General features: G+C 43.1%; 3 protein-coding genes across 3 annotated transcripts in view; 1 reads left to right on the top strand and 2 right to left on the bottom strand.

Moving 5' to 3' along the window:
- Positions 1-54,186: 54,186 nt before the first annotated feature.
- LOC139380194 (protein Wnt-10a) lies at positions 54,187-71,467 on the bottom strand. Its single transcript, XM_071122650.1, has 4 exons — positions 71,038-71,467; positions 69,484-69,749; positions 64,723-65,096; positions 54,187-55,738 (listed from the first exon to the last, which is right to left on the bottom strand). The coding sequence occupies exons 1-4, from the start codon at positions 71,097-71,099 to the stop codon at positions 55,268-55,270; spliced, it is 1,173 nt and encodes a 390-aa protein (XP_070978751.1). The 5' UTR covers positions 71,100-71,467; the 3' UTR covers positions 54,187-55,267.
- Positions 71,468-80,846: 9,379 nt separating this feature from the next.
- Positions 80,847-115,748, bottom strand: LOC139380176 (protein Wnt-6-like). The gene is made up of 4 exons (XM_071122629.1): positions 115,328-115,748; positions 110,909-111,129; positions 87,757-88,067; positions 80,847-81,852 (listed from the first exon to the last, which is right to left on the bottom strand). Exons 1-4 carry the CDS (start codon positions 115,405-115,407, stop codon positions 81,391-81,393), a joined length of 1,074 nt encoding a protein of 357 aa, XP_070978730.1. The 5' UTR covers positions 115,408-115,748; the 3' UTR covers positions 80,847-81,390.
- Positions 115,749-143,330: 27,582 nt separating this feature from the next.
- The window catches only part of LOC139380345 (chondroitin sulfate synthase 2-like), a 13,163-nt gene continuing 12,314 nt past the window's right edge, over positions 143,331-144,179 (top strand). The window contains exon 1 of the mRNA XM_071122959.1: positions 143,331-143,775. Within this exon, the coding sequence (XP_070979060.1) occupies positions 143,486-143,775 (290 nt within the window). The 5' untranslated portion in view covers positions 143,331-143,485. The remainder of the gene's footprint in view (positions 143,776-144,179) is intronic.

Raw genomic sequence — 144,179 nt, forward strand, 5'->3', positions numbered from 1 at the left:
GACTCTCTGGTCAAAGAAACATTGAGAATACAAAATAACAGTCATTTGCAGATGTCCTTCTTCATTCTCCTATAGCCGTTACCCTTTATCATATAGCTTATAAAAACAAAACAGCGATAACATTTTCATGAACAAGAAACAAATGGAAAAATGTGCATCCCAAATGTCACCCTGTTCCCTTTATAGTGCACTACTTTTGACTAGAGCACTGTTCAAAACTAATGCACAATATAGAGAATAGGGTGGGATTTGGGACACAGACATTGAAAATGAGAATAGATGGGAGAGCAATGTGAAGAATGGGGGTTCTCCTGCTGGCCTTGATAGATGTGTTCTGTCCTGGGAGATATCTGACTAAATAGAGTGTTTGATTGGGACATTACAGCTCTGTCGGCTCTCCTCAAAACAATCCATAAACAACACACACTTATCTTCCAGCTAATACTTCACCTGGTTTTGTGAAATATTTATTTTTCTAAAGTTTTTTTAAATAAATTCTGAGGCATGATATAATGATATAGAATAGTATGACACCATTTTGGTGATTTTTGAACCTTTTTCATACTTTGTATCAGACGAGTATGAGTCCTAATTATCAAAACCACAATAACCTGCAGAAAAAAATGCTTGTGTTGTCTGGCATGTCATGATAAACATTACCTGTGCCTAACAGTCAGTGCAGTACCCTTAATGCCTGACAGGTGGCGGCCTTGCCTGTTTTCTGTGACCTGTGAGTGTCGACTACTGTGTATCAGTCGACAATGCTAGTCCTGTATGGTAAGACAGGGTTGTCCTTAATGTTCAGGCCCTGCCATGACAAACACACAGAGCCCTGATTACATTTAACAAGAAGCGCGTCATGAAAGGCAGAACCCAGCAGATAAATACATTACACACAACTCCTGTTGTCATCAGCCTGGTCTTTGATGGGCCAGCCCTCTCCTTCCCAAAAATAAACCCTCTTCCTCCCCGGCCCTGGGAATCACACTCGGACATCCAATTGGCTGGAAAGATTCTCAGCGCTTGATTTCAGGGCAGATAAATACATTTGTATGATCATCACTTGGTTGCCTGTTGTTTTTTATGACAGGAGTGAACGGCGGAGTGGGGCCTGTCTTAACCCCGTGTTCACAGTGGGAAGATTCCTTCACCCCAGGCTCACATTCTAGCACCTTTGATGTTCAGAGAAGTTTTACCATTCAGAGAGCTGTCTCATACTTCTTTCCGAGGGAAGAAATCCATGTGATAAACTACTTTAAGTAGCTCCATATTGTCGCTTGTGTACCGTGTTCACCTCTTGGCTACAAATCATCAGATTGGTAATTTAACTTGGCTATTTTAAAGAAAATAACGAATAACACCCAAATTGCATCACATGTATAACTCAATGAAAACACATTTTAGTAGCCAAGCAAATGTCCTTGAATACGTATTGTAGAGTAGTTATGACACACATATAGGTGCGCTGTTACACAATGGGAGAATTCATTGATATGACTGTGCGTGGTACTGCGTGGTACTGGGTCAAAGAGATAAACCCAATGGCTATAACCCAAATGACACCCTATTCCCTATGAAGCACACTACTTTGAACAGAGCCCTCTGGGCCCCGGTCAAAAGTAGTGCACTATATAGGGAACAGGGTGCCATTCGGGATGTAGCCATTGGGTTTATCTCTTTGACCCAGAAGCCAGCAGTAAGGGAGAGCTTCAAGGCCAACTGGTAGGTGCATTCTTATCGACAGGTGGTTGTAGAGGTCTGCTATCACTGCATCCCTCCTACCGACCCTCTCCTCCTAGCCTGAGAGGGACCTCTTGTTTCCCGGACCTCTCACCGGGCCTTGCACTGCTCCAGACACCTTGGCCAAGATCAACAGCACATGTTGAAAAGGCCTAGCAGTGCCTAGCTCTGCTCTGCTCCATGCAGTGGATGATGTAATTCCATCCCACTATAGCACAACACTATGACTTGTCAAATTAAAGAGAAAAGAGAGAAAGAAGTATTCCCTCTGGAAATAATAAGGTCACTGTTTCTGTCTTGGGGAAAGCGTCTTTGAGAGGCGGTGGTCTCCGGAGAGAGATGTTCCACCTGTTGATGAACAGAAGAACATCATTATAAGATATCAGAACAGACCCTGTTCTGCTCCCTGATCTGGCATTATGGGCAAAAAGTAGACAGATTTGACAAATATATTAAAGAAAACACTCACCCCCTCATAGAAGTTGGCAATCATCTAGGTGTGAGATATCAGATACAGGGTCAAAATATACTTATGAATATAATTGGTTTTGAGTTTATCTTGGAGACTGATTTTGCCCAGTTCCACTGCTGTATACTGGTACTGTCTGAGCATCTCCTTGTGTAACCTCCAACAGAGGGCAACAAAGGATACCAAATCTCTCTCTCTGCCCCCCCCCCACCATCTCTCCGTCCCTCTCCCTCTCTCTCTCTGCTGTAGATGGTGGTCTCTTTCTCTAACTGAATCTGAATCTCTCTCTCTCTCTCTCTCTCTAACTCTCTCTCTCAACCTTCTCTCCCTCTCACCATGACATCAACTCCCAGGCCTCCCTAGTGAATTACCAAAGTCTTCACCCCGGTAGAAAGAAGTCATCCAAAGAAAATAAACAGAATCATCCCATTACTGGAATAGTGTGACATCCACAGGCTTCATATTGGATCCTTCCAACAGGTGTCGGAAATAAATCTAATTAAATTCTAAAAGCTATTGGTTTTAGCATCTGTACTGAACATGGTTAAATGTTTAGTTTGTTATTGTTTTATTATTCCACCATGGGCTAATAGATCACACTGCTACTGCTAATATTGCAGTTGTTATTTCAGAGGGACCCAGGGGAGCATTTAGGCTAACTCCTGAGCCTCCATCTCCGAATCCGCTATCATCCCACATCAGCCTCCCCTTGAAGTGGTTTTATAAGACATGACGAGGGAGCTCAGGCCCAAAGTGATCAGCCAGAGAGCAACATCTGAAACCCATTTCCCGCAATAAAAGGGATTATCAGATCTAAACATCACTTGTTTCCACGATATGGGCTTAGACATTCGCCTCGCACACACACATCCCCATAAACAGTGACAGAACATTTCCAAATGTATTTGTTTATAGAAAAAGCAAAGTCAGAGGTACAGAAGTGAGAGAAGGGTGGCCACGGGTCAGAAAATAAACCAGCCGATGACAGGGCATAATGTGTGAACGCTGTCACAACGGCCACACCTGTGCTGACGAGGGACTCCAGACACGGGAGAGGGCATTTGTGAGTGTGTGTGGGTGTATGTCAGGGTTGGGGTCAACTCCATTTAAATTCCAGACAATTCAGGAAGAACACTGAAATTCCAATTCTAATTCTCTTTAAAAAATTATAATTGGATTGGAATTTGGTTTACTTTTTGAATTGATTGGAATTTAGATTTCATTGACCCCAACCCTGGTGTGTGGGGGTTTGTGTTGGGGGGAGTGTTGTCTTGTCTGAGATTGTAAATAAAACAAAAAACGGGGATTTTGTAGCCTCTTTGCTCTGGGAGACCTGTACACATTGATCTCTCGTCACTGAAGGCAACATCCCGTACCACAAAAACAGATTTACCTGCACTCTGGTTTACCTGTATCAAATCAAATTTACCTGAAGTCAAATGCAAACCTACAAACTGGAATGCCTTATCAGTCGGTATGGGCTGGACAATGTGTGTAAAAAATACATGTTGAAATCTGAATTTTCCGAAGTTTACTCCCTAGTCACCATACTCATTAGTAGCTGCAACGCGAGATTCCCGTGTGATCCCAGATGACAGAGCACCTTTAGGGAGATATGGTGTGAATTTGGTAAATTCAAGTAAAGTTGGATATAAATGTTTCTTTTCACACATTGTATAGCCCATACCAACTGGTAAAGCATTCCAGATTATAGCCCAGCTCGTACATTTGGTTCCTTGGAAGGTGAGAAAGTACTTATTTGGTTTCCTATTGGTTCTGGGAATGGAACCATACGTTTACTGACTGGTAAACTGAACGTTTTTTAAACGTTCTGAGAATGGAAGTGAAAATGTAGCCTCTTCTGGGAACGTACATGTTTAGGTTGCAAGAAGGTTCTGAGAATGTTTTACTATGGTTCCCTGAAAGTTCTCCTGCTAGTTTTTATTAATGTTTTGAGAATGGAAATGCTAGATTAAAAGAAGAGACTCTGAGAAGAGTCTCTAAATGTTGTGAAATGGTTTGAACTAAATGTAAAGGTTTTTGAATAACTTCCTTAAAACTTTCACTGCATGTTTCAATAAGATTCTCAAAAACACTGCTAGCTTAGGTTAATTGTCCTATTGTACCAATAGCCTGCATGAAATTCATTTGCTTAGGCATTCATAATAAATAGATGTATTTTTTTATTGCGGTACAGTGTCAGTGGTATTTGAACAGTTGATCTTTTGGTCTCTATCCATGAAATTAGTCCCCTGCGCCAACATGATGGAGCTAGCATGACAATGTAAAACACAAAGCTGTTCATTTTAGTTGATTCCGACAGAACCGATATCAAAGGAAACACTTCATAATAACATGTAATGTAATAAAGCATTTAGAACATGCACTGTAGAACAAAGGGGAGGAATGTTCATTTGGTCAGTGGCGATTAAGGAGAGTGAGGACAAGTGTGGCGGCTGATTAGCAATGGGTAGCAGCTGATGCTTGTTGAGGAGCTATGTTCAAGGCAACTAGTTAAAGTGTTGCAAACAGGCGTTGGAGCTGATTGGCAATTCGTAGCAGCTGGTGCTTGTTGAGTTTCTAGGGAGCTGGGTTCAAGGCAATTAGTTAAAAGTGTTGCATTCAAGTCTGGTGCTCTCTCCTGAATTTCTGTACATTTTTAACACTATTTCACAAATTTAAGGACCAGACATTGAAACGGGTTTAGAATATTTGGTGAGGAATGGAATGGAGGCAAAAATGAGGATTCAGGAGAGGAATTAGAATGGAACAGATGAGCCAAGGGCTGCAGATGAAGGATCCAGGGGGTGGACTCAGTAGAGTTTGGCTTATAGTCACAGGTAGACATCATTAGTAGACGTGGTAGGTTGGCTGCTGTGGGGATGGCAATCCCCAAAAAGAGAACTCCAAGTTAGTCGGACACTGGAGAGGAAGTGAGCTGTTCTGGACTTCAGGTGCTGAATGACTGGCGATATAGTTGAGGTAGTCCAGGCATATGGATGAGATGCCCACATAGTGACCCAACAATTGACACCAGAAGAGCAAGCAGAAGCGACGATGGCAAGGAATAAACTTGAGAGGGACCAGTCTCAGCTGGGGAGACAATGCTCTTTTGGCTGGTTGGGTTGGATTCAGTGTGTGAGGTGGATGGTGTCCATGAAATGAGGTAGGGACTGGAGGACTGTGCTTGAGTTAATGCAGGTTTTGAGAGATGAGCATGTTGTGGGCTGTCCTGATGTTGTTGATATCAGAGCGGATGTAGGAACAATAAACTTGAGAGGACCAGCCTCCGAGGAGTTGTACAGTGTGGTCTGGGATGCCGTGTCGAGGTGCCATGGAGGCAGCTCAGATGCTGAAAGAGTGTCCAGAGAATTGGTCGGCAAGATAGTCAGACTAGGATAATATTTGTCTTAGATGGGAATGGAACCATTTGCGAGAGGCGAGGAGCCAGATCAGAATAATGGATCAGATGTAGAGGCATGTTGAGATTGACTGAGCTTTAGGAAGTAGGTGAGTAGTTCGTAAGGGCTGAGGGTAGATGGTAGCTAGAATAGGTAGACTTGTGTGGTGCCAAACTGATGGATTTCCTGTGTTTGATTGTGAAGATGAGGGTATCTTTGGAGGACAGTGATGTCAGACATGATGAGATAATAAAGGGGTGGCAGGTAGCCTAGTGGTTAGAGCATTGGACTAGTAAGCGAAAGGTTGCAAGATTGAATCCCCGAGTTGACAAGGTAAAAATCTGTCATTCTGCCTCTGAACAAGGCAGTTAACCCACTGTTCCTTGGCCATCTTTGAAAATAAGAATTTGTTCTTAACTGACTTGCCTAGTTAAATAAAGGTAAAATAACATACATTTTAAAAATAATGGAAGTAGGTAGACAATGGGCATGTAACCTTTGAACATCACAGGGAGCAAAAGGACGTCAATAGAATAATAAATTCCAGCTTGGAGAGACTGTAATGTAACCTGATCTCAGCATCTGGATGTAGGCAGACGGAGGGGGGTGGCGGACTTCCGCAAGGCTAGAATACGGACAGCTGTTGAAGACTTGAACAGAGGCAGTTGGTTCACTGATCTAGGAGAGCGTTGAAGCTGGGAAGACCAGGGGCCGAACCCCTGCAGGAGCAGTTGGTGTATAACTGGCTGGGATGTGGGAGTTAATTGCTGGTATGGATGGAAGGTGAGACGCTGCAGGGGTGGAAGTCATGGGTCAGTGAAAACAGTCGAAGGAGAGGGACACCATGCTGGTGGAGAGGCGACAGTACAGCTGTCGAGAGCGCTCCGGTACATTGCATTGCGGGAGCCTGGAGGCAGTGACAGACTAAAACAGGAAATGGTAGCCATAGAGCTTGACTGAAGCAAGTGTCAGGGGACTCGTCTGAAGGTAACCCATACAAATGAATGGAAGTATGGAGGTACATTTGTGGCAACAAAAATAAGGGGTTAAATATGTGTCCCAAAATATTTCCTGAGCTATCTTATTTCACCTAGATAAGACAGACACTTCAAAACCTTATTCCTTGGGATTCATTTTTTTACTGTCTTTTTTTAACATTGTGTGTTATTCAGTGTTACTTAGTAGATAGACACTCTTTTCCAGAGCGACTTACAGTGCATACATTTCCATCCTTTTTTCCATACTGGTCCCCCGTGGGAATCAAACCCACAACCCTGGTGTTGCAAGAGCCATGGTCTACCAACTGAGCCACACAGGAAAATACTGTCAGAGGGAGAGGTATTCCATCACCTTTAGCCTTTTGCAACATGGCAATCCAACTATTAGCTTCCAATCCCACCCTCTGGTAGATAAAACAGAATAGACAAGCATGATATCAATTTGAGGGAGGAGAAAATCACGCTCCTTTACAAACATTCATTGGAAACTTCCAATCTTAGGCTACCAAACTAAAGTTAAACCCCTCAATGTACACTGTCTTGACATTTCTGATTCAAGCATTTCTGATTGTCGGCTGTACATAAAAAAGACCACACAGTGATTCATAGTAGGCTAAGCATTTTATCAACTGTCATCCTACAACTAGTAGATACCAGAATGATAATACCTTGGGAGATTATTTGAAGAGATGAACCAAAGTAAAACCACTCAGGAGTCAAAGAGCAGATCAGAGGTTCAGGATAAACTCTGTGAGACCTCTGGTAGCTAAGTCATATGAAACAGATTTGATTCAGATGGCCAGAGAAGATCTGCAGAGGCCAACTGATGTCTCTGGGAGTGCAACACTTGATGGTGAATGGCAGAAATGCCAAAATCTAATTAGTAAAACAGAGCTGATTCCAGTTCATTTTTAGGGCATGCGGCCTAAAGCTCATTACCTAAATTAGGCAGGAGGCCTTTTCTAGGTATGCGGACAGATCTTCTCCTTCTTTTGTGTGTGTGTGTGTGTGTGTGTGTGTGTGTGTGTGTGTGTGTGTGGGGGGGGGGGGGGGGGTCTGTCTACAGGCATAATGTAATAGGATAAAGCCCCAGACTATTCATGATAATACAGTAGGAATATGAAGACAGGCATACATTGGAGGACAGTGCACAAGGTTTCAATTATGTCCTAAAGATTATTTTTTTTGAACACAATAAATTATTCAGGAGAAGTGATTATCTGCAGAGTTCAACATTCACAATTCAATATCTCTCTACTCATGAAGTAAGATATTTAATTTATTTTTTAATCAGAGTCCAAGACACTGATTGTGTTGCAACAAATTGTGAGCTTAATCTAAGTGTGAATTGAAATCTACATCCGACAGCCTCCCATAAAATGTCAAAATATGGATTTAATTCAGATGTTTTATGTGTATTTGCTGAACAAAGTTTAATTTGTTTAATTAATCTTTAATCTGAACCTAGAGGAAAGTCTTTGTCCAGAGGCCTGGAGGGAAGCTAAAGTCATTCCGACTACCCAAATACAATGCTACTTGATAATAATAAGATTGTTGGAGCTGTACTGTTAGATTTTAGTGCAGCCTTTGACCATATATAACCTGTTGTTGAGACAACGTATGTGTTATGGTTTTTCAACGTCTGCCATATTGTGGATTCAGAGCTATCTATCTAATAGAACTGAAAAGGGTTTTCTTCAATGGAAGCTCCTCTAATGTAAAGAGTGGTGTACCGCAGGGCAGCTCTCTAGGCCCTCTACCCTTTTCTATTTTTACTAAAGACCTGCCACTGCCATTAAATAAAGCATTTGTGTCCATGTTTGCTGATGATTCAACCATATAGTGCATTCAGAATGTACTCAGACACATATACTTTTTCCAAATTTTGCTATGTTACAGCCTTAATATGAAATTGCTTAAATAAAAAAATGTCATCAATGTACACAATGACAAATTAAAACGTTTTTTTAGACATTTTTGCACATTACAAATAAAAAACAGAAATACCGTATTTACATAAGTATTCAGACCTTTTGCTATGAGACTAAAAATTTAGCTCAGGTGCATATTGTTTCCATTCAACATCCTTGAAATCTTTCCACAACTTGATTGGAGTACACCTATGGTAAATTCAGTTGATTGGACATGATTTGAAAAGGCACACACCTGTCTATATAAGGTCTCACAGTTTACAGTGCATGTCAAGAGAAAAAACAAAGCCATGAGTTGGAAGGAATTGTCCGTAGAGCTCTGAGACAGGATTGTGTCGAGGCACAGATCTGGGGAAGGGTACCAAAAATTTCTGCAGCATTGAAGGTCACCAAGAACACAGTGGCCTCCATCATTCTTAAATGGAAGAAGTTTGGAATCACCAAGACTCTTCCTAGAGCTGGCCACCCAGCCAAACTGAGCAATTGATGAACAAGGGTCTTGGTCAGGGAGGTGATCAAGAACCCAATGGTCAGTCTGACAGAGCTCCAGAGTTCCTCTGTGGAGATGGGAAAACCTTCCATAAGGATAACCATGTCTGCAGCACTCCACCAATCAGTTCTTTATGGTAGAGAGGCCAGACGAAAACGACTCCTCAGTAAAAGGCACATGACAGCCCATTTGGAGTTTGCCAAAGGGCACCTAAAGACTCTCAGACCATGAGAAACAAGATTCTCTGGTCTGATGAAACCAAGATTGAACTCTTTGGCCTGAATGCCAAGCATCACGTCTTGAGGAAACCTGGCACCATCCCTACGGTGAAGAATGGTGGTGGCAGCATCATGCAGTCGAGACGTTTTTCAGCGGCAGGGACTGGGAGACGAGGGAAAGATTAAAGGAGCAAAGTACAGAGAGATCCTTGATTAAAACCTTCTCCAGAGCGTTCATGACCTCAGACTGGGGCGAAGGACAACAACCCTAAGAACGCAGGAGTGGCTTCGGGACAAGTCTCTGAATGTCCTTGAGTGGCCCAGCCAGAGCCCAAACTTGAACCCGATTGAACATCTCTGGAGAGACAGGAAAATAGCTGCACAACGATGCCCCCCATCCAACCTGACAGAGCTTGAGCAGATCTACAGCGAAGAATGGGAGAAACTCCCCAAATATAGGTGTGCCAAGCTTGTAGCGTCATGCCCAAGAAGACTCAATGTTGAAAGCATTGCCAAAGGTGCTTCAACAAAGTACTGAGTAAAGAGTCTGAATACTTATGTAAATGTACATTTCTAAAAACCTGTTTATGCATTTGTCATCATTGGGTATTATGTGAAGATTGACAAGGGGAAAAACTCTTTATTCCATTTTAGAATAAAGCTGTAACGTAACAAAATGTGGAAAGTCAATACTTTATGAATGCTCTGTATACGCATCAGCATCAATTGCTATTGAAGTCACTGAAACACTTAATAAAGAGTTGCAGTCTGTTTTGGAATGGGTGGCCAGTAAAAAACTGGTCCTGAACATCTTTAAAACTAAGAGCATTGTATTTGTTACAAATCATTCCCTAAGTTCTGGACCTCGGCTGAATCTGGAAATGCATGGTGTGGCTGTTGAACAAGTTGAGGTGACTCAATTACTTGGTGTTCCCTTAGATTGTAAACTGTCATGGTCAAAACATATAGATTCAACGGTTGTAAAGATGGGGAGAGATCGAGCCATAATAAAGAGATGCTCTGCTTTTTGATGCCACACTCCACAAAGCAAGTCTTGCAGGCTCTAGTTATTTTGATTAGAAAGACCTAGTTAAGCTGCAGCTGGCCCAGAACAGGGCGGCACGTCTTGCTCTTCATTGTAATCAGAGGGCTAACATTAATACTATGCATGCCAGTCTGTTTTGTCTAAGAGTTGAGGAAAGACTAGCTTACACACAGCGCTGACACACACACTTACCCCACCAGACATGCCACCAGGGGTCTTTTCATAGTCCCCATGTCCATCTTATAAAGCGCAGGTTTACAGCAAACCTAGTTTAAAAAAACAAATAAAGTAACACCTGCACAACGCCTCTCCCTCACGTGACCTTGTTTTTGTGTGTATGCACTGACATGCATGTGTAACTGATGGATGCACACACACTACATGTCAATGTTTTTAAATGTACAGTGCCTTGCGAAAGTATTCGGCCCCCTTGAACTTTGCGACCTTTTGCCACATTTCAGGCTTCAAACATAAAGATATAAAACTGTATTTTTTTGTGAAGAAAACATTTCAGTCTCTCGATGTGCAAAACTGATAGAGACATACCCCAAGCGACTTACAGCTGTAATCGCAGCAAAAGGTGGCGCTACAAAGTATTAACTTAAGGGGGCTGAATAATTTTGCACGCCCAATTTTTCCGTTTTTGATTTGTTAAAAAAGTTTGAAATATCCAATAAATGTTGTTCCACTTCATGATTGTGTCCCACTTGTTGTTGATTCTTCACAAAAAAATACAGTTTTATATCTTTATGTTTGAAGCCTGAAATGTGGCAAAAGGTCGCAAAGTTCAAGGGGGCCGAATACTTTCGCAAGGCACTGTATGTCATTTGTTTAGTATTTTGTCTGTGTTCTGTCTTTTTCGTTATATGTTGGATCCCAGTAAGACTAGCTGTCGCAATTGGCGTTGGCTAATGGGGATCCTAATAAATCAAATCAAAAAGGCATGTGAATAACTGGTCAGGGCCACCAACAGCCCAAACCACTTAGCTGGGTGTTTTTGTTTGGAAGTTAAGGATTTAAATTGAGTTGTCAGGGACCCAACACATATTTGGAGGATAATTCTGTTTCATTTAGTCTCCCACTTGATTCCAAGAACCCCCCCCCCCCCCCCCCCTCTGCAAACATTACTGAACATGGAGAAACAGTGCTGTTGATGCAAGTCCTAGTGCCAGTGCTGGTCTTTAAACTGGTCCATACCATGGGGTTAAATTGGTAGTCTGGGGTTCAAACAACAACAAATAGGTCAGCCCGACACTTTTTTTGGTAAAGAGCTGAGGGGATGGAGAAATGTAACCACTCTCAAGTTAATAGACGGCGCTATGGATTCAAGGACTGACCAGCCGTAAGATCAAAATGATAGTTTTAATCATGCTTTTAATCCAAACAGTGGAGTTAAACAAGCTTGTGTTTTGGGTTCCGATGGGATAAAAGCTCGTGGAGGTATCTATCATTTTTTCCCCCGTTCCAAAATCAAAGGCTATATATGATGAATTTAAAAGTCCAAAAATTTATGAATCAATTCCAGATTTCCCCATTAAGTGTGTAGTTAGGTAGTGTGATGTGAGAGCCCCAGCGGGGATACCCATCCGTCTGTGTTTGCCAGCTGTCTGTCTGACCACCAGGGCCCCAGGGCCCTGGGCTTGTCCCACTGTCTCTGGTGGAGACCGCTCCTCAACGCCTGTAAAAAAGGTGTAATCTTGAAAGAATGCCAATTCAGAAAGGAACAGTGCTGGGGAAAGTAACACAGACAGACATAAATCACTGCCTTAAAGAGTTTTATTCTAGACAGGGTCTCTGCAGTGCGCAGACCGTGGATGGTCATTCACAAATACGCCAAGGTGAAATACTTAGGGCGGCCAGCGGCTGCCAGAGGAACATAATGTCAGGCGTTAGTAGAATAGAACAGTGAAGAAAATCGATGAATAAGTCACTGGGTTGACCAATATGGTTAACTTCATTTTCCAAAGCATTAGATCCAAACTGAATTTGGTCAATGATGTGTTAAAAAGAGTTCATCTAAACATTCCACTCTATTTGGTGATACTTAATTTCCCCCCATATGGACAACATAACTATTAATACACACAATATAGTGTTGTGTTTATAAAGAATACACAGCCTTCTGTCTATCATTCCAAGGTCATCGTTATCGGTTCATGGGATTGGTACATACATTTTTTTTTTTTTACTCTTAAATTAATAATATAAACTGCAGCTATTGATTTGTGAATGATGTAACGTATAAATGCCTCGTGAGCTTCGTTCAAGTGCCTTTCTTATTCTTTGAATCCTGGATTGCCCCTTCAATCAATTGACTGTGTCTATATGTTAGGATCTGGACCACAGCTTGCTCCCATTGCATTGAGCTTTGTTTGCGGCATGCTTCTACCAGAAAATGTGTTAAGGGAATGCATTATGCAGATTGGAGGTGTTGTATGGTTTATCAGCCGGATGATTTGTGTGTGGTCTCTCAATGACACAGAGACTTTAACACACTGAGAGCCTACAACATGTGATCTATAGAATGTTGCGCTCCAAGGCTCGGGTTTGCATCCCAAATGGTAACCTAATTCCCTTAAAATGGCACCCTATCCCCTATGTGCCCTGTCCAAAAGTAATGCACTATAAGGTGTGGTATTTGGAACACAGCCTTGCTACTGGTTGTAGTTATTAAAGAGAAGCTAGATTCTAATTAAATTGTCTTCATTAAATAGGCCCCTATGTTCATCAAAAAGGGATATTTCATGATGAAACCCTCATATTAAACACTAAGTTTGATGGTTTATATTTAGGATAATGTTTTACAGCTTTGTCAGTCTATTTTGTATTTTAAAATCATCCTATTTAATTATTGTATATATTTCACATGTGATAAGGTCACATAAAGGACCAGAGATAATTACAGACACCGGTGCTAATCTGAAGTTCCAAAAAGACCATCTGTCATCTGATAAAATAAAATACCTTGAAAGTTACCACATTTTTGGTAGTTTACTGGGAAACCTTGAAAGTTTCCAACAATATAACTTCCCTTTGCAACCCTAACTCTGACCTATGAGCTGACCATCTCAACATCTAGCTATTATGGTTTTCATCTAGAGATCTCTGCTGTCATTGATCCCAAAATCAATAAACCGAGAAATAATTTACAGTAGTACTGCACACACTCTTGTTTTCTGACATCTGTTGTCTGTGTAGTAGATTTCTGTTGAGATCATGAGGCCTATCATGTGTAGGCCTATCTGTACCTCAGCCCCGTCCTGAGGGTGTGCTTCCTGTTCTGTCCTATAGGGGAAGTAGATCTCCAGTCTCAGTAGATCTCCCTGCCGCCACAGCTGGTTACCCACCTGTTAGCCAGATGTCATAGAGGAGAAAATGAGTTTGAGTTCGTAGTTTCGTGGAACTTCTTTTTTTCACAATTTTTTCTTATGCTGGCCAGTTACATTATTTCTCTTTCCCTGTACAGAGTATGTTTACACAAGCACAGATTAACGTAGAAGAAGGTAAGGTGTTGGAAAGCTCCACCTTATGACAGGACAGCAGGCAATGGGGAATCCCGATCACGTCACCCACTCCTTAGGCAGCACGGTCATGCCATGTGAAACTGAGTTCTGTGATGAAATATTTGATTTTAAGACCTTTTTTATATGCTTCAGCACATAACTGCATGCTGTTGAATGGTGTAGTTAGAGTGCTTCTTGTTTGGGTAGACGGGGGTGATAGGCAGAATGTCAATGCTCTACTTTATTTAGTGTATGTTAGTGATTCAGAGGTCAAAAACGTCATAACATTTTAGTGCTGACTTGCAAATGGAGATACATAATTTAAAAATGTCTAACCTGCATGACAACCTGTATACAAATGCTTAGGGTAACAATGTGGTGTCTTCAATTGTGTCTTAACTACAGGTAAAAGGTGTTTTGGTTCTAGGTGGTTGCAGTGTAAAGCAGGGCCTAGGCTTAATTATCCCCTGTGTTCTGAGTAAATCTGCACACACTTAGATCTGGCTTTGAAGGCAGGCCTGCTAATCCCCAACCTGTCAGCTGGAGAGAGAGAGAGCTCTATTTCCGTCTGGCGCTAAGGATGCGCAAGTGTCAAACGCACGTCAGTTTGCAATTTCATCATGTAAAAACTGGTGCCACTAACGCCAGGTTCATCACCACCATTTTAATGTGCAATGAACACAACTAGTCATGGTGTTTTCATCTGATTGTCAAACAAATCAACTCAAAAAGTTGGTTACCTTCACAGGTTCATCTAAAATAATTCCAGCATCCGAACAGGGCCATGTTCACCCACCAACTTTCCTTAAATTCAGAAGTGATTGAAACTATTTCACCCGGAAAAAGCATCGGAGCGAGCGAAACAGCGTCCCTCTGTCTTTGTATACGTAGCCCATGTATCTGATGCCAAAATATTTTAGCCCAGACATCATCACATACATGGGCTACACACACATGTCCTCTACCTCGACGACGATGGCAGTATTATCAGCAGCACCTGTCTTTTTACTAAATAAATGTGTATTGTATCCTCCTAGAGTCTAAGGGACGGTTCTGGGTTTCTACTAAGCTAACATATGGAATTGTTTTAAATTGGTCATACCAAGGATAATTTAGCTAATTGATTTGACATTTTATGAAACCTGTACTGTAGGTATAACATTTGATGAAACATTGAATTTGGCCTTACTGATATTAACCCATAGAAATGCATTGAATAATAGATTCATACATGGAAAAACAGTCCAAAATTAAAATGTCCAAAATGTTTGTCCTATATCTCAGAGATATAAGAACATTTGTTTTACAGTGGAATTACCTTTTGGCTCCCGAGTGGCGCAGCGTTCTACGGCACTACATCTCAGTGCTAGAGGCGTCACTACAGACCCTGGTCCGATTCCAGGCTGTATCACAACCGGCCATAATTGTCCCATAGGGTGGTGCACAATTGGCCCAGCGTCCTCCGGGTTAGGGTTTTGCTGGGGTAGGCCGACATTGTAAATAAGAATTAGTTTTTAACTGACTTGCCTTGTTAAATAAAGGTTAAATAAATAGATGGAAATGCCCTCCTCAAGTCCATTCATTTTTCGGCCTGGTACTGAGTCACCTTCAAACGAGTCCTGTGACATTTTCTGGGGTCGTAGAGCAAAACGGGGAACACCATCGTGTTTGAGAGAGTCTCATCTTTCCATAGAAGGTGATATTAGTGTATTGCCCAAACCGCTCCGACGCTAGAGATGTTTTCATAAGAAGACCGATTTTCCGGATGTCTCCTGGCCTGACTAACAATGCTGTAGCTCAGCCACCTTCCACCGCAGATGCGGAAGGCCGACATTAGTGGATGCGGTGGCTTTAGATGCCGCCCATGCAAAAAGATATCTCTAGGCAGATTTTGATTGAGAATTTATTATTATGTTTTATTTATGCCCAGCTCATGAGCCCCCTTGATGATGTGAGGCCTGAGGCAATTGCCTCTTCTGCCTAATGGTATATAAAATAATCCCGCACAAACAAGAGCGGGCTTCACAAGCTTAAATAGGCGAGCAAATCAAGAAAACACAAATAGGAACAGGTGCAACTAATAAGACTAAACAAACAGAAAAGGAAAAATGGATCGGTGGCGGCTAGTATGCCGATGACGACTACCGCCGAGCACCGCCCGAACAGGCAGGGGAGCCAACTTCGGCGGGAGTCGTGACAGATGTGCCTTTTTCGCCAGTGAATCTCGTATTTAGAAACGATTGGCTTCCCCTCATTTAGGTTCATTTGATTAAAAAAATCAAGCATAGCCCACCCTCCCATTAATCAAGACTGGTTTAGTAGCATTGCGTATGTGCATCTTTTTATTCTGGCCATTAACCAAAAGTAGCCTATGAATAACATTTATATTTTAATGGTCTACTGTAGGGATTATCAACTAGATTCACCCGTGCAATGATTTTATCTTGAGCAGATGGACAGGGGGCCGGAAGATATTTACAAATAATTTGTAGGCTGCAAATTGACCACAAGAAGCCCAAACAGATATAATATTTGAATTAAACATAAAAACATCACATATATCTCTCTATTATGCATGGACATACTTTGGAACAGATTTCCAAAATGAAAATAACTTGTAGCTGATTTGCTGTTTTTTTTGTCCAACAATAGAAATGCAAAAACATAGATATTTTTGAGGCTCAGAAAACTTGTGGGGCCAAATAGAATCACCCACGGGCTAGCCAGTTGGGACACCCCTCGGGCTAGCCAGTTGGGACACCCCTCGGGCTAGCCAGTTGGGACACCCCTCGGGCTAGCCAGTTGGGACACCCCTCGGGCTAGCCAGTTGGGACACCCACGGGCTAGCCAGTTGGGACACCCACGGGCTAGCCAGTTGGGACACCCACGGGCTAGCCAGTTGGGACACCCCTCGAGCTAGCCAGTTGGGACACCCTCGGGCTAGCCAGTTGGGACACCCTCGGGCTAGCCAGTTGGGACACCCCTCGGGCTAGCCAGTTGGGACAGCCCTCGGGCTAGCCAGTTGGGACACCCCTCGGGCTAGCCAGTTGGGGAACCCCTCGGGCTAGCCAGTTGGGACACCCCTCGGGCTAGCCAGTTGGGACACCCCTCGGGCTAGCCAGTTGGGACACCCCTCAGGCTAGCCAGTTGGGGAACCCCTCGGGCTAGCCAGTTGGGACACCCCTCGGGCTAGCCAGTTGGGACACCCCTCGGGCTAGCCAGTTGGGACACCCCTCGGGCTAGCCAGTTGGGACACCCCTCGGGCTAGCCAGTTGGGACACCCCTCGGGCTAGCCAGTTGGGACACCCCTCGGGCTAGCCAGTTGGGGAACCCCTCGGGCTAGCCAGTTGGGACACCCCTCGGGCTAGCCAGTTGGGACACCCCTCGGGCTAGCCAGTTGGGACACCCTCGGGCTAGCCAGTTGGGACACCCACGGGCTAGCCAGTTGGGACACCCCACGGGCTAGCCAGTTGGGACACCCCTCGGGCTAGCCAGTTGGGACACCCCTCGGGCTAGCCAGTTGGGACACCCCTCGGGCTAGCCAGTTGGGACACCCCTCGGGCTAGCCAGTTGGGACACCCCTCGGGCTAGCCAGTTGGGACACCCCTCGGGCTAGCCAGTTGGGACACCCCTCGGGCTAGCCAGTTGGGGAACCCCTCGGGCTAGCCAGTTGGGACACCCCTCGGGCTAGCCAGTTGGGACACCCCTCGGGCTAGCCAGTTGGGACACCCTCGGGCTAGCCAGTTGGGACACCCTCGGGCTAGCCAGTTGGGACACCCTCGGGCTAGCCAGTTGGGACACCCCTCGGGCTAGCCAGTTGGGACACCCTCGGGCTAGCCAGTTGGGACACCCTCGGGCTAGCCAGTTGGGACACCCCTCGGGCTAGCCAGTTGGGGAACCCCTCGGGCTAGCCAGTTGGGACACCCCTCGGGCTAGCCAGTTGGGACACCCCTCGGGCTAGCCAGTTGGGACACCCCTCGGGCTAGCCAGTTGGGGATCCCCTCGGGCTAGCCAGTTGGGACACCCCTCGGGCTAGCCAGTTGGGACACCCCTCGGGCTAGCCAGTTGGGGAACCCCTCGGGCTAGCCAGTTGGGACACCCCTCGGGCTAGCCAGTTGGGACACCCCTCGGGCTAGCCAGTTGGGACACCCCTCGGGCTAGCCAGTTGGGACACCCCTCAGGCTAGCCAGTTGGGACACCCCTCGGGCTAGCCAGTTGGGGAACTCCTCGGGCTAGCCAGTTGGGACACCCCTCGGGCTAGCCAGTTGGGACACCCCTCGGGCTAGCCAGTTGGGACACCCCTCGGGCTAGCCAGTTGGGACACCCCTCGGGCTAGCCAGTTGGGACACCCTGGTCTACTGAGTGTGCTTTGAAATATTTTGGAGGTTTTTGGCCGTATTTTTTTCCCTTATTCACAATTTACATGCTTGCATTTCGCTTGTTCGAGAAAGCTACACATCCCCATTTTCAAAAAGCACCCCTCATTTGAATACCATGATTATTACACACCCAGGGGAGCAATTTATGGTGCCTTTAACCGTATTTACATAGCCTATTTAAAACAAGTTTTTGTTTGGTTTTTATTAGAACTGTCTATTTAGCCCTTATCAATAGCCTAGTGAATTTAATTTTATTTATTTACTACGTTTGGCATGTCCATGTCCAGACTGCAATTTACAGTAGGCCTAGCCCCTATATCAGTATGAATGCTGTATAGCCTATGTTTAATGCATTTCTATATTAAAGAAATGCAATTAGAACAATGTAGACTGCAAACATGTTCCACACACAGTATTTAACCAATATATGGCAGGCAATTTAGGCAAACTAGGCATAACGGATTAACATTCGAATTAGAGTTGATCACAATGCAATACATAAAAGACCTTAATACACCGCTTGAAGCAACCGCATATTTAGCCATGGATCCTGTTCTCATTGGCCAGTGATGGGCCAAGCCTCGACACATGCACCACTTGTTTATTCATCAAAACCCAGCCTTTTTGTGCAACCGCCAGCTACTGTACCCATAATTCTGGTTGTGAAAATAGCAACAACAAAAAAATCGGACACACCCCCGAACCTATAACGCTACCGCCAGGACTAAGATTTACCATTACATTAGGTTTGTTCAAATAGAGCCCATAGAGACAGAGAAACTACCGACAATAGATTTGAATCGAAACTCAAACAATACATTCACACACTTCTGTGATCAACATCAGTGTTGAATTCCATCGGGCTCTCGACACAAGAATGCGCCTCCATATTTTGACTGTTAGGAGAAAAAGAAGAAGAAGAAAAACAGAGTGGCAGCTATTGGAAGTATTTCTGCAGATGGTGAACTGAACATGTGCATGTTTTCTTGTGTATTTTTGGATTTCACTAGATTCTCAGATATTAAATGCACAAATGAATGAGTGCATGGCAGTTTTTTATTTATGCAACCACAAAATGGTACACAAATAAAGAGCAGAAATGTCCAAGCGAAAGTATAGGTCTTTAATATTTGTAAAGGAAGCCACAGAGAGGGTGTTCCCGTTGGAGCAGGGGCCAGCAGCCCAGCAGTGGTGGCTGGAGTCTATAGGTTGTTTGATCCCTGAGCCGGATTCCCTGGAAACACTGAACGTTCTCTTCAACCAGAGAGTTCAGATGCTCTGGTTCGCCGGCTGGAAGCATTACAGTCAAGTCAGCAGTGGACTGGCCCTGATTCTCCTCAGCTGCACACTGCTCTACCACGGGAACCGCTTAAGAACCACTTGAGAACCACTCGAGAACCTCGACATGTGTCATAGCCACAATTTACCGAGAGCTGTGTTGTGAAACAGATATACGATACCATAGTACTTACAAAGTTATTTTGGAAATGGTAAGAAGTCCTAGGCCCGCTGCCATTGGGAAGATCTCACATCCGACAGATGATTAGGCGATACAGGCTGATACACAGATGGCATTGGGGAAAGGTGACTGGAAGGTGGGGAGCTTCAAAATATCTAAAAATGGATGCTCACTATTTAGGCCTTGCCTCTGATTATCTGAAAGGGTCAAAGGTTCGGGTTGGAGAGTAGGGCATGGCATGGAGAGAATACACATAGTTATAGTAGAGTTCATAACATGAATTCCCCCACCACCCAAACGAAGACAAGATGCAGAGGGTCTGTTGCTAATGTCTTAACGGGTCCAATGAGAAAGCCCAACAGAACAATGGTGGACGGAATTAGAGAGGTTTAGAAAAAAAGAAAAAATAATTTAAGGGCCCCATTACATTTTAAGACAGTAAGAAACCAGGACAGACCGTGGACACGTCCCAAATAGCACCCTATTCCCTTTATAGTGCACTACCAGAGCCTATTTAAGGAACCATAAGGGAACATGTTGTCATTTGGGACCCCACCATTAAAAGAATCTTTACACAGACAATACAGGACTACACTCTTAGAAAAAAAGGTCCCCATAAAATAACCCCTTGAAGAACCCCTTTTGGGTTCCATGTAGGAAAATTTACACAGAGCGTTCTACATGGAACCCAAAAGGGTTCGGCGTGGAACCAAAAGGGGTTCTACTTGGAACAGAAAAGGCTTCTCCTATGGGGAAAGCCGAGGAATCCTTTTGGAACCTTTTTTCTAAGAGTTTTAAAACTAAGTTATACACTGAATATCACTGACAATCACCTTGAATTATGGGTCCAACGTTGAAAAGAAGATACGATCACGATTTGACATAGCCATTAAAGAAAGGGGATCATAGGCTGGTCATAGGTACTGGCAAGGTGCTTTGGCCATCTGTAAACTTGTGGAGTGTAATCATCTGTGTGTGTGACCACAGCAGAGCTTTCACTGATGGCGGTGGACTGGGCCCTGACATTCCCATGGAGTCATCCTGATGTGCATCGCTCATCACCATGTGTGAAGTAGCACATGGGAACCACATCATGGGCCGGCCCTGCCCAGTTATCCCACAGCTCCTAGTCACACACCAGATAGGAATCCAACAGGCAGGCCCCTCCCTAGCAATGACCATTAAATACACAGAAACAGGCCTGGCATATGGAACCATGCAGGACAGTCACATCGGATTTGTCAAAAACACATTTTCAGAATCGGGTTGATGTGATTGTGGTGTGTGTCTGTATGGGAAAGCAGTATAATTTAAACAATTAAAGAGTGTGCTCTCATTACAGTACTTATAATGCATTCTGTCACTCTCGGAACTATTCTAGATTGAGAGTATTGTGTGTGTCTCATGGAAAGACAGTGCTTTCATTGAGTGAAAGCTGAAAATACGACACTTCATTTATCACGGAAACTCTGGGGGTGTTGTGGAATGAAACACCGCAGGCATCCCAAGTGGCACTCTATCCCCTACCTACGGTAAATAGTGCCATTTGGAACACAGCCCGTGCTCCCATCCCATCAATGTGACACGGTGTTTGTCAATCTCTGTCACGGTCATTAGTGCTGGTGTGGCCCAGAGTCATACATTTAGATAATATGTGGTTCTGGTTTGGTCTATCCTAGAACCATACCGTGTTAAAACCTTCCATATCATTCCATATAGACACGAAATAGAACACAGGCCCCTTGATGCTTATCACCCAGGACAATTTCTGTTGTTCAGTCAATGTCAACAAACTGCAAAAAAAAAAAAAGGAAATAAATGTAGGTTTACCTGAATAAAAATAACACAGTCCAAAACAAACTGTTTTTCCTTCTCTCTCAAACAAGATAACATCTTCCATGGCTAATTTTAGAAATGAATACAAACTATACCTATGGTAAAACAGAAGGTATTACTATACTTTTTATATTTGAATTGAGAAAACCACTCTGAAAAATTGTGTCCGTGCCCAATGGGTGGAAGGCATGTAGAATGCCATTGTGAAGAACTATTTTGACACTTAAAGGAACCATGGAGCCGTTTGCTGTTTATAAACAATTTCTGTCAGTTTTGCTACCCATGATTAAAGTAGTAAATACTTAATTATTGCAACGGGGTGTTAGTTACTTTATGAGGCAATAACATGCATTCTCTGGTATCTGGTTGTCTCTATAGCTGGCAGCTCTCCAGGAACAAAGATGTAATGCATTGACGGCAATAAAACATTTGTTGACTTATTTTTATTTAAAAAATACTTTGTATCTGTCATCTGTCATGTGTTTTCTATAATGTATATCTTTATCTTTTCCCACTTGCCACAACTGAAGTTCCTTCTAGGAAAAATAAAGTCATGATATTCTATTTTATTCTAAGAGTATGCAATTGGCACTAAAATGTTACATGATTAGCATAAGACAAATAAGATTTAACAATCTGAAAATATGAATTGATTTGCCATCATATTGCCCTGGACTTGTAGCCAAAATAATCCCCCTGTCTACAAACATACCCAGGATGACAATTACATCATCTTTTCTCTGAGCCGACTGTGAGGAACTTTTGTTTACTAAATGTCTTCCCTATTTCATCATATCCATTTTTTTTTTAAATAACAAAGCCAAACTGAGGAGGTTGCGTTGCTGTGATTAAGTATAAAATGGCGGCAGGGTACACGGTACAATGGCCATGTCAAGCCATGTTTCAACTGCTCCCTGATTCAGCCACCACTGGCGGAGCACAGAGCTGAAGATGAAAGTCTGTGTTTTGTGATTCATATCTCACTGATGTGGTTCAAGATGGTCTGCTAGGTTTACATGGCCCGCTCGTAAATTGGCACCAGAGTGTATGCAGAGTGTGGCAGTCTGTGGCGGGTGACTTTAAAGGGGTGGATTATCATCTGGATACAATTGTGTCATTTACAGCTTACTTCTGTCTGTAAGTGTGGGGATGGTAAATACCCCGACGATAACGACTGAAATATCCCCCCATTATCCTTCAAACTCAAACCAATCACTGAAGCCACACAAGTCGTGACTGTAGGAAATGGGGTGCCTGCAGTCCAAGTGAGTTGGACTTACTTTGATCTCTGACCTCTTGTCTGTGAGTGGTTCAGGAGCAATGACTAACCACTGGGGCACACAGACAGTTACCGTAACTCAGCTCACTCCTTCCGGTAATGTTTTAATTGGACAAACAGTCATCTACGTTTAACTATGTTTGGTAAGTCCTTGAAAACAGAGCAAGTAAGAGATCACTTGTTGGTATTACTAAAATATCAGAGGAATCCATTGCAATCTACTTCCCATTCCAACAAACCTTGGAGAAATCACAACATCAGACAAATCTGCTTCTGCAAAGACTGTTCTATTCACCAGCCATTATCATATTTTCAAAATTCCCTATGAAAACTAAAACCTGAAGTACTTGTCCCACAAATGCCTGCAGATTGCCCCTCAAGGGAATTTCATGAATTTTAATTTAGCCAATTCTATGCGGAAGGTGATGATGACTCAATTATTTGATTTACGGCAGACCAGCTCATTTTAATTTGAACTCCATTTCGGGTCTTTTGAGTACAATATGTCTAAAGGTTTCAAGTCACACCTGAGAATTTAGTTAAGTAGCCATTACCTCATCACAATATACTTTAAATAGGTCTTTGTCATTTCCCCCCCTTACAGAATCTTATATCCTGCCTTTAATTACTAATTAAATAGCTTATTTTCTCTTTATCCTCAGAGGGTGGCAACTGTTCATTCTCTGTCCCTGCGAATAACATCACCCTGTTATTTAGCTTCAAGTTGTCTCATCCCTCACCATCAGACAGGACACGCTTATTACACTTTAGCTTGTGGTCATAACTTAGCCTGAAATCAAAGGCCTAACTGCACGCAGACTAATTGACTCCCATGCACGATGTTTGGCATCTTACCTCCAAGGACCTCAACCAGTAATTGTCGGAGTTAACAGTTTACCCCTGTCACAGCACTCTGTAATCTAGATATGCAGATTGGAGGGGATGTCATGATGGATGGAAAACAAATCAAGCATTGTGTGACAGAGGCGGAGCTAATTGTGTGGTGTGATTCCATCCGTGTGGCCTGCAGGTGCCTGATCGGGAAGTCAGTTCAACTGAAACCTGGAATCTTAGTCATCTATTCTTAAGTGTAGATATCAGCTGAATTATTCAAAACGATTCAGCCAAAATGATCAGCAAAAAGACAGGCATGTTAGAACAGCCTCACTCTCAAAAACAACAATGTCAAACCTGCCATCTAGCTGTTCCAGACTACATTTGTTAAGCGTTGCTACCATTTGAGCATTTGAACTGCAGGCGGAAGTCCTGGCACCGTCACCCACTAGCAGCATGTGCACATTGGTTTAATTAGTACATTGCCTGTGCTGTGAGGAGGACTGGGTTGTTTGCTTTCTTTCTTTCTTTCCATTCCAGTTCCAGTAGCAGGGCTGCTAACTGATTAACAACATCCCCCTGACATTTTGTATGGGATGGCTGGCCTTGTTTTGATGTAGAGATCACGTCCCCGGAATGAAGACCCGTACGGGGTCGATTGAAACAACTCCTGCTGAGACTGAGGCTGTCCTAATATGGACACCGTACACAGTACACCGTACACCACTGTGGCTTACATATAGTATTGACGTGATATGTACTCAAACGTCCAATGAACCTGAAGGTCATTCTGTAGAAAGCCCCTGCCTCTTTTCTATGATGACTTTTTGGAACAAACATGGGTATACAGTGATGACATGTACATTCTAAGTGTGAAATGTATCAGGTCATATCTAGTAGTTGTTTGCTAATAGTTCCCAGGGCATTTTGAAATCTGTCCAAAGATAGCCTTTGTTTAATAAGAACTTCCCCCACCTTGCATACTGTATATCCGCAGATATAATGACTGACAATGTTATTTGTTCTTGTTTTCAGGAGCAGCACCCTGCACACTGAGATGTGCTCCTTGTGCTCTGAGAAACCGAACAGTGTCTTTTATGCATTAATGAGCAAGAATGCCAGTTTGTAAATCCACACACTGTGTCACACCCATCTTTATCACCAGATGTAGAGGTCTCTTATGCATTTTAAACTCAATTGTAAGCATCACGACAGGCCATTGGAATGTGGAACATACAGGGACATCAATCTTCATTGGTTTTCAAAGCCACATGAACACCAAGGAAACAGAAATAGTATTCACTAAACAAACCTTATAGCTGATACCGACATTTCATTAGCTTGGTCCCAGATCTGTTTGTGCTATAATGTCAACTTCTTGTCACATGTTTGACATGGTCGCACAAACATATCTGGGACCAGGTTAGCGTTTCATTACCCTACAGCACCCCTGAACATGTAACTTCAGGTTTCCCTTGTAAAAGAGGTCTTCTGACCTCAGTGGGACTTCCTGGTAAGATACGTGTGAAATGTAAAAATATGTATGTTTTTGGACATATCAAAGAAGTGGAAAGGCAACTTGACCATTGCTTCTTCCCAATGACTTGGCTTCCACTGGAGAACATCTGAACATGTGATAGATATTATATCCCTTCTTCTTTATATAGCCCTGTTGGCCTCAAACCTGAGAGCATCTGAACTCTGGGAGAAACCACAGAGCCCTATGAGCCCATTGCATCCATCATCCTCAAGTTACCAAATATGAGGAGATCACTGACCTCAGGGCCAGATGTTCATGCAGCCAGGCAGAGCTTAGGGCTCACGGCCTGCTGTGGTTGCCACTATTGATGAGACCATCTGCGAATGAAGCCATTTTTAGAAATGGATTAGGACAGTTTACATTAGCTAACGGATTAGCATTGGACCGTTAAAGTATGTGCTTATTGCCAAAACGATATGATGTAAACTTGTGAAGAGTTCATCTGGATAATGGCTTTGGTTACTATAAAGATATTATGTAACAGCTACTGTACAGTTGGGTCCGGAAATTATTGGATCCCTTCATAAAGACGAGGAAAAAATACTATAAAATGAACAATACAAATACTGAGCTATATTGTATACTACATTACTTTTTTATCAATTATATTATTTTATACTAATACATTGCTCAAATAAAGAGATTTTGTTTAACAAGTAATAGCCAATTGCAAACTGGGGATGATTAGGTGCCATGATTTATCCAGGAATTTATCCAGGACACCAGGGTTAACACCCCTACTCTTACAATAAGTGCCATGGGCCTTTTAGTGACCACAGAGAGTCAGGACACCCGCTTAACGTCCCATCCGAAAGACAGCACCCTACACAGGGCAACGTCCCCAATCACTGCCCTGGGGTATTGGGATATTTTTTTTGACTAGAGGAAAGGGTGCCTCCTACTCGCCCTCCAACAGGGACCAACCCTGCTTAGCTTCAGAAGTGAGCCAGCAGTGGGATGCATTGGGATTATCATAGAGATGTTTCTCTTGAAATGACTAAACACTTAACTGTCCATTGAAAATCTCACTTTTAAAAGTTCCTATTCTGTTGACTCATACCCAAGTATTGTTGTTGACTCATCCTATACTTGTATTTGTGACCAAAGCATAAATTGGAGAAACATAAAAACACTTAAAAACCCCCACCTCAAACTTGTATCTCAAACAGACCATTTAAAAAATGCTTGCTATGTCCTCATAGACTAGAGGATGATGTGGCCAATCAGCAGTCTACTCGCATGAATATATTTAATGACCAGTATACGCTTACACCATTCTCTTGTTCGGTTATCTGCTCACACCATTCCAACACAGAAAAACACATTATTAACATAGGTATTTCATTTTTTGGGGGAAGGAAAACTATTTTACTCATATTGTAATTAATTATAGGTCATATTTCATACAAATCTAGAAACACTGGACAGTTACTTTAACCTCTACGGGATCGGTGTCTAAAACGTTGCACATACACTGCTGCCGCCTAGTGGCCAAAATCTAAATAGCGCCTGGGCAGGAATAATGCATTATGGCCTTTATCTTGCATTTCAAAGATGATGGTACAAAAAAAACACATTTTTTTTTTCTTCTTTGTATTATCTTTTAGATCTAATGTGTTATATTCTCCTACATTAATTTCACATTTCCACAAAAAAGTGTTTTCTTTCAAATGGTATCAAGAATATTCATGTCTGGGTGACAGGTAGCCTAGTGGTTAGAGTGTTGGACTAGTAACCAAAAGGTTGCAAGATTGAATCCCTTAGCTGATAAGGTACAAATCTGTCATTCTCCCCCTGAACAAGGCAGTTAACCCACTGTTCCTAGGCCATCATTGAAAATAAAAATGTATTATTAACTGACTTGCCTAGTTAAATAAAGGTACAATACAATTTTTTAAATCCTTGCTACAGGCAGTTAGATTTGGATGTCATTTTAGGCGAAAATTGAAAAAAAGGGTTGGATCCTTAAGTTAAACAGTAGAAATACATATGATGCATCATGCATGAGTCAGAAAGGAGGAAATACCACACCTGAATGTCCTTCCTTCAAATGCTGCAAAGGTGCACAGAGAATGTACTGACTATTTGTTATTTATTTACGTACATGCCTATTTATTGTCATCTACTCACAACCCTATCAGATTACTTCCATTGATTCAGACCAGAACATGAAACTTCCTGTCAGATTTGACCTTGACTACCCAACCAATTAAAATACTCAGTATCAACCACACCTCATACAATACCAGACTACTGTCTTCAGAGATAACAGTGACTCTTTCCTGAAATATATAACAAAATTAGAAATTAGAATATTACGAGAGCATGGGACTATAAAGTTAGATCTGCAAAAAGATGATTCTGGGATAATTGCCTTTAATGTTCCGATATTCCCAATATCTGGTATTATTTTGAATTTAACAACAGGAATTGGAGTATGCCAGCCACTATGGCAATAGAACATTTAGAACGAACGACTGGGTCGCATCCATAGATACACAACAAAAAGACTGAACGACTGGGTCGCTTCTCTGGCAACCGAACCGATAGAGCTAATGACCAGCCGGCTTGGGTAGCAACCCTAGATTTGTGTTGGGACTATATCGTGCGGAAGGATGAAATAGTATGAATAAATTATTCAAAATAACGCTTTGTATTGAAAATATGTATATCATTATTTTTACATGTTGGTAAAAGTGATAATGTCCTTGAAGCCGGTGTATAAAGGGCCACTCACCGTAAGACCCTCAATGCGTGTCTCCTGCTGCACACCGTTCACCTTTTCTAATAAAGCAGTCCTAATATGGACACCGTATTCCTATCAAGTATTTCACCTGATATCACGTTTCACTTAGTCTCGGACCCAACAACACCCCGTGTCAATATATCCTCCAAACACTGGCTTCTCTGGCATTATCAGTTAATTATATAACATATAATTGTATATGGTTATATGTAACATTAGATAACTGTAGCTATTGAAGTTGTGGTATGTATCTCATGGTGTCCCATGAACTTTGATACAGAGCACAACTTTTTTGCATGTATATGGTAAACACTTGTATTACCTCTCATGTGAGGTATACTGCGACCACCTACTGTATCACCTGAGACCAGTGGTGTAAAGTAACTGAGTAAAAATACTTTGAAATATATATTTTTTTAGGTATCTGTACTTTACTTTACTATTGAACTTTTACGGCACTACATTCCTATAGAAAATATGTACTTTTTACTTACGTGTACTCTTTTAAATAAAAAACAAAGCAAAATTGTGCCGTCTGGTTTGCTTAATATAAGGAATTTGATGTATGGCACTTTTACTTTTTAGTTTCGAATCAAATCAAATTGTGTTTCTCACATGCGCCGAATACAACAGGTGAACATCTTACAGTGAAATGCTTACTTAAGCCCTTAACCGACAATGCAGTTTAAAAAAATAACACAATAAAATGTGTAGAGGTAAAGTGACAGTGCATGGATAATAAACAGAAAGTACCAGCAGCGTAAAAATGGGGGAAATAGTCCAGGTAGCCATTTGATGAACTGTTCAAGATCTAATGGCTTGGGGGTGGAAGCTGTTAAGAAGCCTTTTTGACCTAGACTTGCCACTCCCGGTACCGCTTGTCATGCGGTAACAGAAAGAACAGTCTATGACTAGGGTGGCTGGAGTCCTTGCCAATTTTGTGGGCCTTCCTCTGACACTGCCTGGTATAGAGCTCCTGGATAGCAGGAAGCTTGGCCCCAGTGATGTACTGGGCTGTACGCAGTACCCTCTGTAGTGCCTTGTGTTTGGATGTCGAGTTGTTGCCATACCAGGCGGTGATGCTCTCGATGGTGCAGCTGGATAACTTTTTGAGGCTATGAGGACCCAATGCCAAATATTTTCAGTCTCTTGGGGGGGAATAGACGTTGCCGTGCCCTCTTCACAACTGTCTTGGTGAGTTTGGACCATGATAGTTTGTTAGTGATGTGGACAGCAAGGAACTTGAAGCGCTCAACCTGCTCCACTACAGCCCTGTCGATGAGAATGGAGGTGTACTCGGTCCTCCTTTTTCTGTGGTCGACAATCATCTCCAGTTTTCATCGTTTTTTCTCAAGTGTGACAATGTAGTACTTTTTCCATCACTGTACTTAAGTACACTTGAAACCAGATACTTTTAGACCTTTACTCAAGTAGTATTTCACTGGGTGACTTTCACTTTTACTTGAGTAATTTTCTATTAAGGTATCTTTACTTTTACTCAAGTATGAAAATGTAGTTGTTCTTCCACTACTGCCTGGGGCACATTTGTAAGGGAGCATTATAATTGTTTTATGCAGCACAGCAGCTCCCTCTCAACCTCTGTCTAAACGACTGATGCAAAAAGCACAAACCTTAACATTGACATTACCTCCAAAACATTAACTTGAATAACTGTGTACTCTGTAAGGTTTTCTTATTCTTTCTATGTTGATAGGTTGATACTGTTGTGACATAAACATAAACAGGTTGGAAATAAATTACAGGAAACCATTTCAAATCTCAAGATGGTGTTTTCTGTTTCTGCACAGAGCTAAATTGTCTCTTTTCCTCTCAAACTGTGTACTGTAACTCCAAGGTTAGGATTACTCTATCGCTCTTCCTCTCTCTTTCTTTCTCTCTCACAGGCCCTCACTCCCTCACCCTCTCTCACCCTCTCTCTCTCTCCCTCCCTCCCTCCCCCCTTCTCTCTCTCTCTCTCTCTCTCTCCCCTCACCCCCCTCTCTCTCCCTCTCTCCCCTCTTACCCCCTCTCTCTCTCTCTCTCCCTCTCTTTCTCTCCCTCTCTTTCTCTCTCTACCTCTTCTACTCGGAAAGTCCCCCTGCTCGGGAGCGATGGAGTAGAGGCACGCCACTTGCAGCTGCACGACCACATGAGAGGGCTCACTGGAGGAATACGGAGATAATGAGAACCTCAGTGCTGTCAGCCGAGGCCAGCTGCTCTAGCCAGATTAAAGACCTGCGTTTATTGCTCGTCTAACTGATGTGCTCTGCACTGCCGCACCGCTCCGTTCTGCTCCACGCTGTGTGACTCTCTCTGCCCTGTGTCCCCACGTCGGCTAAGCTGGCCACTCACTAAAGGGCCACTCACTGTAAGATCCTCAATGCGTGTCTCCTGCTGCACACCTTTCACCTTTTCTGATAAAGCAGTCCTAATATGGACACCGTCTTCCTATACAGTATTTTACCTGATATCCCGTTTCACTGCAGCAGCAGGACCACAAGTAAACTCCATCACTCAAAGGAAAGAGGGAAGAGCACACCACCAGTGCAGGTCTTTCTTGTGGGATTCCTAAGGTTTCCTCACAACTCATTTGACAATGCATTATTACTGATTAAAATCATCAAAGGCTCGGATGTGTTTTCGGCTCCACATCACATTTCACAGAGGTCTCTTTTAAGTCGGGGCAAGGCTCATGCTCTCCTTGGTTTATGGCTGTCTCATGCATGCAGCATGCCATTATTGTCTCCTTCTTACTGAACTTCCAAAGAATGTGTAATGAGTAACTCACTTGTCTTCATTTGAAACCACCAACCTGGCAACAATGCCACAGAAAGGAGAGGGAGAGGGATTCCTGCTTGGAGAAGATTGGACAATTACCTGTCTCTGGCAGACATTTGCTGTGTAATAGTTTTCAGTAGAACACACAATCCCTTCTTCACTAAAGTGCCTAGAGAAACTGTCACTTTTATGTTGAGCGCCAACAATTAAACATTCAGTCCGGGTGAATAAGAGTGAAGGGTCTTTTCTTGATACAAATACAGCAATTTAATTAAATATCAGAGCTGACTTTGACTCCATAGCCCCCCAAGTCAAATGTCAATTGAAGCTAAGTGTCTTCCATCAGTCAGATGACACAGAAGCCTTCCAGGTGCTCAGTTGTGGTTTCCACAACGAGATGAAGAGTATACCTATGACACGGGCTGTTTGTAGCGCCTGCAAGGTACCCCTTTACTGGCTCTTGTGTTCTGTTTGTCTGTGTAAGAGAGCACCCTGATGTCGTAAGCCTTATAAAAGTTGCCTGTTCCAGATGTCCCCCTGTACTGTTTCAAAAGGGCGGGTGTCACTATCTAGGCCGACCGCGCAAGAAAAATAGCACATCAGAGAGAAGACATATCCTCAGTCCCCCTCCTCCTCCTCCCACCCCCAACCCCCCTACCTCTCCAAAAGGTACAGCATCAAGATTTTCAAAAAGTTGGTGGGTTAAAATATAATGCTGCCAATAAGGCAAAGTAGAATGCCGATGTCACATGTCCAAGATTATGTGATTTAATTCAGGGGTTGTGGTTGGTGCAGGCAGAGAAGAAGAGGCGAGGTGAGAGGGTTTACTCTGCCCAAATGTTTTCCATGAAAATAAGACTACGAAGTAAGGTATTTTTATATGGAGGTCAATAAGAGAGAGTTGAACAAAAAATGGAATTGATAATTTGCTACATGAGGCTTAATTGATTGTATAGAAGTTTCAGAATGGTTGTTAAGACTGCACTGATATAAGTGGGCGCATGTGGCATTTCTCCAACTTGGAAAATAAATACTTTACTGTATATCAGAGTTGTGCCTGTTGTTCATGCCAATATCTGTCACAACTTCCGCTGAGTTTGCTGAGTAGAGTGTTGGAAGCAATTTTGTAGATGACATCGCCGAAGTCGAGGATCGGTAGGATAGTCAGTTTTACTAGGGTAAGTTTGGCGGCGTGAGTGAAGGAGGCTTTGTTGCGGAATAGAAAGCCGACTCTTGATTTGATTTTCGATTGGAGATGTTTGATATGGGTCTGGAAGGAGAGTTTAGAGTCTAGCCAGACACCTAGGTACTTATAGATGTCCACATATTCAAGGTCGGAACCATCCAGGGTGGTGATGCTGGTCAGGCGTGCGGGTGCAGGCAGCGAACGGTTGAAAAGCATGCATTTGGTTTTACTAGCGTTTAAGAGCAGTTGGAGGCCACGGAAGGAGTGCTGTATGGCATTGAAGCTCGTTTGGAGGTTAGATAGCACAGTGTCCAAGGACGGGCCGGAAGTATATAGAATGGTGTCGTCTGCGTAGAGGTGGATCAGGGAATCGCCCGCAGCATGAGAAACATCATCGATATATACAGAGAAAAGAGTCGGCCCGAGAATTGAACCCTGTGGCACCCCCATAGAGACTGCCAGAGGACCGGACAGCATGCCCTCCGATTTGACACACTGAACTCTGTCTGCAAAGTAATTGGTGAACCAGGCAAGGCAGTCATCCGAAAAACCGAGGCTACTGAGTCTGCCAATAAGAATACGGTGATTGACAGAGTCGAAAGCCTTGGCAAGGTCTATGAAGACGGCTGCACAGTACTGTCTTTTATCGATGGCGGTTATGATATCGTTTAGTACCTTGAGCGTGGCTGAGGTACACCCGTGACCAGCTCGGAAACCAGATTGCACAGCGGAGAAGGTACGGTGGGATTCAAGATGGTCAGTGATCTGTTTGTTGACTTGGCTTTCGAAGACCTTAGATAGGCAGGGCAGGATGGATATTGGTCTGTAACAGTTTGGGTCCAGGGTGTCGCCCCCTTTGAAGAGGGGGATGACTGCGGCAGCTTTCCAATCCTTGGGGATCTCAGACGATATGAAAGAGAGGTTGAACAGGCTGGTAATAGGGGTTGCGACAATGGCGGCGGATAGTCGGTCTGCCTGAAGAAGTTGGCTTTAGCTTTCCTGACTGACTGTGTGTATTGGTTCCTGACTTCCCTGAACAGTTGCATATCGCGGGGACTGTTCGATGTTAGTGCAGTCCGCCACAGGATGTTTTTGTGCTGGTCGAGGGCAGTCAGGTCTGGAGTGAACCAGGGGCTATATCTGTTCTTAGTTCTGCATTTTTTGAACGGAGCATGCTTATCTAAAATGGTGAGGAAGTTACTTTTAAAGAAAGACCAGGCATCCTCAACTGACGGGATGAGGTCAATGTCCTTCCAGGATACCCGGGCCAGGTCGATTAGAAAGGCCTGCTCACAGAAGTGTTTTAGGGAGCGTTTGACAGTGATGAGGGGTGGTCGTTTGACTGCGGCTCCGTAGCGGATACAGGCAATGAGGCAGTGATCGCTGAGATCCTGGTTGAAGACAGCGGAGGTGTATTTGGAGGGCCAGTTGGTCAGGATGACGTCAATGAGGGTGCCCTTGTTTACAGAGTTAGGGTTGTACCTGGTGGGTTCCTTGATGATTTGAGTGAGATTGAGGGCATCTAGCTTAGATTGTAGGACTGCCGGGGTGTTAAGCATATCCCAGTTTAGGTCACCTAACAGAACAAACTCTGACGCTAGATGGGGGGCGATCAATTCACAAATGGTGTCCAGGGCACAGCTGGGAGCTGAGGGGGGTCGGTAGCAGGCGGCAACAGTGAGAGACTTATTTCTGGAGAGAGTAATTTTCAAAATTAGTAGTTCGAACTGTTTGGGTATGGACCTGGAAAGTATGACATTACTTTGCAGGCTCTCTCTGCAGTAGACTGCAACTCCTCCTCCTTTGGCAGTTCTATCTTGACGGAAGATGTTATAGTTGGGTATGGAAATCTCCGAATTTTTGGTGGCCTTCCTGAGCCAGGATTCAGACACGGCAAGGACATCAGGGTTAGCCCATGAAACCAAGGCTTTTTCGATCACAGAAGTCAACAAATGAGGGTGCCTGGGGACATGCAGGACATGCATCTGTCACAACTTCCGCTGAAGTCGGTCCCCCTCCTTGCTGGGCGGTGTTCGGCGGTCGACGTCACCGGTCTTCGCCGATCCACTTTTTATTTTCCATTTGTTTTGTCTTTGTTTTCTACACACCTGGTTTTTATTCCCCAATTACATGTTTTATTATTTAACCCTCTGTTTCCCACACGTTTGTGTGCGTTTTTAGTGATTGTTCATGCCGGTACTTGTTGGCTGGTTATGTTTGCCGGGTTATGTATTTACGCCCGTTATTTTTGAGTGACCGGTATTTCGCCGCACTTTGAATATTGTCTGCATACTGGTGCTGTCGTGGAATTAAATATCTTGTACACTCATCTGTGCTCTCCTGCACCTGATTCACTGTACCAGTCACCCACCGCCTGACAATATCTGCCCTATCATTGGCTAGAATGATCCCACATGATCTTGCCTTCTCCCGCCTGCCTTCCATCTTTGATGACATGAATTTCCATTGTTAGAGTGGTCACTCGACTATCTTGTCAATATTATTGATCATCTTTGGTGTGGGTAATGTCTGACGCACACATCAGCAGGCAGGTTTCAACTTTAGGGAACAGTCAAGCGTTGGCACTGCCCTTCAGACATGTTCTAATCTGTCTCGCCCAAGTAATTTCTAGTGCTGCTGAATGTTATCTGATTACTTTTCTGACCTATTAAATAAAACAAGAATATGTTGTGGTAGAGGACACACTTACTAGTGTGTCATTTGTCAAGGACTTCACAGGGCACCTGTGAGACTTTGGGTGAAAGTGGAGTACATTCCTTCCTGTCCAGGATATTTCTGGTTAACTACAGGGGACAGCTAATGTATGCAGCTGATTCAACTTGTTCACAGCATACTTGTATAGTGTACCACAAGCAGTACTAGATATATTTCCCGGGCAGGATCCGCAGGGTGGAAGGACGGAAAAATGTCTGGAATGATCTCTGAGCTCAGTTCTACAGGTCTTTGCAGAGAATATTGAACTTTTGTTTAAGGTAGCCAAAATGCCCTGGGGCTTTGTATTTTTCTGAACAAAAAGCAGTTACTGATTAACCTACAGGTAACTGCCAAAATAAAGGAAACACCAACATAAAGTGTATTAATAGGGCATTGGGCCACCATGAGCCGCCAGCACAGCTTCAATGCACCTTGGCATAGATTCCATAAGTGTCTGGAACTCTTTTGGAGAGATGAAACCCCATCCTTCCACAAGAAGGATTCCATAATTTAAATTCCATAATTTGGTGCTTTGTTGATGGTGGTGGAAAACGCTGTCTCAGGCGCCGCTCCAGAATCTTTCATAAGTATCAATTGGGTTGAGATCTGGTGACTGAGACACACACACATTCATATTCATCATATCCAACACCCCCCCCAAACATCAACATATGTGGAAATTGCACGTTTCTATGTTTTGTAGTAAAAAGATAGAGGAAGATAAGTGTTTCCAATGACGTCGTCAGTGTACATCGTGTGATTTTAACCAATTATGATTAGGCATTGCCTACTAATTGTCTACGAATTGGTTGATGATGTAATTTGAAACACTTATCTTCTATCGTTTGTACTACAAAACATAGAAACGCACCATTTTCACACATGTTGATTTTGGGTGTTGGAGATGATGAACATGACGTTTATTTTTTATTTTAATTTCCCTTTAAACCCCCTATGCTCCTTTGAGACCTCTCTTTAGTAATCTCTGAGATCTCTTCTTCTAGCCATGGTCGCCATAATAATAGGCAACTGAGTAATTTTATGCGTAACCCCAAGCATGATGGGATGTCAACTGCTTAATTAACTCAAGAACCACACCTGTGTGGAAACACCTGCCTTCAATATACTTTTTCATTTACTCGAGTGTTTCCTTTATTTTGGCAGTTACCTGTTTATCTAGCCTTTCTAGCCTATCTAGCCGGATGCTATGTCCCTTTAGCAATGCTTTACTGATAAATATGATAAATACCATTTGATATTTTTCTTAGGTTAAGACAGCCATCTGTTTGGCCATGCAATGGAGTAGATGGTAAAGATTTATACAGAAATGGTTAGAATTTCTTTAATATATATTTTTTTAAACACACAAAAATCTTTAAAGTACAAAAATTGTCACATTGTCCTGTATCTGTGATACCTATTCCCAGCTCTACTTGAGCTGGGAATATTCTCTAGAAGCTTTAAATTATAGTTTTACTATGGGACACTGTTTTTACTTCGACAGTTCAGGTCTAAAACAGTCTATAAACTCCTGAAGTCCTCCATTTATTCACAAGTGCTTGGCTCTGTTGTTGTTCCACCATCGCTCCTCATACCAGTCAATAAAACCACTTTACTATCCACAGCTCTGCGATTTAATATTAGGTAACCATAAACCATGGCTTGTGGCTTGGTGGGTCAGCAACTGAAAAAAAGCACACACACAAAAACATCTGAATAGCCTGAGATTAAAGGATAACGTAGCTTGTACGTTTTATGTTATTAACTGCTGAAATGGCTAATTATACTCTTTAGAACTTTTGAATGGTTGGTTGATGATGCAGCAATTGAACTAATTTAGTGCAGATAACTTTGATCAGAACTGTAGGGCCCAGAGTCAGTGGTGGGAGTGTGCCAGGACTTAGGAGGTAATTCCAGGGGCACAGGCAGGGACATTGATTTCCATGATAACCAAGTGTAAACATTTTGAAATAGTATATCTAAAATTCTCCAGGAGACCTCTCATGGAGGCAAGGGGGGCCGCTACACCAATACTCACAGCTGTCTCTGTTCGGGAGAATGCAAAACAGATGACCAAAATATGCATCCTAGATAAAAGACCGTTTCCTAATGGCGTTTTAAGTACATTCCATTGTTTAAGGGCAATCGTGGATGATACTGTCCTAAAATCAACCTAAAACAATTCTCAGCCCTTGAGGAGAAGCCAAAGATGTTGATGGATGAAATAGAATCTGTATAGAAATTTCACCCATTGGGAAAAGTGATCAAATAACCATGCTGATAAAGAAAAAAAATGCTATTTAAATGTTTTCCTAACTCCGTTAGCGAGGTTGGGAAAATGCGTGCTTCCCCAATTCATTTCTCCAATTCACTCCAGAGTTCCAAGGCATTAGGTATGTTTCAAACACGCTCTCTTTAAATAACTAACGCTTAACTAACAAAATATTCCCCAAAAACTTTGCACAGCCTCCATTAGATCATGTTCAGCCCCCACTCAAGTATGGCCTAAGTACATGATGTTTTATGAAAGATGCAACAAGTGACTCAAGGAGCCCTTTTTTAAACAGAACTCGTGAAGTATTTAAGAAGTCACAATAGGAGAGGGCGCACTTAAATAGAGAACAGGTTTGCTCTAATGACAGATGGGGGACCTTGGGAGGTGGAGTGGGCCGGCTGTGAGTCGAAGACTCTCCCTCATGGGGACCTAGCTGGACCCATGGCTTTCTGGCTTCTACCCATTTATGGCACTCGTGGCGAGGAAATATTTAACCCCGTTGATCAATATTTCAGTGGATTGCTCAGTGTCACTCCCAATCTCCTGCAGTGTAAAAGACATGGCCATAGAGCCTAAGCTAGTGTAATGTGGGAACAGTCACTTGGGTGAGCAGGCTTCATAACTCCCTTCTCGCAGAGCCTTCAAGAAAATCGAACTAAATCCACTCGTGGTGGCGGCTTAGGTCTCTCGGAACATGTTGCGAATGGTGTTAAAAGCATGCACTTGCTGGCTTGCTCTCAATATTTCATGAATACGGCCCACAAATTATCCTTCTTTCCTCGTCAACAGCATCCATGCTGGTACAGGCCATTAAAAAGTAATAAGGATCAAACTGTAATGTTAGCACAGATCAAGTATTTTGTGAAGAAGCTGACAGAATGAGGTATGAGGTCCTACGAGATAAAGTCTGTGTCCGAAATCTGGTTTACTTAAACTGCATACTGTGTACTAATCGTACTACATACTATTTAGCATGTACTGTTTAGTAAAAAGTATGCAGTATGTCACGGACGAAACATGCTACCGTTGGTGCACTCAAGACAACTGGGAATTCGGGAAACAAAATCGTGACCTAGGTGATCTTCAGGTTGTAGAAGTCAGAACTCTAGGATGAAACCCGAGTTTCAATATGATTTTTCCATGTTGAGTTCCCTGTTGTCTTGAACCCACCATCAGTTACAGGTTCATATGAACCAGAAAGGTTCATCTGTAGCCCCACCCAGTGACCGTTCTTGTGGTTGTTTTGAGCTAACGTTAGCTAAGTAGCTAGCATTTGGAACAAAGTATTTTGGTGTAAACGTCAGTGTACCGTAGGCCTACGCATGTACACTGCTCAAAAAAATAAAGGAAACACTTAAACAACACAATGTAACTCCAAGTCAATCACACTTCTGTGAAATCAAACTGTCCACTTAGGAACAACACTGATTGACAATAAATGTCACATGCTGTTGTGCAAATGGAATAGACAACAGGTGGAAATTATAGGCAATTAGCAAGACACCCCCAATAAAGGAGTGGTTCTGCAGGTGGTGACCACAGACCACTTCTCAGTTCCTATGCTTCCTGGCTGATGTTTTGGTCACTTTTGAATGCTGGCGGTGCTTTCACTCTAGTGGTAGCATGAGACGGAGTCTACAACCCACACAAGTGGCTCAGGTAGTGCAGCTCATCAGACTCCATGAGGGTGGTATGAGGGCCCGACGTCCACAGGTGGGGGTTGTGCTTACAGTCCAACACCGTGCAGGACGTTTGGCATTTGCCAGAGAACACCAATATTGGCAAATTCGCCACTGGCGCCCTATGCTCTTCACAGATGAAGGCAGGTTCACACTGAGCACATGTGACAGACGTGACAGTCTGGAGATGCCGTGGAGAACGTTCTGCTGCCTGCAACATCCTCCAGCACGACCGGTTTGGCGGTGGGTCAGTCATGGTGTGAGGTGGCATTTCTTTGGGGGGCCGCACAGCCCTCCATGTGCTCGCCAGAGGTAGCCTGACTGCCATTAGGTACCGAGATGAGATCTTCAGACCCCTTGTGAGACCATATGCTGGTGCGGTTGGCCCTGGGTTCCTCCTAATGCAAGACAATGCTAGACCTCATGTGGCTGGAGTGTGTCAGCAGTTCCTGAGAAGAGGAAGGCGTTGATGCTATGGACTGGCACGCCCGTTCCCCAGACCTGAATCCAATTGAGCACATCTGGGACATCATGTCTCGCTCCATGCACCAATTCCATGTTGCACCACAGACTGTCCAGGAGTTGCCGGATGCTTTAGTCCAGGTCTGGGAGGAGATCCCTCAGGAGACCATCCGCCACCTCATCAGGAGCATGCCCAGGCGTTGTAGGGAGGCCACACACACTACTGAGCCTCATTTTGACTTGTTTTAAGGACATTACATCAATGTTGGATCAGCCTGTAGTGTGGTTTTCCACTTTAATTTTGAGTGTGACTCCAAATCCAGACCTCCATGGGTTGATAAATTTGATTTCCATTGATAATTTTTGTGTGATTTTGTTGTCTGCACATTCAACTATGTAAAGAAAAAAGTATTTAATAAGAATATTTCATTCATTCAGATCCCAGGAAGTGTTATTTTAGTGTTCCCTTTATTTTTTTGAGCAGTGTATCAATTGAAGAGTCACCCGAAGATTGAGAGGAATGGGAGATGCAGAGTAGAGGAACGCAGAGGTTAGGCAGAGGGACCAAAATGATGATGACTGGCTGCTACTCTGAATTGTGAGTGGTGAGCTTTTTGGAGCCCAGACCTGCTGAGGCATCACCCAAGTGGGTACCATACATTGTGAAGAAGAAGGCTACAGGACTCAGTCTGGTTCCCAGAGTAGCTAGCCCTCTACAAGATCTTCACCAGACTCCATCTACATCAACCCTAATCTCCCTGACCACTTTCCTCTGATCAAGCTATTAATTGTCACTCTCCATCTTTGGAGACTGCATGAACTCAAAGACTCGGCGTCTATTGATTCACCTAGCCTAGGCTACTCATGCTGTTGTTAGTGTTAGTTTTTTTGCTTTTGATGAGCTTTGAGATTGTTTTGAAAAGCGCAATAGAAACTGAACAAAAACATAAATGCAACATGTGAAGTGTTGGTCCCATGTTTCATGAGATGAAATAAAAGATCCCAGAAATGATCCATACGCACAAAAAGCTTATTTCTCTCAGATGTTCTTCACAAATGTGACAATCATTCCATGTGTGGCATATCAAGATTAAACAGCATGATCATTACACAGGTGCACCTTGTGCCGGGGGAACAATGAAAGGCCACTCTAAAATGTGCAGTTTGGTCACACAAACACAATGCCACAGATGTTACACGTCTTGAGGGAGCGTGGAAATGACATGCTGACTGCAGGAATGTCCACCAGAACTGTTGCCAGAGAATTGAATGTTCATTTATCCACCATCGTTTTAGAGAATTTGGCAGTACGTCCTCACAACCGCAGAACACGTGTATGGCGGTGGGGTTATGGTATGGGCAGGCATAAGTTACAGGCAACCAGGGTTGAGGAGTAACGTATAACATGTAATCAGTTAGTTACATGAAAGTGATTACAAAAAAACGGTAACAGTTACCAGCAAAAATATTGTAATCAGATTACAGATAGTTCTGAAAAACTAGATGATTACTTTGAGGATTACTTTAATATTCAGAAATTATGTTTGCGAAAAAAAATCTTTAACACTTCTCTGTTTTCTTAATGACATTCAAATCAGCATTGAAAAAAGGTGCAAGTTCAAGTTTGTTCCGCCTGGGCGAGCCTGACCACAAATCAGAGACCACTATGATGACACACCAAATGTGTTTGATGGATAGCGGGAAAAGCGCAGGAAAAGGCTTTTGTTGAATAAACGCTTGGAGGTAAGGATGACAGCAGTGGTGTAGTCTACAGTGGTGATATCTACATATTGCATTGATGTGAATCACACTGCTGCTCTCTCATTTAGCTATTTGCGCCTTATGGATCGTTGTTGTTGTGGATGGCTGTTCAGAAATCTTAAAGTGTATTTGAAGCCAATAATGGTTGAATTCATTAAGTTTAAGCTGCCTATCAATCATTATATTTGATACCAGTGGACAGCCAGTGAAAAATGAGCTCTTGCAGCAGCTGCATAGTGCAGATCCCAGCGTATGGAATAAAAGCGGGGCTTTTATTGCTCAATCTAATTCATGCTGATAAAAAAAAATGTCCATAGGCCTAATGGACACATGCTCAGACATTCACACTTTTGATTGACTTTAAGGGCCATTCTGTAGTTGCTACATAACTCATAAATGATATATACTGTATATATATGTATATGCATTGATTCTTGAATAATATAACTCATAAATGCCTCATGATCTTAGTTTTTAAAAATGTTTTATTTAACCAGGCAAGCCAGTTAAGATCAAATTCTTATTTACAATGACGGCCTACTCCAGCCCAACCTGGACGACGTAATCGTATTATTATATGTAGTAGAATGCGATGGGTTAGAAGAATGCTGCATAATCAACCCATGAAATACATATAAGGCCAGCTATGTAAACCTTTACATTGATTTATCCTGCAATAGATGTTGTTCAATTGGTTACATACATTTTTGTCTTCTTCTAATGCCTCTTAAGGGGAAAGTAATCTAAAAGTAACTGAATGTAATCAGATTATGTACCTGGGTTTGGGTAATCCAAAAGTTATGTTACTGATTACAATTTTGGACAGGTAACTGTTAACTGTAACAGATTACATTTAGAAAGTAACCTACCCAACGCTGCAGACAACGAACACAATGTTTTTTTATAGATTTGAATGCACAGAGATATCGTGACTAAATCTCGAGGCCCATTATTGTGCCATTAATCCACTGCCATCGACTCGTGTTTCAGCATGATAATGCATTGTCCCATATCGCAAGGATCTGTACACAATTCCTGTAAAGCTGAAAATGTCCCAGTTCTTCCATGGCCTGCATACACACCAGACATGTCACACATTGAGTATGTTAGGGATGCTCTGGATCGATGTGTACGACAGTGTGTTCCAGTTCCCTCCAATATCCAGCAACTTCGCACAGCCATTGAAGAGAACTGGGACAACATTCCGTAGGCCACTGATCAATGCCTGACCAACTCTATGCAAGGAAAATGTGTTGCGCAGCATGAGGCAAATGGTGGTCACACCAGATACTTAATGGTTTTCTGATGCAAGACCCTACTTTCTGTGACCAACAGATGCATATCTGTATTCCCAGTTATGTGAAATCCATAGATTAGGGCCTAATGAATTTAATTCAATTGAGTGATTCCCTTACGTGAACTGTAACTCAGGAAAATCTTTAAAATTGTTGCTTGTTGTGTTTGTATTTTACTTCAGTATATACCAAATATGGTTTGGTAGAGCAAAAAGCTCTACCTAAGGCCAAGAGGTCGACACATAAGCTTCAATAAAAGTGATATTAAGAGCAGTGTACCATACAACAAGATAGCTCAGATGTGAGAGAACATTTTTGAATGTTGAAATGTTGAAGGTTAAACACACCAACAGTAGATGTACTGGTATAAAATAGCAGTGTTCACTACAAACAAGAAACACCTTTCAATTAGAAAACAGAAATTCACTTTAGGTAAAAAAAAAAAAAAAAAAGGACAAGAAGGAGTAGAACAGTAGAAAAATACATAAAATTACTTAATTATGGCCTCTAAAATGTCTCCCTGGCAGTCACGTCCTTCTCCCACCTACACATCTGCAATTCTGGGAGGGAGTATTCAGACCCCTTGACTTTTTTTACATTGTGTTACGTTACAGTCTTATTCTAAAATGATAATTTTATTATTATGATAATCTTATTCTAAAATAATTTCTTATCAATTGAATTTACCACAGGTGGACTGCAATCAAGTTGTAGAAACATCTCAAGGATGGAAACAGGATGCAGCTGAGCTCAATTTTGAGTCTCATAGCAAAGGGTCTGAATACTTATGGAACTAAGATATTTCCCTTTTTAATTTTTAATACATTGGCTCAAATTTAGAAAAGAAAAAACGTTTTCACTTTGTCATTATGTGTGCAAATTGCTGAGGATAAAAAAAAAAAATGTAATCCATTTTAGAATAAGGCTGTAATGTAACAAAATGTGGAGAAAAAAATCAAGGTGTCTGAATATTTTCTGAAGTAAATATATATATATATATATATAAAGTGGGTGAAACAGTATGTAAACATTTTTAAAGTGATCAGTGTTCTATGACTTTATGGACATACTGTATGCCAGCAGTCTCTAAGGAGCAGGGTAGAGTACCGGGTGGTAGCCGGCAAGAACAGTGACTAAGGTTCAGGGCGGGGCACTGGGCGGAGGCCGGCTAGTGGTGCCTTTTTAACAGTTCAATGGCCTGGAGATAGAAGCTATTTCTCAGTCTCTCTCTAGCTTTGATACTTCTGTACTGTCTCTGCCTTCTAGATGGTAGCGGGGTGAACAGGCCATGGCGAGGTCCTCGATGATCTTCTTGGTCTTCAAGTTTCAAGTTTTAATGTCATGTGCACAAGTACAGTGAAATGCCTTTTTTTTGCATGCTCCAAACCCTTTTCCTGTGACACCAGTTGCTGTAGATGTCCTAGAGGGCAGGCAATGTGCCCCGGGTGGTGTGATGGGCTGACCGCACCACCTTCTGGAGAGACCTGCAGCTGCGGTCAGTGCAATTGCCGTATCAGGCGGTGATACTGCCCGACATGATGCTCGGTCAGCGATCAACGGCTTTTGGTTTGAATAAGTTCTAATCGTCACAGTGGGAACAACATCCTCTATGCACTTCCTGACAAACCTAGTCACCGAGTCAGTGTATACGTTGATACTATTCTCAGAGGAACCCGGAACATTTCCCTGTCTGCTTGCAAAACAATCTTGAGGCATATGTGGATTCCGATTGGTCAGACCAACGTTGAACAGTCCTTACCAGGGGAGCTACCTGTTTAGGTTTCTGCCTATAGGTGAGGAGGAGCAGAATTAATCTGATTTGCCGACGGGAGGGCGGGGGAGGGCCTTGTAGCCATCCCGGAAGGGAGAGTAGCGTTTTCCTCCTATTTACCTAATCAATCACTGCAAACTACCTCCAGGATACTGGTGCTGACTGAAAAATATGAAATAGGATAGCTTTCAGCATCAAACATACTATATGTAAAGGACTGTAAAAGGTATTTTGCCAATTGCAATACCCTTCTCTTGAATACTTTCAGTATTTCAGTTCTGCCCACAAAAGGTCAGGGCTTTGTAATGGCCACTCCAATATCTCAACTTTGTTGTCCTTAAGCCATTTTGCCACAACTTTGGAAATATGCTTGGAGTCATTGTCCATTTGGAAGACCCATTTGCGACCAAGCTTTAACTTCCCAACTGATGTCTTGAGTTGTTGCTTCAATATATCCACATAATTTTCCGTCCTCATGATACCATCTATTTTGTGAAGTGCACCAGTGCACCAAAAATTGTTGGAAAAATTACTTGTGTCATGCACAAAGTACATGTCCTAACCGACATACCAAAACTATAGTTTGTTAACAAGAAATTTGTGGAGTGGTTGAAAAACAAGTTTTAATGACTCCAAACATAAGTATATGTAAACTTCCGACTTCAACTGTACGTGAGTGAGATATTATTATTTTGATTTTAGATTTTTTGAGCATGAGCGTTTTCCATAAAATACTGTATGTCAAATTTGTCCTTACAATTTGTTCAGTTCCAAGCAATCAACATCAATACTGATGAAAATCTTGTTTCCAACTTGGTGTCCCAAGTGGCGCAGAGGTCTAAGGCACTGCATCACAGTCCTGTCTGCGTCACTACATATCCTGGTTTGATTCCAGGATACCTGTCTCATCAGGTAGTGCACAGTTGTCTGGGTTTCGGGGAGGCTTTGGCCCGGCTGGGATGTCCTTGTCCCATCGTGCTCTAGCAACTCCTGTGGAAGGCTGGGCGCATGCACGCCAACGCAGTGTTTCCTCTGACACATCGGTGCTTCAAGTGAAGTGGGCATTGTGTCAAAGAAGTAGTGTTTCTTGGTGGGGTTCTTGTTCCGGGGGACGCACAGCTCTTGACCTTTGCCGCTCCCGAGTCTGTACAGGAGTTAAAGTGATGGGACAAGACTGTAACTACCAATTGAATGCCATGAGAAAGGGGTGAAAAGAAAACATTGTTTTGTGTATATTTGTTCAATATTAACAGGATTTATTCCACCTATGTCTTGATTATAATAGATTTTTGTTCTATAAAAGAAAAAAGCTTTTATTGATTAATGTGATCATCAAACATTAACCACGTAGGCTGACTATATTGCTTGTAATTGACATAAGTCAGCATCTACGTATTAAGTATGAAGTATTTGTATGTAAATGGTTATGGCTGTGTTGTTTTAAAGACTCAGTCCATCATCGGGTGAATAACAAAAACATGAAAACCAAACAAGGGTTAATTGCTGTGATAAGAGAAAACTGAGGACGGATCAAAAACATTGTAGTTACTCCACAATACTAGTCTAAATGACAGAGTGAAAGAAAGAAGCATGCACAGAATTAAAAATATTCCAAAACATGCATCCTGTTTTTAACAAAGCACTAAATGAATATTGCAACTCACTATTTGTCCTGAATACAAAACATTATGTTTGGGGAAAATACAAAATTCAATATAAAACATTACCGAGTTCCACCCTCCATAGTGGTGGCTACATCATGTTTTTCAGGATAAAAAATAAACGGAATGGAGCTAGGTACAGGCAAAATCGTAGAGGAAAACGTGGTCAGACTGCTTTCCACCAGACACTGGGAGATGAATTCACTGTTCAGCAGGACAATAACCTAAAACACAAAACCAAATCTACACTGGAGTTGCTTACCAAGGTGACATTGAATGTTCCTGAGTGGGCGAGTTACAGTTTTGACTTACAGTACCTTTGGAAAGTATTCACACCCCTTGAGATTTTCCACATTTTATTATGGTATAGCTTTATTCTAAAATTGATTAAGTTGTTTTTTTCTCATCAATCTACACACAATACCCGATAATGACAAAGCAAAAGCAGGTTTTTAGAAATGTTTTCTAATTTATAAAACAAAATATATATATATATATATATATATCACATTTAGATAAGTATTCAGACCCTTTACTCAGTACTTTGTTGAAACACATTTGGAAGATATTACAGCATATTTTCTTCATGGGTATGACACTACAAGCTTGGCACACCTGCATTTGGGGAGTTTCACTCATTCTTCTCTGCAGATCCTCTCAAGCCCCGTGAGGTTGGATGGAGAGCGTTGCTGCACAGCTATTTTCAGGTCTCTCCAGAGATGTTCGATCGGGTTCAAGTTCGGGCTCTGGTTGGGTCACTCAAGGACATTCAGAGACTTGTCCCAAAGCCACTCCTACGTTTGGCTGTGTGCTTAGGATCATTGTCCTGTTGGAAGGTGAAACTTCACCCCAGTCTGAGGACCTGCTCACTCTGGAGCAGGTTTTCATTAAGGATCTCTGTACTTCGCTCTGTTCATCTTTGCCTCGATCCTGATTAGTCTTCCAGTCCCTGCTGCTGAAAAACATCCCCACAGCATGATCCTGCCACCACCATACTTCACCGTAGGGGCGGTGCCAGGTTTCCTCCTTTGGCAGTCAAGCCAAAGAGTTCAATCTTGGTTTCATCAGACCAGAGAATCTTGTTTCTCATGGTCTATGAGTCTTTAGGTGCCTTTTGGCAACTCCAAGCAGGCTGTGATGTGTCTTTTACTGAGAAGTGGCTTCCGTCCGGCCTCTCTACCATAAAGAACTGATTGGTGGAGTGCTGCATACATGGTTGTCCTTCTGGAAGGTTCTCCCATCACCACAGAGGAACTCTAGAGCTCTGTCAGAGTGACCCCGGGTTCTTGGTCACCTCCCTGACCAAGGCCCTTCTACCCCGATTGCTCAGTTTGGCCGGGCGGCCAGCTCAAGGAGGAGTCTTGGTGGTTCCAAATTTCTTCCATTTAAGAATGATGGAGGACACTGTGTTGTTGGGGACCTTCAATAGTGCAGAAATGTTTTTGGTACCCTTCTCCAGATCTGTGCCTTGACACAATCCTGTCTCTGAGCTCTACAGACAATTCCTTCAACCTCATGGCTTGGGTTTTTGCTCTGACATGCACTGTCAACTGTGGGACCTTATATAGACAGGTTTGTGCCTTTCCAAATCATGTCCAATCAATTGAATTTACCACCGGTGGACTCCAATCAAGTTGTAGAAACATCTCAAGGATGATCAATGCAAACATGATGCAACTAAGCTTAATTTTGAATCTCACAGCAAAGGGTCTGAATACTTATGTAAATAATATAAATAAGGTTTTCACTTTGTTGTTATGGGGTATTGTAGATTGCTGGGGTTTTCATGAATGTAAATCCATTTTAGAATAAGGCTGTAATGTAACAAAATGTGGAAAAAGTGAAGGCGTCTGAATATTTCTGAAGACACTGTAAATCTACTTGGAAATTTGTGGCAAGACCTGAAAATGGTTTTGAATAATGGGCAAATGTTGCACAATCTAGGTGTGGAAAGCTCTTAGAGACTTACAGCTGTAATCACTGCCAAAGGTGCTTCTACAAAGTATTGACTCAGTGGTGTGAATACTTATGTAAATGTCATATTTCATTTCAATAAATGTGCAAACATGTCTAAAAATATGTTTTCACTTTGTCATCATGGGGTATTGTGTGTAGATGCGTGAGAAAAACATATATTTAATCCATTTGGAATTCAGATTGTAAAAACAAAATGTGGAACAAGTCAAGGGGTGTGAATACTTTCTGAAGGCACTGAATATATCCCTGGGAAATACTGGTAACTGGGTTATTTACCATCACCTCTGGGCCCATATTCACAATTCATCCAAGAATTTGAGTGCTGCTCTATCATGAAAAATAAGACAGGGGGGACAATATCAAGCTTCTCAAAGTAGGAATTATATTGTATGTTTTCACAATTTGAACTATACATTTTTGAAAAATGCTTCATTTTTTACAGGTATTCTAAACTCTGCATTGCTGACTGGATTTATATATCTGGATGACATATAGACATTCTCTCTTTTAGGAGAGTATATACTGTATATATATATATATATTTTAAACACACATGGTTGAAGAATATGTGGGAGTGAACCTGCAATCTTCAGCACTGTAGCCAGATCATTAACCCTCTGCGTCACCAGGGGAAAACAATGGTCTTCCAGGTTTGCTTTTGTCCTAACATGTTCAATCAGGACACAGAACACAATTTCTGAGTTATTGAAATGTTCCTATCCCTTTCATATGCTGTGTACATGTAACACTGTGTGATGATTTTTTTTTAAATAATTATTTTCTTCATCACATACAAACATATACAAATGCATGCAATACCCATTCTGAAAAATTATGATACATAATAAATATACAAAAACAAATTCAGGTTTAATGCAATAATCTTTTAATTGATTTAAAGGTCCAATGCTGACATTTTTAAAATCTCAATATCAAATCATTTCTGGGTAACAATTCATTACATTACTCTGATTGTTTTCAATTAAAATTGTATTGTTCTTTTTTTTAACACAAGGGCAAAGAGCTAAATCATAAATCCTGCAAGGTCAGGTCTATCCCCTGGTGGTGCAGAGTGTTAGTCATCTTGCTGCAGATCTGAAGATTGCTGGTTCAAATGCACATATTATTTAACTTTTCTTTTTTTAACTATGAAATTGAGCCTCACATATAATCTACTAAAAGAGAGGATTTATTTTATTTTGTCCAGATGTACAAATCCAGTCAGAAATGCAGAATTTACTATAACTGTAAAAAATAAAACATTGACTGTTTAACCTTTTTTATAAGTAGATTGTGTGAACAGCAATGGAATATTATGTTAAACCTAAAACAAATGTGCTATAAATGTCATAAAAACGGACTAATTTGGAAATTGTGGAACATTGTGCAACATTGTGGGAATGTTCTGTGCAACCTTTGTGAATATCACAATAATATTCTTGCAACATCCCAGACAACTCACATGACATAATGAAATGTTGTGGGAGCCTTTAAAGAACTTAGACCAGGTGTTCCATCAACATTTTTAAAACATTAAGGGAATGTCATGTGCAACCTAACTTAAACATTGTATTAATGTCATCACAACTGAGCATATTTTGTGTTTTGGGAACCTATCTCTTGTAATGGAACCAGACTGTTCCCACAACCTAATGAAATGTTCTGGGAATCTTTAAAGAACTCATGAAGGCTGTTCTGTCAACATTCTTGCATCAAAATAATGTTTTGTGCAACCTCGCACAAACATTATCTGAATATTAGCACAAAGTGACAGTTTTAGTGTTACTGGAACATATCTCTTGTCATGTCCCACACTTTTAGTACAACCTAAAACAAATGTGTTAGGAACTTTTAAAGAAAAAAATATGTTTTGGAATGTTTTGGGAACATATCTTTTGTGATGTCCCAACAATGTTCCCACCAGACTGTTCCCACATCCTTTCTTGCAACAGCAGGTTCATGTTTTATACAAACATTGTATACTAATTAGCACGACTGCACAGTTTCACTATGAGAATGTTTGCTGCAACCTAATGAATGTCCTGGGAACTTTCACGGAACTAATTTTGGTTTGCTGGGAAAATGTTACTTGTACGTTGTGCTATTGCATTACCTGGAAACCTCATGAGAACTTGGGGATGTCGGTGGTTGTGTGGAGGTTGTTACAGATGTTGTGCACAACATTTTAGTAAATGTTAGGAGAACATTCCAAGGATATTTAATTAAAAAATATATACATAATAATTATCACATTTAAAAAAAAATGTCATTGGGATGTTATGATCCTAATGTTAAATTAAACCCTAACAAGAACTTAATGGGAATCTTAGCTAATGTTTTGGAAATGCTCCAAATTTGCCGGGTAAAACAACCTAAGGGGAAAAACATTTCTCAAAACCCAAGCAGAATTAGAAGTAAGGATTAGGATGTTTTCACCAAACAGGATGATAGTCCGGAGTATTATCATATTAACCATAGAACAAATCCAATAATAAAGGTGCATCAAAGTGATGTATCACGGTGTAATCTCAGGGAGAAATAGGGCCTTGATGGGATTAAGCGTCTATATGTGTTCTAGTTCTCGTCTGATCTGACCTGAGCTGTTACATCTCTGCTGACTGTGGCATCTTTCAGACCACTGGTCAGCTACAGTAGGCAACAGTCTATAATCACCTATAACAGAATCAGGCGGATTCACACAACTGCCCATCTCATGAATGTCTTTGAACATCGCCCGCTCAGGCATTACGATTACATAAAGTATTATAGCATGTTTGGCCAAACTAATATGATCAACTGCTTGGTGTTAAACAGAATGCATGAGCAAACTGGATACCCCCATTCAAACCCTGAGTTCAGACATCCCAGCAAACAGGAGATGTCCTGAGAACGTTTGGTGACGATCCCATTAGGTCCCTTAAGGGTTTCGGTGCGACGTTATCCCACTGACATTCTGAGAACGTTCTCAGGAGGACCTTTGTCTAGTTCCCTGTAAGTTCCCAGGACCTTTTAGAACCTCATTTTAATAGTCCTTAGGACATCGCATAATGGCCCCAAGGGAACATTCTCCAAGGGACCTTTTTATAGTTCCCGGTTTGACCTGAACGTTCTTGGGATGTTGTGTCATGGTCCCCTGGAGGTTTTTTGTCGCGTGATGGTCCAAGGTGTCCCACACCATTAGAAGTAAGGTAATGAAATGGTAGTGAGAGTTTTAAGGTAAGCGGTACGCTGTTCAGCTAACATAGTGTAAAACATCTTAAATCAATGAGAACTACATTTTACATGATCAAGACTGACTTTTCTATTTGACCACACCTGGGATTTGAACTCCTCACTTCTGGATTAAGGCATGCAGTTCTTTCTGCTGCACCACAAAGCCTGTAGAAGTTCGGTTCCCTACACATTCATTACCTACAATACATCTCTGCCATCTGCATTGCTATTTTAGATATCAGTTAATCTCACTATTCTCTCACCAATTTAATTGACCATTTTCAGCACTTTGAGTTTGGGCTTTCAGTATAATTGTCTAATGTTGGTGAGGCATATTATTCTCTTTTAATGTTACTCCTGAATCACTACGATAAATATAATATTTTTAACAGCACTGAGATTTACTTTGAAGTGCAAAGTATAGGAATAGGCCTACATGTGAAATCAGTCATTGATACAGACATGGTGGCGTAGCAGGAAGATTAGAATACTGTGACCAAGAGGTTGTGAGTTCAAATTCCAGGTGAGGAAATGTTAAATAATACTTACTATAAATATACACAATGTAATCATGTTTGTCAAATATGTAAGCTGTTAGACACTGTATTTTAAAAGCACTGTGGGTGTCCCTAACATTGCCTAAAGACCAAGAGCTGTGACTGGATCAGTGGTCCACCAATCAGGGCTTTGATGGACTTGGCAACAGTAACAAGGGGTAATGTGTAATGAAACTAGGGTGCACGTGCCTTGGGGAGGGAGAACGTCTCTTTGCGGCCATCAGGTGACATCCCTGGGACCAATCGGGAACGAGACACAACCTCCAGGGGACCATGAGGCAACATCCTAAAACTGTTTGCAGGGGTTGACTTTCAATTATGGATTGTTCATATGGTCCATTTACAAGATTTTTGCAGATTCAGCAAGGATTTCTGGAAAACCTGTGAATTTGGGGAAATCTACTGGAATTTTGCAACCCTAATCTGTGATTAACCATTGTGTCACTGGAATAGCCAGTGTGGCATTCCGTTACGAACCAATATGGGTCTCTAGAGGAGGTGGCCTGTGGCCCCGTACAGCCACACAGACAGGACTACACACTGACCGCCCATAGGAAGGGTGTCTGTAAACAATGGGTCTGGTAATCACCAAGCCCTTTCCCCAGATTAATGGTACTGATAGCAAGGAGCAGAGTGAACACTACTGCCCCTTGATCTCCTCCTTCACTGTAGCCACAGTACCGTACATTGGTATGGCGTTCATATTAGGACAGCTTTAGTCTCAGCAGGAGTTTACTGAGTCTGTCCTAATATGGACATCGTACCTGTGCTCAGATATGGTGGGTAGGCCATGCACTGGATGTCTAAACATGAGAGAAACGGTTACATTTTCTGAAGGATTCTAGAAAATCAATCATGTGTGTTCATAATTTGTCAGTCTTCAGCAGAGCTTGCTCATTTCAGACATGTCAAAGAGATCAGTAATCCTATGCCTGTAACAGAGCTCACATGTGGTCTTCGTGTCAAAAATAATGATATCTAATTAAAAGAGAAAATAGAAGAACAAGTTTGAAATGGGTCTCTTGTGATAATAATTCCTCCTTAGTGTATGGGCAAACAAGCATGAATGACTCATGTAATACGTTCAATAGACATGCTATGGTTATTGACTATGGACGTCAACAAAGAAAATCACAATGACTCATTTCTTCTCGCAATAAAAACTCGCTCAGAAGTTCACGTGTTGTGTGTACTCTCTCGGTTTGGTACCTTGCTTGTATGGACTGGTCCCCCGGATCTGCTTTACGCGATGTACAGAGAACTTTTATTTCCCATCAGTCTTTGGCAGTGCACTGCCTGTTTCCCATCTGCTAGCTCTGAGGCCTGCTCTCCTCGGCCCTTCTTTATGACTTTCTGGCTTTTCCTGCTGTCGTTTACACCACAAGGAGCAACGCTTGTTTGCGGAGAGTAATGTACTAGCATTTTCGGTTGCTTACATTTTTGGTCACCTAAATTTGCAGACTCTTTAAATATATGGTTGGTGACACAGTTCATGTTTTTTAATTCAGAGCATGTACGTTCTATACGCCAAGGTCAGACATCGGGCAACAGTGTTTTCTGATGTTTAAAAACACGGATTAAAATGCTATTGAAAGTTTTTCTGCTATTTCACTGGAAAATGCTCGAGAGGGTGCACTATTGGACAGTGAATTTGTGCAAAGATGAGTATGTGTTTACTGTGGGTCCAGTGTGTCCTCGATGAATTATTGCAGCATCAGAAGGTTTTCATTTTTTATAAAAGAGGTGTAATACCACACCTGCCAGTTCATGCAATGGGATCAAAAATCTAAATCTCAATCACCAACATAATGTTCGGTACTAATGTTAGGTACTTAGAATAACTTAGAATAACTGGGATATACACTCAAGACCAATAGGAGATACGTTTCTAATGAACTGCACAAGTCCAGACCTGGATTCATGCACCAGTTAGTGCCAATGATTGATTGCTGTCCATTTCTTTGTCATTTGATATTTACCAAGTATTTATCTGGATGATTATACCTATTCATGATTCAAAATGTCAATGTCACAGGTTTTTTTTTTTTTTTAAGAATGAGAGACAAAAGGAATTATCAAAGGGAAGCTTAAAATCATCTTCTACGTGTACTGTTTGTACATTTTCTGCCTGTTTATATAAGGCTGAAATGATCAGCTCGCTGCAATTTGGCTGCTGATGAGGCTCACCGTAGACTGACAGAAGGCCTGGGGATATCTCTGTCCGGATTGCAAAACATACATGTCAAACTTCAACCTAGGGTTTTGAGGCAGAACATGTTCTCACAGTGCAAGCAGTCCTCACCAAGGCAACAAAAAAAAAATCACTGAAAGTTGTATTGGATGCCAAGCTACTACTACAGCTCAGGAAAGAGGGAGAGCTTTTCTTCTCAGCTTGTACGTTTAGATACGAAAAGGTCTGTATGACTTTGCACATTAATAGTGCACATCTATTTACTTTGAAAGCATATCTCTCACATTCTTACACTTGACTTGGTAACTTCATCCTACACGAGGGAACTGAGAATGCATCACTAAGCCAGGATGCCACAGTGGTGCTGCACGCAAACGTCTATGGAAGGCAAACAAGTCGTGATGATGTGCATTGCCGGCAAACTTGCTGACTCATGACAAGATATATTTGGACACTTTATTTTTTAAATAAATGTACTTTTCTCATTTTTCCATCACATTCAATTCCCTTTTATACTTTAGTTCTTTATTGCTTCACAAATATTAAGTGATCCACAAAAATAAAATAACTTAATAACCATGACCATCGAACATGAAAAATAATACATTTATAACAAATTGCATATAGCTATGTTATATCCCCCAAATACACATTCTCCAGAACAAAATGTATGTGCAAACTACGAATCTGCATCAAAATAACCTGTGCCAATATACCAGTAACACATTTTCAGTTTTTTAAACACAGACACAATGTGTTTTGCTCATAATAATTTACCCTGACTGACAAGGTATTTGATGGGGAAATAGTATTTTTCAGAATAAAACACACAACACAGACAAACAACGGACCTACTGGCAAGCAAGGATATATACAACCATATATTTGCATTGAATTTTAACGATTTATCTGTACAAATTCTAATGGTGGTTTTACGATAGATTTCTAACATTTAAACTTAATTGAGTCAAACCTATGAGATAATTGTAGTGCTTTATTACATGGACTATATCGTAACAGTTAGTAGTGTGAAGGTAGGGCTATAGATTACCAGAGTTTGCAACTACTAACTGTACCAAGAGCAGCACAGACCAATTGGCCCAGTCTTTTCATTGTCAGCTCCACCATTGCCCTCAGGCTGTCCATTCTGTATAACTATACTCATGTCTCTATCACTTGACCCTCTGTCTTCCCAACTCCATCCTTGCAATCGGACGCCCGCAACCGTCAACATAGTCCACATTTCCTTTCTTTTTTTTACCAGTATGGATAGATATACTGTTTTTTTGAGGCACATGGTAGCCATTTTGCAGATTGACATATTGAATTGGCACATTTTGTAACCTGAAACATTACTAAACAGCCCATATGAGTTAACATCATTAACGTGTGGCTCTGAGTATAAAACAAGAGCAGACATAACATTCTGGAACAACCTCTTTCTTTCATATATCTGCTGTTAGTTTTTCTTCTTCTTCTTAAATTACCGGAATCCCAGATATATATATATTTTTATTATTATTATAATATTTTTTTTACATCTATAGATAACAAAATCAGCCATTTGTCATTTTCAGAAACCTAGTTTAAATTCATGAGTGCTCAGTTATTAATATTGTCCGTAGTATTTCACTATCTTTAATCTAAAAACACTTTCTGAGATGAAGGGCAGTGCAGCTCCAGATGCTCTGAACTATGGTGGTTGGACACATGCTGTGCACACTCTGATTGTACACCTCTTTGAACTGGCTATATTCCAGTCTTGTTTTCGTGCGTTCCATTCTACTAATGGAAATGGCAGTCCACTGCAAAGGGAATGGGTGTTTTGCAGTCTTTCCCTGTTTTAGAAAAGGTATATTATTGAATTTCTGCATTTCTTCATTTGCAGACACTGACCCACTCTGTTATTCGACACTCTTCGCAGACCACGTAACAGCACCAGTGGAACTTGCAGTTGCATCGTTCACTGCGGGTCTGCTGTAAGATGTTATGTCCTCGCCCGCAGCAGAGACTTTCACAGTTGTCCATCTCTGGACTCGTCTTGTTACAGATCCTCCCTTGCGTACCGGCCGAGTCGGACCGCAGATCCCTCTCGCAGAAGTCCGGGGACTTCTCAAAGTAAACCAGCTCGTTGAGGTTGGATCTGCGTCTGTGTGTGGGGTGGTGGGCATGCTCCAGCTGGCCCGTGTTCCTGTTGTGGGCTTTGATGAGGGTGGCTATGTGGAAACGCTCCTTGAGCAGCGAGCCTACCACCCTGAACTCTGGTGTGACTTGCCAGCAGGTCTTCAGTTGGCAACTTCCTGATGTCCCGTGGCATTTGCATTTCCGTCTCATGTGGTCCATCACCACCTGCACAGAGAGGAACAGGGAACTGCATGTTAACATCCTCCTTCATCCCATTCTGCAGTAGGACACACGTTCCCTCATCAAATTAGGCAAATGAACTAGACTGTGATTAGACTCCTCTTTCATTCCACAGCTGTTAACATTTATCACATAATTGTCACTACAATAATTGGCTTAAGTGTTCTACAGTAAGGTTCTATAGAAATACACTTTATTTAAACTATTTCTCACTCTAAGGCGGTGGAACTCCCTTCCACTTGATCCTGGCCCCTGCTCCTAACATGGGCTGTGTGTGGGTGCTTCATATTGCTGAGTGACCAATTAGGCATCAAAAGTATGTAGGTAGCACTAGCCTACTATTGAGATGTTTTGCCTGGAATAACTGACTCAAAGAAGCTGTGCTGAAGTAGTGCTCTTTCAGGACAATGCCAAGTTCACATCCCGAATGAGGATGTCCCTCCCACACTCCCAGACCTCCCATTTTCTCAACAATGCACTCATCTGTCAGCCTGAGTTATAAACTTTTAGATCCAATTACCAACAGGAAAAGGGGCCACCCTCAGCACTGACAGATGCTCCTACACCCACCCCTATCAACAGCGCAAAGAACAAACACACACCTTCAGCACTCCCACATTCTACTCTCTCCTAGGCCTCTACGTAGCTGCCCTGGGACACACACACACACACACACACGAAGACGTTCAAAACCTTTGAGAGAAGTCAAGTTTAGTCTGTCGATTGCTAAAGGATTACGTTTCTACTACCACAGTGTGTGAGTGAGTCAGAGCTAAAACGAGCTGAGATGAAGCTGCACTATTTCATGTACTGGGTTCTCTTTCTTTGTTTTGAGATAGAATCTGATGAAGAGTGAGGAGACCCTGAAACGTGTTTTCTCTCGGTCGAAACGAGTCGAAACCCACTGTATTATTCAGCTGTGTTCTGATCCATTCAACAGAGCGCTCTGACGGTTTGAGCCGAGGGCTCGTCGTAGCCACTCTAAGACTAAAGGTCATTTTGAACAGTTGCCAAAAGCAGATATACTTTGTGGAGGAGCATGAATTCTTTAAGGCTTGGGTTTGCGCGCTGCGGGTTTCCATTCCAGGGCCTCTCGTATGTGTTCCCATTGAATAGAGAGAAAGTGATATTCTGTGTGAATTGGTAGAGTGGGAGAGTGATAAATGGACCCACTTGAGTCATCCATTAGGAATGACGGTGAAAGAGAAACAACACTCTTGATCTCACTGGGGCCGAAGCTAACAACTATCGATCACAACCCAATCAGAGACCACCATCACAAACCTGGGGAAATACTTTCAGACCTTTAAAGCTTCGTTTTCACATCAGACCAACTTACTTCCCTGAACTGCATCCTTCTGGCTATATATACACCCTGTAATTACGCAACAGTAACCCACTTAACCCTTTAGATACACACTGAACTGGCCGGTCTAATTGTCTCCCCTACTGTAGTTGTTTTCATGAATGCTCATAATCAACTGTCTAACTAGTAGGTTTTTTATTTACTACAACAAAAAAATCTAGACGAAGCAATATCCTGAAGCCTGTAAGCGGGGGACACAAAAATGACACACTCAAACGAGAGACGACTGAAACCAAAACTGGCATAAAACCTCAGAGCTGTCACAGTTTAGGAAATGGGACCTGCCTGCTCTTACCATAAGTGGCCTGTTCTGACATGACTGCGGTGATGATGATCAGATCAGGAAGATTGTTCCCTTTCCTCCAAGCCGTGGTGCACCAGGGTGCACCTGGGGGCATGAGCTGAGTCGACGTGGGTGTGCCTGTGGCACCGGGAGGAAGAGTGTGTGAGCCGCTGCCGAGCTGAGCTATCCTGGAAGTGACTGCCTGACGAGAGACGCTGATATGGCAGTGATTTATGGTGCCCTTTTGGAAGCGGAACTGACTGGGTTATAGAATCTCACTCATAGGCCCAGAGGCTAGACATGCCTAGAGGGGAGAACAGAGAGCAGAGTACAGGAACTATCTGATGGTCGTGTCTGTGTCTGCCATCCACTGATTAGCATCTCCTAGGCTGCGCCCCAAATGGCGCCCTATTCCCTATGCAGTGCACTACTTTTGACTAGAGCCCTATGATCTATGGGATATACAGTATATATAGGGAATACGGTGCCATTTTGAATGCAACCATAGACTCATTACACTGCTAATACTGCCTGTCTTGTACAGGTCTCACTCTATAGTGTATTCACACAATACTCCCTCACGTTCACAAAGCATATTATACATGGTAACTGTCAGATATAAACAAACAATACTTACAATATTTAGCAAAGACTGGTACCTCGGTATTACAACTGTATCATCTTAGAAAGAAACTGCATACAAGGATTCTTTGGCTGTCCCCATAGGATAACCCTTTAAAGAAATCCTTTTGGGTTCCAGGTAGAACCTCTTTTGGGTTCCATATAGAATCCTTTACACATTAGGTCCTACACGGAACCTAAAAGGATTCTTCAAAGTGTTCTCCCGTGGGGACAGCCGAATAACCCCTTTTCTTGATTTGAATACCCTCTTATACTGTATGAGGAGATGTTCATGTTTAACTACACATGGTCAAATCCTCCAAGGCCTCTGTCTCAGCACTTTGACTGTCAGTCTCAATGAAAACTGTGGACTACATATGTAGGTCTTATAAACTAACATTGTAGTTATGCAAAGGGGGGAAAAAACTTCTATAGAAGTAATTGCCCTCAAATTCATTGGCAGACCACCGTTAAAAACACACATCTGGGCTGTTTTAATTGGGGAAGAGTGAGACAGACTCCTCTATAAACCAGCCCCAGACTGAGATCAAATAAGACATATTGGTAGCAGATTAGGACCACAGGCAATACTAGGTATTACATGGTGTACAGAGCAATTAAACACTTCGCTATGTTTTCATCCCAAATGGCTTCCTATTCCCTATTTAGTGGTGTTTGGGACGCAAACCATGTTCCTTCCTCTATCAATGGTGTGTCTGTTTTATATTGCCATCGTGCTTAATCCCCTATTCCTCTCATCCTTATTGTGTCATAATTATTTTCATTGAATAGTCTTTTAAAATGTTAGGCCTAAATGACTTCTGTTGACTGTCTTGTTTGTGGATTGTTACTGGTATGTTGTCTATCTTCAATGAGATTTAGAGTACTATAATGACTCAATGTTTAGCAAATATGACATTAAGTTATGAACTTAGCTACATCCTGTGGGTTATGACTTGGATATTTGTGGGAGATAAATCTGTCCTGGAATGTCAAACGTCCGTTTTTTTTTTACGAACAACGCAACATTGCACACTGCTTAATCTAGTTCATTTCGAAGACATGTAATAACAACCATAAAGGGACACAAAGCCAAGAATTCAAAGAATATAAACAAACCCACAACGCATTAAGTTTCAGCATCCAAGTAAGTCATTTAAACACGTCATCAAAAGAACGATTCAAACGTGGCCACAATAACCGACAGTGAACAATGATTTCATCTTAAAGTAACAATCTAATGAAAAACCGTTCACTACACAACAAGCACATGCAGTCTTACTCTCAGTTAATTGTACACGACATTCACAGATCCAATTTGGGCCCTTGAATAAAACGTCATTACATCGATAGCTTCCACATGCTGTGCCTTAAACAGTGTTGAGCATTTGTTGTGGCGGTGCCCCTGTGCGGCAGGGTAGCCTAATGGTTAGAGCATTGGACTAGTAACCGGAAGGTTGCAAATTCAAATCCCCGAGCTGACATGGTAAAAATCTGTTCTGCCCATGAACAAGACAGTTAACCCACTGTTCCTAGGCTGCCATTGAAAATAATAATTTGTTCTTAACTGACTTGCCTAGTTAAATAAAGGTAAAAAAAAATAAAATGTTAAAAAGACCCTAGACCAGGGTGGTGAAACTGATCCACTGCCGGCCCAATGGAATGCTCCCTCTCATTAGATGCTACAACTCTCTAAAGGAGATCCAACAGGCCACCGTAAAGGCTTCATAAAGGCCAGACCAAGCAGTCACAAGGCCCTGTCAATGTGTAATAAGCTCTGCTTACATACGAGCGAGAGAGAGACCTCATTCAATCGAAATATACAACATAAAAGCAGAGCGCTAATATCTACTTCCAGGCACACTGCTCGTAGCTGGGAATACAGACATGCTAGGTGAGATAAATGCCATCATTTGTTGGGGCTGTGCAGGTCAAATTGAGTGATTCCAATGAAAATGGAAGTGAAAGGAATTTTACTACCCTTGCAAATGTTTCCATGTTATCGACAGACACCGACATTTAATAATGCCGAGGGAATCTCGAAAACCATCAATCATCAGTAATGATACACAACACACTGCTGTACACTAAACATTTGCTTAAAATTAACTCAGAGAAAATTGTTGGAATGAGAGGGATGTGCTTTGGTTAAAAAAAATGGATTTTTTTTCTGGGACTTTTCTCCCCTGATCAACTTCTCTGAAATCTGTATTTGGGGGGAAGGAAGGGCGAATCTCTTTCTACTTTCCGTCGTGTTTGATGTCTAAAATCTTTCGCTGTGTTTAAACATCTGTTTCCAAAGAGCCAACAGCCACTAATTAGAGCTTTTAACAAGACTGAACGTCGTGACAACCAGAGGGTGGGCATGAGGCGACATGTATACCCCACTAAAACCGCCACATTCCTCTATAAAAGACAGCTCCTTTTTAAGGGGAGGGGTTGGGGGAGGTGGAGGAGGGTGGAGGTATTATTTGAGACCTCACCTGTCAGTGTTTTCATTTTGATTTAGGGGGAGGGGGCTTTCTGCTCTGTTTGAAGTTATCAAGGTGCTGCTCTGGCTGTGTTCTCCTAATGATGCATAACTCCATGAGTCATACTGTACCTCTGATGTCTCTGTACACTGCTTTAGTATATTTAATTTGCACCTTCAGTTGTTTTCTCCTCCGAGCTTAGAACTCATTGAAGCATTGATATATGAAGTGTGCGAAGAGAACTGCACTCCACATACCCAGAGCATTGTGCAGCCTGACCTGAGTGACGACTAGCAGATACACAGACTGCAGCTTTGAACGCAACTCTGGTCAAATCTGTATCAAAACACAGGTCAGATAATGTACATTGAGTTCATTAAAACTGCTCACTTTAAACTGCATATACATTCCAGCAAAATGCAATTGTGCCATACTGAAATACATTTGATGATAAACTTCCTGTTAATTACACAGTTGCAACTGTTGGACAGGGTAATTGGATATCAGCTTGGATAGCTTTTGTTTCAACCAATGCGTATGTTAATAGTTCCGGTTTTCTTGGCTCTCCTTCAAGAAACTGTCTCCAAAAGCGGTTTTGTCAGTTTCAAAGCATTTCCCAGTAGCAGCAGGTACGTTTCTAGCACAACCAGCTATTGTTGCCAAATAGGCCTCTTGTCAAAAACAGAGCTTCAATGTGCCCAAACTATGAATCTTCCCTGCAACTTATCACCCTGATTGTCAAATAGATCAAAAAGTCAGTAGCTAGCTACGCCTCTCTATCTTCCCTACCTTGACATACTTTTGTCATAACACTGCAACTTCCTAAAACAAAGGGGTGTAACAATGATCATATATCATCGGTCTTGTCATCCAACTAACAACATTAGCCTTGTAGTACGTAACATAGAAACTCTCTGAAATTCTTAAGAGGATTAACTTGACTGTTGATTTGGAAATGACGTTCGTTTTTTTTCAATGTATGTCATCTGATTTTATAGTATATCACTGGCCAAGAAGCAAATCATTTTATGGCTCATTGTGCCTATGCTATGGACACACAGATGGGTCACTGTGTTGGGCAGAGCATGGCTTTATTGCCAGCCCTGCTGCACATGAAAAGCAGGACAATCATCTGAGTCTCTCTCTCACTCTTCCCTTGGCTGAGTAACTCCACATTTGTGTTTTGTCTGAATAATCAAGGAAACCCGAAGTAAACGGATGAAAAGATACAAGACCAAATGACTCAGGAGGAAGCGTTGAACAATGTGGAATTTACTGCTACTTTTGTGTATGGCAGCAGTGCTGCCTGGGAGTGATCATCTACAGTAACAATAGGTAGTAGTAGTAGTAGTAGTAGTAGTAATAGTAGCAGCAGCAGCAGCAGTAGTAACAGGAGCAGGAGCAGGAGTAGTAGTAATAATAGTAATAATAGTAATAGTAGTAGTAATAGTTATAGTAGTAGTTGTATTAATAGTAGTAGTAGTAATAGTAGTAGTAGTAGTAGTAGTAGTAGTAGTAGTAGTAGTAGTAGTAGTAGCAGCAGTAGTAGTAGTAGCAGTAGCAACAGTAGGAGAAGGAGCTGTAGCGGTAGGAGTAGGAGTTGTAGTAGTAATAGCAATAGTAGTAGTAATAGTAATATTAATAGTAGTATTAGTAGTAGTAGTAGTAGTAGTAATAACAATATTAATAGTAGTAGTAGTAGTAGTAGTAGTGGTAGCAGTAGTGGAAGGAGTAGCAGTAGCAGTAGGAGTAGTAGTAGTAGTAGTAGTGGTAGCAGTAAGGGAAGGAGCAGTAGCAGTAGTAGTAGTAGTAGCAGGAGCAGTAGTAGTAGTAGTAGTAGTAGTAGTAGTAGTAGTAGTAGAAGCAGTAGTAGTAGCAGTAGTAGTAGTAGTAGTAGTAGTAGTGGTAGCAGTAGTAGTAGCAGTAGTAGTAGTAGTAGTAGTAGCAGTAGTAGCAGTAGTAGTAGTAGTAGTAGTAGCAGTAGTAGTAGTAGTAGTAGTAGTAGTAGTAGTAGTAGTAGTAGTAGTAGTAGCAGTAGTAGTAGTAGTAGTAGTAGTAGTAGTAGTAGTAGTAGTAGGAACAGTAGTAGTAGTAGTAGTAGCAGTAGTAGTAGTAGTAGTAGCAGTAGCAGTAGTAGTAGTAGTAGTAGTAGTAGTAGTAGTAGTAGTAGTAGTAGTAGTAGTAGTAGTAGTAGAAGTAGTAGTAGTACCAGTAGTAGTAGTACCAGTAGTAGTAGTAGAAGCAGTAGCAGTAGCAGTAGTAGTCGCAGTGGTAATAGTAGTAGCAGTAGCAGTGGTAGTAGCAGTAGCAGTAGCAGTAGCAGTAGCAGTAGTAGTAGTAGTAGTAGTAGTAGTAGTAGAAGCAGTAGTAGTAGCAGTAGTAGTAGTAGTAGTAGTAGTAGTAGTAGTAGTAGTAGTTGTAGTAGTAGAAGCAGTAGTAGTAGCAGTAGTAGTAGTAGCAGTAGTAGTAGCAGTAGCAGTAGCAGTAGCAGTAGTAGTAGTAGTAGTAGTAGTAGTAGTAGTAGTAGTAGTAGTAGTAGTTGTAGTAGCAGTTGTAGTAGTAGTAGTAGTAGTAGTAGTAGTAGTAGCAGTAGTATTAGTAGTAGTAGTAGTAGTAGTAGTAGTAGTAGAAGCAGTAGTAGTAGTAGTAGTAGTAGTAGTAGCAGTAGCAGTAGTAGTAGTAGTAGTAGTAGTAGTAGTAGCAGTAGTAGTAGTAGTAGTAGTAGTAGAAGCAGTAGGAGTAGGAGAAGGAGTGGTACGTAGTAACTGTAGTATATCAACATTTCTATTGTTAACTCATTCCTATTTGGGCACTTTCTCTTCTCTGCTTATTTCATAAAACATACTTGACTAACCCTAAACCAATTCCATGCTCCTGCTACTCTTCCTGTCATCTGGAGCAACACAAATCTGACTCATATTATCCAATTAGTCTAACACCAGACCAATAACACCATGGCAACCCCAAGCATCTGTCCATGAAATCAACTATATGCTGGGAAAATACCTGTGGAATGGCATACTAATGTTATTCACTTGATCACTTATGGTATCATAACATCAGCCAAATTAAACTAGAGTTAAGGATAACCATGTTTTTTTAGACGGAAACTGTCAATGTTTACGTTCTAATTCCAAACCACTGCTATATGGCCATCATAACCAAGCTTCTTTATTAGCCAAATGCTACACTGCCCAAAGGAACACATAAGTAGATTCAACTGAGCATGCACAAATTGCAAGATCACATAGACATGAGAACTGCCTATGTTGTCCACATAATTAGGCATCTTGCTTTGAAACGTAATAATGATAGGAAAATGTATATGGTGAGGGGTGGTGCAGACACCTTCATTGCCAATAAGTATGTCTATTTCATATCAATACATTAACGATTTCCTATATTGATATCTGAAAAACCATACTAAAAGTATGAGTACTTTCAAACAACATACGCAGCTGCTTCCATGGTTGTTATTGTAGGCTACAACTGCCTGATTACGAACTAAGTGGGAGAGGAAGCCTGGCTCAAAAGAACACAGATGCAAGGCAATTGCATCATGTGGAGAAATCAGTGAGTAATCTGTATTGATAGGTCACTACTGACAACCGAGCCAATAAAATCAGAGCATGTGCCTCAAAATGACGTTATCGTTAGGACTCGAGTCGTAATCCTCTCATTTTGTACCTGCATTAATGTGTCTTTTCCATTTAAAAAAATCCTCAGTGAACTAAGAGTGTGTCCCAAATGGTGATCTAAGTGCACTGCTTTTGACCATAGCCCTATGGACCCCCACAAACTAAGTCCTCGATACTCAACAGATGGTCCACAGGCCGGATCCAGACCCAGAGAACGGGGTCAATACCGACCGCGGATCCCGGCTAAAAAATAAAAAATCAATTGGAACTCAGTCGGACGTTGACGCTTGGTATCATATGAAAAGACATTATACGTGGCGAAATGGGCACAATTGCAGGAAATTAGCAATTTCTCTCTACCAACAAGAGGGGTGTGAACGGTTTGAAAAGTTTGGGATCGCATGGGTTGCAAGGTGGGGGTTTGTTACTGCGCATTCAGACCTTGCCACCTAGCAAATTTGTGTGACCGGACCTTCGCAAATAGTATTTTCTCTAGAGAGAAGAGAGCTGTACTGTAAACCCCTCTACACAGTCATAACTCCCACCACCCCCAAACAGCGCCCTTCAGTAGCTGAAACGCCTCCTCTCACCTGCCTGCCAACTCTGTTGTTGTGGAGCCTCATCCTGGCATGGATGTCCTTGTAGGTCTCGCGCGAATCCAGGAAGTCCCGGGAGAACTTCTCCCCAAAGTCCACATCGGGGCTGCAGCCTCCCCACTCCCAGGAGTCCTGAGACCCGGGCAGATCTGCAGGGAAGTGCTCCATGACACCGTGCACCATGCCCTTCCCGCGGTGGATGGCCTCCAGTTGCAGCCGGTTCAGTTTGACGCGGAAGGCCTCCTCGTCGCCTCTCCGCTTCTCATCACAGCCGCACGCCTTCAGCTTCCCCATGGAGCAGGCGTTGGACACGGCGTGGACTACGCCCGCCGCTGCGATGGCGTATGCAAAAGCACTCTCACGGAAACCTGGGGGTGTGGGGGGGGGGGGGTGGAGGGGAGAGAAAAAAACAAGGGGTCATGTTTAAGATCGAGATAGGATCCTGCTGTACACCGTTTGATTCCTACTGCATATACAGTACAGTGCAGTAGATGACTATCTGTTGAGCTGAGGAGAGGTCCAATGAGCCTGCAGTACCAGTATGAACCCCCGCCGTGCCGCACAACAGAGGCAGAGAAACATCTGGGACAATAGCAATTAATCCCAAACACTTGCATGTCTCCAGGCTCAGAGGCTGAAAGTGAACAGACCACCACCATCAACCATCCTTTCAACACAAGGATCTGACAGTGATCATAAGCAGGGATGGAAGTGGCCGATGATGGTGCAGAATATATGAGCACCGTTTTGTTAATCCCCTTTAAAGCTCTCGCTTTATTGAGCTCTCCGGCATGTTTACAATTAGCCTGGCTACTGTTGGCAGCCGTTTGATCTGCCTGCCATTTCAAATGGGGGGAGGGGGGGGGGGGGGGATTCTGATTCAAGTTAAGCACGGGTAAATGGAAGGCATTTCCCTTTTTATGCATTTTTCTCTCTATGCATATTCTGACCTTGAACCTAAGCATGAGAGCAGCGTGCTATTCAACCGCTATTCGTTCGAGGCGGAGATCAAAGCAATGAAGGTGTAGCAGTGGTGTGTCTACAGATATACTATATTCTGACCTTGATTTCATTCTCTCATAGTTCCACCACCTTAACGCACAAAGATCCCATGGATAAGGTCGAGGGAACCTGCCGGTTCCAAAAAGCATCTTCTTTATTATTTTGCGATAGAAATAACAGCATTCTCCATGTACTGTCATTTATAAATTGATAAGAGCTATTGATAAGAGCTAGGTAAATTTGTAATCTCTTTGGAGAAGGGGATTGTAAATACACATACTGTACAGGGCCTTCAGAAAGTGTTCACACCCCTTGACTTGTTCCACATTTTGTTGTTACAGCCTGAATTCAAAATGGATTAAATATATATTTTTTGCTCACCCATCTACACACAATACCCCATGATGACAAAGTGAATGCGTTTCTAGACATTTTTGCACATTTATTGAAATTCAAAACAACAACAAAAATCTAAATGTTTATAAGTATTCTCACCCCTGAGTCAATACATGTTAGATTCACATTTTGCAGCTATTACAGATGTGAGTCTTTCTGGGTAAATCTCTAAGAGCTTTGCACACCTGGAATGTACAATATTTGCACATTATTCGTAAAAATAAATGTCAGCCATTTTCAAGTCTTGCCATAGATTTTCAAGCCGATTTAAGTCAAAATTGTAACTAGGCCACTAGCTTATGTTTCTTATGCCTAGGGCAGGGACGTGTCCCACGTAATGTATTAATATGTAATAATTCCACACATCTTTGACAGTGGATCCACACGTGTGTAAGGTGATTCTGAGGGTTTTTCTCCAGTTTTGCTAGAGAATCTTAACATTGTTACACCAAGTTAATGGGCCTAGACTTTCTCTGTCCAGTGCTCCCCATTTACAGGGTAACAGGGTAACATACAGAGTATCTGTCTATACTGTACTCTCCTTAGTGCCCGTCAGACTTAATAGCCTGCAACCATGACTCGCTGAGTTCCTGTAAAACCATCCCTTCTCAGAATAACTCACTGAAGAGAAATGTTGTGTTATTAAACAAACATGATTAGTCAAATAAATGGTTAAATTCAAGACTTTAAAGGAGCAATCCGCAGTTGAGACATCCATTTTTGGACTTAATTAGTGATATGTACCCATTGTTTCTTGAATAATATAACTAAGCCTCGTGTGCTTAGTTAAACTGGCATACCCGATCAGAACCCAAAGAATAGGCTTGTTTTGCTTAAATGTTTGTAAACAACTGAAATGTTAATAAACACTATAGCCTCAAAACATGGTTAAAGCTATAACTGATGTCATGGATGGTCAGTCCTTGCATCCATACCTCTGTCTATGAACTTGAGAATGGTTGCATTTCTCCAGACCCTACCTTCAGATTTTTACCGAAACAGGGGCAGGATAAACGATTTGAGATTGTTTCAACTGCTGATTTGCCCTTTAAAGCTTACAGTTTGATTCCAAATCTTACAGTTTGATTCCAAATCTTACAGCCAAACAGCCCTATTTGTCACCATTGTAGAGATGCTCAGTTCGGCCTCCCAAGTGATGCAGCAGTCTAAGGCATTGCATCGCAGTGCTTGATGCGTCACTACAGACCTGAGTTCTTCGACTTTCCCGAGGCCTTCGCCTCTCCCGAGTCCGTATGGGAGTTGCAGTGATGGGACAAGACTGTAACTACCAATTGGAGATCACGAAATTGGGGAGAAAAAGGGGTTAAAAGTACTACAAAAAATAAAAACATTAAAAAAAAAAAGAGATGTTCAGACCCAAATCCTAAACTGGCCATGACTCCAGTTCAATGCAGATTTTTTGTTTGTTATACCTTAGATGGAGCACATGATTAATGAAAAACTGTACTGCACTGGTCAATCAGATGTGAGCCGGTAATGTCTGAAATTTGCACTATTCACAAAACATGTTCAAAAAAAGAAATGCTACCATGGCTAAAAGAAAAGCATGCAAAGGGTTTAGGCAGGGCTTCCGAAACTTTCTTGGTCCGCGACCCCATAACATTTTACGACCCCACCATGTAAAAACAAATGATGGAATCAACGGCCAATGTTTACTTTTTTAATTGGGGGCTATGACAGTCTATTACAAATCAGTCTGACAGTACTTTTGACAGTATTGAAATGCATCAGAAAGGTATTGGGAAGTATTCAGGTCATAATTTTGTATGATCTTCTTGTATGATCTTGTATGATCTTCTTTGATCTCCCCCCCCCAGTCTGATTTAGTGCCTGGTTGCTTCTAATGAGGTTTGTGGCGATTGTAGAGGGAAACAGAGAGTCTTATCTTTCAGTGATTGTCATAGTATTTTGGATCGTAGCCCTTTCATGCAGTCGATGACCAAAAGTGCCATCTTTGGCCTCATGGGTGGATTTCATAATGAATAAAGATATTTATTTTTTTAACTACAAAAATCAGATTTTTTCTTTGTCAAATGTTATATTTCAGTCTTCTGTGATGTATATAAAGTGTAATATTGGGATGCAAACCAAAAATTGAAAACATTTCAACTCCATATCTGACATCTGACGTTTTTGGAAATGCTGTGTTTAGATACATAAGATATAGTCAATGATGTTTCATTGATCATCCCCTATTCACGCACATGCACACGCACGTACACGCACGTACACACGCATGCAGGCACGCACACACAGAGTACTTTTTCTCCCTCTCCATCTTGCCATGATTCCATGGGGGGGCGGAGGACAGCACTTAGATGCAGTCCAGAGACACAGACATGAAAATGCTATTTTAGATTTCCTCCCAAGCAGGCTGAGGCGAGAGACCTGGAACAAATCAGTCTAACAAATAATTTAAAATGAGAGGCACGCCCGGCTGAACTGATGGCTGAGGAAGTGGGAAAATTAATTAAAGATTAAAGAAAACTGTCACTTTGTCTTACAGAAACCAACTAAACAGGTTTATGTATTGCCACTGAGAGTTGGGAAAGTGCTGAGAGCAAATTCACAGCACTTGCACTGGCAGAGAGTAAAAGCACTAGCCAGGCCTCGAGAAGGCTCACTTTATGTGTCTCATTGGCTTTTTAGCTTAGCTTTAATTCCGGTTAATGTAGAAATATGACCCTATAAAGTATGTCAGAATTAATCAACAAGCAGATATACGTTTGAGGTAAAGAGGATATGACATCCGTTTCCTGTAGTAAAATGAGATATCCAAACAAACAATTAGTTAGGGCATGCATAATATGCTGCATTTGTAAAACCCCACTCATAAAAGCATTGAAATAAACAATGACTCACATTACTTAATAGCTTTATTTCTGCCATCGGGCTACTTACTTACTGTATGTAAAACGTAGTACAAGAAAATATATTTTCATGTATCTGCAACTATGCAACAAAATATTCATTCAGTATGCATTTCTTAGCGGATGAATCACCTCATTTAAAAGTGTCTGTTAATATCTATCATTTAGAGTTTCTATGCCTGAGGAAAAACATACCCGTCCATAACCAAGTGCCAGAAAACCAACAACTCTTCCAATAATGATAATGACAAACAGCTTTGTGAGTCAGTGTGTGAAGTGAATGAGTAAAGGGGACCTGTGGTAGAAGTCCCAAATGGTACCCTAGTCCTTTTATAGTGCAATACCTTTCATAAGAAGGGCATTCTATAGAGAATAGGGTGCCATTTGGGATGCAGGCGTGGTAATCAGAAGCACCCTTTTTAACTAAGGGGGTTCCCTACCCCGTACTTTCTGTAAGGTGACTCACCTCGTTTGAAAACCACACTATCGTATGGGATCTTGTTCCTGGTCTCCAGGCTGGAGCAGTTCCACCTGTGTCCTCTGAACTGATGTTGGCACTCATGGATGGCGATCTGGATCCCTTGGATGGCCGAGGCGGTGACGTCGGGGTTTCTCATGCACACCTCCAGTTGTCTGCGGTTCAGTCCAGGCAGGGTCAAGCAAACGGTGTTGGCGTTGAGAATGGGGTCAATATTGGGGATTTTCAGCCCTAGAATCTCGTTGGAATCTACCCTGGAACACAGAAGGTTTGATGTTAAGGTGTGCCTGTTCTGTAGTACATGATTGATACTTCTGTGCCCCGTAAATCATGTGTAACAACCGTCATTCACAAGACAGGAGTCAGGTGTTTAACAGTATTACACTTCTGAGAGTTTATGGTTGTAAATTGTTTCTGACAATATTGACTCAGGAAGCGTTTGAAGGTCTGAAAGCGGTACATTGTACAGTGAGGAAATAAAAAAAGATTTGTTTTATTATTATTGTGTTATGCATTCTTAAATATATTGCCTCCTGCACACACACACACACACACACACACACACACACACACACACACACACACACACACACACACACACACACACACACACACACACACACACACACACACACACACACACAATGAAGGTCATTACATCGAATTCCATTTGTGCAATCATTCATATTTGCTGAGTTGTTACTGTAATCTTAGTATTGACCAATAAAACATGTGTAAACATGTACCAATCAAACACCAATAAAACAAATAACAGATTGCATTTTCCCAACCCATTTTGACCATGTCTCAAAGCACTCTGTGACAACAAACTTGAAATCTTGCAGTCTGGTATTGAATGAAGGGGCATGTCACAACAGAGGATGGAACCACATGTTGGCAAGAATAAAAAAAATAAACACTTATCCCACAAGTGTGGGATAACTTTTCAAGTCAATAAAAAAAATCCTAGAAAAGTATCCTAGAAAAGTACATTTATGTGATACAGCATCCTGATCATTAAACAGGTATGCGTAAATACATATTTCATAACCCTTTCATTCAATGTTAGGTTATTACCTACACTGACCCAACATGGAAGGAACAAAGCCTGTTTTATCTGCAAAATTATACTTATTATGTGATTATAACAAACTGAACCCCTCTAATGTTAGACGAACAGGATTTGCAGAGCTAAAACTTGTTTTGAGTTATTTATTGGGCAGTACTATAATTGCACAATATGATTTGCAAACAAAAGCAATACCTACAATGAACCTGATTGCGCCTTCATAGATTAGCCTGGGTTAACTGTAGCTAGGTTATGTAATTAAAACACACCTGAATGATGTAGCAACTGTATAAATACTTGCGATACAAACTTTATATAAACACTGGCACAATTTATTTATTTTTATTAACTTATGTATGAGTACATCTTGAAGATGAATAACTACGCCGGTGAAAGTAAAAGGCATCCAGCTACTATTTAAATAAATGTTCAGGTAAAATATTAAAGTAAGTAAATTCAACTTCTCAACTCACCTTTGATTGAGCAGAGTGATAGCCATCAGAAGACATATTAGGCGGCAGAATGAGAAATCCATTGTATGGCTCGTTTTTGACCAAAGATACGTGCAGAGATAGAGCGCGTATGACACGTTTTATGTCCCTCTAAAATCTGACAGCTTTATCAAATGCCCGTCCACTCCAGAGTTCCCGGCGATGGAGTTTGAGGATGACAGGTCCTGGGTTCAAGTGTGTATCTGATTTGAGATCTGATAAAAGGCAGACAAAGTGCTGGATGTATCCTAACTACTGCAGGACAAGTGATTTAAAGAACGAAAAAGTTTGACTGCACTTTCTTATAACTTATTGAATGAAGATAAATTGGAAGTGAGTTGACTGAACACTCTTTCATGCGATCTCACATCTGCGCAAATGTACGAACGCTCCGCCAAGACATAAGCATTGGAATCCATCCGAAAGCAGTGGGTGTACTAACGCGCACTATCTTGAGTCTCGTTGACTTGTGATGTTTTTCTTATAGCCTACTGATAGCATTCTAAACTACAACACTTAGCACTTTGCCAGCCCACTTCGACGTCACTCAGAGCAAAGAAAAGCGGCAGAAGAGCGCAAGTGTCTTGTTAGGGATATGGAGATTCCCAGATAAGAGGTCTAAATGGGGCCGTCTGGGACAGCGGCAAATACTTTTAGTCCTCTTTTCTTATGATGATGATGATGATGAGATTGAGAAGGATGATACAACAAAAAGTTAATTGACTTACTTTCAGTCAGAGAATGAGTTGACATGGGAGTGATCAGGCTGCACTTTTATGAATAACAATCAATAATACTATTAATAAATATGATGACATTGTAACTTTTCTTCCTGACTAGAGTTACTTTATAGTTGTTCAACCCTAATTTGAATGTCCATTGATTTATTTTCCTAAGAGCTGTATTGTCTAAATACGAAGTTGTTCCAAGCCATGTGATTACGCATATTTTTAGGCTTTGAAGAGAGCGGGTGGGATGAAGAAATGAAACCATATAACCTTTAGCCACCGCCACCGCCATCAGTGTAAAGTACCATTCTGACAATGTGAAGTCACAACCTGAGTTCATATGGTCTGAACCTCTCTACTTGACTGGGAGTAGATACATGGCAATTGTCCCACTGTCTGCTTCATACTACTGCAGATAACCACGACTGTGAGCCATTACGACTGAGTCAACTGTTCTGCTTAAATGACTCACGTATTACTTTCCTCAGGTCACATACATTACAATATACACATTTCCTCTCAGAGAATTAAATAGCAAAATGTTAGAAGCTCAAGAAAAAATAAATACTTCTTCCATCTGGTGTGCTGTGGGGTTTTGCCAAGAAGATCTGCAGTCAAGACTCTCAGGACTCTCACACAAGGAGCCTAATTGTTTCCCATTGTTCACTGGGGAATCCATTTGCTGTTCATTTAAATTGATCGGTCCCAAGTCAACCAAGGGTAGGCCAGTTCTAACTTACAAAAAATGTGTTGCTTTTCTCAAATGATTCATGGCAATTAGCTTCCTCAAGTCATTTGAGTTAAAACTTTGTGTGCTTTACAGTGTCCTGTCCAGGGACGAACCATGGCTATTTCCTACCAATAGCATGTATCTAAAGGCTTATACAGTAGATGATATCATTATATTATTATTCTATTACTTCCGTTGACACTATATTCATATTTCAGGATAGGCACTATGAATTCACCAACATGAAAATTCACCAATATACTTTCTTGTCAGTTAAAATTACATTCCAACTTTTCTGTCCACCTACCATTCTCTTGAAGTTAAGTAGTTGTGCTTGTATTTATGTCCCTCATTACAAATTTACGACCAGTCTCTGTTGGGAGAAGCCCCTTGTGTTCAGAGGCTCAGAGGAGAGGGGGAAAATCTGCCATGAATTTGAGTGAAAGGTTGTACTGCATTGTTGCTCAAATAGCAGAAGGGATGCTATAGTAACTCTTGCTATCAAATGAACATCCCTTTTCTAAGAATTTTCTCCCTTCCAGTCGAAAAATGGACAGACGGTGAAAAAACGATCATATTAGAATAGAATAGAATAGAATAGATTAGCTTGATTTTTCCCAGAGGGAATTTCAGTTCCCGTATTGTGAAAACGCTGCTTCATTACTTTTGTACTACATTACAACTATTCACAGTATTAAACACGTGTATTGAATATATATAGAAGAATAAGCCATTCTACTAGTTGGAGAATACCCATCTACACTACTGTACATCTCCATAGTAACATCCACTACAGAAATGGAGTGATTATAGTACAGTAAAATTCTGCAGAATTTCTATAAAAATAAATAAATAAAGAGACTTACAGTAGTGTGCAGGGACACTTCAAAGCTGGGAATGAACTTTTTTAGTTCATTAAAAACCAGGACATTATAGTTATAATCATGTTTATTGAAACTGCCCTGTTCAACAGAAGCATGGTGCAATAGAAAGTTTAGGCCGATCTTGTTGTTGCTTTGTATCTATGTTGCAATCTTCTGGGAGGAAGAACAGTATGGTTTTCAATTAACTAGTCATTGTGGGACTGAAAATAGTTTGGGGATGAGTGGAACTTTATTTTGGACGGTCTTAACAACTCACAGAAGGTACACTAATCTGTCGCCTCGGGGAGGGTTTAAACTTTTTATGGGCTTTTGAAAAATGTGGCTTGTTTTGTTTTGATTATAGCAAAGAGAGTCAGAAGTGTGGTGAAATGATGCAGAAAGAGTGTGGCGTCTATGCAGTGTGTTTATCTGGAAAGGACATGCTGGAGGTCAGGCTGAAATAGGGTGTGTCGCAAATCACGGTCCTATGGGCCTTGGTCAAAAGCAGTACACAATGTAGGGAATAGGGTACGATTTGGGACGTAGATTGCCGCTCTCTACCTCTCTAATGTCTGACATGCATAAGAGCACAGATATAAGTGCAGTCCTTCATGTGACATTGCCTTTTGCCTTTTGTAGTTCCCATGTTACCATGGGAAGATATAATCTGCTTTCCCAATGGCACCCTATAACATTTATAGTGCACTACTTTAAACCAAGGTACCAAAAGTAGTGCACTATATAGGAAAAAGGGTACTATTTGGGTTGTACCCATACTGACTGTAGAATGTGTGAATGGCTACAATTGAAGTCGGAAGTTTACATACACCTTAGCCAAATACATTAAAACTCAGTTTTTCACAATTCCTGACATTTAATCCTAGTAAAAATTCCCTGATTTAGGTCAGATAGGATCACCACTTTCTTTTAAGAATGTGAAATGTGAGAATAATAATAGAGAGAATTATTTATTTCAGCTTTTATTTATTTCATCACATTCCCAGTGGGTCAGAAGTTTACATACACTCATTTAGTATTTGGTAGCATTGCCTTTAAACTGTTTAACTTGGGTCAAACGTTTCGGGTAGCCTTACACAAGTTTCCCACAATAATTTTGTGAAGTGCAACAGTCCCTCCTGCAACAAAGCACCCCCACAACATGATGCTGCCACCCCTGCGCTTCACGGTTGGGATGGTTTTCTTCGGCTTGCAAGCCTCCCCCTTTTTCCTCCAAACATAACGATGGTCATTATGGCCTAACAGTTCTATTTTTGTTTCATCAGACCAGAGGACATTTCTCCAAAAAGTACGATCTTTGTCCCCATGTGCAGTTGCAAACTGTAGTCTGGCTTTTTTATGGCGGTTTTGGAGCAGGGGCTTCATACTTGCTGAGCGGCCTTTCAGGTTATGTCGATAGAGGACTGGTTTTACTGTGGATATAGATACTTTTGTACCTGTGTCCTCCAGCATCTTCACAAGGTCCTTTGCTGTTGTTCTGGGATTGATTTGCACTTTTAACACCAAAGTACATTCATCTCTAGGAGACAGAACACGTCTCCTACCTGAGAGGTATGACAGCTGTGTGGTCCCATGGTGTTTATACTTGCGTACTATTGTTTGTACAGATGAAGGTGGAACCTTCAGGTGTTTGGAAATTGCTCCCAAGGATGAACCAGACTTGTGGAGGTCTACAATTTCTTTTCTGAGGTCTTGGCTGATTTCTTTTGATTTTCCTATGATGTCAAGCAAAGAGGCACTGAGTTTGAAGGTAGGCCTTGAAATACATCCACAGGTACACCTCCAATTGACTCAAATTATGTCAATTAGCCTATCAGAAGCTTCTAAAGCCTTGACATAATTTTCTGGAATTTTTCAAGCTGTTTAAAGCCGCAGTCAACTTAGTATATGTAAACTTCTGACCCACTGGAATTGTGATACAGTGAATTATAAGTGAAATAATTTGTCTGTAAACAATTGTTGGAAAAATTACTTGTGTCATGCACAAAGTACATGTCCTAACCGACTTGCCAAAACTATAGTTTGTTAATTAACAAGAAATTTGTGGAGTGGTTGAAAAACGAGTTTTAATGACTCCAACCTAAGTGTATGCAAACTTCCGACTTCAACTGTATCGAGATACATAGAGCTCATGGTGTTACAGTGTCTTTACATCCGTGAGTTACAAAAAGACTGGGGACTTTGGGAAAGTTGCTGTTGTGAAAACCGAGGCTCCCTCTTCTGGACAGTAGAGTAAAACAGAATATAACCTAAGCCATTTTGGGATATCTTTCATCCAGAATGCAGTCCACAAATTAGTAAAGTGAAATGTTCTTGGGGAAAAAAGCAACGATTTCCACTATTCTATTTCGTTCTCTTCTATTATTTGTTTATTCAATTCTATTCTACTCTTTTCTGAAGCCTTGTGTCTAGGTATCCTCAAGCTATTCAAAGGCATCCCATGACCAGGTAGTTGTTTGTGGTTTGAACATAGCATTGAATGTGGTATTAATTACTGGAGGGCAACAAGCAGGGAATCCTCTGTGCTGGGGTTTACCTACCAGCTGGCTACAGGAAAATCTGAGCATCACTTATTTTCATTACAGCTTGAATTAATCCTGGGTTTCCCTAATTTGACATAATTACACTATGTTTGCGTGCTATTGTTATTGTGCAAAAACATTTGTGTGAGCAATGCTGGTGATACAACCAGAGAAGTATGTAGGGTTGAAAACATAAGAGGTACAATAATGTTGATGTTTATTGCTGTGCAATTACGCAAAGAATTGCAGTATAGTAGCTGGCTAAATGCATAAGTATTGTAACTGAAATGACAAACACATGTGCGCAAGCACAGTCTCTCCGAGCTTTGCGCTGTTGTTGAACAGTGGGAGCTCTCTCTCTCTCTCTGCTGTAGACGGTGGTCTCTCTATCTCTCCCTCACTTTTCTCTCTCTCTCTCTCTCTCTCTCTCTCTCTCTCTCTGCTATAGACAGTGGGCTGTGCTGACCTGACCATCTGGACTCTGTCTCTCTCCACGGCTTCCTGTGAATCATCCACCAACGTCTTGTTTATCAAGACAAGGATCACATCAAAATAAGGATTGGCACTTTTACAACTTTAGGTAAACTGCACATAAAGTGCAGAAAGTTACCGGAGGAAGGAGAAAGGAGTTGCTCGAGGCATTATTGATAAACAATCTGAGGAGAGAAATGGGTTGGAGATGGAGATCTGAAGAGATGCTATGCATGGCCTTCCTTCAAAACGACCTCTAAGTGGAGTGGTCTCAGGTCACAGAGATGAAGATAAGGATGAGAGAGAAAGCAGGGAGTTCAGTCTGTTGAAGCACCTGGCCCACCGGGACAGTGGTTGCGTGTCTCAAATGCCATCCTATCCCCTGCACTACTTTTTAACCAGGGCCTATAGGGCTTCTAAGGTCAATGTAGTGCACCATATAGAGAGTCAGGGTTCCATTTGGGAGTGAGTGCACTGAGCTGACCAGGCAAAAACAGATTACTGTGGCTTGCCAGTGGCCTTGAACAGCAAACTATACTGTGGAGTATTTGAAAGCCCCATAACAGTCAACAAGAAGCTCCAAATCCAGACGTGTTAGTGTTGTAAGTCAACCCTCTTGCAATTAACCAGCTGTTTCATGACACAACATTTCAAGGAATTGTCTTTGAAGCATGGTACAGCTGGGGAGAGAAGAAAAAAAACACCCTGTTCAAAGATCGCCATCTTGTGTTAAAAGATCATACTGTCCTCTGAGCTGGCACTGCATCTTGCTGCTGATTTAGTATCTATTTTTTTTCTTCTTTTTTTTTACATGGAAACCTGATCCTAGTTAAGCCCACCTACTCTGAGACGCTTGATACATACAGCCCCGGGACTCTCTAAAATTGAACCATATATAATAAACACTCAACAAGAGGGCTGTGTTCAAACAGAGAAATCAACATTTGATTCGGGACATAGGCTAAACAGCATTAGGAAATTCCCGTCTGGAGTGTTGGCAAACAAAAGTGTTTATTGACAATGGAGGGACTGTCCTGAAGCCTGTTTTCTGTTGAACCGGCATTGCCAAGTCAACCTCAAACAGCAGGTTCCTCAATCACTCCCCGACCAAGCAGCAATTTTTTTTTGTTCACCGTGAAGGATAAAAAGGTCTACTTTTACTACACAGAGAGTTCCTCCCGGACAAAGTAATGATACACTGAAGGTAATTGCGTTACTCACGTACTCTATTGCCACCTACCTCGGTGGGCCCCTCTCAGTCAGTCCACCAGGCAGACAACAGCTGAACTTCCAGCTCCAGCGGCATGTCTCTCTCGTAAATATCATTGCTTCATCCAAACACTGTGCTCACACATGACTAGAACAGAGGTTTTACACTATGTGGGTTATAATTAGACTGATTACGATCAGATCAAGCCTCACACAACGCTTGGGAATGGAGTCGAGAGCGTCTCGGTGAAGATCAAGAGAGGTTCACAGAACATTATGGGTGTTACATTACCTGTGACAGTTACTCTTGCTCTTACTCCCTTTTTTGTTCCTGGTCAAGATTCAAGCTGACTGACAACAGAGAACGATCTCCCCAAGGAAAGGAGCAAGCAAGAAGAGATTCACATCTAAGTCGTGATAACTGGCTTTCAATTGTTCTCATGTCAACAGTTACACTCTGTGACAAACCTGCATCCCATATCGCACCCTATTCCCCATTTAGTGCATTACTTTTGACCAGAGCTGTGTGGCCCCTGGTCAAAAGTAGGGCTGTAAATAGGGAAAAGGTTGCCATTTGGGACATTGCCAAAGGTTCCAGTATCTAGAATATGCACCTTTAATGAGAACCTCTAAGCTCAGTGACTAGACAACCGGGAGTTCATTCATCATTGCCCTTATGATAGTCAGACATTACCCCAGGAGGAGTCATATTGGTCTGATTGATCCAAGAAAATGTGTCTGCCTCATGACATATAGCCACATAGAGTGGCAGGCCTTCATTAACGTCTCTGTGTGTTTTACAATCAACGGGCAAAGGCAGACACATATCCGAATACACCACATTCCTCATGGCACTGTTCAGGGGGAGACGTGGAAAACTACACCTCTCCATTGAGAGACGGCAGGCAGGCAGAGAGGCAGCCACATTAATACCAGGGCTTCTATAAATCTATCCACTGTCTATGCAGTTCCTCTGGCTCTATCCACGCTGAACCGTGGCAGCCTGAGGAGAGAGTGCTCCTAGCGATTTCCCTGTCTGTGGCCTACCTCTGTATTAAACACTGCTGGCTCCACTGAAACGTGAATTCCTGGAAAAAATGAACTTGTGTCAACTTGCAAGGCTCAAACTAATACAGCAGGAGTTTTTTTTTTACATCATAAATAACTCAAAACAACACATTTTTTTGTTGGGTGGCAAAATGATATAGTTGAAGCAGAAGTGTTGAAAATACATCTTCCAGAATGGTCATTGGAAGGGAGTGAGGTGAAACCCTCCACCCTGACCCAGCATGAAGACAATTAATATGAATAACACTTACACAATGTGTTGAAGGTCAACGGAAGGCAAAAGTGACATACGTTTCTATAAATCTACTCGTTTATAAAGGGTTATGCATTTCAATCTCTGCTTTGTCTTGGTCTAACAAAAAAAGGCACTAAAACGAGACAAAAAAAATGACATTTGAATTCATTGCTACACAGACCAGAAAACAAAAAATACAAATAAATGAAAACTAGAGTGAACAGTTTACTTTTTATTTGTATAGTAAATGCAGAAACTCATTTGCCAATTTATTTAAATGTATATAAATACTGTAACTGGAAAGTAACTAAATGGACATGAAATGAACTTTGTAGAATAATAGTTTAATCAATGAGCAACTAAGTATGAGAATATCAAAATGATGTCTAAGAATCCAAACAAATAATGAGAAATGATCTTTAAATCATTCAACATTCCATGACAAAATCCTGTTTTCTAAACTTGTGTCTTGCTTTGAATCCAGAAAGCAACAAAACAACCTTCTTCCATTTTGACAAAAGGGTTGTTTAAACATTCATACAGTAACAGTAAAACGCTCCTGGCAGCCCAACAAGTCCAAAAGTTGTTCTATGGGGAATGGATAGGCCAAGACCTTGCTTAGTCATGCATATATCTCACATATGAAATGTCACATTTGGTCTGATTTCATAATTTGGTCGACTACAACCCAAACTTAACATGGTAAAGTGACCAGTTCTACTGCTAACATAACTGTATGTAAAGAATGCCTAATATTGTAGTAAATCTCAGTCAGAATAGTTCAGTTTTACCAAGTCTTTCTCCCTTAAAGTGATATTCTTTTTTGTACAAAAACTGTATTTAGATTAAATTAAACACAAAATGTTGCTGATTCCACAGATAGAGCTAGTATCCTGTGCAGTGTGTAGTCACTGTCATGGTAACGATATGAACTATGAACTCTGGCCAGAAATCATCTGGTCATAAACCATGGTATATTGGCAATAAATTATAGCGATGTGATCTCTCATCGTACTCTCTCTTTGTTTTGCCAATGGTTTCTTGTCTTACAGATCCCTGAAAGGTAAGTAGCAACAAAAAAAACGACACAGTACATTTCAATAACTTATAGCTATGCACATCAACAGAAAACGTACAGCGTGTTTGGGTACCAACACAACTCATGAGGAATCGTTATTATTATTAATCACAGTGAATGCTTTATTTCCACCCCCCCAAAAAAACAAGCAAGAAGATCTTATTTGCCTATTCTAAAGAATTTAGGGAGAGAGTAAAAATAAATGGTCTTTCTAACTTCCAACTCACTTCAGCAAGTTGACTTATCAAAGAGACAAATGTATGGATTCATTGTCAGCATTGTATGTGATTGTGACTGGCTATTCTGCACAACGTGACTATACCTAACAAAGCTTAACGTAACAAATGCTTTAATTGAAAGTGCATTACAAAAGCCCTTTATATTAAACAGATAAACATAGTATCATACTTTCTCGATACTGCACCATACAACAAAAAACAACAACAAAAAAACAGTCTGAACATATTTTTCCATTTGCAAACTACTCAAACAAACAAAACCAGTAATGTAACAAATGGCTTACATAGATAGCTCCAACATCCAAAGTGCTTTTCAGAGAGACGGTAGGCACGTTCCTCACCTTATCACTATGAGTAGTCTTGTCATAAAAATGTTCATAAATAATAGTCTCGGATGTCAGTTCAGCTCCTCACCATGATGCAAGATGGGGTTCGGTTCGTCTTCCAAAAACACAACCCCACATTTCCCTTTTTTATACATTTTGTGCTAGATACAAAAAACCTGTATTCCATGTTGAGCATGTCCATTTACCTTTCACATGAAGGACATTTATGTAACATAGGAAAATATTTTATCACCATGACTGTATTTTCCACATGCAAAGTCATTATTATGTCACCCCTCGTAGATACATGGTTAACTGACTATGCAAAGTTATTCCCTAATGGTGGGTTGTAGGCCCCAGGTTCTTAGTGGGTCTTAGCATTGGGTTTGAGGCTAGAAACACTTGTTATGCTATTTTCTGGGTCAATGGCTAATTCTAAAGACTTGTGGTGGGTGGTTCACTGTGCAAACATGTTTGGGAACCACTGCTTTAGAGGCTAACAGCTCTGTACAGATGACTGAGAATAGTACCAAACTTTCTGATTGTCTTATATGACATGGGACCCAGCATTCTGCTCTAGAAAGTTCTGGGAGCTGAAATGTAACTTTTAAAAAGAGCCTAAGTTCAGGGTCATAGAGCTCTATGTGGTAAGCACTGAAGTAGTGGCCATTCTGGACTGTTCTACAGCTTGAGAGGAGAGTTCCTCCAGCTGTCTGTCCACGATGATCCTAGATAAGACATTCATCTTTCAGCGTGCTCCTGAAGTGAACTGTGGGAGCCTGATCTCAGTGCATCATTCCTGTGAGGCTGAAGAGGCCTGAAACCAACCAAGTTCCTCTGTGGTAATGCTAGTGACAGAGACTGAGCTCTTTCCTCACCGAGCACTTCTTACACTGCACCACGCAGCACCAGTGGAAGCGGCAGAGACAGTTCTCCTCGAACACCACCGTCTCGTCTCGGTAGCCACGCTCACAGCACAGCAGGTCACAGCCACTCACGTCCATGGCTGTGCTGTTACACATGCGGCCCCGCGTGCCCAGCGAGCCTGTCTTCCTGTTGGGTGAGCAGAAGTCGGGCGATTCGGCCGAGTAGATCAGGTCCTGTTTGTCCGGAGGCTTGATGTTCTGGCCCACAGGAATCAGGGTCTTGCCATCGTTGCCTCCCATCACCTTGGAAGCTCCATTAAACCTCTCCAGCAGGCGATCACCCACCTCCCGAAAGTGAGGCATCTTTTTCCAACAGGTCCGGAGTGTGCAAGACCCGGACAGGCCATGACATTTACATTCAGTCCTCATATAATTCCTCACCGCCTGTAGTTAAGACACAGAGATAGATAGGTGAGATAAAAGCAGACACCATACAGAAGGAATTTACCCTCCCCCTCCTGCCTCTGGCCTTCACAGAGCTCCCAGACCTTGACAACAGAACAGAACAGAGATCATTCAGTTATACTTGTGCTAATTAACCCTGGCTGCATGCACTGCTCTAACCTCTCGGTAGCTCTTTAAGATCACGTTATTGTTTCTACATTTGGGCTCCCTTTGCTTCTTGTATGTTATTTTTCCAAAGATGTCCTCCTGAGACTATAATTGGCCCAACTACACAGCCACTCCTCCCCATTTACCTGTCTCTGACCCCTTGGAAAGGTTTTGGCTTGTGTGACAGTGTAACATACTGTGATGAAGCAATACTGACAAGGGTGAGCAAGTCCCAGGAAATTCAGAGTAATAACCTGTAATTACCTTCTCAAAAGAGCAGACAACCTCCAAACTGAGTCAGTGTTTCCCCTATATTCATTTAGCAGCGATGGACCACCGCTGCTAAATTCTTTCCACCGCTTCTGCCGAGACTCACTTTTAAATCAATAGTTGTTGGTTCAATGACTGGAAGTATATGGGAACAGCTAGCATGTTCTTGCGCTAAGGCTAGTAGCAATGCACCCCCCACACACACACACCCTTGCCACCATTGCTGAAAAAATACTACGGGATCAATGTTGCAATGTTCCTCTCTCCCTGTCAACAAGAAAGTCATTGTATTTCAATATTTCACTTTGTCTACATACATGTACTTAGTCCTTCATAAAGAGCTGGAAAAAATCGCAGTTTTATAAGGAGAAAAATTAGCAGCTACTTGGCTTAAAGGTTTGAAAACTAACTGTGTGGCACACACTTGTTTCCTTGTTCAGAAACACGATTGTTGTTCAACTATCAGTTTACAGTGTTATAGAACTATTGTAGTGTGGTGCATACTGCCGGCAGAGAAGTCAGGGGCAGGTGAGCGAAAACTGATTTACAACGGTGTCGTTTAATATCCATAAACCACCGTCAACAGAACAATACAATAAATGTGTCAAACAAAACCCGGTAAATACCAGCATACCGTGCATAAGCACTACTAGAAACAATTACCGACAAGGACATGGGGGGGAACAGAGGGTTAAATACACAACATGTAATTGATGGAATTGGAACCAGGTGTGATGGAAGACAAGACAAAACCAATGGAAAATTAAAAGTGGATCAGCGATGGCTAGAACGGTGACTTCGACCGCCGAACGCCGCCGTACAAGGAGAGGGACCAACTTCGGCAGAAGTTGTGACAGTAACTCCCCTTGACGCAAGGCTCCAGCAGCACGTCGACACCGGCCTCGGGGACGACCCGGAGGGCGCGGGCGATCCGGGCGAATACGGTGGAACTCCTGCAGCATTGAAGGGTCCAACACATCCTCGACCGGAACCCAGCACCTTTCCTCCGGACTGTACCCCTCCCACTCTACGAGATACTGACGGCCCCTCGCCCAACGCCTCGAATTCAGTATGGAATGGAGCGAACGGAGTACGCCGGGGCCCCCCAATGTCTAGAGGGGGCGGAGGAACCTCCCGCACCTCAGACTCCTGGAGCGGTAATCGGGTGGAAGCTGTAACCTATAACAAACCTCGTTCACTCTCCTCAGGACTTTAAATGGCCCCACAAACTGCGGACCCAGCTTTCAGGAGGGGCAGGCGGAGGGACAGGTTTCGGGTCGAGAGCCAGACCCGGTCCCCCGGTGCGAATACCGGGGCCTCACTGCGATGGCAATCTGCGTTCACCTTATGGCGCGTCATGGCCTGCTGAAGGTGAACACGGACAGCTTCCCATGTCACCTTCGTGCACCTGAACCAGTCGTCCACCGCAGGAACCTCGGTCTGACTCTGATGCCAAGGCGCCAGAACCGGCTGGTACCCCAGTAAGCACTGGAAGGGAGAGAGGTTAGTGGAGGAGTGGCGAAGCGAGTTCCGTGCTTCTACACCTGCATTGCTTGCTGTTTGGGGGTTTAGGCTAGGTTTCTGTACAGCACTTTGAGATATCAGCTGATGTACGAAGGGTTATATAAATAAATGTGATTTGATTTGATTTGATTCTGTGCCATCTCGGCCCAGGGCATGAACGCCGCCCACTCCCCCCGGGCGGTCCTGATAATCGGACCCACATCCTGGTTCACTCTCTCCACCTGACCATTACTCTCGGGGTGAAACCCTGAAGTAAGGCTGATCAAGACCCCCAGAATTCCATGAACGCCTTCCAGACCCTAGACGTGAACTGGGGACCCCGATCAGACACTATATCCTCGGGCACCGCGTAGTGCCGGAAGACGTGTGTAAACAAGGCCTCCGCAGTCTGTAGGGCCGTAGGGCGACCGGGCAGAGCGAGAAGACGACAGGACTTAGAGAAAGGATCCACAACGACCAGGATCGCGGTGTTACCCTGTGAAACACAAAACGGCTGAAAAACATGGCCCACCTTGCCTGGCGATGGTTCAGTCTCCTCGCTGCCTGGATGTACTCCAGATTGCGGTGGTCAGTCCAGATGAGAAAAGGGTGTCTAGCCCCCTCAAGCCAATGTCTCCACGCCTTCAAGGCCTTGACGACAGCCAACAGCTCCCGGTCCCCCACGTCATAGTTTCGCTCTGCCGGGCTGAGCTTCTTCAAGAAGAAGGCACAGGGGCAGAGCTTCGGTGGCGTACCCGAGCGCTGAGAGAGCACAGCTCCTATCCCAGCCTCGGATGCGTTCACCTCCACTATGAACGCCAGCACGGGCCAGCACGGGAGCCGAGGTAAACAGAGCCCTCAGGTGACTAAAAGCCCTGTCCGCCTCAGCTGACCACTGCAAGTGCACCGGGCTCCCCTTCAGCAGTGATGTAATGGGAACCGCTACCTGACCAAAACCCTGGATAAACCTCCGGTAGTAATTGGCAAACCATAAGAACCGCTGCACCTCCTTTACCGTGGTGGGAGCCGGCCAATTACGCATGGCTGAAATGCGGTCACTCTCCATCTCCACCCCTGAGGTGGAAAAGCGATACCCTAGGAAGGAGACGGACTGTTGAAAGAACATGCATTTCTCAGCCTTGAGAAATGCTCCAACAGTCGACCAAGCACCAGGGACACATGCTCGGCACGTGTAGCGTTATATCAAAATGTCATCATTATACACCACTACACCCTGCCCGTGCAGGTCCCTGAAAATCTTGTCTACAAAGGCTTGGAACACTGATGGCGCATTCATCAACCCGTACGGCATGACGAGGTACTCATAGTGCCCTGAGGTGGTACTGAAAGCCGTCTTCCACTCGTCTCCCTCCCGGATACGCACCAGGTTGTAAGCGCTCCTGAGATCTACTTTGGTTAAGAAGCACGCCCTGTGCATTGACTCAATCCCTGTGGCTATGAGAGGTAGCGGGTATACCTCACAGTGATCTGATTCAGACCCCGATAGTCAATACACACGGGCGCAGACCTTCCTCCTTCTTCTTCACAAAAAATAAACTTGAGGAGGCGGGTGAAGTGGAGGACCGAATGTACCCCTGACGCAGGGATTCGGAGACATATGTTTCCATAGCCTCCGTCTCCGCCTGTGAGAGGGGATACACGTGACTCCTGGGAAGAGCAGCGTCTACCAGGAGATTTATCGCACAATCTTCCCTTCGATGGGGTGGTAATTGAGTCACCTTCTTTTTGGAGAAGAGCCAAATCGGCATATTCAGGGGGAATACGCACGATGAAGACCTGGTCTGGACTAAACACCTACCTGAGAACTCTCGCGACCACCCCGTGAGGGCCCTCTGTGGCCAAGAAACAGTGGGGTTATGACAAGCTAACCAGGGTAGGCCCAGCACCACGGGAAATGCAGGAGAGTCAATAAGGAAGAGACTAATTCTCTCCTTGTGACCCCCCTGTGTCACAATGCCCAAAGGAGCGGTGACCTCCCTAATCAACACTGACCCTAATGGTCGACTATCTAAGGCGTGAACAGGGAAGAGCACAGCCACGGGAACAATGGGGATCACTAAACTATGGGCTAACGCTCTATCAATAAAATTCCCAGCCGCGCCTGAATCGACGAGTGCCTTATGCTGGGAATGCGGGGAAAACTCAGGGAAAGTGACATACACAAACAAATGCGCAAACAGGGGGCTCTGGGTGAAAATGGTGCCGGCTCACCTGGGGTGACGCAAGAGCGCCCTGCCTGCTGCCTCAATCAGAGGAACCAACCTGGCACCGACCGGCAGTGTGACCTCTGCTGCCACAGATGTTGCACGAGCTTGAACACCCTTCTGGTCTCCCTACGCACCTCCCCTCCCAGCTCCATGGGTATCGGAGAGGGGGTGTGGGAGGATGGAACCACCAGACCCCGATCTGAACGTCCGCGGGTAGCCAGCAGGTTGTCCAGCCGGATGGACAAGTCCACCAGCTGGTCGAACATGAGGGTGGTGTCTCTCCCCGACGGACGTCCTCACGCAGACTGCAGCGGTAATGGTCGATCAGGGCCCTGTCATTCCATCCCGCGCCGGCAACCAGGGTCCTAAACTCCAGGGCGAACTCCTGGGCGCTCCTCATCTCCTGCCTCAAATGGAAGAGGCATTCACCCACCGCTCTACCCTCGGGCGGGTGGTCGAAGACTGCCCAGAAACGGCGGGTGAACTCCTCAAACTGGACCCATGCCGCATCTCCCTCTCTCCACACGGCGTTGGCCCACTCCAGGGCTTTCCCGGTGAGGCACGAGGCGAGGGCGGACACCCTCTCACGGCCCGACAGAGCCGGGTGGACGGTGGCCAGGTATAGGTCCAGTTGTAAAAGGAACCCCTGGCAGCCTTTCCGTCATACTCCTGGGGCAGGGAGAGACGAATCCCACTGGGACCAGGAGGAAGAGGGGCGCTCAGGGGAGACTCCAGGTGTGCTGGTGGAGGTGCTGGAAGAACACCCTGTCTCTCCCAGCAGTCCATAGTCTGGACAACGTGGACCATGGCAGTGCCAAGATGGTGGAGCATTGCTGCGTGCTCCCAGACACGCTCCTCCACCCCTAATACCGGGGTACCTGCTCCTGCTGACTCCATAATTTTGGTCGGTAATTCTGTAGTGTGGTGCATACTGGCGGCAGAGAAGTCAGGCGCAGGAGAGCAAAAACGGATTTACAACGGTGTCGTTTAATATCCATAAACCACCATCAACAGAACAATACAATAAATGTGTCAAACAAAACCCGGTAAATACCAGCATACCGTGCATAAGCACTACAAGAAACAATTACTGACAAGGACATGGGGGGGAACAGAGGGTTAAATACACAACATGTAATTGATGGAATTGGAACCAGGTGTGATGGAAGACAAGACAAAAGCAATGGAAATGAAAAGTGGATCAGCGATGGCTAGAAGGTCGGTGACTTCGACCGCCGAACACCGCCCGAACAAGGAGAGGGACCAACTTCGGCGGAAGTTTAGAGTCCAACTATGGCTAGAGGCTGTCTTGGATGATGCATTGGATGAAAGGAGGAACATTCAGCTAGACAATGAAGACTTTCAGCATCTGAACCTAATTTTCACCATTGTTAAAAATAAAAAAAAAGTAAGCATCAGGTGAACATAATCTAAAACATTTCTGAAGTATAATCTCCTGTCCTTCTGCTTATATCAGCACAGGTCAAGTAAAACATATGAGATTAAGTGTGTTTGGAGTGAATGATAAAAAGTTAGCTCACCCCTTGGGGTGGTCTAGTGCTCCATAAGCTACTGCCTCTGGGGCACATTAACATTGTGCAACTCCAAGGATGGGTTCGAATACGACCCACTGTTCTTTCCTACCTATATATATCCATTGTAATAAAGCATGAAGAATTACGAAAGGAGTGGGACTGTATCACCCGTTATTTAAAAAATGAAAGTTTCCCTCTACCAGTCGTCCTGCTTCGTTGTTGTGGAGATCGATCAACGTCCTGATGTCACTCTTGCCCTTTTTCCTCTTGGCATCCATGAACTGCTTGGACTTCTCGTAGCCAAACTCCACGTCGTCTCCGCAGCCGCCCCACTCCCACTTGACTCCTTCGACAGAGGTGGTGGTGGAGAAGGAGGCAGGCCGGGGGGGAGCCCTGCTCCTGGTCGCCTCACAGCCACACTGCAGCAGCTCCCCCATACTGCAGGCCTGCGTTACCGCGTGGGTCACCCCAGCTGCCGTGATGGCGTACACAAACGCTGTCTCCCGGATGTCTGAAAGATCATACAGACACAGACACAAACAAACACACACACACACACACACACACGCACACACACACAGGGGTGTCATCAGAGGAGTGAACAAAGAGTAGCCTAGGGCACCTAGTGCTTTTCCAATTGTTATTTGATTTATTTTGTATTTAACCTTAATTTAACTAGGCAAGTCAGCTAAGAACAAATTCTTATTTACAATGACGGCCTGCAAATGAGTGGGCCGCCAGTGTTTTGTGTTAATGCAGGCACTAGTGTTATTGTGTTTCAATCCAGAGTGTGACACTACAGACTTGTGGCGAGAAGAACCAACAACCTCTGCAGCATTCAAGACTGTTGCTTTGTGCGAAGGTGTTAAAGTTCACAGTTAGCCATTGATATGTTAATCCTAGCAGAACAGTAGCCACAGCCTTGCCTTGGCTCCAAGTCAGAGCAGGTCCGCTGGAGACAAGGCCCAGTGAGACATGGGTGCCGGCCCGCGTAGATGGAAACAGAAGTGAGACATGGGTGAGACATGGGTGCCGGCCCGTGTAGATGGAAACAGAAAGGTCGGATACCCCTGGTATCTCAGACACAGCTGCAGGGCTATTACTGTAGAAGAGGGGGCTTACCCCCCTGGCCCAGAGGGATGTACAGCTGCAACTGCAGATTCCCCTGTTCTTTGTTACTTTGGAAAAGATCCAGGTGTATTTTAGGCCAGTTGTCGACAACATCTCTATTCACTGTTTCTAGCTGCTATATTTCCAGGAACTGGGGGAAGGGAGGTAGGCAGTTAGCAGTCCATTGTGTCGAAGCTAAAATGAAAGACTTATTTTCTGGAGCTGGAAGACATGAGCGTGCAGTCACCGCTCTGCCCTGTTGCCAATTCCATATCGCATGATTCAGTGAATGGGATTCATTAAATCTAGTGAAACAGAATCGGTGCCGTGCGAGGGCCCTGCAGACCAGCACCCTGTGATATGAATACCAGCTGTCTGTCTGCACACCCAGTGATGGCTCCATACAGGCCTGTTCTGTGTGTGTGGCGTCTCCCTGCCAGCCCCAGCCCCAGCTCAGCCCGAGCCTTGCCCCAGCCCAGCCCAGCCTCAGCCCATCCCAGCCCCAGCCTGAGCCCAGTCCAGCCCCAGCCTAGCTCAGCTTTGACAGTCACCTGAACAGCCCCAGCCCAGCTCCAGCCCTAGAACATCCCACCTGAACACACCTCATCCTGATTCCTCCTCAGTCCTCCCTACATACTTCTCCAATAAAGCCCCTCCCGGCCTGCCTGTCATATGCATTGTGCAGGCCATTCCCTATCACACACCATCACTGTTTGTTCTCAGGTTCAACCAGCTGTATAGATCTGGGGGGAAAACAAACATTCTCCTCCCAGGCCAATTGAGTGTACAGAAGGGGTAGAGCTGACTAACTCAATAACTTCTGTTGAGACTCCTCTTAGACAGGCCAGTCACGTCAGCTGCTGTTGCAGGAGGTATCATATAGCCTGTGTCTCAAATGGCACCCTATTCCCTTTAAAGAGCACTACTTTTGACCAGGGCCCATAAGGCACCAGGTGTGTCAAAAGTAATGCACTGCATAGGGAATAGGGTGCCATTTTAGAAGCGTCCATGGAGGGATTGAAGGGAGACGTCGAACAGTCACACCTGTTAACTGTTTCAGCAGGAGAGGTGGAACTAGAGGAAACAACTACAGACAACTGTTTAGAACCCCCCCCCCCCCCCCGAATCTCTAAGGGGTTCAATGTCTAGACAAGTTACAGTGTTGTTTCAGTTAAGAGCTATGTCCCTTAGCTTCGCTCGTCTTTAGCTGCTACACCAACGTGTAATGCCATCATCATATCTATATTGGATAGAAGATGTTCAATTCATGACGTTAAACGAAACTTTATTACAAACACAATCAAAAAGTGTGCCGGTTCAGTTGTACAATGTGACTGACCCTCTTGACTAAGATGATAAAAAACCCAGTAACATGACTACGAGAGAGAGGAGATTATGAAAATGTATATCTCTTGATTTGAACACCCTTTTATAATTTCCTCCAAGACACAAATTCCAAACTTCTCCAGCAGCCTATGCCTGGGCTTGCCTGGGAGATCACTTGGTGCCAGAAGGGGCTTCACAAGGAATTAGCTAATCTTTTTTTAATACTCAATCTTTGAGTCAACGATGCATGGGTTCAGGTAAAAAAAATATAATAATATGGATGGAACCCAGGGCCCCTCTCTGTAGCAGTACATGTGACAAAGCCTGACGAGTGTGAATACTTTTTATTGATTGATTTTGCTTCCATGTGTCACAGTCAAGTCTTGTACAGCACATATCTCATAGAAAACCTGAAATCCATTCTATTAAGTCATAGAACAGTGAGCACACCAAGTAATCCCTAAAGATGCACAAAATAGACGAATACACTTACTCCAAAACTATACACATTCCACCTTAAAAATTATGCATATTATGCCTTATATTGCATAGCTTTTACTATAATCTGATAATTGACTCAACGCAGCTGCTCTGTTGATCTCTGAATGGCGAAAACACATATTTCTTTCATCGTGCAGAGTCCAAGACCATAAGCCCCTCTCAAGCCCTCAACTTCGAGCCAGAGGAATGTTCAAGAGTATTCTGACTGTAGCTGGACATTGGTGTTCACTGGATGCACACTCCTGTGCCTTAACACAGGTGTGAAATAAATTATTATATTGAAAATACATGAAAAATCAGTAAGCTTAACAACTGTCTGCCCCAGTGGAGCAGTGAGAGGTTGATATAGTACACCACTTTAAGTGTTGGTGGTATGGAAAATGTATGAATGTTCATTTATATTTGTACAATTTATCCCATGTCCAACTGGGATCATTTAATTGACATTATTATGACATTATGTCACAATGTCTCATCTCATTCAGAGAGGAATGTGTGCAATGTTAAATAGGTATGTTTTTAAATATAGAGTACCAGTAAAAAGTTTTGCCACACCTACTCATTCAGGGGTTTTTATTTGTTTTTACTATTTTCTACATTGTAGAACAATAGTGAAGACATCAAAACTATGAAAGTAATGTAGTAACCAAAAAATTGTTAAACAAATCAAATTATAATTTTATATTTGAGATTCTTCAAAGTAGCCATCCTTTGGCTTGATGACAACTTTGCACACTCTTGGCATTCTCTCAACCAGCTTCATGAGGTAGTCACCTGGAATGCATTTCAATTAGCAAGTGTGCCTTGTTAAAAGTTATTTTGCAGAATTTCTTCCCTCCACAATGTGTTTGAGCCAAGGTAGGGGTGGTATACAGAAGATAGCCCTATTTGGTGAAAGTCCATATTATGGCAAGAACATCTCAAATAAGCAAAGAGAAACGACAGGCCATCATTACTTTAAGACATGCGGAAAATTTCAAGAACTTCGAAAGTTTCTTCAAGTGCAGTCGCAAAAACCATCAAGCGCTATGATTCCTGTGGCTCTCATGAGAACCGCCACAGGAAAGGAAGTCCCAGAGTTACCTCTGCTGCAGAGGATAAGTTCATTAGAGTTAACTGCACCTCAGAATGTAGCAAAAATAAATGCTTTGAATTAGTGCAAAGAAACCATTACTAAGGGACACCAATAAGAAGAAGAGACTTGCTTGGGCCAGGAAACAAGGGCAATAATCATTAGACTGGTGGAAATCTGTCCTTTGGTCTGTTGAGTCCAAATTTGCATTTTTTGGTTCCAACCGCCATGTCTTTGTGAGCGGATGATCTCCGCATGTGTGGTTCCCACCGTGAAAAATGGAGGAGGAGGTGTGATGGTGCTTTGCTGGTGACACTGTCTGTGATTTATTTTGAATTCAATGCACACTTAACCAGCATGTCTACCACATAATTCTGCAGAAACGCCATCCCATCTGGTTTGTGCTTAGTGTGACTATAATTTGTTTTTCAACAGGACAATGACCCAACATACCTCCAGGCTGTGTAAGGGCTATTTGACCAAGAAGGAGAGTGATGGAGTGCTGCATCAGATGACCTGGCCTCCACAATCCCCCGACCTCAACCAAATTGAGATGGTTTGGGATGAGTCGGACCGCAGAGTGAAGGAAAAGCAGCCACTAAAAGTTTTGCGATTAGGCTTCGGACATAGAGGTAATTTGTGGTTTAGTGCGGTACCCTGCGTCACCACTTCATTGCTCCAGACCAGCGCAAGGGGGAGTTAGAGCACTGATCATGCTTTTGGGTCCTACTGTGTCTCTAACTAAAAATGAATGGGTGGCTTAAATCTAAATAGAAACTGATAATTGTGCACAACTTCAGTATTACTTACTAAAACTGTTGTTACACTAAGGTTAGGATTATTTTGGTTTTACTGTAGTACTGTAGGCCACTCACGACCGGTCACGTTATACAGCGCCTGAGTAGCGCAACGGTCTAAGACACTGAATACCAGTGCAAGCTGTGTTGCTACATACCCGTGCCGTCCTCGACTGGGAAACCCATGAGATGATTGTCGGTTTTTGGTTTCTCTCCCTCTAAAAACATGTCTCACCCCATGTTCAATAATGGTATTTTTCTCCCTCATTTTACGTTATTTGAAAACAAAATAATCTCCAAAATATTGTTATTTTTTAAACAAAGCAATTATTATTAATTTAGTATAATTATATAAAATCCCGTTGGATATTCTCACAGATATTTTATTAACCCTGTTATTAGCAGGACAATATACACTGCTCAAAAAAATAAAGGGAACACTAAGATAACACATCCTAGATCTGAATGAATTAAATATTCTTATTAAATACTTTTTTATTTACATAGTTGAATGCGCTGACAACAAAATCACACAAAAATTAAATTAAATTAATCAACCCATGGAGGTCTGGATTTGGAGTCACACTCAAAATTTAAGTGGAAAACCACACTACAGGCTGATCCAACTTTGATGTAATGTCCTTTCAAAATGAGGCTCAGTAGTGTGTGTGGCCTCCACGTGCCTGTATGACCTCCCTACAACGCCTGGGCATGCTCCTGATGAGGTGGCGGATGGTCTCCTGAGGGATCTCCTCCCAGACCTGGACTAAAGCATCCGCCAACTCCTGGACAGTCTGTGGTGCAAAGTGGCGTTGGTGGATGGAGCGAGACATGATGTCCCAGATGTGCTCAATTGGATTCAGGTCTGGGGAATGGGCGGGCCAGTCCATAGCATCAATGCCTTCCTCTTGCAGGAACTGCTGACACACTCCAGCCACATGAGGTCTAGCATTGTCTTGCATTAGGAGGAACCCAGCGCCAACCGCACCATCATATGGTCTCACAAGAGGTCTGAGGATCTCATCTCGGTACCTAATGGCAGTCAGGCTACCTCTGGCGAGCACATGGAGGGCTGTGCGGCCCCCCAAAGAAATGCCACCCCACACCATGACTGACCCACCACCAAACCGGTCATGCTGGAGGATGTTGCAGGCAGCAGAACGTTCTCCACAGCGTCTCCAGACTCTGTCACGTCTGTCACATGTGCTCAGGATGAACCTGCTTTCATCTGTGAAGAGCACAGGGCGCCAGTGGCAAATTTGCCAATCTTGGTGTTCTCTGGCAAATGCCAAACGTCCTGCACGGTGTTGGGCTGTAAGCACAACCCCCACCTGTGGACGTCGGGCCCTCATACTACCACCCTCATGGAGTCTGTTTCTGACCATTTGAGCAGACACATGCACATTTGTGGCCTGCTGGAGGTCATTTTGCAGGGCTCTGGCAGTGCTCCTCCTGCTCCTCCTTGCACAAAGGCGGAGGTAGCGGTCCTGCTGCTGGGTTTATTTAACTAGGCAAGTCAGTTAAGAACAAATTCTTATTTACAAGGACAGCCTACTCCTTCTTCTTCGACATCAGGGAATTGAACCCCGGCCCCCCACAAAACAGGGATTCTTTAGCTAAATAGCCCAGTATTGTACTCCCGACCGTCACGTTGTACATCACCATATTTTCCATTCCATCCTAACGGAAACACAGAGGGTTTTAAATTTTTCTTGGAATAGAAACACCATAATATTAATGAAATTAATTTAAGCAAGTACCAGTGAAACGTTTTGAAACACCTACTCATTCCAGGGTTTTCTTTATTTTTACTAGTTTCTATCATAGTTTTGATGTCTTCACTATTATTCTACAATGGAGAAAATAGTAAAAATAAAGAAAAACCCTAGAATGAGTATGTGTTCTAAAACTTTTGACCGGTAGTGTATATTTAGTCTCCCACCTGCCTTTTGACGAACACCAAACGTGTTTGCTTATTTTTTTCTTGAAGAAAAGTTTTTTTTCTGGACACTCTTCCGTAAAGCCCAGCTCTGTGGAGTGTACGGCTTAAAGTGGTCCTACGGACAAATACTCCAATCTCCACTGTGGAGGTTTGCAGCTCCTTCAGGGTTATCTTTGGTCTCTTTGTTGCCTCTCTGGTTAATGCCCTCCTTGCCTGGTCTGTGAGTTTTGGTGGGCGGCCCTCTCTTGGCAGGTTTGTAGTGGTGCCATATTCTTTCAAATTTGCAATAATGGATTTAATGGTGCTCTGTGGGATGTTCAAAGTTTCTGATATTGTTTTATAACCCAACCCTGATCTGTACTTCTCCACAACTTTCTCCCTGACCTGTTTGGAGAGCTCCTTGGTCTTTATGGTGCTGCTTGCTTGGTGGTGTCCCTTGCTTAATGGTGTTGCAGACTCTGGGGCCTATCAAAACAGGTGTATATATACTGAGATCACGTGACAGATCATTGGACACTTAGATTGCACACAGGTGGACTTTATTTAATTAATTATGTGACTTCTGAAGGTAATTGGTTGCACCAAATATTATTTAGGGGCTTCATAGCAAAGGGGTGAACACATATGCACGCACAACTTTTCTGTGAAAAAATGTAAAATTATTTTTTGAAACAAGTTATTTTTTCATTTCACTTCACCAATTTGGACTATTTTGTGTATGTCCATTACATGAAATTCAAATAAAAAATATATTTAAAATACAGGTTGTAATGCAACAAAATTGGAAAAACGCCAAGGGGGATGAATACTTTTGAAAGGCACTGTGTTACCACTTATTTTGACATCTTCGGGAGATGAGAATCGTAGGCTGAACAATAATAGGCTACGGACCTAGAAAGCCGGAGCTTATTCAGAAGTCCCATTGTGTTACGACCGGTTGTAAATATATGGTGTAGGCTAGGTTCAATAAGGCTAGGTCCCGAGTTGGGGTGTTCCTCTACGAGATCCATGTAAATATATGGTGTAGGGTAGGTTCCGTAAGGATAGGTCCAGAGTAGGGGTGTTCCTCTGCGAGATCCATGAGTGTCACTACAGTGTAGGGTAGGTTCCGTGAAGGACAGGTCCCTAGTGGGGGAATTCTGAAAGAGGGACGAAAGTCTCAGCCACAGTGGCCATTAAGCCGAAGGGTGTGTGTGTGTGTGTGTGTGTGTGTGTGTGTGTGTGTGTGTGTGTGTGTGTGTGTGTGTGTGTGTGTATGTTTGAAGATGATTAATGTGTAGTAGCAGTAGCAGTAAAGAGAGATTGGTTTATGCCTTAGTGGTGCGGGGAAATGTGACAGATTAGGTGAATTGACAGACACAAAAGTATCATCCAGCACCAAAAGGTGGAGTATGGTGTAGTGACCAAATTATTGATAGCCTAAGCTGTTACTACTCAACACTGAGTAGGGGGGTGACGCCGAGTCAGTTATAATGGATATGGCTTTTAGAAGCCAGTGTAACTGTATAGCTCCAGTCCTGCTCCTCGTCCCTACCTGGGTTCGAACCAGGGACCCTCTGCACACATCGACAACAGCCACCCTTGAAGCATCATTACCAATCGCTCAACAAAAGCCGCGGCCCTTGCAGGGCAAGGGGAATAACTACGTCAAGGTCTCGAGCGAGTGACGTCACCGATTGAAACACTATTAGCGCACACCCCACTAACTAGCTAGCCATTTCACATCGGTTACACCAGGAGACTCCCGGAGTGGGATGGGTAGAAAGGCAAAATGTTCCCAAAGCATTAGAAGTGCAAAAAAAAGGCATATGACCAGCACCAAGAACCAAATAAATGGTGGGAAAATTTTGCAAAAATTGGACAAAATTGCTACACATTATCCCGTAGATAGAAAGTTTAAAACCAGCCAAGAATGCAATCGTAGTGTGGAATATTGAAATCAGAGAACGGTCCAAACTACAATATGCAGGCATCCTAACCATGGCATTTTATCAGCAGCGGATAAAACTGGAAAAATGGAAAAATAGAGACCTGCAAGGTCAAATGGAGCAGGCAGTGGACAAGAATGAGACGACAAATAAGAAACTAGGCGTATCCGAAGGGAGTGCGCATAGATTAGATCAGGGGTGTCCAACCCTGTTCCTGGAGAGCTACCTTCCTGTATGTTTTTGCTCCAACCCCAGTTGTAACTAACCTGGTTCAGTTTATCAACCAGCTGATTATTAGAATCAGGTGTGCTAGATTAGGGTTGGAGTGAAAACCTACAGGATGGTAGCTCTCCAGGAACGGGGTTGGAGAGCCCTGGAATAGATGAACAAAAGCAGGAATTGGCTGTTGCGCTAGAAAAGAGTCAAAACCTAAACCAGGAATTAGAGGGTGCCCTTGAGGATAGACAAAAACAAATAAAACAACTAATGGTTGCGCTTCAACAGTATTACAAATACGTGTGGAGGAGTATATGTAATTGCACCTCATCCGCCATTTACCACATGCTACAAGGTGAAAGGTCACAGGTAAAAGAGGCAAAAGAGCGATATGGGATGCGAGAGGCAGAGGACAGGCAAATTACGAGTCTGGATTATAGTAGTACCGGACTGGATAGTGATTAGCATTATCCAGGTAATCGTAGAGATGTGCACCCAGTACGAACACACGCGACCCCGGTTACATATTATCCGTGACAAATAGTACCAGGGGAGGACAACCCTGTTCCTGATGACGCACATCCCCAAGTGCGGATCCAAATTCAGCATCACCATCAGCCAATGAGCGAATTGGGTAGTATTATGAAAGAGGCACCAGATCCAGTAAGGGAGGGACAGGAATTTATCAGTTGCCGGAGGAAACAGGGTAGAATTTTTGGGTTCCATGCTGGTGATCACAATCATATTGTACGCTCGCTTTTGCCAAGGGCCATGTTACCAGCACTCGCACAGGGATATCGAAGCATGTGACCCAGCCCACAGCAAATTATGAAATTGAGCGATTCTTAACTAGTTGGGAATGTATTGTTTAGACGGATGCGAGTAAAATTAGTAACTGAAAGAAGGAGTACGCGATTATGTGGATCGGATGGATGACGCGTTACGTCTTGTCATGGTTCCTCCTGGCACCAGAGGGCGGTAGAGTTCGCCCTAGAGACTTTTATGGACTCAGGTGTGTCTTATTATTTTAATGATGTCCCTCTTAAAAGAGGTGTGTTTTCTGTGGTCGTTACGTGAGTGAGTTTGTGAGACTTAGTGTCTGTTGGCTTTTCAAGTCTACTGTGATCCCGTGGCTTCTGTTTCTCTGTAAAGTATTATGTTTATCCTTAACCACTGATTCCTTGTCTGGTCTCTTCTCTGCACCTGGGTCCAACCTTACCACGTCACAGTACTAATCTGACAATGGGGGATAGAAACGATCAAAACTATTCTTATGGTCAAGCGACAGGGGGAAGGAGATGCATATGAGCAAATGAAGGCATACAGTGCCTTGCGAAAGTATTCGGCCCCCTTGCACTTTGCGACCTTTTGCCACATTTCAGGCTTCAAACATAAATATATTAAACTGTACTTTTTTGTGAAGAATCAACAACAAGTGGGACACAATCATGAAGTGGAACGACATTTATTGGATATTTCAAACTTTTTTAACAAATCAAAAACTGAAAAATTGGGCGTGCAAAATTAATCAGCCCCTTTACTTTCAGTGCAGCAAACTCTCTCCAGAAGTTCAGTGAGGATCTCTGAATGATCCAATGTTGACCTAAATGACTAATGATGATAAATACAATCCACCTGTGTGTAATCAAGTCTTCGTATAAATGCACCTGCACTGTGATAGTCTCAGAGGTCCGTTAAAAGCGCAGAGAGCATCATGAAGAACAAGGAACACACCAGACAGGTCCGAGATACTGTTGTGAAGAAGTTTAAAGCCGGATTTGGATACAAAAAGATTTCCCAAGCTTTAAACATCCCAAGGAGCACTGTGCAAGCGATAATATTGAAATGGAAGGAGTATCAGACCACTGCAAATCTACCAAGACCTGGCCGTCCCTCTAAACTTTCAGCTCATACAAGGAGAAGACTGATCAGAGATGCAGCCAAGAGGCCCATGATCACTCTGGATGAACTGCAGAGATCTACAGCTGAGGTGGGAGACTCTGTCCATAGGACAACAATCAGTCGTATATTGCACAAATCTGGCCTTTATGGAAGAGTGGCAAGAAGAAAGCCATTTCTTAAAGATATCCATAAAAAGTGTTGTTTAAAGTTTGCCACAAGCCACCTGGGAGACACACCAAACATGTGGAAGAAGGTGCTCTGGTCAGATGAAACCAAAATTGAACTTTTTGGCAACAATGCAAAACGTTATGTTTGGCGTAAAAGCAACACAGCTCATCACCCTGAACACACCCTCCCCACTGTCAAACATGGTGGTGGCAGCATCATGGTTTGGGCCTGCTTTTCTTCAGCAGGGACAGGGAAGATGGTTAAAATTGATGGGAAGATGGATGGAGCCAAATACAGGACCAGTCTGGAAGAAAACCTGATGGAGTCTGCAAAAGACCTGAGACTGGGACGGAGATTTGTCTTCCAACAAGACAATGATCCAAAACATAAAGCAAAATCTACAATGGAATGGTTCAAAAATAAACATATCCAGGTGTTAGAATGGCCAAGTCAAAGTCCAGACCTGAATCCAATCGAGAATCTGTGGAAAGAACTGAAAACTGCTGTTCACAAATACTCTCCATCCAACCTCACCTCAACCTCCATCCAACCTTATCGAGCTGTTTTGCAAGGAGGAATGGGAAAACATTTCAGTCTCTCGATGTGCAAAACTGATAGAGACATACCCCAAGCAACTTACAGCTGTAATCGCAGCAAAGGGTGGCGCTACAAAGTATTAACTTAAGGGGGCTGAATAATTTTGCACGCCCAATTTTTCAGTTTTTGATTTGTTAAAAAAGTTTGAAATATCCAATAAATGTCGTTCCACTTCATGATTGTGTCCCACTTGTTTTTGATTCTTCACAAAAAAATACAGTTTTATATCTTTATGTTTGAAGCCTGAAATGTGGCAAAAGGTCGCAAAGTTCAAGGGGGCCGAATACTTTCGCAAGGCACTGTACTTAGATACTCATGTAGGGGCTGGACTAGTGACTGAGATAGAAATCTGTCAGTGTAAATGGTATGATGACGGGGTCAAAGGCCAGTCTTACGGAGTGTTAGTTGCAGATTCTGTCAGGACCGATATCACTACATTTTATGGCGTCCCAAAAACCAAGGTGTTGACGTTACAGGGAATTGGAAGAGCAGAATTTCATATGACTGGGATGGCGATTTGTGAGGCTAATATATTAAGGAAGTGGGTAATCAAGTCTCTGGGGAACGATACCACTCTGTGTTTATTGTTACAGGGGATAGCTCGTAGGAGAGGAATGAGATCTGTGCACAATATAGAGACTACTATGATGTTTAACTGAACATCACACATACCCAGATCATGGCGAGAGTAGTAGAGATAGTGTTGTCATTTCAGACACTATTGTCAACTTTCAGTGAGGCGTTTGTCAAAGAAGGTACAACGCTTGAAAGAATAGCTACAGATCGTTGTATACAGGAGGCCATCTCACCGGAAGGGAAGTTCACTGAGGTAGTATCATCACATCTCCTGCAGAGTGTGATTAAGAAACATGTGACTCAGAGTTTTGTAAGGTTGGATACTCTTCCAACGCCACTAATATCTCCCACATTTCTAACAGCCAGCAAACACTTGACATTTCTCCCAGAAGATTGAGACCGAGTGACGGTAAACAGAAAGTGTCAGAAGGTGGCTGCTTATCAACCATTGGGACCGAAAGTTAGCACAGTAACGAGGGTGTTCACAAAGGGGTGGGTGTGGATCGGCCTTGGGATGAGCGATGTGTACCTAACCGGAGCACAGGAAAGTATTATCCACGGTACCGACTGTAGCAGAATATAGGAGGTCATTGAAGATGTTGGTGGCTAGGGAACCAGGTATGAGTTGGGAGACAGGTAGGAGGTATCTGAAAGGTTCAGTCCTAGATCTATCTGTGCATTGTTGGGATATCATCTTCTGAAGGCATTGATGTTGAAACGTATACAGTGCTGATTTACCTCAGGATGAGATAAAGTTGATTAGGGCCGTGTATCTCGTGTATCTCGTGAAGGAGTTTGGGAGCGAAGTGAAAATGACATGACTTGGGAACACCTCTTTGTAACCTGTGGCCTGACGGGGAAGTCTGGGTGAGGCATGAGAAGGTTTTTTAGGGCCTTCATTTTTGAGGAAACCGGCAGAAAATTATCCCAACGGCATAGAGTCAAGTGAAGAGCGAGTGGGAATCGTCATGTTATCAAACTTCAGTTTGTCTTTGCATATATAATTATGCAAGGCTTAGCACATTATTAATACTTGTTATGTTTTGTGTTTCTTTCTGCTTTTCAAGTATTGTGCTATCACTCTCTTGGGAACCAGAAAGAGGAAGTGGAGAAAGTAAAAAGGTCCATCTGAAATGGAGGAAGTCAAAAGCTTCAGCTGAAATATTATTCTCAGTTGAACGACGAGAGATGGAAATTGCAGGGTGCAAAGTGTAATTATAGATCAGAGGCCATAAGCCTCGGAGGTGTAAACATAATAATTACTGTGAATGTTAACCATGTTTAAATTCCTGTTCGTTTATAAGTAATTCCAAATTTAAATGAGTTGAACAGTATGTAGTTAATGTGCAAAGGGGGGGACTGTTGGGTACTACATTCTAAACTTGAAATATGAAATATCCCTATTCATGTTATCATATTAGAACCGAGGGTATAGAAATCTACTGAGTGCGAGAGGGGAATGCAGAAAGTGCACATGCTGTCAGAACATGTTATTGTTAGATATCAGGTATCCTATGGAGAGGGCCAGAGTCTGGTTCCAGTCAACAGGACAGTCGTGAGTTGGTAAGGAATTTGGGCCAAGGTCAGGTCAGATGAAGTGAGAAAGAACACGCATCACTAAATTCTGTCTAGCAACAGAGATGCATTGGCTGTCCAGATGTGTAAGGGAGGAGACACGGCAAATGAAGAAGGTATAAATATATGGGCTTGTGTAAATATGTCTTTGTCTTTCAGCTGTTTTAAACCATTGGGTGAATAAACTTGGTTTGAGCTTTGACTAGTTGTCCGTTAGTTTTTCACTCCATTTTTCAGAACCTAACACTCTCAACCAGCTTCATGAGGAATGCTTTTCCAACAGTCTTGAAGATGTTCCCACATATGCTGAGCCCTAGTTGGCTGCTTTTCCTCCACCTCATCCCAAACCATCTCAATTAGGTTGAGGTTGGGTGATTGTGGAGGCCAAGTCATCTGATGCAGCTCTCCATCACTCTCCTTCTTGGTCAAATAGCCCTTACACATTCTGGAGGTGTGTTGGATAATTGTCCTGTTGAAAAACAAATGATAGTCACAATAAGTGCAAACCAGATGGGAAGGTGTATCGCTGCAGAATACTATGGTGGCCATGCTGGTTATGAGTGCCTTGAATTCTAAATAAAACAGACACTGTCACCAGAAAAGCACCAGACCATCACACCTTCTCCTCCATGCTTCACGGTGGGAACCACACATGCGGAGATCATCTGTTCACCTGCTCTGCATCTCACAAAGACACGGGGGTTGGAACCAAAAATCTCACATTTGGACAAAGGACGGATATCCACCGGTCATTGCTCGTGTTTCTTGGCCCAAGCAAGACTCTTCTTATTATTGGTGTCCTTTAGTAGTGGTTTCTTTGCAGCAATTCGAACATGAAGGCCTGATTCACATAGTCTCTGAACAGTTGATCTTGAGATGTGTCTGTTAATTGAACTCTGTGAAGCATTTATTTGAAGCTGCAATCTGAGGTGCAGTTAACCCGAATGAATTTATCCTCTGAAGTAAGAGGTAACTCTGGGTCTTCCTTTCCTGTGGTGGTCCTCATGAGAGCCAGTTTCATCATAGCGCTTGATGGTTTTTGCGACTGCATTTGAAGAAACTTTCGAAGTTCTTGAAATGTTCTGCATTGACAGACCTTCATGTCTTAAAGTAATGATGGCCTGTTGTTTCTCTTTGCTTATTTGAGCTGTTCTTGCCATAATATGGACTTGTTCTTTTACCAAATAGGGCTATCTTTTGTATACCACCCCTACCTTGTCACAACACAACTGATTGGCTCAAATGTATTAAGGGAAGAAATTCCACAAATTAACTTTTAACAAGGCACACCTGTTAATTGAAATGCATTCCAGGTGACTACCTCATGAAGCTGGTTGATAGAATGCCAAGAGTGTGCAAAGCTGTCATCATGGCAAAGGATGGCTACTTTGAAAAATCTCAAATTTATTTTGATGTTTAACACTTTTTTGGTTACCTCATGATTCCATATGTGTTCTTTCATAGTTTTGATGTCTTCACTATTATTCTACAATGTAGAAAATAGCACAAATAAGGAAAAACCTTCTTTCTTAATGAGTAGGTGTGTCCAAACTTTTGACTGGTACTGTATATCAGATAATATTCTAATCTTTGGTGACTTTAATATTCACATGGAAAAGTCCACAGACCCACTCCAAAAGGCTTTCGGAGCCATCATCGACTCAGTGGGTTTTGTCTAACATGTCTCTGGACCCACTCACTGTCACAGTCATACGCTGGACCTAGTTTTGTCCCATGGAATAAATGTTGTGGATCTTAATGTTTTTCCTCATAATCCTGGACTATCGGACCACCATTTTATTACGTTTGCAATTGCAACAAATAATCTGCTCAGACCCCAACCAAGGAACATCAAAAGTCGTGCTATAAATTCACAGACAACACAAAGATTCATTGATGTCCTTCCAGATTCCCTCTGTCTACCCAAGGACGCCAGAGGACAAAAATCAGTTAACCACCTAACTGAGGAACTCAATTTAACCTTGCGCAATACCCTAGATGCAGTTGCACCCCTAAAAACTAAAAACATTTCTCATAAGAAACTAGCTCCCTGGTACACAGAAAATACCCGAGCTCTGAAGCAAGCTTCCAGAAAATTGGAACGGAAATGGCGCCACACCAAACTGGAAGTCTTCCGACTAGCTTGGAAAGACAGTACCGTGCAGTACCGAAGAGCCCTTACTGCTGTTCGATCATCCTATTTTTCTAACTTAATTGAGGAAAATAAGAACAATCCGAAATTCCTTTTTGATACTGTCGCAAAGCTAACTAAAAAGCAGCATTCCCCAAGAGAGGATGACTTTCACTTTAGCAGTGATAAATTCATGGACTTCTTTGAGGAAAAGATCATGATTATTAGAAAGCAAATTACGGACTCCTCTTTAAATCTGCGTATTCCTTCAAAGCTCAGTTGTCCTGAGTCTGCACAACTCTTCCAGGACCTAGGATCAAGAGAGACGCTCAAGTGTTTTAGTACTATATCTCTTGACACAATGATGAAAATAATCATGGCCTCTAAACCTTCAAGCTGCATACTGGACCCTATTCCAACTAAACTACTGAAAGAGCTGCTTCCTGTGCTTGGCCCTCCTATGTTGAACATAATAAATGGCTCTCTATCCACCGGATGCGTACCAAACTCACTAAAAGTGGCAGTAATAAAGCCTCTCTTGAAAAAGCCAAACCTTGACCCAGAAAATATAAAAAACTATCGGCCTATATCGAATCTTCCATTCCTCTCAAAATTTTTAGAAAAGGCTGTTGCGCAGCAACTCACTTCCTTCCTGAAGACAAACAATGTATACAAAATGCTTCAGTCTGGTTTTAGACCCCATCATAGCACTGAGACGGCACTTGTGAAGGTGGTAAATGACATTTTAATGGTGCTCCTAGACCTTAGTGCTGCTTTTGATACCATCGATCACCACATTCTTTTGGAGAGATTGGAAACCCAAATTGGTCTACACGGACAAGTTCTGGCCTGGTTTAGATCTTATCTGTCGGAAAGATATCAGTTTGTCTCTGACAAATCAACTGTAAATTTCGGTGTTCCTCAAGGTCCGTTTTAGGACCACTATTGTTTTCACTATATATTTTACCTCTTGGGGATGTTATTCGAAAACATAATGTTAACTTTCACTGCTATGCGGATGACACACAGCTGTACATTTCAATGAAACATGGTGAAGACCCAAAATTGTCCTTGCTAGAAGCATGTGTTTCAGACATAAGGAAGTGGATGGCTGCAAACAATCTACTTTTAAACTCGGACAAAACAGAGATGCTTGTTCTAGGTCCCAAGAAACAAAGAGATATTCTGTTGAATCTGACAATTAATCTTAATGGTTGTCCAGTCGTCTCAAATAAAACTGTGAAGGACCTCGGCGTTACTCTGGACCCTGATCTCTTTTTGAAGAACATATCAAGACCATTTCAAGGACAGCTTTTTTCCATCTACGTAACATTGCAAAAATCATAAACTTTCTGTCCAAAAATGATGCAGAAAAATTAATCCATGTTTTTGTCACTTCTAGGTTAGACTGCAATGCTCTACTTTCCGGCTACCCGGATAAAGCACTAAATAAACTTCAGTTAGTGCTAAATACGGCTGCTAGAATCCTGACTAGAACCAAAAAATGTTATCATATTACTCCAGTGCTAGCCTCTCTACACTGGCTTCCTGTCAAAGCAAGGGCTGATTTCAAGGTTTTACTGCTAACCTACAAAGCATTGCATGGGCTTGCTCCTACCTATCTCTCTGATTTGGTCCTGCCGTACATACCTACACGTACGCTACAGTCACAAGACGCAGGCCTCCTAATTGTCCCTAGAATTTCTAAGCAAACAGCTGGAGGCAGGGCTTTCTCCTATAGAGCTCCATTTTTATGGAACGGTCTGCCTACCCATGTCAGAGACGCAAACTCGGTCTCAACCTTTAAGTCTTTACTGAAGACTCATCTCTTCAGTGGGTCATATGATTGAGTGTAGTCTGGCCCAGGAGTGTGAAGGTGAACGGAAAGGCTCTGGAGCAACGAACCGCCCTTGCTGTCTCTGCCTGGCCGGTTCCCCTCGTTCCACTGGGATTCTCTGCCTCTAACCCTATTACAGGGGCTGAGTCACTGGCTTACTGGGGCTCTCTCATGCCGTCCCTGGAAGGGGTGCGTCACCTGAGTGGGTTGATTCACTGATGTGGTCATCCTGTCTGGGTTGGCGCCCCCCCCCCCCCCCCTTGGGTTGTGCCATGGCGGAGATCTTTGTGGGCTATACTCAGCCTTGTCTCAGGATGGTAAGTTGGTGGTTGAAGATATCCCTCTAGTGGTGTGGGGGCTGTGCTTTGGCAAAGTGGGTGGGGTTATATCCTTCCTGTTTGGCCCTGTCCGGGGGTGTCCTCGGATGGGGCCACAGTGTCTCCTGACCCCTCCTGTCTCAGCCTCCAGTATTTATGCTGCAGTAGTTTATGTGTCGGGGGGCTGGGGTCAGTTTGTTATATCTGGAGTACTTCTCCTGTCCTATTCGGTGTCCTGTGTGAATCTAAGTGTGCGTTCTCAAATTCTCTCCTTCTCTCTTTCTTTCTCTCTCTCGGAGGACCTGAGCCCTAGGACCATGCCCCAGGATTACCTGACATGATGACTCCTTGCTGTCCCCAGTCCACCTGGCCGTGCTGCTGCTCCAGTTTCAACTGACCTGAGCCCTAGGACCATGCCCCAGGACTACCTGACATGATGACTACTTGCTGTCCCCAGTCCACCTGACCGTGCTGCTGCTCCAGTTTCAACTGTTCTGCCCTATTATTATTTGACCATGCTGGTCATTTATGAACATTTGAACATCTTGGCCATGTTCTGTTATAATCTCCACCCGGCACAGCCAGAAGAGGACTGGCCACCCCACATAGCCTGGTTCCTCTCTAGGTTTCTTCCTAGGTTTTGGCCTTTCTAGGGAGTTTTTCCTAGCCACCGTGCTTCTACACCTGCATTGCTTGCTGTTTGAGGTTTTAGGCTGGGTTTCTGTACAGCACTTTGAGATATCAGCTGATGTACGAAGGGCTATATAAATACATTTGATTTGATTTTGATTTGATCAGTGGAGGTTCCTCAGAGGAAGGGGAGGACCATCCTCCTCAGCAAATTTCATAAAAATATAATACATATCCTTTTTTGATAAAACTATACAAAATCTATTAATGTCACCAAATAATTTATTAAAACACATGACTTTTTGTAATGAAGGTCTACAGTAGCCTCAACAGCACTCTGTAGGGTAGCAACATGGTGTAGCTGGAGGACAAATTGCTTCCGTCCATCTCTGGGCACATTGACTTCAATACAAAACCTAGGCGGCTCATGGTTCTCACCCCCTTCCATAGACCTACACAGTAATTATATCAACTCCAACCTCCAACATATCAGAGCTCTTGCAGCATGAACTGACATGTTGTCCACCCAATCGAAGGATCAAATAATTAATCTAGTACTGAAAGCATAAGCTACAACCAGCTAGCACTGCATTGCATCAAATGTGGTGAGTAGTTGACTCAAAGAGAGAGAAAGACAATAGTTTTACAGTTTTGAACAAATTCATTCATTCAAAAATGGAGGAGCAAGAGAGAGAGAGAGAGAGAGAGAGAGATTTGGTCATTTTTGTCACATTCACTTAATTAGCTAGAAAATGCAGCTAGCTAGTTTAACCTACTCAAACGCCCAGTTCAAACATAGAGGGATGCTAGGTTAGCTAGCTGGCTATGACTATCCAACACTGGAACTCTTCCAAGTCAAGGTAAAGTGCATTCGGAAAGTATTCAGATCCCTTTCCTTTTTCCACATTTTGTTACGTTACAGCCTTATTCTAAAATGGATAAAATAAAAACTTGTCCATATCAATCGACACACAACACCCCATAATGATAAAGCAGAAAAAGTTTTATATTTTAGCAACAACAACTAAAACTATATATACCTTGTTTGCAATAGTATTCAGACCCTCAAAATTGAGCTCAGATGCATTCTTTCAATTGAATATCCTTGAGATGTTTCTACAACTTGATTGGAGTCCACCTGTGGTAAATTCAATTGATTGGACATGATTTGGAAAGGCACACACATGTCTATATAAGGTCCCACAGTTGGCAGTGCATGTCAGAGCAAAAACCAAGCCATGAGGTCGAAGGAATTGTCCATAAAGCTCAGACACAGGATTGTGTCGAGGCACAGATCTGAGGAAGGATACCAAAAAATGTCTGTAGAATTTAAGGTCCCCAAGAACACAGTGGCCTCCATCACTCTTAAATGGAAGATGTTTGGAACCACCAATACTCTTCCTAGAGCTGGCCGCCCTGCCAAACGGAGCAATCAGGGAGAAAGGGCCTTGGTCAGGGAGGTGACCAAGAACCCGATGGTCACTCTGACAGAGCTCCAGAGTTCCTCTGTGGAGATGGGAGAACCTTCCAGAAGAACAACCATCTCTGCAGCACTCCACAAATCAGACCTTTATGGTAGAGGCCATAAAGGCCAGGCCCTCCTCAGTATAAGGTACATGACACCCCACTTGGAGTTTGCCAAAAGGTACCTAAAGGATTCTCAGACCATGAGAAACAAGATTCTCTGGTCTGATGACACCAAGATTGAACTCTTTGGCCTGAATGCCAATCTGGAGGAAACCTGGCACCATCCCTATGGTGAATCATGGTGGTGGCATCATCATGCTGTGGGGATGCTTTTCAGAGGCAGGGACTGGGAGACTAGTCAGGTTCAAGGGAAAGACGAAAATCTGCTCCTGAGCGCTCAGGACCTCAGACTGGGGTGAAGGTTCACTTCCCAACAGGACAACGACCCAAAACACACAGCAAAGACAATGCAGGAGTGGCTTCGGGACAAGTCTCTGAATGCCCTTGAGGGACCCAGCCAGAGCCCGGACTTGAAACCGATCAAACATCTCTGGAGAGACCTAAAAATAGCTGGGCAGCGACACTCCCCATCCAACCTCACAGAGATTGAGAGGGTCTGCAGAGAAAAATGGGAGAAACTACCCGAATACAGGTGTGCCAAGCTTGTAGCGTCATAATCACTGCCAAAGTCGCTTCGACAAAGTACTGAGTAAATGGTCTAAATACTTATGCAAATGTGACTGCGTTTTTTTATTTTTTATATATTTGCAAAATTTTCAAAAAAACAGTTTTTTCTTTGTCATTATGGGGTATTCTGAGTAGCTTGATGAAAAAAAAACTATTTAATCAATTTTAGAATAAGGCCATAACGTAACAAAATGTGGAAAAGTCAAGGGGTCTGAAGACTTTCCAAATGTACTCAAAAGTTTGGACACTTACTCATTCAAGGGTTTTTCCCTTATTCATTTTTTTTTTCTTTCTAAATGGTAGAATACATCAAAACTATGAAAAAACATGTGGAATCATGTAGTAACAAAAAAGTGTTAAACAAATCTAAATATATTTTATATTTGAGATTTTTCAAAGTGGCCAAATGGACAATGACCCAACAAACCTCCAGGCTGTGTAAGGGCTATTTGACCAAGAAGGACAGTGGTGGAGTGCTGCATCAGGTGACCTGACCTCCACAATCACCCGACCTCAACCTAATTGAGATGGTTTGGGATGAGGTGGATCGCAGAGTTAAGGAAAAGCAGCCAACAAGGGCTCAGTATATGTGGGAACTCTTTCAAGACTGTTGGAAAAGCATTCCAGGTGAAGCTGGTTGAGAGAATGCCAAGCATGTGCAAAGCTGTCATCAAGGCAATGGGTACTAATAATAATAATGCATCCCAAGTATGCATCCCAAATTACACCTTTTCCCCAAAGGTATTGTCCTATATAGGGAATATGATGCCATTTTGGACTCAGACTAAGTGTGTCACATTCATAAGGAAGGACTACTGAAGGACCTAGAATCTGTGGTGGTTGTTTTCTCTCCAGGAGTCTGGAGAAAACATCTCCGCCAAGCCAGGCGATGCAAAGCTCCCAAATGATGATTGACAGAGAAGCAGACAGAAGCAGGAACATTCTGACAAATTAATATTGAGTTGCATTCCTGAGGTGGCAATAGAAATTACATTCAGACTATATCATGATTATTATATCTAATCACAACCACATATTGTCTCTGAGCACGTCTAACTACTCAATTATAACCATGAGACAACATGTTGAAGCAGCCAGCAGGGATCACAGTTAACCTCTGGCATCGAGAAGCCAACACAACAACAGCTTTGGATTATAAGTTTAAATCTAGAAAATATAGCTTCAAGTTATTTTTGCAAAGGGAGAAAAATGTAAGCTACTTCGTGCAGCAGCCCCAGCCCACCGCGCGCACGTGAGAAAGTGAACCTGTCTTTGCAGATCTCCCTGCACTGACAAATGGTCATTAGTGGTACATCTTGATAATTGTGCTGAATGCTTCAAAACAGAGGAGCACTTAAGCCTTACCTAAAGACATGGAGGAATTTACGATTAATTACCATTTTACCTAGCAGTTTCACAGAGTTCTCTAGTTCTCAGTGAAAGGAGTTGCTAATGTTGTAGCCTAATCCTGACAGCAACATCTCGTCACTCAATTTACACTCAACTAAAGCCACAAAGATGCTACTCAGATCAGACTGTCTATGAACTGATCAGTCCAATAAGTGGTCACATACCACACCACAGGCACTCTGCCCTCTGCTGGCCTTCAGCAACAAAACAGGAAAGTTACAAACCAGAGTTTACAGGAAGATGACATATGTAATCTAGCACTTTAGGAGGTATCATCTTAATACCCAGATCTTCCTCATTGTGCGACCAAAATGATGTTAAAACACCCGCAGAATACTTAGCTTTGCCACAGGAGATTACAGGCTTCGTCTGGAATTGCTTATACGGCTCGACTACGGCATGAGATATGTTTAACTCAGAATGGAGTCTTAAGAACTAATTAGAGGTTCTTTGAGACAGAATTTTTTAAAGTGAAAGTCAGAATAGGCATTTCTTGTTATCAGATGACTGACGATGAAGAGCAGGAAGTTTGTCAGTGCCGGCGGTACGTTAGTACTCTAATTGTTTTGAAGATGAACGACATCTTCTAAAGGCCGTGTATTAACTAAATAGTTAAGAAGATAAAAACCCATAAAGGATACACTGTATTGGATCTAAACGGTGGCTTGTTGACAAAACACTTCCTTGTTGGTACACACAGAATGGTCTCTATGAACCACAAACTGAAAGGTGAAAAAGGGCGAGACACCGTACAAAAAGCAGGACAATAATTGCATAGTAGCAGGACCCAACAGTTTTATTTCTGACTTCAAAGAGCACAGTTGATGTTAGAGATCAATGGTTATGAGAAGCAATTTAGGAGATCAATTTGGAGTGTGCAATTGAATGCAAAAGAGGAGCAGTCAAGTGTAAATCTGCCTTATTAACATACAACAGATGGCCTTGTTCTCCACTGTACTTGGGATCAGACATGAAATTGAAATTGGCTGTGCTCTCAAAGGGTCAAGGGGTCACATCCTAAGTGATACACTTTTGAACCATGAGAAAGGCACTTAGATGATCATTCTCCATGTCAGGCAGCATGTGTGTTGAGGTATTAGAAAAACTAGGGGGTAATTATTAAAGGTTCCTATTCATTTCCATTATGACAAGTCCTCACTCACCTTGTTGGAGTATTTTGCCAAAGTACTTGTTCTGACTGGTGCAGTTCCAGCGGCGAAAGCGAAACTGGTACTGGCACTCCCGCACACCCAGCTTGGCACCCTTGGCGACCTCGTGGACGATCTCTGGCTGGGTCTGGCACAGCTCAGCCTGCTTTCCCGCTAGTCGCTTGGTCTTCCTGCAGATACTGTTGGGATCCATAACGAGAGGGCTCCCCACTGCCCTACAGAGAAGCACACAACACATAGACTGTGACTACAACTCCTGTGTCATGCTACAGTGGCATAACATTATTATGAGGTCTTGTTACATTTCAGAGAAGTATCTTACCTAGAAGTAGCACTAAATTTAAATGAACGTGTTCTTCTATCAGGCAGTTTGGTTACTTGACACCACATAGTTGTGCAAAAAAAGACATTTCAGGTGTGGAGAGAAATAGTAAAGCTGTGCTGATCGTCAGGGAACATAGGAAAGAGAGAGAAAGTTGCATCTTAATTGCTGTGTTTCTTACATCGCGTTGACAGATGTATGTTTACACTTAGGTAAATTGTTTATTTCAATTCCTAATGGGAGTACGGGCCTCAGGTCCAACACTGTGAACTCTCGCCAGTACTTCCCATGACAGTTGCTATGACATAATGTGAGAACAGCCCTATCCCCCTGTTCCCTCTATTCAATAACTCTGCATCTGACTCCAGTTCAGCTGATGTGATCCGTAAACCTCGAGTCCATTTTTATCATTATGTGGGAGTAAGGAGTGAGTGAGAATACCTCATTGCTTTTCACTCACCCCTGTCACAGCTAATCTTTCTAAGTAATAACATTCATCTGCCTCGTGAGTTTGTTTTAAGAAGTCAAACAAGCGCTCTTTCCAATCCCTAGCATGGCGGTCTGATAAGAAGCATGAGACACAGGATATTTGCTCTTAAAATGTAATGCATCCCAACTCCGGTAAGTCAATTACTTTATTGATGTAGAAACCATTTATATATCAATGTCTGAAATGTCACTGTATATCTGTGATTCAATCAAAAGACCAATTATTTGTACAGTTAGATGTACCTTTTTTAGTTATAGCGTAATGGAAAACTACAAACTGAACTGCCAACATGCTGTACACTTGTCCTTGAAAGACTGAAAAATGGCATAATGGCTGCACAGATTAAGCAAATAGAAATTCCTAAAAGCCTAAAAGTGGGGAGTGAAAAGCAACTTAATGCCCACAATGTGAGTTATCTTCACGGAAGTGTGAGAACTTGACTCCGACAGTCCAGCGTCAACAACTTCTGGGATCCAGACATCCTTCAATGTATTGACAACGTCTCCACAGAAACGAATTACAGGGGAATTACATCTCAAGCACGCTCTAGTATTCCTACACAGATCTGACTCCAATGAATCCACACCCCTGTGTAATTAAGATCTGCAGATGCAGTACTTAGCAAGACAACCCAGGTCTTTACAACCCCTGATTATCTGATGTGTCACGGCCTTCAAATCTGGGTGAATCTGTGTGCGAGGATCACAGCTTTGAAATTGGCTCGACGAGCTGCTCACAAAAATAAGGGACCAGGATTTACTACAGTAGGTGTAGACTCGTAAAAAATAGCAGCCCATGTTGGACAGAGTTTCTTCTCTAAGTCCTGTGTCATTGTTCAAGTCAAAGGCAAACCCTCCTAGCACAATTCAAAAGAAATGCTTGAATATCACATGAGCAGCTGATGCAGCTTGAACAATGGCAGGGCCGTGCCTAGCTTTTCGGGGGCCCTAGGCAAAATGTTGTTGTGTGCCCCCCCCATTTTTCCATGGGGCGGAGAAAATGTTGCTATTTTATAACAAACTTCATGCAATTCTTCTCATTTTGCCATTGGTCAAGTTTTAATAGCTGGCTAAACTAATTTACCAATCTACAAAAATGTTGCTGACATGGGCTAATTGAGTGATTGTCAGTGACTGACATAACAAGGGACAAACTGCTGCATAACCAAATTTCCAAATTGCACCTTGTGTAGTCTACTATTCTAACTCTCAACAGTAAGTTGAGACACAGACTGAGTTCAACATTTTTTGTAAAATAATATTAATCAATACAATTTTTTTGTCGGGCCACCTATAGCAAGTGTGGGGCCGGCACGGAACGCTGGCATTGACCAAGTCTGAGTATGGTCGAGAAATATGTAGATGAAGACATTAGTCTGTCTTGACCACCATACTGTGTTCCAGTGTTAATCCAAACCAGCACTAACCTGAACAGGACCCTAAGAGGAACATGATTATATTAGTGTTGAATATAAAGGATAGGAACTACAAAATCAAGCAATCAATCTTCCCTGTCCATGCAATGTGTCTGTATTCCTTTGATTTATCAGTCACAGTAAAGCCCCTGGACATGATAACGTTGAAACAGAGTCCAATCATAACACAAATGAGGATGTATCGCCATCGATGCAATCAAGAGCCCCCTAAGCAGCGCCTCACATTAAATAGCATAGAGATGACCAGAGACCAAAATAGAGCGGGAAACACTGATAAGGGGACAAGTATCCAAATAATCAGTCTCAATGTAGGCCGACGTGATCCGTTAGAGATAAGCCGTTCTTCTAGCTGTTTGTGTACCTCAAGTTACATTATGAATTGCACGGCCGTAGATGTGTCCCTTTTTTCACTTTGCAAACGAGTGAATTTCATCCTCCTTAATCCTCTAAGTATGCTGGATATGAAGTCAGTCACGACAAGGCTGGATCGCTAGTTGGAGAGTGGCTTGGGTTCAGCTCTGTGGTCCGTGGCTCAGAGCCATGGCCCAATCATCGCTAGAACTCGACACTAAATCAAGTGACTGGAGCCCGGGGTCCTGCATGACACCGATGCACCGCTGCTGTCTGTCACATGTTTGTCTTGCAATAAGTGAGGATAGCATGAGGCCTACGTGTGCACTGAAAAATCCCAACGTCTGGAAATCGACAGAGGCCACATACTCTGCGGTTAAACAGTGTACATAGTATCCCTGGCCAAGCCTCGTCATTGAATCTTTATCTGATCCCATCTCTCTGGCCTGGATTGGAAATCATGCAATTTTCCAGAAATATGTATTGCTTTGAAATGGGAGTGAGAACAATAAATATCTAGTATAATGAAGTGCTTCTCTGCAGGTGATGCAGAGCTGTAGACTGGTCCGGGACCCATTCCAAGCCGGGTGAGCGGGAATGGCACACGCTATATGCATACCTGTGGGCCACACTCCCAGCTGCCTGCCAGACTATGACCCACACTTACCCAGGAGGATCAGGAGGTTACTTGTCCTGAAACCTGCAAAGGCATTCCACACTCGCTGGCCTCACTGCTCTCTGTCCAAATGATTAGAGCCTAATCAAGGAAGCTCTGAAAGAATGGGTTTATCTCTGGACGTTTCATCTTCCCCACAAATTACATCCTGTCTGTCTGGTCACGCTGACAATCATTTGCTTCAAAAGACAAGGGGTAGAGAGACAGGGGTGTGATGGCATGCCCAGCTCTCAACAGAAAGCATCTTTGTCCTGTCAAACTGCAGGACCTCCAGGTGTGCTCACCTGAGTGCTCCAATTTTGTCTTAGAGGAGAGATGTTCACAGTTCAGCAGTACTAATAGCTGGCCATTATCGAGATTGGATGAGATGCAAACTTGAAATGGTTTGATTTATCTAAACATCCCCCTTCAGATGTGCATGTCTCAAATTAATGTATTATACTTTAATAACAAATCTGGCTCTGTCTTTTCAAGTCTCATACATCTCAGAGTGCTGAACAAATAATTGTTTTATGATGACATATAGGCACTGCCTCAAGGTCCACCTAAAATTCCAACTCTGACAGCACTAATATCTTGTCTTTTTTGTTTCTACTACAAAGGCAGACCTCCAAAAGTTGCAGCTGCATCTTTCTGTCGGTCTTTCGTTTTTATTTTACTTTTTTATTTACTTAACCACATTTTATAGATTCGTTTGTTATCAACAATAAAAATGCTGTATCGAAAAAATATTGTGTGGTAAATTAAGAAATGTTGGGAGACTGGCAGGGATTGTTTTGTCAATCGTTACAATTTATTTGAGTAAGGTTGCAATACGGTGAGAGGTTAAGCAGAATCTTTAATTGGAAAGTAATTGCAGACAAAGCTTCAAAATGCGGTCAAGGTCATCAAACGGGTTACCATGTTATTACACTTGTCAATACGAGGCTATTTGAATAGTGGTTGTATCAATAGAGTCGGATCCAGAATTGAATTTTAGTGCAATATGCAGAACATGGACACAACATCAAAAACATGGACACGCGTGCATAACCTAGCCTACAAAACATCAGATGACATAAACACTTTATTCTGAGAAACCTCATTTCCATTTGAAACTACACTGGATGCACATGTTAATTGTATGTAGCATGACTTACCACCATAACCCAATGATATTGACCGGACATAGGAGAATGAAAAACAGGGCAAGTTGAGTCCGAGATAATAGAATCGTCATGATGAGAGTATCCTACCCACCAAAAAAAAGTTACGTTCAAAAATTAGAGCCGTCAATTAATGTGTTGTTGTTTTCTTGGGACGTCCTGCAAAATTGGTGATCTGCAGGATTTAGAACCTCCACGAAACGCGCAAAAAATCCATTGAACTCCTCTTTGGGTGCATCACTAACGTTCGATTACTCGGTCAAGAGGGAAGAAACATCCGTGGTGAAATGTGTTAACCTCTTCATAGTCCTTTCTCTGGCAGACAGATTCAAAGCTCAAATGCCAGAGGAAGAAGTGACAAGCACTTCTTGACTAAAACACACAAATTCCAATAGCACAGCGATTTTAATCTGGCAGCAAGGATACTACAGCCCGGGGGTGGTGGGATGCAGCCAGACCTTGGGCAGAAAAGTAAACCCAATGACCCAGCAGATTCCGTGTGGACAATTAATGTTGACGTTATTACGCAAAAGTAATCAATTGTATTGGCCTTGGTAACATTGGTTGGATTTGTGCGTTGCTCGGCATCGAAATGGTTGTTCATTTTCGATTCACGAGTAGTAGTCAAAGCGCACAAGTTTAACCAGGTGTCTGCGCGCTCGTGCACCCCCCTTCCCCCCACACCCGTATTCAAGTGGGAACGTATTTTCCTTGGTTAAGAAATGCGCTCATCTCCAACCCGGTATGACGTTGCTTCGGGGCAAGTGAAATCCTTACTGTCGCTCAGAAAAACTGGATAATTACTTGGACGAGCCTGTGTGCACAAGGGTATTTTGTGAAATGGGAGAAAGAGAGAAACATTTCCCTTGCGTGTTTACAGTAAAGAAATAAGAGCTCACGGGAATGGAGGAATTCATCTCAGGTGTTGCAAATAGACATACCTCTGCCATATTTGCCCATATCTGTTGATAACGTAAACATGCACACTTTTGGGGAAACTATGTATGCCCTCACCTGTTTTTCTATAATAAAGTATGCCAATAGACCAGTAAACACAACTTTCATTGCAACTACAACAGCTGTGGAAATGCAACAACATGCTAAACTATTTCTTGACAGACTGTTATCAAATGTGTTGTTGCTCATCCATTCATCTATATGTTTTATTTAGGCCATGTAGCCTACATTAATCTAGGCTAATAGCTCCATCTGTGCTCAAATCTATTTTGTGATGTTTCCATTATAGGCCCGACTCTTATCGAAACACCTGCTCTCAGTGCTTTTTCTTTGCTGAGTTCACATTCTATTTTTTTTGTCATATTAGTCATTAATAAATGATTTACAATATTTCCAAGACAAAATGAAACGTGCCCATGTGTCATACATGTCTTACATAGGTATCATTGCCACGTTTATATCTCCCCTTTCGAGTGGCCAATATGATCTCTGCTCTCTTGTAGCCCATCAAAGATTCACCTCTTGCATTCCAACACAGTGAAGCAATCAATCACAATACAGTCACAAGCCAACAGGTAACAGCACTAGTCTCATTCACATGGCTCACTTCTCTCTCTTGATAGCCCTGAACAGCAGAGTGTAAAGGACAGGAGCCGTTTGTCTGTCTCGTGACCAGGTCTCTTTCATTCTCACCTTTTGTTTTTACCTCCAACGTCAAAAGGTGAGATATGGAATAGTTTTGTCTGAACCGCAGGTGTCTTCACGGTAGTGATAGTTCCATTTATCATTAGATAAAAGAGAAGTGATATCTGGCTCAGCCTCAATGTATGGCAGGTTGAAGTGCATCAAACAGTAGCAGAGCATCCCCGGGTCATGTGACAAAGCAGATATTCAATCAAATATTATGTTTTCAAAAATAAATAAAAAATGTGTGTGCCCTACAGTATGATCAGATGTAGGACGACGTTCAAAGTAGGCTGATGTGTGTGTTTGTTTTGGCGCAATGTTGTATCAAGTTTGAAGTGTATTTATTTACCACATCCAGAAAGTTCATGTCCCAGCTTTGAGTGCAATACATTACATTTGACCTAATCCAATAAATATGCCTAGATAAATTTATCCTTACATTTTTGGAATTCCTGCAATTACATTCCCCGCTATATACATGAATATGTGACTTGCACTCCTAATGAAATAAGAAAGTTATTAAACAAAATGGCATTATCACTCCTTGTCTATATTTAACTGAGGCATAATGTCAAGCATGACTACTCCACTTGTAGTCTCTCTAACTCTCTCGCTCTCTCTCTGGGGCGAGTGTTTTTGTTAGGGAGGACTGATTCTTCATACTTGGTTTAAACTTTATGGACAATAAAGATCCTATTTCAAAGTACAGCAGGGTGTTGAGCCTGAGGTCTTGGCTGAGTGTGCCTGAGAACAGCCCTGAGCAGACCCAGAGTTTGTCTTTAGCTGACAATGCTTCAACAATACATTTCCACTGCTAGTATGTGCTCCATACTTTGCCCTCCACCCTTGCCCAGCACACTCCCTCTTTCAAACTGCTTTCATCCAACCATGAAATGGCTACCTACTGTCTGCCAGGGGATTGCACCTTCTATCTCTGGTTACCAGAGCTTCATCTTTCTACCACACATTAGCCCTTTGTTTCTCAAATCTTTCAATCCCCTTGCTTTGGCAAAAAGTCCGTCAATACATTCCCTTAGGATTATCATCCAAAACGATTAGAAATCCCATCACACATCACATTTCATATGCCGGGTTAAATTAAGGCTAAATCAGAAACACATGACGGCGATATTCCTTAACCTTTTTAAACAAACCACAGTAGTTTCTGGAATTCCCTTGAGAAGTCAAGTTTGTGAAATTCCTTTGCAACTGGCAAGGGAATTGTATTATAAAACATTGATAATGCCGCATGATTTCACATATCTGTAATTTAAACACTAAGTATGTTTGGAAAAATAAATGGCGTTATGTCATATGATACCCTGACTAAAGCAAATTAGGGACACGGACGCAATGTTTTTATCAGAATTGTGTAAATGTTATTAGGAAAATAGTAAATTGGCCAGAGGGAAAAAAACACCCACAAATCAATGTCACCCAAAAATCAATCTGCCCTGTCAACTATGACCCTTTTGATTACCCTTTTCAGTGAGTCCAGACTGCATGCTTCCTCAACGAAAACCGAATTCTTGTGCAGATTACACATTCTGACTGTAAAAAAAGTGTTAATATTTTTACTGATCATGAGATCACCCCCTCAGCAGCAAATAGTCCCCTCAGAATCGGGCCAGCCTATTGGAAACCTAATTCATTCCAGCAGTGGTCGCATCTTCCAAGTGCGTCACATTTAATACTCCACAATAACATCACTGTTGAACTTTTGTTTATTAGATTAGGTTTGGCCCAATCGATTGTGTTACCCATGGTGTTGTGTGAAAGTGAGACCCACTGTGTGTCTATCAGTTATATGTATAGCTGCTTTGACATCACCAAGGTATACTCTGTTGGATAGGGTCATGTTACACAAAGCCATGGAACTAAATCAAATCAAATTGTATTTGTCACATCCGCTATGTACAACAAGTGTCGACCTTGACTGTGAAATGCTTACTTATGTGCCCTTAACCAACAATGCAGAGGTTAAAAAAAAGTTTGAACAATTTGCTCATGTAAAGGAAAAATAGTAACACAATAAAATAACAATAGCGAGGCTATATACAAGGGTACCGGTACAGAGTTAATGTGCAGGAGTACGGGTTAGTCGAGGTAATACAGGTAATGGGTGTTCTTAAAGGAAAGTGAAGGATGAGGAGATGAGTGAAGCTACTTCTGAATCTTCTTTCATTGAGCACGCGTCTCCATGTGCAACAGTACACACCCATCTGTGTCTAACAAAGGAAATATTTATGTACTAGTGGATCTCTCCTGGAGGAGATGGTCTCCGAAGATAACAGGCATTCACACTGATCAACGGAATGATAAACCCAGTTCATTAACAGTGCTCATAATGAGTTGTAGCAAAACATTGTGCGCGACAGTGTGCAACCAAGGGAGAGATGCATTATCTTGAGTATGTACAACAACATTGAAGATATGATTTTCTTTACTTTTTTAAAATATTTGCTCTATTACCTTTCTTTTCTCTTCGTTACCCTCACTCACTATATGATTATTAATGCCTCGTGATGTTATGTACAGTAGGTACACTACATAATGAAGCCTTGCTACTTTGAAAATATTGCTTAATTCATTTTGTTTGATTTTTACATACTGTATCATAGCCTATTGAAAGAAGAACAATTTGAGATGAAATGTTTTCCTGTATGTAAAACGTTGATATGGTTTATTAGTATATAGCGCCATCTTGTGGAAATCTATGTAAAGGGCACTTCAGAGAGAACAGAGGAAAGTATTAATGACAAGCCTAGGCTGCTCTGTATGTGGTGTGAGCTTTAATGTCATCCATTTTTTTATGAGAAGGCACAACCTGGAATAATTTAGTAGGCTATTTAGTATTTTTTTTAGGATCCCCATTAGCTACTGCTGAAGCAGCAGCTACTCTTCCTTCGGTCCACACAAAACATAATACATGACATAATACATTGGCCTAACGTTAATAGACAAGTAGGCTAGGCTATATCAAGGACAGAACTACAACATGTAAAATAGGTGCACATGCTTTCATCGATTATGCCTTCATAATCACGTGATTCATAGATGCTACTGAACACACAAAAACAAAAATGGTAATGCAATAACAAGGAGGTGCCTTGCAAATGGGCTGCCACTTCTCGCTAAATTCCCCTGAAGTGAAAATCAACCATGTTTTGCTAAATTCACCTGATGTGAATAAGGCTACCTTGTTTCTATAGTTACAGTCCATAATGGGTAACCTGGAGTAAGTATAGACTTTTTACAGTTAAACTAACTCCGGCAATGGGTTTTCTGGGGTAGCATGTAGGCTAATCTCTGAAAATTGTAGGTCTTGTGTTACAGTTACCACCCACAATGGATTTAATTAGATAAAATGCAACATTCATGGACATGAAATAACCAGGCCTTGAATTCGGGTAGGATGAAATGTATAGAAATCATTCCTGGTCTTTAATGGTCATTTTAATTAATGACATCCCACTGGGCACAGACGCCAATTCAACGTCTATTCCATGTTGGTTCATTGTAATTTCATTGAAATGATGTGGAAACAACGTTGATTCAACCAGTGTGTGCCCAGTGGAATTGACTTTTGAAGAATAACTTATAAACAGAGATCTTATTAAAATACTATATGATTCTATGCAATGTGCAATTCTATAGGTCTACTTATAAATTTAGTATGACTAATTAGTGGCCTAGGCTACTGCTGTCTTATCATTTTGTTTGTTAAGCTTGCAGATGTTATGTAGGCTAATACCTTTCATTAATTACATTTAATTGTATTCCAGATTACAGTATTCTACATCAACAATAATGTGGATGCTCCATAATTTTCAATAGGCAAAATGTTATATTTTTGAACATTCTGCACCATCCTATCTTTTTGAACATTCTGCACCCACCCTACCCTTACCACCTGGGGGCGGCCTGTCAAGAAGTCCAGGATGCAGTTGCAGAGGGAGGTGTTTAGTCCCAGGGTCCTTAGCTTAGTGATGAGCTTTGAGGGCACTATGGTTCTGAACGCTGAGCTGTAGTCAATGAATATCATTCTCACATGGGTGTTCCTTTTGTCCAGGTGGGAAAGGGCAGTGTGGAGAGCAATAGAGATTGCATCATCTGTGGATCTGTTGGTGCAGTATGCAAATTGGAGTGGGTCTAAGGTTTCTAGGATAATGGTGTTGATGTGAGCCATGACCAGCCTTTCAAAGAATTTCATGGCTACAGACGTGAGTGCTATGGGTCGGTAGTCATTTAGGCAGGTTACCTTAGTATTCTTGGGCACAGGGACTATGGTGGTCTGCTTGAAACATGTTGGTATTACAGACTCAGACAGGGAGAGGTTGAAAATGTCAGTGAAGACAGTTGCCAGTTGGTCAGCACATGTTCGGAATACACATCCTTGTAATCCGTCTGGCCCTGCGGCCTTGTGAATGTTGACCTGTTTTAAGGTCTTACTCACATCGGCTGTGGAGAGCGTGATCACACAATCGTCCGGGACAGCTGGTGTTATCATGCATGTTTCAGTGTTACTTGCCTTGAAGCAAGCATAGAAGTTATTTAGCTTGTCTGGTAGGCTCATGTCACTGGGTAGCTCTTGGTTGTGCTTCCCTTTGTAGTATGTAATAGTTTGCAAGCCCTGTCACACCCGACGAGCGTCGGAGCCGGTGTAGGACGATTCAATCTTAATCCTGTATTTACGCTTTGCCTGTTTGATGGTTCGTCGGAGGGCATATCAGGATTTCTTATAAGCTTCCGGGTTAGAGTCCCGCTCCTTGAAAGTGGCAGCTCTACCCTTTAGCTGAGTGCGAATGTTGCCTGTAATCCATGGCTTCTGGTTGGGGTATGTACGTACAGTCACTGTGGGGACGATGTCTTCAATGCACTTATTGATAAAGCCAGTGACTGATGTAATGTAATCCTCAATGCCATCGGAAGAATCCCAGAACATATTCCAGTCTGTGCTAGCAAAACAGTCCTGTAGTTTAGCATCTGCTTCATCTGATCGCTTTTTGATAGACCGAGTCACTGGTGCTTCCTACTTAACTTTTCGCTTGTAAGCCGGAATCAGGAGGATAGAGTTATTGTCAGATTTGCCAAATGGAGGGCGAGGGAGAGCTTTGTATGTGTCTCTGTGTGTGGAGTGAAAGTGGTTATACAATTTGTCCCCCTCTGGATGCACATTTAACATGCTGATAGAAATGAGGTAAAAGTGATTTAAGTTTCCCTGCGTTAAAGACCCCTGCCACCAATAGCGCTGCCTCTGGATGAGCATTTTCCTGTTTACTTATGGCGGAATACAGCTCATTGAGTGCGGTTTTAGTGCCAGCCTCGTTCTGTATTGGTATGTAGACAGCTACAAAAAATACAGATGAAAACTCTCTAGGTAGATAGTGTGGTCTACAGCTTATCATGAGATACTCTGCCTCAGGCGAGCAAACCTTGAGACTTCCTTAAAAATCGTGCACCAGCTATTGTTTACAAATATGCATAGGCCCCTGCCCCGAGTCTTACCAGAGGCAGCTGTTCTGTCCTGACGATAGAGCGTATAATCCGCCAGCTGTCCACAAACTCCAATGGTTCAAACAGAAACACAGAGCATCCAGGACCAAAGCCAGGTCCCAGGTTGGTGCCATAGGCGTAGATAAGGGCCAGGTTTATCAGAAAGAGAGACCGCGTCCGTCCCTGCCTGTTAATATACACCCCCACCGTCCTGTTGTCGGACCTTACCAACACATGCTGGCCCTCCAACATCAGAAGGAAACGCCTCAGCAAAACAGTCAGTAGCTCTAGGTAATCGATATGCAGTGCCCTTTGTGCTGTTGACCAAATCCCTCTTTCTGAGTAGCCTACACACAGTGCTCTCCCATCCCAGTAAGGATGCATCTACCCGGCCCATGAGAACCCCCTGCAACAGCAATCGTAGGTCTCCGAGAGTCAACTCCCTTAGGCTCAATGGGGATACAGTACCTTGAGCAACCAATGACAGTGGCGAGATGCGTCCAGACGCGTAGCAATCACCCAGAGCTGGAACACACATTTTAACGGATGTACCAAAGGTGAAGAAGTCTGATGTGGAGGTCCTGGGCTGGCGTGGTTACACGGTTTCTGCTGTTGTGAGGTACTGACAAATTCTCTAAAACAACTTTGAAGGCAGTTTATGGTAGAGCAACTAACATTAATTTCTCTGGCAAAAGCTCTCGTGGACATTCCTGTAGTCAGCATGCCAATTGCATTCCTGCCAATTGCATGCTCCCTAAAAACTTGGCATTGTGTTGTGTGACAAAACTGCACATTTTAGAGTGGCCTTTTATTATCCCCAGCACAAGGTGTGTAATGATCATGCCGTTTAATCAGCTTCTTGATATGCCACACTTGTCAATTGGATGAATTATCTTGGCAAAGGAGAAATGCTCACTAACAGGGATGTAAAGAAATTTGTGCACCAACATTTTTTAGAAATGTTTTTTCTGTGCATATGAAACGTTTCTGGGATCTTTTATTTCAGCTCATGAAACATGGGACCAACACTTTACATGTTGGGTTGATATTTTTGTTCAGTGTAATTCTTATTAATTCTTGTTTTATTTGATCTGCATGCCTCTTGTCCTTGAATTAGTCTATTTAATATTTGTATTGCTATGTTGTATATTCACAATGTAACTTATTTAATTGTTTTCCTGTGTTACTTATTACTATGTTGCTTTTGTCGCCATTGCACTGTGTGAGAAGCCTGCAAGTACATGACAATAACATTTCATTTGAGTGGATTTGATTTGTCCTCACCAGTGGACACAGGTGACAAGGACGCGTGGGTTGTGAAGAAAACAGCACGTGAATGTCAGGAGCACGGCTGCCGCTTACTAAAGCATAGGCCAATAGGCAAAAAAGTGACCATTCTGGAAGGATGCCGGCCTTTCCAGTGCTCATTGCTATCTGGGTTGGTTCTTGTAAAGAGGTGGACCATAAACAGCTATTGGGAGAGGGTGCAGCAGAGCAAGTTGCACAACCCAGTTGCTGGCCTTTCCAGTGCTCATTGCTAACTGGGTTGGTTCTTGTAAAGAGGTGGACCATAAACAGCCATTGGGAGAGGGTGCAGCAGAGCAAGTTGCACAACCCAGTTTGCAATGACCTGCACTGTTGGAGGTCGGAGCTTAAGAATTTCACTGTATCCTGCAATTTACACCCTGTGCTTGTGACTAATAAACTCATCTAATCATCTAATCAAAACCCAAAACCCCTCATTTCCTCTATCCTAAAACCAATGCACCAAGGGGCTGATTCTGACTTAGAAAATGTATGACTTTTTTATGCATTTTGATTTAAGCACTTCTCAGTATTTGGTGTTCAGACTTACCCGATGCACATAAAGGCCTTACTGATGTGGCTCCCTTGGGCACCCACAGGGTGGCCTACTAATTTGATCAAGGAGTTTTTCTTCAATTGTTTTTCTGTAAATTTATCTAAACCAATCCCTTTGCTTAGGTTAAATGTTAAATATTTTTTTTTATAAAGAATATTACTGTCGAACATTAATTTGAATTTACATTAGAATGTAGCCCATGAATGCGTTCAGAACGGAGCTCAATGAAGGACAGCCATCAAAACATATGCATATTTATCTCTGTTTTTGAACTTGTGTAGATAACAATTTGTATGTTTTAGATAAGTTTTCATGAACCCTATGTAAACTTAGGGAAAAATAGATCCCAGGTGCACAATTGTCCCAGCGTCATCTGGATTCGGCAAGGGTTTGGACGAGCAGATTTCCTTGGCTCATTGTGCTCTAGCGACACCTTGTGGCGGGCCGGGTGCCTGCAATCTGACTTCGGTCGTCAGTTGGACGGTGTTTCCACAAATACATTGTTGCGGCTGGCTTTCGGATTAAGCGAGCAGTGTGTCAAGAAGTAGTACGGCTTGGCAGGTCATGTTTTGAAGGAAGCAGGGTTCTCCACCTTTGCCTCTCCCGAGTCCGTTGGGGAGTTACAGCGATGAAACAAGATCGTAACGTCCAATTGGATATCAAGAAAAAAGGGGGTTAAAAAAAACTCCATAATGATTTAATGAACCTACATGTCCATTGTTTTTACATTAACCTGTACAACTCTGACCCCTCTGGTGGCATTTTCTAAATGATGCATGACATTGAATACTACCCTCATTTCGGTTTCAGAAATACAAACAACAAGAGATTTGAAAGTCTAGGTTTGAGATAAAATATGCCACCAATTACTGTGCCAAAAGGATAAAAATGAAATACAAATAATTTCTCGTCTTACAGGAATCATATACAGTGCCTTGCGAAAGTATTCGGCCCCCTTGAACTTTGCGACCTTTTGCCACATTTCAGGCTTCAAACATAAAGATATAAAACTGTATTTTTGTGAAGAATCAACAACAAGTGGGACACAATCATGAAGTGGAACGACATTTATTGGATATTTCAAACTTTTTTAACAAATCAAAAACTGAAAAATTGGGCGTGCAAAATTATTCAGCCCCCTTAAGTTAATACTTTGTAGCGCCACCTTTTGCTGCGATTACAGCTGTAAGTCGCTTGGGGTATGTCTCTATCAGTTTTGCACATCGAGAGACTGACATTTTTTCCCATTCCTCCTTGCAAAACAGCTCGAGCTCAGTGAGGTTGGATGGAGAGCATTTGTGAACAGCAGTTTTCAGTTCTTTCCACAGATTCTCGATTGGATTCAGGTCTGGACTTTGACTTGGCCATTCTAACACCTGGATATGTTTATTTTTGAACCATTCCATTGTAGATTTTGCATTATGTTTTGGATCATTGTCTTGTTGGAAGACAAATCTCCGTCCCAGTCTCAGGTCTTTTGCAGACTCCATCAGCTTTTCTTCCAGAATGGTCCTGTATTTGGCTCCATCCATCTTCCCATCAATTTTAACCATCTTCCCTGTCCCTGCTGAACAAAATCAGGCCCAAACCATGATGCTGCCACCACCATGTTTGACAGTGGGGATGGTGTGTTCAGGGTGATGAGCTGTGTTGCTTTTACGCCAAACATAACGTTTTGCATTGTTGCCAAAAAGTTCAATTTTGGTTTCATCTGATCAGAGCACCTTCTTCCACATGTTTGGTGTGTCTCCCAGGTGGCTTGTGGCAAACTTTAAACAACACTTTTTATGGATATCTTTAAGAAATGGCTTTCTTCTTGCCACTCTTCCATAAAGGCCAGATTTGTGCAATATACGACTGATTGTTGTCCTATGGACAGAGTCTCCCACCTCAGCTGTAGATCTCTGCAGTTCATCCAGAGTGATCATGGGCCTCTTGGCTGCATCTCTGATCAGTCTTCTCCTTGTATGAGCTGAAAGTTTAGAGGGACGGCCAGGTCTTGGTAGATTTGCAGTGGTCTGATACTCCTTCCATTTCAATATTATCGCTTGCACAGTGCTCCTTGGGATGTTTAAAGCTTGGGAAATCTTTTTGTATCCAAATCCAGCTTTAAACTTCTTCACAACAGTATCTCGGACCTGCCTGGTGTGTTCCTTGTTCTTCATGATGCTCTCTGCGCTTTTAACGAACCTCTGAGACTATCACAGTGCAGGTGCATTTATACGGAGACTTGATTACACACAGGTGGATTGTATTTATCATCATTAGTCATTTAGGTCAACATTGGATCATTCAGAGATCCTCACTGAACTTCTGGAGACAGTTTGCTGCACTGAAAGTAAAGGGGCTGAATAATTTTGCACGCCCAATTTTTTAGTTTTTGATTTGTTAAAAAAGTTTGAAATATCCAATAAATGTCGTTCCACTTCATGACTGTGTCCCACTTGTTGTTGATTCTTCACAAAAAAATACAGTTTTATATCTTTAAGTTTGAATTCTGAAATGTGGCAAAAGGTCGCAAAGTTCAAGGGGGCCGAATACTTTCGCAAGGTACTGTACATATGAGAAAGCTGAAGTCTCTACCTTTCGATCCATTGATGCAAATACACTGAGTGTACAAAACATTAAGAACACCTTCCCTCCGTTAAGTTGCACCCCTCCCTTCGTTTTGCCCTCAGCACAGCCTAAATTTGTTAGGGCATGGACTCCACAAGGTATCAAAAGCGTTCCACAGGGATGCTGGCCCATACAGACTCAACTGCTTTTTACAGTTGTGCTTTTCCAACAGTCTTGCTGAGGACTTGTTGGCTGTTTTTCCTTCTCTGCGATCCAAATCATCCCAAATCATCTAAATTGGGTTGAGGTTGGGTGATTGTGGAGGACCTCCATCAATCTAATTATTGGGCAAATAGCCCTTACACAGTCTGGAGGTGTTTTGGGTCACTGTCCTGTTGAAAAACAATTGATAGTCAGATGGGATGGTGTATTGTTGCAAAATGCTGTGGTAGCCATGGTGGTTAAGTGTGCCTTGAATTCTAAATAAATCACAGACAGTGTAACCAGCAAAGCACCCCCACACCATCACATCTCCTCCGCCATGGTTAACGGTGGGAACCACACATGCGGAGATAATCCGTTCACCTACTCTGCATCTCAGAAAGACACAGCGGTTGGAACCAAAAATCTCAAATTTGGACTCATCAGACCAAAGAACAGATTTCCACTGGTCTAATGTCCATTGCTTGTGTTTCTTGGCCTAAACAAGTCTCTTCTTATTATTGTTGTCCTTTAGTAGTGGTTTCTTTGCAGAAAATCAACCATGAATGCCTGATTCACGCAGTCTCCTCTGAACAGTTGATGTTGAGGTGTGTCTGTTACTTGAACTCTGTGAAGCATTTATTTGGGCTGCCATTTCTGAAGCTGGAACCTCTAATGAACTTATCCTCTGCAGCAGAGGTAACTCTGGGACTTCGTTTTCTGTGGCGGTCCTCATGAGAGGCAGTTTCATCATAGCGCTTGATGGTTTTTGCTTCTGAACTTTCAAAATCCTTGACATTTTCTAGATTGACTGACCCTCTTAAAGTAGTGATGGACTGTTGTTTCTCTTTGCTTATTTGAGCTGTTCTTGCCATAATTTGGACTTGGTCTTTTACCAAATAGGGCCATCTTCTGTATACCCACCGACCTTGTCACAACAAAACTGATTGGCTCAAACGCATACATTTTTAAGAAGGCACATCTGTTAATTGAACTGCATTCCAGTTCATGAAGCTGGTTGAGAGATGCCAAGAGTGTGCAAAGCTGTCATCAAGGCAAAGGGTGGCTACTTTGAAGAATCTCAAATATAAAATCATAATTTGATTTGTTTAACACCTTTTTGGTTACTACATGATTCCATATGTATTATTTCATAGTTTTGATGTCTTCACTATTATTCTACAATGTAGAAAATAGTACAAATTAAGAAAAACCCTTGAATGAGTAGGTGTGTCCAAACATTTGACTGGTACTGTATATATTTCACTGTGACCTGCTGCTGACTGTCAGGCAGTGCGGCAGGCTGTTGCTGAGTGAGTGGTGGGGAGGGCAGGAGGCGTGTGTCTGTTGAGAGAGCACGACAGCTATTGTTTTATGGGTCTGAGAATTCCCTCACGTGGTTCTTTTTATGGGGACATTAAATGTGGAGAATGAACCATTTGCCTCTGTTGGCCATCAAGTTGCCTATTCATTTATATGCCATTGAAAGCTACCATTTGATACTAAATATGTTGAAATTACGATTGTGTAGCTTACCTGGAGCTGGAAAACCAATTTAATTGGTGTTTAACACAAGCAATTCTTACCTCGAAATCGCTTCGCGATTCATGTTGAATAAATTTGTCTGTTAATTTGAACTAAGCAAGCTGCTAAATCGTTCAGTTTATATCTTGCCTACATCTTGTCTAGGCTACTGTAAACAATCTGAAATTAGATGTAGGCCTATCAGGGCCTATTGTAATGACAAGTCAATCTCGCAAATGGGACATTTATAACAGTTTTTAATCTGAACCTCACATAATAACAGCACAATTGTCAGAAAATAGCCTAACAGTTTTTTTAATGTTTGTCCAAGTTTTTCATACTCAGAGATTGAGATCCCCTGTCCAACTTTCATCACTCAAGCTCTCCTGTCAAATTTATCCATAGTTATGCACATGCTCAAAGTGGATTTATTTACAATTATAAACTTGGTTCAAGCTCTGAGTGCTGATTGGCTGAAAGCCATGGTATACCGTGGTATATCAGATCACCACTGAACAAAGGCAGCGTCAGGTTCAAGGATAGATGGGCCAGTACCTGAAAGGTTGCTGGTTGAAATACCAGAGACTGCGATTTAGAAAAAGTTGTTGTGTCCTTCAGCAAGGCACTTAACCACCAATTGCTCCATGGTTGCCTACGCAAGCACTTTGGGAATTGGGATATGTCAAAAACAACACATTTCGAATGCACTTGTGTGTTTATGGACCAATATCAACAATTGTTATTATCATTATGTCATGTCATTTGTGGTTACAATCCACACATTGTTGTGGAATATTAGATCCAAAGATGAAGGCAGAGACTTGTTTGTATAATAGAATAATATGTAATACAAGCAGCTGGAGGGGAGATCTACCTCTGATTTCACAGGAAAGAACTCAAATAATAAATGGTTACTTGTCCCTTATATAGTGGGAGGTGATAATAAAATCATATTGTTACCCAACAGTTCTTTCAATACAAGCAACCGTTCCGGAACACAATGGCCTTGTGTTAGGGTGCACAGATAGCAGGAGTCTATGAAAGGCATAACATCACAGTACAACACAGAACATATCCCTTGAGAACTGACAACAGATCCCCCCCCCCCCCCCCCCCCCCCCCCCACGAATTCTCCCACCACAGCATGTAGTTCCTTTCACAGAGTTTTGGCGCCATGCCACATGTCAAGGGAATAGAGAATATCAGAGTCCTTGTATTTTCCTTTCTCTGGCTCTGAAATGGAAGTAGGACAATACAGATTGGAATATTCACATGTTCGAACTCAAAAACACACTGGGAATAGTGAACATGTCAACAAATAGGTAAAAATAATAAACCGTTGTGCAATCACTTGTCAATATAGGTCGATGTGGATGGGGGGGTGCTCCCTCTGCTGTTTCCTGAAGTCCACGATCATCTCCTTTGTTTTGTTCACGTTGAGTGAGAGGTTATTTTCCTGGCACCATACTCTGAGGGCCCTCACCTCCTCCCTGTAGGCCATCATGTCGTTGTTGATTATCAGGCCTACCACTGTAGTGTTGTCTGCAAATTTGATGATTGAGTTGGAAGCGTGCATGGCCACGCAGTCATTGGTGAACAGGAAGTACAGGTTAGGGCTGAGAACGCACCCTTGTGGGGCCCCAGTGTTGAGGATCAGCTGGGTGGAGATGTTGTTTCCTACCTTCACCATCTGGGGGAGGCCATTCAGACAGTCCAGGACCCAATTGCACAGGGCGGGGTCGAGACCCAGGGTCTCGAGCTTAATGATGAGTTTGGAGGATACTATGGTGTTAAATGCTGAGCTGTAGTCAATGAACAGCATTCTTACATAGGTGTTCCTCTTGTCCAGATGGGATAGGGAAGTGTGCAGAGTGATGGCGATTCCATCGTCAGTGGACCTATTTGGGCGGTAAGGAAATTGGAGTGGGTATCGGGTATCAGGTAGGGTGGAGGTGATATGATTCTTGACTAGTCTCTCAAAGCACTTCCTGATGACAGCAGTGAGTGCAATGGGGCAATAGTCATTTAGTTTAGTTACCTTAGCTTTTTGGGGAACAGGACTAATGGTGGCCATCTTGAAGCATTTGAGGACAACAGACTGGGATTGGTTGAATATGTCCGTAAACACACCAGCCAGCTGGTCTGCGCATGCTCTGAGGACGCGGCTAGGGATGCCGTCTGGTCCGGCAGCCTTGTGAGGGTTAACAAGTTTAAATGTTTTACTCACATTGGCCACGGAGAAGGAGAGTCCACACGCTTTGGTAGTGGGCCGTGTCAGTGGCACTGTATTGTCCTCAAAGCGAGCAAAGAAGTTGTTTAATTTGTCTGGGAGTAAGACGTCGATGTCCGTGACGGGGCTGGTTTTCTTTTTGTAATCCGTGATTGACTGTAGACCCTGCCACATACGTCCTGTGTTTGAGCCGTTGAATTGTGACTATTCGCTTGTTTGATTGCCTTGCGTTGGGAATAGCTGCACTGTTTGTATTCGGTCATGTTTCTGGTCGCCTTGCCATGATTTAAAGCGGTGGTTCGCGCTTTCAGTTTTGCGCGAATATTGCCATCAATCAACGGTTTCTGGTTAGGGAAGGTTGTAATAGTCACAGAGGGTACGACATCGCCGATGCACTTGCTAATAAAGTCGCTCACCGAGTCAGCATATACATCAATGTTGTTGTCTGAGGCTATCCGGAACATATCCCAGTCCACGTGATCGAAGCAATCTTGAAGCGTGGAATCCGATTGGTCAGACCAGCGTTGTATTGACCTGAGCACGGGCGTTTCCTGTTTTAGTTTCTGTTTATAGGCGGGGAGCAACAAACTGCAGTCATGGTCAGACTTGCCGAAGTCAGGGTGGGGGAGGGCTTTGTATGCATCGCGAAAGTTCGAGTAGCAATGATCCAGAATGCTACCAGCTCATGTCGCGCATTCGATATGCTGATAGAATTTAGGTATTGTTCTTAGGTTAGCTTTGTTAAAATCCCCAGCTACAATAAATGCAGCTTCAGGATGTATGTGTCACGTCCTGACCTTAGTTCCTTTTTTATGTCTCTATTTTAGTTTGGTCAGGGCGTGAGTTGGGGTGGGCATTCTATGTGTTGTTCTATGTTTTTGTATTTCTGTGTTTGGCCTGGTATGGTTCCCGATCAGAGGCAGCTGTTTATCGTTGTCTCTGATTGAGAACCATACTTAGGCAGCCTGTTTTACCACTATGGGTTGTGGGAAGTTATTTTCCATTTAGTGTGTTGCACCTGACGGAGCTGTTTCGGTTACTTTGTCATCTAGTGTTCAGTTATATTTAATAAAATGCCGAACATGTACCACGCTGCACCTTGGTCCTCACCTTCTTCCACCAACGACAATCATTACAGAACTACCCACCACAACCGGACCAAGCAGCCTGGTAACCAGGAGCAGAGGGTTCTGGACTCCTGGACTTGGGAGGAGATACTGGAAGGCAAGGGACCCTGGGCACAGGCTGCGGAATATCGCCGCCCCAAGGAAGAACTGGAGGCAGCGAAAGCATGAGTGGCGGCGATATGAGGTAAGGCAGCGCAACAGGCATAAGAGGCAGCCCCCCCCCAAAAAAAATTTTGAGCCAACTCCCGTGCTTACCGGAAGAAGCGCAGTACTGGTCAGGCACCGTGTTATGCGGTCAAGCGCACGGTGTCGCTAGTACGCGCTCATAGCCCGGTGCGCTATAGGCCAGCCCCCCGCAAGTGCCATGCGAGAGTGGGCATCCAGCCAGGGCGTGTTGTGCCAGCTCACCTGACAGTACCCCCCCCCCCCCCCCCCAAAGGTGCGGACTCCGGCCGCAAAACCTAAACCCATAGGGGAGGGTCTGGGTGGGCATCTGTCAGCGGAGGCGGCTCTGGCGCGGGACGTGGACCCCACTCCACCATAGTCTTGGCCCACTTAAGTGGCGCCTTTGGAGCGGTGACCCTCGCCGCCGACCTTGGACTGGGGACCCTTGCAGCGGGCCCGAATAGACAGGAGACTCCGGCAGCGCCGGACAGGCGGGAGACTCCGGCTGTGTCGGAGTGAAGGGCGACTCCGGCAGCGCCGGAGTGAAGGACGACTCCGGCAGCTCCGGAGTGAAGGGCGGCTCCGGCAGCTCCTGACTGACGGCCGCCCCGGAGACACAGCACGCCAAGGATACCCTGGGCCGAAACGGCGTACCGTTTTCACCTGGTTGGTGAATAAAGAAGTAGCGCTACTCTGAACTCTCTGTCTCCCGCGTCTGACTCCTTCCTCCACTATACCCCGGGCATTACAGAATCCCACACCCCCAGCAGGAGCAGCTGCCAACCCCCTCCCATCGATGGAGGAACGTGTCCTCCACCACACCACCGTCCTCCATCGGATCGGATCCGCCATGGACCAAATGATGGAGAGAATGGACCGATGGGAGAGGAGTGGTCTCCTCTCTCCACCTTCGGCTTCCCCAGCTCAGGATAACCCTTCTCCTCTCTCCCCATCCCCCGGCTCCAGCGCTCTCCGTCTTGCGCTCTCGAGGGATTATGATGGAGCGGCGGCAGGGTGTCAGGGGTTCTTATTCCAACTAGAACTGTACCTGGCGACCGTGAGACCCACTCCCTCGGGAGCGGAGAGGGTGAGTGTCCTCGTCTCCTGCCTGACGGGTTGTGCTCTGGAGTGGGCAAACGCGGTCTGGAATGGCCCAGACTCAGCGAAGGAGTACTACCTGGGAGAGCGACTGTTCCACCTAAGGCAGGAGAAGAGGAGCACCCAGGATTACGCGCCGGAGTTCCGGACCTTGGCCTCTGGGTCTGGGTGGAACGACCACTACCGGTGTAGTCTCCGGTAGGACGTCCGCAGGGAGCTAGCGTGTCGGGACACCACTCTCTCCCTAGATTAGCTAATTTACATGTCTATCTGTCTGGACAATCTGCTGGCTGCCCGCGGGCGTTCGGAGAGGGTCCTGTGCGTTCTACCACCCAGCACCCCCGCTCCCATTCCGATAGAGTTGGGAGGGGCCGTGCCAAGGGGTACCGGAGGAGGAGGCGATGGCAGGCGGAACGCTTCTCGGTCACCCCAGGTGAGTCAGCACCAAACTCACCCAGAACCCCCTGTTGGTCACATGTTTGTCTTGATTTTTTTCCTTGATTTTTTCCCCCTCTTCCCAGCATAAGGCGCTAGTCACTTCAGGTGCAGCTGGGAACTTTATGAATCGCGGACTCGCCATCAAGCTGAGTGTTCCGCTTGTGCCGATAGATTCTCCCTTTCCCGTGCACTCCCTAGATAGCCGGCCATTAGGGTCAGGGTTGGTCAGGGAGGCCACGGTTCCACTGGACATGGTGACGCAGGGGAATCATAGGGAGCGTATAAGTCTCTTTATTATCGATTCACCTGCGTTTCCAGTGGTGCTGGGGATTCCCTGGCTGGCTCAGCACAATCCTAAGATTTCGTGGAGACAGGGGGTTCTCCAGGGGTGGTCAGAGGAGTGTTCTGGAATGTTTCCATCGGTGCCACGTTGGTGGAGAGTCCAGACCAGGGTTCCACGGTGCGCATCCCCCCCGAATATGTCGATTTGGCAATCGCTTTCAGTAAAATGAAAGTGACTAAATTACAACCTCATCGACCGGGAGGGGATTGTGCGATAGATCTCCAGGTAAACGCTGTGCTTCCCAAGAGTCACGTGTACCCATTGTCCCAGGAGGAGACGTTGGCTATGGAGACATATGTTACGCAGTCTCTGGGACATTTTGGAGCACATTCGGCCTTCCATCTCACCTGTCTCCTCGAGTTTCTTTTTTGTGAAGAAAAAGGAGGGAGGTCTGCGTCCGTGCATTGATTATAGTGGTCTAAATGCCATCACAATGGGGTTTATTTACCCACTACCTCTCATCGCTACAGCGGTGGAATCATTTCACAGAGTACAGTTCTTCACAAAACTGGATCTCAGGAGCGCGTATAGTCTGGTGCGTATTCGGGATGGAGACGAGTGGAAAACCGTGTTTAGTACCACATCGGGCCACTATGAGTACCTCATCATGCCGTATGGGTTAAAGAATGCTCCAGCCGTCTTTCAATCCTTTGTAGACGAGATTCTCAGGGAGGGCGTGGTTGTTTATATCGATGACATTCTGATCTATTCCGCCACCCACGCCGCGCATGTGTCTCTGGTACGCAAGGTGCTTGGTAGACTGCTGGAGCATGACCTATATGTAAAGGCTGAGAAGTGTGTGTTCTCCAAACGAGCTGTCTCCTTCCTGGGTTATCGCATTTCCATCTCGGGGGTGGTAATGGAGTGTGACCACATTAAGGCCGTGCGTAATTGGCCGACTCCGACCACGGTAAAGGAGGTGCAGCAGATTTTGGGGTTTGCCAATTACTACCGGAGGTTTAGCCAGGGTTTTGGCCAGGTAGCGGCTCCCATTACCTCACTGCTGAAGGGGGCCCGGTGCGTTTGCAGGGGTCAGCAGAGGCGGACAGAGCCTTCAATAGGTTGAAGGCGCTGTTCACGGATGCGCCCGTGTTGGCGCACCCGGACCCCTCTCTAGCATTCATAGTGGAGGTGAACGCGTCCGAGGCTGGGGTGGGTGCCGTGCTATCACAGCGCTCGGATACGCCAATAAAACTCAGCCCCTGCGCTTTTTTTTAGAGGAAGCTCAGTCCAGTGGAGCGTAACTATGATGAGGCGGACCGGGTGTTGTTAGCGGTGGTCAGGGCTCTGAGGGTGTGGAGACACTGGCTTGAGGGGGCTAAGCACCTCTTTCTCATCTGGACCGACCACCAGAATCTGGAATATATTTGGGCAGCTAGGAGACTGAACCCACGTCAGGCAAGGTGGGCCATGTTCTTCACCCGATTCCGGTTTACTCTGTCATATAGACCAGGCTCCCAGAATGTAAAGGCTGACGCACTGTCCCTCCTTTAGGACACGGATTGGAGGATTGGTCCACCGAGCCTACTCCCATCCTTCCCGCCGCGAGGCTGATGGCACCAGTGGTATGGGAGGTGGACTTGGACATCGAGCGGGCGATACGGGCGGAGCCTGCGCCTCCTCATTGTCCGGCTGGGCGGACGTACGTGCCGCTTGGTGTCCGGGACCAACTGATTTGGTGGGCTCACACCCTACCCTCCTCGGGTAACCCTGGGGTGGCGAGGCCAGTGGGGGGCCTACGGGAGATGTTTTGGTGGCCCACCTTGGCTAGGGACGTTAGGGTTTATGTATCTTCCTGTTCGGTGTGCGCCCAGAGTAAGGCTCCTAGGCCGTCCCACAACAGTCATGGTCTCACCTATCCGTAGATTTCCTGACCGATCTCCCCCCGTCTCAGGGGAACACTACGGTTTTGGTGAATGTGGAGCAATTCTCTAAGTCCTGCCGTCTCCTCCTGTTGCCCGGTCTCCCTACAGCCCTACAGACTGCGGAGGCATTATTCACCCACGTCTTCCGGCACTACGGGGTGCCGGAGGACATCATCTCTGATCGGGGACCCCAGTTCACGTCACGGGCATGGAGCCTCTTGGGGTCTCGGTCAACCTTGACCTTCGGTTATCCCCCTGATAGTAATGGGCAGGTGGAGAGAGTGAACCAGGAGGTGGGTAGGTTTCTGCGGTCGTATTTCCAGGACCGGCCAGGGGAGTGGGCGAGATACATCCCCTGGGTTGAAATGGCCCACAACTCACTAAGCCACTCCTCTACCAACATGTCACCATTTCAGTGTGTGTTGGGGTACCAGCCGGTCCTGGCATCGTGGCATCCGAGTCAGACCGAGGATCCTGCGGTGGAGGAGTGGGTGTAGCGCTCCAAGGAGACCTGGAGGGCCGTCCTGGAATCCCTCCAACAAGCCAGTGGACGGCAGAAAAGGAGTGCTGACCGCCACCGCAGTGAGGCCCTCGTGTTTGGGGGACAGGGTCTGGCTCTCGACCCGAAACCTACCCCTCCGCTTGCCCTGCCGGAAACTGGGGCCGCAGTGTGTAGGGCCCTTCAAAGTCCTGAGGAGAATAAATGAGGTGTGTTATCGATTACAACTCCCTTCCTATTATCGTATTAACACCTCGTTTCATGTGTCTCTCCTCAGGCCGGTGGTAGCTGGTCCCCTGCAGGACGGTGAGGTACCGGAAGTCCCTCCTCCCCCTCTGGTCATCGAGGAGTCCCCGGCGTACACGACACGGGCCATTCTGGACTCGAGACGCCGGGTGAGGGGCCTGCAGAACCTCGTGGACTGGGAGGGGTACGGTCCGGAGGAGAGGTGCTGGGTACCGGTGGGGGACATTTTGGATCTGTCAATGTTGAGGGATTTCCATCGCCTCCATCCGGATCGCCCTGTGCCTCGCCCTCCGGGTCACTCTCGAGGCCGGTGTCGGCGCGCTTCAGGAGCCGCACGTCGGGGGGGGGGGGGGGGGGGGTACTGTCACGACTCCTACCGAAGGTGGCTCCCCTTTCCGTTCGGGTGGCGCTCGGCGGTCATTGTCAGCGGCCTACTAGCTGCCACTGATCTTTTCCTCCCCCTCCTTGTCTGTTTATTAGTTACACCTGTTGTTAATTAGGTTTATTAGTTGGGCTTTATTAGCCAGCCGGCCCGTCACAAACCAATATTGCAGTCAGCTACTAGCTAACGTTAGCTAGCTAATATGAAGTATGCGTGGCTAGAAAACAGTCAAAACAAGTCATCCAAAATATAAAACTCGCATACATGTTTACAACTGAAGCAACATTTCACGTTATATCTAGCAAGACCCTGTCTTTCAAAGATCATTCGTAAAAATCCAAATAGCTTAACATATTTTAATTGTAAAGCGTTTAAAAACTGTTTCCTATGCTTGTTCAATTAAGCATAAACAATTAAGGAACACGCACCTGTGGATCGGTTGTTAAGACACTAACAGCTTACAGACGGTAGGCAATTAAGGTCACAGTTATGAAAACTTAGGACACTAAAGAGGTCTTTCTACTGACTCTGAAAAACACCAAAAGAAAGATGCCAAGGGTCTCTGCTCATCTGCGTGAACGTGCTTTATTCATGATGCAAGGAGGCATGAGGACTGCAGATGTGGCCAGGAAAATAAAATGCAATGTCCTTACTGTGAGACGCCTAAGATAGCACTAAAGGGAGACAGGACGGACAGCTGATCGTCCTCGCAGTGGCAGACCACGTGTAACAACACCTGCACAGGATCGGTACATCCGAACATCACACGTGCGGGACAGGTACAGGATGGCAACGACAACTGCCCAAGTTACACCAGGAACGCACAATCCCTCCATCAGTGTTCAGACTGTCCGCAATAGGCTGAGAGAGGCTGGACTGAGGGCTTGCAGGCCTGTTGTAAGTCAGGTCCTCACCAGACATCACCGGCAGCAACGTCGCCTATGGGCACAAACCCACCATTGCTGGACCAGACAGGACTGGAAAAAAGTGCTCTTCACTGACGAGTCGCTGTTTTGTCTCACCATGCTCTCGGTAGCCGATGTGAGCAAGACCTTTAAACAGGTCAACATTCACAAAGCTGTGGGGCCAGACAGATTACCAGGGCGTGTACTCAAAGCATGTAAGGACAAACTGGCAAGTGTCTTCACTGACATTTTCAACCTCTCCCTGTCCAAGTCTGTAATACCTACATGTTTCAAGAAGACCACCACAGTCCCTGTGCCCAAGGAAGCGAAGGTATCCTGCCTAAATTATTCACCACCCCTTAGCACTCACGTCTGTAGCCATGAAGTGCTTTAAAAGGCTGGTCATGGCTCACATCAACAGCATCCTCCTGGATACCCTAGACCCACTCCAATTTGCCTATGTGAGAATGCTGCTCTTTGACTACAGCTCAGCGTTCAACACCATAGTGCCCACAAAGCTCTTCACTAAGCTAAGGACCCTGGGACTAAACACCTCCCTCTGCAACTGGATCCTGGACTTCCTGAAAGGCCGCCCCAGATGGGAAGGGTAGGCAACAACACATCTGCTACGCTGATCCTCAACACGGGGGCCCCTCAGGGGTGTGTGCTTAGTCCCCTCCTGTACTCCCTGTTAACCCACGACTGCATGGACAAACACGAATCCAACATCATCATTAAGTTGGCTGTTGACACAACAGTGGTAGGCCTGATCACCGACAACGTTGAGACAGCCTATAGGGAGGAGGTCAGAGACCTGGCAGTGTGGTGTCAGGACAACAACCTCTCCCTCAATGTGAGCAAGACAAAGGAGCTGATCTTGAACTACAGGAACAGGCCCCCATTAACATCGACAGGGCTGTAGAAGAGTTGGTTGAGAGTTTCAAGTTCCTTGGTGTTCACATCACCAACGAACTATCATGGTCCAAACACACCAAGACAGTCGTAAAGAAGGCACGACAACACCTTTTCCCCCTCGGGAGACTGAAACGATTTGGCATGGGTCCCCAGATCCTCAAAAAGTTCTACAGCTGCACCACCGAGTGCATTCTGACCGGTTGCATCACCGCCTGGTATAGTAACTGCTAGGCATCTGACCGTAGGGCGCTACAGAGGGTAGTGCGTATGGCCCAGGACATCACTGGGGCCAAGCTTCCTGCCATCCAGGACCTATATACTAGGCGGTGCCAGAGGAAAGCCCCAAAAATTGTCCAAGACTCCAGTCACCCAAGTCTTAGACTGTTTTCTCTGTTACCGCACGGCAAGAGGTACCGGAGCACCAAGTCTACAACCAAAAGGCTCATTTACAGCCTCTACCCCCAAGCCATAAGACTGCTGAAAAATTAATCAAATGGCCACCGGATTATTTACATTGACCCCCCCAATATATGTTTTTTACACTGCTGCTACTCAATGTTTAATAGCTCTGCATAGTCACTTACCTACATGTACAAATTTCCTAACTAACCTGTACCCCTGCACATTGACTTGGTACCAGTACCGCCTGTATATAGCCTCATTATTGTTATTTTATTGTGTTACTTTTTTATTTTTTTACCTTTAGTTTATTTGGTAAATATTTTCTTATCACTTTCTTGAACTGCACTGTTGGTTAAGGGCTTGTAAGTAAGCATTTCACAGTAAGGTCTACACGTTGTATATGACGCATATGACAAATAAAGTTTGATTTCATTGAAAATAGAACCCAGACCTTAAACCCAGACTTGGGACCACACAGCCTCCACTGAATAGCAGGCTAGTGATTGCTTTGCAATACTTGCAGTTAACCACTGATTCCTTCCAAACCACTCATTGTTGAATTTGCGATTTCCAACTTATTGTGTAATACTTGTCTAATGCCCAATGAGCACTGATGCGTTTTATCTATAATTTATCTTAATTATTTATCCTCATATGAAAAGGATTAAAAGGATTTTCCAGTAGACTGTCAACTTGATTCATGATGATGACTGCTAGCTAAGATTTTTGAAAGTATCAGTCCAATCAAAGCTACTGTAGATATGTCATTTGACGTAATTTTATCTGTGGCCAATTAACTTGAGCCTTATTGGATGGGCACTTCTAATGTAACTCTATGGCAGGACCTAAGGGGCTTGAGTTTTCTAGCCTTAGATTTGGCAGTGACATAGTGTCCCCATGAGTGACAGAACACTGAGCCAATCACGGTGCAACTAGAGAACATTACCAACCCCTGCACTCTGTATTATCCGCTGGCAGCCCCACCACCACAGAAAGCAATGAGCTAGGCTGAAACCCCTGCATTTCGGAGCAAAAAAGAGACCATGTTTGTATGCGGCTATTTTGCTTGCAAACTGATATGTGACAAATTAATGCAAAAATAACATGCAAAACATGCACCACCTCAATTTTTTAAAATTATATTTAATTTTTTGCAAAAAATGTTGGGTCTCTGCCACTGCCTCTATTTAGCCTCTTGGGGCCAGTTTCTCAGACACAGATTAAGATACAGAAATATATAATCAATATTGAATTTTTTTGTCAGTATTTGTAGGCCTTCAGAAAGTATTCATACCCCCTGACTTGCTACACATTTTGTTGTGTTACGGCCCGAAATAAAATGTATTAAATATATTTTTTCTCTCACCCATCTGCAAACATATTGACAAAGTGAAAACATGTTTTAAGAAATGTTTGCAAATTTATTGAAAATGAAATACAGAAATATATTGACATAAGTATTCACACCCCTTAGTCAATACTTTGCAGAAGCACCTTTGGCGGTGGTTACAGCCATAAATGATCTTGGGTATGTCTTTATCTGACCACCAGCTCTAGGCAGAGTCTGGGTAGTTCCATATTTTTTCAATTTCCCAATGATGGAGACCACTATGCTCTTGGAAACTTTCAACCCTCAATAAATTGTTTTATACCCTTCCCCAGATATACAGTGCATTTGGAAAGTATTCAGACCCCTTGACTTTTTCCACATTTTGTTACGTTACAACCTTACTCTAAAATGGAATAAATAGTTTCTTCCCCCTCATCAATCTACACATAATATCCCATAATGACAATGCAAGAACAGGTTTTTAGATTTTTGGGCAAATGTATAAAAAAAACTGAAATATCACATTAAATAAGTATTCAGACCCTTACACAATACTTTGTTGAAGCACCTTTGGCAGCGATTACAGCCTCGAGTCTTCTTGAGTATGATGCTACAACTTGGCACACCTGTATTTGGGGAGTTTCTCCCATTCTTCTCTGTAGATCCTCTCAAGCTCTGTCAGGTTGGATGGGGAGCGTCGCTGCACAGCTATTTTCAGGTCTCTCTAGAGATGTTAGATCAAGTCCGGGCTCTGGCTGGGCCACTCAATGACATTCAGAGACTTGTCCCGAAGCCATTCCTGTGTAGTCTGTGTGCTTAGGGTCGTTGTCCTGTTGGAAGGTGAACCTTCACCCTAGTCTGAGGTCCTGAGCACTCTGGAGCAGGTTTTCACCAAGGATCTCTCTGTACTTTGCTTTCCCTCAATCCCGACTAATAGTTCAATCAAATAGTTTCATCAGACCAGATAATCTTCTTTCTCATGGTCTGAGAGTCCTTTAGGTGCCTTTTGGCAAAGTGGAGTGTCATGTGCCTTTAATGAGGTGTGGCTTCCGTCTGGCCATTCTACCATAAAGGCCTAATTGGTGTGCTGCAGAGATGGTTGTCCTTCTGGAAGGTTCTCCCATCTCCACAGAGGAACTATGGAGCTCTGTCAGAGTGACCATGGGGTTCTTGGTCATGACCAAGGTCCTTCTCCCCTGATTGTTCCGTTTGGCCGGGCGGCCAGCTCTGAGAAGAGTCTTGGTGGTTCCAAACTTTTTAATTTAAGAACGATGGAGGCCGCTGTGTTCTTGGGGACCATCGATGCTGCAGACATTTTTTGGTACCCTTCCCCAGATCTGTGCGCTGACACAATCCTTTCTCACAGCTCTACAGACAATTCCTTCAACATCATGGCTAGTTTTTTGCCCTGACATGAACTGTCAACTGTGTGCCTTTCCAAATCATGTCCAATCAATAGAATTTACCACAGGTGGACTCCAATCAAGTTGTAGAAACATCTCAAGGATGATCAATGGAACTAGGATGCATCTGAGCTCAATTTCAGGTGTCATAGCAAGGTGTCAGAAATGTCTAAAAACCTGTTTTCACTTTGTCGTTACGTGGTATTGTGTGTAGATTGTTCATTTTTTATGAATCCATTTTAGAATGAGGCTGTAACTAACATAAGTCAAATGGTCTGAAAACACATCACAATTATATCTATGAGCTCCACAGACAATTCCTTGCATGTAAGAGTTTCTGCTCTTACATGCACTGTCAACTGTGCACACGCACATGTCCAAACAATTGAATTTGCCACAGGTGGACTGACTCCAATCATGTTGTAGTGTCATCTCAAGCAGTGGAGGCTGGTGGGAGGAGCTATAGTACAGGCTCATTGTAAGGGCTGGAATGGAATAGATAATAACGGAGTCAAACATGTGGTTTCCATATGTTTGATGTTTGATCCGTTCCATTTATTCCATTCCAGCCATTACAATGAGCCCGTCCTCATATAGCTCCTCCCACTAGCCTCTCAAGGATGATCAAAAATAAATAAGATCCACCTGAGTTCAATTTGGAGTGTCATAGCAAAATGTGAATACTTATCTAAATGAGATATTTCTGTATTTAATTTTCAATGAATCTGCAAAAATCTTTAAAAACATGTTTTCACTTTGTCATTATGGGGTATTGTGTAGGTGGGTGTAAAAATATATATGTTTTGAATTAAGGCTGTAACACAACAAAATGTGGAATAAGTCAAGGAGTATGAATACTTTCTGAAGGCACTGTATATGTATTCCTGTGACACCTGAGGCCCTACTTAAACCCAGGCCAAGGTCTCCAGGTCAAGTCAAAAACATCTTCTTTTATGAACAGTCTTGGAGCGAAATATTTGATTTATTTCACACATTAATCATGTATCGTGACTTTATAGTAAAAATATATGTTTGGTTTTAACCCGCAAATCTGGACTTTGTGGTTGATTGAATGTAACTCTAGGTTGCCCTCTAGTGTGGCAACGCACCTCTAATAGGCTTTTCAGCTGAAGAGAGGATTTTCTTTTCTATAGCTCTTTATTTAAACCAACATTTATGTAGGCCGCAGTATTGTGATCTATTTGCCCATGGGCGAGGTTGATTGGTTTTATTTAACAAATTATGTGATTCAGTAGCATACTGAAAGGGTCCTGGAAATGCCTGCGTTTATGCATCTCTGACGGTTGTGTTTCATTGGGGTGGAGCTAGAGACCATTGACACGTAAGAATCCTGCTTTAATTTTATGGAAGAGGCTACGTAGGCCTACGTCTTTTTAGTAGCGAAGGATGGTATTTTTTAATATAGCCAGCTACTAATATTTTGTATTTGGTTTGATGTACATAATTATCAAACGCGACTAAATTAGGCTGTAGAAAGGGGCCTACATAGTCAACGTTGAGAATGAGGTTCTCAATGTTTATTTCTCTGCTGAGGCCGATCGGGCCGGTTATTATCGGTATTTCATTGGGATTTACCTTAAGTTTACTTAGTGTGAATTGGGTGGAGGAGTCTTGTTTCCTCAACGGGAAAGCGAGTGAAGAAATAAGTTTGTCCCAAGATGGGAATTCAAAAGGAGCAAGGAGACCCAATTCGATATCGACGGTCAAAGATGTGGACGCCGAGGAAGATTTTGAGCCAAGAATAGTGCCATATAAACCAGTCCAACAAAGCAAACCAAATACACTTTTTCGGTAAGGATTCAAAGATCATGGTTGAAACCGGAATAGGTGAAATGTATTATTATAAACATGCCACAACAGTGTAGCCTAGATCTTGTTTTTCCAGTTGACTGTGATATCTGCCATTATTGCCCCCGATATCTTCAGCATGGATATTAGGCTATGTTACCAGTTTTCCCCAGGAAAACTCGTTACAATGTTGCCAATTGTCCTTCAGCAGTATGTGAGCCTAGGTTAATTAGGCATGGTTGTTTCCCCATCTTTATCCGTTTTTCAATTGGTTTGCAGTGTCTTTAACTCCTACACCTATTAGATGTCAAGCACACTTAAACAACATCAGACAGCAATTTATGAACAGTATGCTTTTTTTATGTAGGAAATTAGCACAATGACATGTAATATCACATTGGAAATCA

Source organism: Oncorhynchus clarkii, chromosome 22 (assembly GCF_045791955.1).
Source record: "Oncorhynchus clarkii lewisi isolate Uvic-CL-2024 chromosome 22, UVic_Ocla_1.0, whole genome shotgun sequence".
NCBI classification, from domain to species: Eukaryota; Metazoa; Chordata; class Actinopteri; order Salmoniformes; family Salmonidae; genus Oncorhynchus; species Oncorhynchus clarkii.

What these genes read in the sequence shown, in the direction of transcription:
- LOC139380194 (XM_071122650.1), bottom strand. Translation starts at nt 71,099, where the DNA reads ATGGATTTCTCATTCTGCCGCCTAATATGTCTTCTGATGGCTATCACT. An exon ending in ATCACTCTGCTCAATCAAAG is followed by an intron (nt 69,750 to 71,037) that starts GTGAGTTGAGAA and finishes TCTGTGTTCCAG; the next exon opens with GGTAGATTCCAACGAGATTC. An exon ending in TAGTGTGGTTTTCAAACGAG is followed by an intron (nt 65,097 to 69,483) that starts GTGAGTCACCTT and finishes CCACACCCCCAG; the next exon opens with GTTTCCGTGAGAGTGCTTTT.
- LOC139380176 (XM_071122629.1), bottom strand. Translation starts at nt 115,407, where the DNA reads ATGACGATTCTATTATCTCGGACTCAACTTGCCCTGTTTTTCATTCTC. An exon ending in TGGCAAAATACTCCAACAAG is followed by an intron (nt 88,068 to 110,908) that starts GTGAGTGAGGAC and finishes ATGATCTTTCAG; the next exon opens with ACATCCGGGAGACAGCGTTT. An exon ending in ACAACGAAGCAGGACGACTG is followed by an intron (nt 81,853 to 87,756) that starts GTAGAGGGAAAC and finishes TCTTAACTACAG; the next exon opens with GCGGTGAGGAATTATATGAG.